The following is a 144,179-nucleotide window of genomic DNA, read 5'->3' as shown; positions in this document are numbered from 1 at the left end:
CAGAGTTAGTATTCGGAATGAAACCGCGAATAAAAAAATGCCGTATGATCATGTGCCCACTTTCAACCGGTTTGCATGGAAGCTGATCGAATTTAACGAACAAGCGAAAAGCCTTCAGCATCTTGTTAACGAGGCTGGAAGTTTAAATTCACACGATCGGTAGGTGCGGAACTCTTGTTTGCTACAAAGGCTTTTTTTGCCTATAAAAAGTCATTATACGCTGGCACATAATACGCAACACTCTTAAGAGATGTTGAGAGGCGAAGCTTAAAGGATGAAAAAGAAATATTTTGAGAAAAACTTCTGGTGAAGGTTGGAGTGGAACATTAACTGTGTATTGTTGGAAGAAATGTTAGTGGAATGCGAAACAACTTATTGCATCAGAACCGTCAGATCTCACAACCACTTACCACACCAACTATAGCACGAAGAAAACTAACCACGAAGTGGGGCAGTAGTCGAGATATGGGTTAGTTGTGGAAGCGAGTTAGTTTGGCCGATGAGACTATTCGTTGAATGGGTGACATAATTGCCTGTTGGAAAGTCGGCAGGAGCGTCTGTGCAGCATCGTCTTCACATATGTGTTTTTAGACTGACAAACGATATACTGAGTCGTCAGATGCTTAATACCAAGAAGCATCAGACGATGGCACCGATGCCCTGTTGCACTATCTGAATCTTGCAGATGCGCTGACTGTTCACCACGTCCTTTGTTACCGGACGGTGTGGCCGAGTGGTTCTAGGCGCTACAGTCTGGAACCGTGCGACCACTACGGTCGCAGGTTCGAATCCTGCCTCGGGCATGGATGTATGTAATGTCCTTAGGTTACTTAGGTTTAAGTAGTTTTACGTTCTAGGTGACTGATAACCTCAGATGTTAAGTCCCATAGTGCTCAGAGCCATTTGAATTTGAACGTCCTCTGTTGATAGCAGACTTTAACCTTAAATTGATAATATCGTTTTCAGGCAACGCTGATTTGCAATACCCATTGTACGAACGCTAAAGAGACCTGATGTATTTTAGCTGGCATTGTGCCTCTCACGCATTAGGTAAGTGCCTTTGGCAGCACCTATACAAGTTATATTGGTTTTAATAACATAAAGTAATACTTTAGGGACTGGAAGGACTTAATAGCTAGGGATCAACAATCTATGCAAAAGAAATTACACATTAACTTCATTACAAACAATGAAAACTACGTTTTTCTCACTATTTTAAAGCAACTAAATGATGGATTAAAGTTAAGTATTCCAGAACCTACGTACTTTTCTTTATAGCATTCATTACGTATCCTGTTTCAGACCTCACGCCATCCTGCGTGAGCTTATAGCGTGCATTTCGGCCTTCTCTAGCAATATAACAAGTGGCGACGAGGCTTATAAGAGGATTTCGCGTTCGTATTGCTCTAATTTATTTGTGTCATGGCTTCGCCACAATCTCCAGATGTACTGTCCGAATTTTATCGCTTGCAGAATCAGCAGACGCTGGCGTTATTGGATGCCCTTGGACAGCTCGTCCAGGGTCAACGTGCAATGCAAAACGATGCGGCAGCCGCCGCTTCACCGCTACCGCAGCCACAACATGCTGTTGCATCCCGGTTTCGTCCATTTGATGCGGCGATGGAAAGCTGGACGTAGTGGTCACGCCAATTTGGATTTCATCTCGCCGCCTACAGAATTCAAGGTAACGAGCGGCAGCCTCATTTATTGGCGTGTGTGGGGGTGCAAACGTACCGTGTGATAGTGAAATTATTTCCCCGACGCGACGTAGCAACTCTGTCCTACGACGAAATTTTGTCTGCATTAGATGCATATTTCAAGGAATCAGTCAATGTAGTTGCAAAACGGTATACATTCTTTCGTACAAAATGTACGGCCGGTCAGACTAATTGGGAGTGGGTTGCAACTTTGCAAGGCCTTACTAGGGATTGTGCTTTTGAGTGTGAATGTGGACTCCCTTATTCAGATACTATGGTGTGTGATGCAATTGCACAGAACGTTTCTGATGTTCGTATACGGGAGCAAATTTTGAAACTAGTCAATCCCTCCCTTCAACAAGTGATAGACATATTGGATAGGCAAGACACACTTGACTTTGCTCAGGAAGCATTTGCAACTTCGCCAGCTGTGTGTCACGTTAACCGGCCCGCCGGGCGAGCTGCACGGAACGGTAAACAGCCCTCGCGCACGTCCGCACAGCCACGTGTCCCGCGCCAGCATGCAAATGAAGTGAAATCATGTCCGCGGTGTGCTACTAGACACTCGCGTGAGAATTGCCCGTCACGCCAGGCTATTTGCTTTTTCTGTAATAATAAAGGACACGTTCAGAGTGTTTGCCAGAAAAAGCTCAGATCGGACACTCACAACGATTCCAGGCCCTTTGCTTCGCGCCGGAATGGAACCAAGACTACTCAGGCTCGTGAACCTTCACCCGTGGACATTCATGTAGTTAATTCCACTCCGCCCAGTGCCGCTCCTTCTAACAGTGACTGTGTTCGTCCCATAAAATGTGTGCATCGACGTCGACGGAAATACCGTCACGTAGCAAGTGATTCTGTACCAGTGTCTGTTCACGTTGCACGAGACAGTCGCTCTTGTCGTCAGCAGGACAATAAACTTTTTGTAGACTTGGAGATTAATGGCAACATGATCCCATTCCAGCTCGATACCGGAGTTGCAGTTTCACTAATCAATAAAGACACGTACAAACAACTGGGCAACCCTCCATTGCGTGCCGCAATTGTTAAGCTCACTAGTTATTCAGGACAGCATATCCCTGTGTTAGGACAGTGCAGCCTTCTTGCAACACACACAGGACAAACAAAATTTGTGTCATTTTACGTTCTTCGTTCTTCTTCTGCAGTGAACTTGTTTGGTTTAGATTTATTTCAGTTGTTTAACCTGTCTATAGTCAATCAGGTCCTATCAGTGAACCAGACTGTGCCTTCAGCCAGTGTTTCTCGTCTATGTGAAGAATTTGCAGACATTTTTGCACCGGGCCTTGGTTGCACTAAGAACTATAAAGCACATTTGGAACTGAAAGTAAACACGCAACCAAAATTTTTCAGAGCGCGCAATGTTCCCCACGCATTGCGTGATGAGGTTGCAAGAACATTACACGATTTAGAATCACAAGGTGTAATTGAGCGTGTGCAGGCTTGTCTCTGGGCCTCACCCTTAGTAATTTTGCCAAAACCTTCCGGAAAATTGAGACTTTGCATGGACTTCAAGGCAACAGTGAATCCACAACTAGTGATTGCAACTTTTCCTTTACCCCGCCCAGAAGATCTTTTTGACAAACTGTGCCCGGGTAAATATTTTTCTAAGTTGGACCTCGCAGATGCGTACTTGCAAATACCGGTGGACGAAGAATCCCAGCGCGTATTGGTGGTTAACACGCATCTTGGTTTGTATCGATTCAAAAGACTGCCATTCGGGTGTGCATCCGCCCCTGCATTGTTTCAGCAATATCTGCAAACTGTTTGTGCGTCGGTCCCTACTGCAGCAAACTATCTGGACGATATTGTGATCTCCGGAAAGACAGAAGACGAACATTTAGCAAACCTCCGGACATTATTTCAGGTCTTGCGACAAAATGGTCTTCGCTTGCGGAAGGACAAATGTGTGTTTTTTGCTCGTGACTTACCATATTTGGGACATGTAATCAATGCCCAAGGCATACATCCGAGTCCAGAGCACCTCCGTGCCATACAAGACTTGCCTTCGCCGCAGAATTTGAAGCAGCTACAGAGTGTGTTGGGAAAAATTACCTAATACAACAAATTTTTGCGGCGCGCTTCTTCCATTTCAGCTCCGCTTCATCGTTTACGCCGTACAGGTGTTCCGTTCGTCTGGACGACGGAATGCGAACGCGTCTTTCGCCAGTTGAAATCGGCGTTGCTTTCAAATACTTCCCTTTCGCCATTCGATCCCCAGAAACCCCTTTTGTTGATGGTAGATGCATCGGATTTCGGGATCGGTGCTGTGCTTGCGCACAAAGATGGATCGCATGATCGCCCTATTGCCTTTGCGTCAAAATTGCTCTCATCTGCGCAAAGAAATTATTCACAGATAGAGAAAGAAGCTTTGGCTCTCGTGTTTGGTGTTGCAAAGTTTCATGATTTCTTGTATGGTCGTCACTTTACCATCCTCACAGACCACAAACCTTTGACATCGCTTTTTCATCCGAACAAGCCTGTACCTCCACGTGCAGCGCAGAAATGTATTCGCTGGTCTATTTTCCTCTCGCAGTACCGCTACGATATCTTGTATCGGTCCACTGCTAAGCACGGAAACACCGATGCGTTGTCCCGTTTGCCTGTTGCTGAGGATAGAGCATTAGATTCCTCCGAACTTGTTTGCATGTTCATTGATTCGGAAACCGATGACATGGTCGAATCATTTCCGATTGATTTTCGTCGTGTAGCTACAGCCACAGCTGCTGACCCTGTCCTTGCTACGGTTTTGCGTTTTGTTGCTACGCAATGGCCCTTGTCAAAGTCGCTGATCGAGGATCCGTTGGTTCGCAGATTTTTTGCTCACAAGGAGAGACTTTTTGTTCGACGTGGTGATTTGCTGTTGCGTTCTGATAATGACCAGTCCAGAGTCGTGGTCCCACGTTCGTTACAGTCCTCTGTCTTACGGCTTCTCCACCAAGGACATTGGGGTATAGTGCGAACGAAACAGCTTGCTCGTCAGCACTGTACTTGGTTCGGTATCGATGCTGCGATTGCGAATATGTGCTCTTCTTGCATGGCGTGTGCCGAACAACAATCCGCACCTCCGCGGAAATTCTTTGCATGGCCGTAAGCCACTTCCCCTTGCCAACGCTTGCACATCGATTTTGCTGGACCATTCTGGAATGCTCGATGGTTGGTTGTGGTCGATTCATTCAGTAATTTTCCTTTTGTTGTCCGGATGTCTTCCACGACGTCATCTGCCACCATCCAAGCGTTATCTGCTATCTTTTGCATTGAAGGTCTTCCACAGACTATTGTTTCCGACAATGGCCCACAATTCATGTCCGCAGAATTTCAGTCATACTGCAAGGCCAATGGTATTCAACATCTCACATCCGCGCCGTTTTCGCCTCAGTCAAACGGTGCCGCTGAACGATTGGTCCGGACTTTCAAGTCACAGATGTAGAAGTTGAAAGAGTCGCATTCTCGGGAGGACGCGTTATTGCTCTTCTTGTCCTCGTATCGCTCTCAGCCCCGAGATGGTCGTTCGCCGGCTGAGTTGCTCCACGGTCGTACTCATCGAACCTTGATGTCTTTGTTGCATCCGCCACATCAGGTTCCGGTGCAGCGGCAGACGCCTGCTTTTGCTCCAGGCGACGTTGTATACTGTCGCAACTATCGCGGTTCACAGCGTTGGCACGCAGGGCGCATTCTTCGCTGCCTCGGCCGCGCTATGTATCTGGTTTTGGGGGCCTCTGGTGAGGTGCGTCGGCATCTCAATCAGCAGCGCCTCTGTCGTCGCACGGGTTCTGCCGCTCCCCGTCTGCTTTCAGCGACGGTGCCGTCCGGTCAGCGCCCTGGGGACCCATCTACTGGCTCGCCTCATCCCCAGGTGTTACCGACGCTGCCTTCCATTTTGCCCCATGGCGACGCGCCGCCGCCGCCGCCGCCGCCGCCTGTTCTCCCGCCGGCGCCGCCCGCAGTGGACGCGTCGCTGCAACCGCCTGGCGCCTCCCTGGGTCACGCGCCGCCGATCGCTTCCCGTGACCAGATGTCCTCCGCCATGGACCTCTTGCCCGCTCCGGACCACATGTAGTCTACGCCCGTCGCGTACCCCGACGCGATGGAGGTCGACCCTTCGGCCCCTCCTGTCTCTTTACGGGCGCATACACCGCATGTTAGCGTGCACCCTGGACTAGGTTTTCAGGCGTTTCCTAGCTCCACTCGGACCGAATGGCCGGGTGCGGGTGGCACAGCCTCGCCTGTTGTTAGGCTCCCCACCTCATCGCATACGCCAACATGGGGTCCTCCCCACGGCGGGCGGAAGCCTTATAACACGTCCGTTCGCCGATTTGCGGGGGAGGAATGTGGTGTCACCGCCAGACACCACATTTGCTAGGTGGTAGCTTTAAATCGGCCGCGGTCCATTAGTACATGTCGGACCCGCGTGTCGCCACTGTCAGTGATCGCAGACCGAGCGCCACCACACGGCAGGTCTCGAGAGACTTACTAGCACTCGGCCCAGTTGTACGGACGACTTAGCTAGCGATGCAACACTGACGAAGCCTCGCTTATTTGCAGAGAAGATAGTTAGAATAGCCTTCAGCTAAGTCAATGGCTACGACCTAGCAAGGCGCCATAGCAATTGATAGTTATCGTATGAAACATGTCTCATCAAGAACGATGTATACAAATGATGGATTAAAGTTAAGTATTCCAGAAGCTACGTGCTCTTCTTTATAGCATTCATTACGTATCCTGTTTCAGACCTCACGCTATCCTGCGTGAGCTTATAGCGTGCATTTCGGGCTTCTCTAGCAATATAACAGTTTCAGCTGTGGAACTGTATATTGCCGTGAAATATTGACGCATGAAATTATGCTCGCTTTCAGTCAGCTGCAAAAATCGCACTGAATTTTAGACATATTTTGAACAGAACAAATGAAAAAGGTTTACGTTGCTGAGTGTTACAACAGATTATAATTGTCAACTTTGTTTATAATTAGCAAAAAATCTTCGCTCCTGCTACATCGTAGGCTTTCGTGAGTAAATCGAGCAAATGAACTAATAGGACACGTTTCATTTGATAATATGAATAGAAAGAGAAAGGAAGTGTAAGATGTAATGATGAAAAGAGGTGAGTATTAATCGAATAGATTTATATCTGGGTAATTATTCGAATAAGTCGATCTGTCAAACAAATTTACTCACCAATAAATTATCTGTAAATTAAATAATAGATGACTAATGTTGCTAATGTATTTTCGTAGCTTACTTCTTGTACAGAACTAGTATTTGTTCCCTTGACTCAGGGCAGTTTCTGTTTAAGAAATAACTTACTAATGATTTGTATGGAAATGTGCATTTACTGCTCAGTGGCTTAAGTTTCAGACCACATAACGTAGGCTTAGTGTTCGATCCCCGGATGGTCCTCCGATTTTCTCTTTTCTTATCGCTTCTTTCATGTATAGCAACGAAAATTATGCCAAGTCAAGTTTCACGGTATTTCGGAGTATGTGCTGAAATGAGGATCCCCTCTAACTGGCTGTGTAAGTTTCTTCAGAGGTGGGAGGAAGTCAAGGACACGCCACCATGCCTACTAAAGCACTAGAGTGCTGAAAACATCATTCAAGTTGAGCACAGTTTTACTTGATTCACAGCGTAACAAATGAAACACAAAAATGATTATAGGCGGTCGGCATCGGCAATTTTGGCTATAACGCACTAGATAGCCGCGAGTATCCAGAAGCCAGCAGACAGTCAGTCGTGACCGATTAGCCAAGAGAGATGGACGTGGAATATGTTATGCTTTGTTTCTCATAATAAACTTACTTCATTATAATTATAAAAATCATTTTTCCGTATCTTACTTGCTTTACACGCTGCGGATTTTAAGCACAATTACATATATGCTGGAGAATACGGAAAATATAGTGACTCATCTATTTTTATGCAGTCAATTACGCGTGAAAATCTCATTAGTAAAGATTTATCAATATCGGAGAAAAGACCCATACAAACAAGGGACTACCCATGTCGTACCTCATTGTCGGAGACGAAGCGTTTGGTATATCTGAAAATTTAATGCGCCCTTTTGCAGCAAGCAGTTTAACAAACAATAAGAGGACCTTTAAAAACTGGCTGTCTTGGACAAGGCGGTTTATTGAATGCACTTTTGGCACTCTGGCAAATAAACAGAGAATAGAGAACGGAGAAATTTTCATCGCCAAGTGGATGTTCGAGGAGAATTTGCGGTTGCCATAATACACTACTGGCCATTAAAATTGCTGCACCAAGAAGAAATGCAGTGATAAACGGGTATTCATTGGACAAATACATTATACTAGAACTGACATGTGATTACATTTTCACGCAATATGGGTGCATAGATCCTGAGAAATCAGTACCCAGAACAACTACCTCTGGCCGTAATAACGGCATTCATACGCCTGGACATTGAGTCAAACAGAGCTTGGATGGCGTGTACAGGTACAGCTGCCCATGCAGCTTCTACACGATACCACAGTCCATCAAGAGTAGTAACTGGCGTATTGTGACGAGCCAGTTGCTCGGCCACCATTGACCAGACGTTTTCATTTGGCGAGAGATCTGGAGAATGTGCTGGCCAGGGCAGCAGTCGAACATTTTCTGTATCCAGAAACGCCCGTACAGGGCCTGCAACATGTGGTCGTGCAATGTCCTGCTGAAATGTAGGGTTTCGCAGGGATCGAGTGAAGGGTAGAGCCACACATCTGAAATGTAACGTCCATTTTTCAAAGTGCCGTCAATGCGAAAAAGAGGTTACCGAGACGTGTAACCAATGGCAGCCCATACCATCACGCCGGGTGATACGCCAGTATGGCGATGACGAATACACGCTTCCAATGTGCGTTCACTGCGATGTCACCAAACACGAATGCGACCATGATGATGCTGTAAACAGAATCTGGATTCATCTGAAAAAATGACGTTTTGCCATTCGTGCACCCAGGTTCGTCGTTGAGTACACCATCGGAGGCACTCTTGTCTGTGGTGCAGCGTCAAGGGTAACGGCAGCCATGGTCTCCGAGCTGATAGTCCATGCTGCTGCAAACGTCGTCGAACTGTTCTTGCAGACGGTTGTTGTCTTGCAAACGTCCCCATCTGTTGACTCAGGGATCAAGACGTGGCTGCACGATCCGTTACAGCCATGCGGATAAGATGCCTGTCATCTCGACTGCAAGTGATACGAGGCCGTTGGAATCCAGCACGGCGTTCTGTATTACTCACCTGAACCCACCGATTCCATATTCTGCTAACAGTCATTGGATCTCGACCAACGCAAGCAGCAATGTCGCGATACGATAAACCGCAATCTCGATAGGCTAGAATCCGACCATTATCAAAATCGGAAACGTGATGGTACGCATTCCTTCTCCTTACACGAGGCATCAAAACAACGTTTCACTAGGCAACGCCTGTCAACTGCTGTTTGTGTATGAGAAATCGGTTGGAAACTTTCCTCATGTCAGCACGTTGTAGGTGTCGTCATCGGCGCCAACCTTGTGTGAATGCTCTGAAAAGCTGATCATTTGCATATCACAGCATCTTCTTCCTGTCGGTTAAATTTCGCGTCTGTAGCACGTCATCTTCGTGCTGTAGCAATTTTAATGGCCAGTAGTGTAAATGCATCCTTTGTTTTATAGAATAATGGGCCAGAAAGATATGGCTATAAATTTGCAGAGATATCGTACGTCCCTCCAAAACTGGGATTTCTCCATTGTTCTACAGCTGCCGAAAGATATCATGAAATTTGTTTCAGGATGCAACCAAGGTCTGGCTGCTTCGACAAGTCCACTGAGAGTGAATTCAGCCATATTCGTTCTCCACGAGACAGCATGCTCATATCTGGCAGCATCGAGCCAGCTGGCTGTTGCAGCTGCACAGTACGCGGGCTGCAATGCACGTTATTGGCTACGGCACACGGCCGGCCAAGTGCTTTACAGCCCTTACACTACCGACACGGCACACTTCAACAGTCTCTGCACCTGCTAATACGTCTCCCCCTCCCCTGTTAACATTGCTCAAGAACTCTATACAAGCAGTCAATAATGAGAATGCAGCCAACAAAAACTCTCATCTTCAACACCTGTCTTAGATTGCTGACACTATCGAATATATGTGTCTCCTTTATATAATTACTCAGTTCTTTGTTATACTGTTAAAAAGTGAGTGAACCAAGCAAGAACCCTGCAGTACCTAACGATTAACATCACTAGACTTTTAACCTATCTATCTATCGCTGGCGCCTTTGTCCCGCATGCTGCGCGGCGTCGGAGTGGTTAAGTCGGATTTGGCATGTTAATTTGAAGGGATGGCCAGATGCCCTTCCTGCCGCCGCCCTGGACTCCCCTGGACGTAATCAGAGTACCCCATCTGTCTGTGTCTAGCGTAAATCATGGAAAAGTGCGGATGTGTGTCAAATGTCTATGAGTCGTGTAACTCAGGCGGGACGTGGGGACCAGCGCGGCATTCACCTAGAGGGATGTGGAAAACCGCCTAAAAACCACATCCAGGCTGGCCGGCACACCGCCCCTCGTCGTTAATCCGGTGGGCGGATTCGATCCGGGGCCGGCGCGCCTACCCGATTTCATGAGGCAGCGCATTAGCGCTCTCGGCTAACCTGGCGGGTCATCACTAGACTTTTAATCCGAAGTCTCCTAAAACGTTCATGGAATGCATCTTGACGTCTAAAGTCATCTAAAATGCTTTACGATTAACTCTGAGTAAGCCTGCCATTAGAGCTTTCAGATTCAAAAATTTCGGAAGAAACACTAGGTTCGAGTATAATAGGAGTTCGCAATATTGTAGCGCACTTGCAACTTGTGTATCCTGAAAGCGTCAAGAGATGATTGGAAGACGTTTTTCGCCTTATAATACCAACTACAAATATTGCAGCAAAGTCTTGCTCACGATTTAAAAATAAGTAGTTCACCTCTATTACTGTCCATAACCAAGGGAGGTTTACAACGAAATTCAGACATATAATACCCAAAGAAATGTCAAGAAATGTGGTCACAAGTTTCGAATACATTATGACGTGAAAAGATGATTTTACTTCGTACGTGATTTGACAAGTAAAGTTAAAGTGGAATCACAACGAATTATTTGCCAAAAGCTCCAGTAAAATTAATGATGTCTCAGTTTTTGCTGAAGAAGATTGTGAACTGAAAGTCGTACATCGAATCCATGATTAATGACGAATTCAAGAGTGCATTTCATACATAGAACGTATTTTGTTTAGTGCCACAACGGTAAATCTCTGTGAATGAAATACGGTTTCTGACAAGACGTTTCAGAAAAAGAGTTGTTCTGAAATCTAATTTAAAACAAACGAAAAGTACAGTAGTTTAATAAATGAAAACGAATTGGTGCAATAAATGCAATTGTATTTCAGATTTATCTATTATTCTTCACACCTTTTTTTCATAGATAACGAGTAAGTGTTTTCATTCGTGTAAGTGCATAATGTTTCGATTAATAATGTTTCGAATAATGAATGGAAATTTGTATCTGTATTCGTTATTCGTCGTTCGCATAAATTTCTCCCAAATTTGGTGTTACACGGTGCGCATCATTCACGTGCACACTACAAATTCGCAACCTATATGCAAGTGAGTACAGGCGTGTGAAATCCGCGTAGCTGCGGACAAGCCATTAAGCGGCTATGCCAGCAGCGTGGTAGGTGTACATGAGCTCACAAATTATTCGTTAGCATTGGTAATCTTGGGCAACTTCGGCCAACGTTCGCGAAGTGTTATCGCGCTCACTCGCACACCTCAAGCGAGTGCGGGCCACGCGGATAGGCCACACGGTTGCAGAGCTTTAGCATGTAGCCCTTCGAGTAAGGTAGCGTAAGGCCGTTCATTGAACTGAGATTGCATTGACGAACAGAGTTTTGTAGTGAAAAGAGTAAAGCATAAGATGTATTGGAATCCTGAATGAAACCAACCTGCTTTCAGAAAAAAAAAAGTTTTGCATTACTTACTGGACGAGTCACGCATTAATTACGTTTTCCACCATACTTTAGGGGTTCGTTCTGTGTATGGTCTAGACCAGTGATACATCATCCTTTCGTCCTTAGGTCTTCACTCAACTGTAGTAATTAATGTATTATGACGTAATGGGTGTCACAAATGCAGGATTGGGCAATAGGAATGCAAATTATTTCACTGCAGAATAGAAACTGAGTCTGGGTCTCAATAATGATGGGATATGTTGAGATATAGCGCAGAGGAGCGCACGTTCCATAAGAGTAAGGTTTGTATGCTCCAACCAGATACCAGCATGTGCGATATCTGCACATGCTGGAGCACAAGTAGCACGTCTGCACATAGTAGCAGAACCCCTTCGATCTTATCATCTGCCCACTGTTCTCAGATGTGCTGCAGGTGTGACGCCTGGTGTCGTATGCCCAACCTAGAAGTGGTTGCTGTCAAATGACCGATTATGGGTTTAATGTAATTCGAGCGAACACACGTTGGATATAGGGGGAATGCACTTCTCATAAGGACAGAAATCCCATATAGAATTCAAAGATATGATATGTGAGAGACACCACTTCAAGCCGCTGCATATACATTACATACGAACAGGAATGATACAACCGTGAAGTCAGTTCACAGATCGCTGCGGGAGAGCGTAACGAAACAACAACTGAGTATGTAAATCTCTGCTGTGGCATATCCGAAGATAATTTCAGGTGACTGTAATGCTCATCACCCTGCTTGGGGCTTACACTGGGTTCCCGGGTTCGATTCCCGGCAGGGTCAGGGATTTTCTCTGCCTCGTGATGACTGGGTGTTGTGTGATGTCCTTAGGTTAGCTAGGTTTAAGTAGTTCTAAGTTCTAGGGGACTGATGACCATAGATGTTAAGTCCCATAGTGCTCTGAGCCATTTGAAGCCATTTTTTGAAGCTTACACTGGGAAAACAACATCTTAAAAATAACAGCAGATATTGTCGAAGACGATCACCTAGTAGTTTCAAATGACGGCTCACCGACGAGAATAACTGCATCACATCAAGGATTGAGTCATGTAGATAGATATGCCGCCGGCCGCGGTAGCCGAGCGGTTCTAGGCGCTTCAGACCGCAACTACGCGACTGCTACGGTCGCAGGTTCGAATCCTACCTCGAACATAGATGTGTGTGATGTACTTAGGTTAATTAGGTTTACGTAGTTCTAAGTTTAGGGGACTGATGCCCTCATATGTTAAGTCCCATAATGCTTAGAGCCATTTGAACAATTTTTGATAGATATGTTGCGTGTCACGTAGTTCAAAATAAACTTTCACAAGGGAGGTAGTAGCAGAGCCCCTTCGATCTGATCATATACCCACTGTTCTCGGATGTATTGCAGGAGTGTGGTCGCGTGGTGTCGTTCAAAATGGTTCAAATGGCTCTAAGCACTATGGGACGTAACATCTGAGGTCATCAGTCCCCTAAACTTAGAACTACTTAAACTTAACTAACCTAAGGACAACACACACATCCATGCTCGAGGCAGGATTCGAACCTGCGACTGTAGAAGCAGCGCGGTTCCAGACTGAAGCGCCTAGAACCGCTCGGCCACAGTGGCCGGCCGTGGTGTCGTACGCCCAACCTACAAGTGGAACATTCGGAAAGCTGGACCAAGTAAACAACTACGCTTTCGGAAAAGATATATGAGTTATTTGAGTGTGGAGAAACAAAGTCGGACTACAAGAACTTTACTCCTTGTATTGAGGAAGCTGCAACGGCATCCACCTGACAAACCAAACATTTTATTCCGAAAACTACAACGTTGGAACGACGAATACAAAAATACATTGCTTGACCGAAAGAACGCTCTAGAACAATACAGAAGGCATGCTTCGGAAGAAAATCAAATGAACTTCAAGAGACTGCAGGCGAAAGCAGAACGACTCCGAGTTGGTGACACTTCGCTCTCAGATTCAGGCTGTGATGGCTTCGGTTACACGTCTTGAGGCTGCAGTGGATGGGCACCACAGTTGTGGGCCGGCCGTGGGGTCCAACGGACGTCCAGCACGTCAGAGTCCTTCGATCAGTCCTCGCCTGTGGCCAGCCCAGATACTGCTCGCACTGAGGTTGACCCCTCACCTGAGGTCGAGTGGGAGGTAGCCCCAAGGCGTAGCAGGCGGCGAAAGACTTCCCAGCAGGCCGCACGTATGGCCTCAACGTTTTGTCTGACAAACAGGTTCTAGGTTTCTGTCTGTGGCTGACACTGTCGCTGAGCCAGATGCTGTCGCCCGTCCTGTTTCAGAGGAAACCTCTCAGCCTGCAAGATCCGGACAATCACAGAGGGTGAGATTATTGATAGTTGTGAGCTCCAACGTTAGGTGTGTTATGGGGCTCCTTAGGGACATGGGTGCAAAGAAGGGAAAGAAAACCAATGTGCACTCCGTGTGCATACCGGGTGGAGTCATTCCAGATGTGGAACGGGTCCTCCTGGATGCCATGAAGAGCACAGGGTGCAGCGAACTGCAGGTGGTTGCTCACGTCGGTAACAGTGATGTGTGTCACTTTGGATCAGAAGAGATTCTCTCTGGTTTCGAACAGCTCACAGAAGTTTTAAAGGCTGCCAGTCTTGCTTACAAGATGAAAGCAGAGCTAACCATTTGTAGCATAGTCGACAGGACCGATTGCGGACCTCTGGTACAGAGCCGAGAGAAGGGTCTGATTCAGAGGTTCATACGGTTCTGCCACCGTGTAAGCTGGAGATTCCTCGACTTGCACCAACAGGTGGTTGACTTTCGGGTTCCGCTGAATAGGTAAGATGTCCACTACACGCAGGAGGCAGCTACACGGGTAGCAGTGGCTTTGTGGCTTGGACTGGGCGGTTTTTTAGGTTAGAGGGTATCAGGGAAACACAAGAAGGGCCTCAGTCACAAAGGGTGCAGGCCGAACACAGGAAGAAAGTAGATACAGGAACCATTGGTATAACAGTCGTAAATTGTCGTAGCTGTGTTGGGGAAGTACCAGAGCTCCAAGCGCTAATAGAAAGCACGGATGCTCAAATCGTTATAGTCACTGAAAGCTGGCTAAAGCCCGAGATAAGCTCAGCCGAAATTTTTTCGAAGAACCTAACGGTGTTCCGAAAGGATAGGCTAAACACGGTTGGCGGTGGGGTGTTTGTTGCTGTTTGAAGTAGTTTATCTTGTGGCGAAATTAAAGTAGATAGTTCTTGTGAGTTAGTATGGGCAGAGGTCATTGTTGGAAACATGAATAATATAATAATTGGATCCTTTTACCGACTTCCCAATTCAGATGATACAGTTGCTGAAAGGTTCAAAGAAAACTTGAGTTTGATTTCAAACACGCAACCGACTGATACAATTATAGTTGGTGGTGACTTTAATTTACCCTCGATATGTTGGCGAAATAACATGTTTAATTCCGGACGTACTCATAAAACATCATCCGAAATTGTGCTAGCCGCATTCTCTGAAAATTATTTCGAGCAGTTAGTTCATGAACCGACGCGAATAGTAAACGGTTGTGAAAACACGCTTGACCTCTTAGCAACAAATAATCCTAAGTTAATAAGGAGCATCCAAACGGATACAGGGATTAGTGAACACAGGGTTGTCGTAGCGAGATTGAATATTGTATCCCCCAAATCATCCCAAAATAAACGAAAAATATACCTATCCAAAAAAGCAGATAAATATTCTATTGACACTTTCCTGAGAGACAATCTCCACTCCTTCCAAATTAAAGATATAAATGTAGACCAGATGCTCCTTGGCTTCAAAGAAATAGCATCGGCAGCAATTGAGAAATTTATACCAAATAAATTAACAAACAACTGAGCCAATCCTCCTTGGTACACAAAACTGGTCAGAACACTGTTGTAGAAACAACTAAACAACATTCAAAATTTAAACAGACGCCAAATCCCCAAGATTGGCGATCTTTTACAGAAGCTCGAAATTCAGCGTCGACTTCAATGCGAGATGCTTGTAATAGTTTCCACAACGAAGCTTTGTCTCGAAACCTGGCAGAAATTCCAGGGAGATTCTGGTCGTATGTGAAGTATGTTAGCGGCAAGAACCAATCAATGCTTTTCTCTGCGCGATAGCAGTGGAGATACTATCGAAGAAAGTGTTGCCAAAGCAGAGTTACTAAACACAGCCTTCCAAAATGCCTTCACAAGAGAAGAGGATGTAAATATTCCAGAATTCGGATCAAGAACAGCTGCCAACATAAGTAACGTAGAAGTAAATTTCCTCGGAGTAGTGAAGCAACTTAAATCACATAATAAAAGCAAGTCTTCTGGTCCAGACTGTATACCAGTTAGGTTCCTTTCAGAGTATGCTGATGCATTAGCTCCACACTTAACAATCATATACAACCGTTCTCTCGAAGAAAGATTCGTACCCAAAGACTGGAAAGTTGCACGGGTCACACCAATATTCAAGAAAGGTAGTAGGACTAATCCACTTAGTTAAAGGCCCAAACATTAACGTCAATATACTGTAGGGTTTTTGAGCATATATTGTGTTCGAACATTATGAATTACCTCGAAGAAAACGGTCTATTGACACACAGACAACATGGGTTTAGAAAACATCGTTCTTGTGAAACACAACTAGCTCTTTATTCGCATGAGTGTTGAGTACTATTGACAAGGGACTTCAGATCGATTCCGTATTCCTGGATTTCCGGAAGGCTGTTGACACTGTACCACACCAGCGGCTTGAAGTGAAATTGCGTGCTTATGGAACATCGTCTCAGTTATGTGACTGGATTTGTGATTTCCTGTCAGAGAGCTCACAGTTCGTAGTAACTGACGGAAAGTGATCGAGTAAAACAGAAGTGATTTCTGGCGTTCCCCAAGGTAGTGTTATAGGCCCTTTGCTGTTCCTTATCTATATAAACGACTTGGGAGACAGTATTTATTTTGCGGATGATGCTGTCGTTTATCGACTAATAAAGTCATCAGAAGATCAAAACAACTTGCAAAACGATTTAGAAAAGATATCTGAATGGTGCGAAAATTGGAAGTTGACACTAAATAACGAGAAGTGTGAGATCATCTACATGAGTGCTAAAAGGAATTCGTTAAATATCGGTTACACGATAAATCAGTCAAATCTAAAGGCCGTAAATTCAACTAAATACCTAGGAATTACATTTACGAACAACTTAAATTGGGAGGAACACATAGAAAATGTTGTGGGGAAGACTGACCAAAGACTGTTTTTTATTGGCAGCACTGATCTACTAAGGAGGCTGCCTACACTACGCTTGTCAGTTCTCTTCTAGAATACTGCTGCGCGGTGTGGGATTCTTACCAGATAGGACTGACGGAGTACATCGGTAAGGTTCAAAGAAGGGCAGTACGTTTTGTATTATCGTGAAATATGGGAGAGAGTGTCACTGAAATGATACAGGATTTGGGCTGCATATCATTAAAAGAAAGGCGTTTCTCGTTGCGACGGAATCTTCTCACGAAATAGCAATCACCAACTTTCTCCTCCGAATGCGAAAATATTTTGTTGACACCGACCTACACAGAGAAACTATCACCGCGATAAATTAGGGGAAATAAGAGCTCGTACGGAAAGATATAGGTGTTCGTTCTTTCCCCGCGCTATACGAGATTGGAATTATAGAGATTTGTGAAAGTGGTTCGCTGAACCCTCTGTCAGGCACTTAAATATGATTTGCAGAGTATTCATGTAGATGCAGATGTAGACTCTTAAAAAAGAAGAAGAAATTTGCAAGGATAAACTTCTGTAATAACCTTAACAAAAGCATACTCATCCCATCCATCTGGCTAGAATTAAGAATATACGTAGAGCTTGGAACACCAATAGAGAGAAGCCATCGCTGCAGAATTTTTAACACTATTTGGAACGAATGTATTTATATCTCTGTATGGAAGACGTCACGAGTAGTGCTGACAAAAGACACTGTAAACTACCTAAGGGAGAAAACTTCTATAGACCAATAACGTTCGTGAGCTATGTACAGATAGTTCTGGAAGGTATATTGAAACATGGACTTGAGTGGTGGTACGAACACCATTATCTGTTCCTAAAAACCACTCTTGGTTTTCGGAGAGGACATGGCACGAAAGCAGGGGTGATAAAATTAGTAACTGATAACCAAATAAGTCTCAGCCGCCACAAATATAGCATTGGTGTTTTTAGTGAAATAAACGTGTACTATAACGTTATCTTATCGATACAGGCTGTCAAAATGCGGAGGCAGAAAATTCCTCGTAGCTTCGTGAAGAAACTTATCCACCTTCCATTGGTCACTGGTAGTAAGAAGAGGAAATGGCAGTGAGTGTCAGAGGACGATAACCGAAGGGCTATCTCAGGGATCAGTTATACCTCACCTACATTTTAGTATCTTTCCATTGGGCCTACACGATATGTTGCCATAAAATGTAACAGTTTTACAGTATGCTGAAACCTGTGTATTTATTCAGTGAGTGACAACCTTCCTGGTGGCCTGCAGACGATGGACCTGTGTCTATACTACATATAGGGAGGGTGGTTAGAAACAATCTACAGAGATCGCAAGGGTAGGCTGTGCTAAGCAATAATTGTTACGAAGAAATTTCGGTACGCTGCGCCGTTTCAGACTTAGTTCGCATTGAAGTTCGCCAATCAGGTCGTTGTGTTCGCAAATTGAAGCGGCCTGCCAGGAACAGTGTCGCCATACGTGTACTTCAGTTGGTTTCCTAAAACCGAACGAGAGAGGGATACAAAAATTGTACATGGGACGATATTAAGGATCGAGCGCGAGCTAGAGGCTGAGCATGCTCGTGCCCTATCGTCTAAGCTATGAGAACTACTGAAATTAGTATCTTAAGTGGCGGGCCACTTGAATTTTCGCGAAAAACTGCCTGAATGGCTACTTTCCACGCTAACTAACTCGGAAAAGGCGCGACGTATCGAATTTTTTTCTTAACAACTACTTCTCAGTTCAGCCTACCCTGCAACATTCTTAGAAGCTTTTCAGGCTGTTTCTGACCACGTTGTGTATTTCGAAGAATGGTTTCGGTATCTCACATAGAAAGACTTGGTTCTTTTCTACTCCAGCCACAGCGTGCCTACCAAGGAGACACTGAAGCCACACTAACAACACAAGATACGAGAGTTACTGTCGAGTAACTGCCGCCATGCTGCCTACGCCCAGCATGCGAGAAGCAAGAGTCCACACAGCATTTGCCCACGACCAACACACTGTAAGAAGCATAAGATAACAGCAGACCCTGTTCACTTCGCGACGGTAAACAATTGCAGTAGAGGTTTCCACACTTTCCGTCACAAGAGACAAATTAAATCAACAGTTTATAAAATTTTGACGTAATTCTATGACGGGTAAGACCAGTCATGACAAAATATGACTCTGGACAGCAAAAATACACCATTAGATCCAGAAGGAGGCCACTGTAATAATGACAAAAACGTTGTTCTCATCAGTAATAGTTTTTTACAATATGACGCGGTTCCATAGCCAGATAATTTCGTATTAACTGACTATCGCCGCTGAAGCCTACGCAGTTATGTTATTAAATCAGAATCAGAGAGATGGGGAACAGAATCGCAGAAAATTAGCAAACACAAAAGCTAAGAATTTAACAAAGTGAACGCTGTGCTGATTACTAACTGCTGGCCTTTTATATTCCTTTTTTTTTGGGAAAACAGGTAAATTTGTAATATCATTCTACAGTAATTTTATGCTTCTTTTGATGTACAATATTTTAAATCCAGTATGTATGTCGCTCTTCAATGTATTAAATTTATGTGTGTTGCCTGTATTACTCCTGCTCAGATGCTACAATAAAAAATAAATAAACAGATTGAAAGCATACACGAGAACACACAAGGGAAGTAGGAATGTTCTGTCTCTGCTACAGTTTTAGATCCACTGTCATGAAGGCAGTTATGTTGACTTCGATAACTGTCACGATCCGCATCGCTTACAAAGCGCCATAACTGCACACTTGCCCCCACGATGATCCCATAGTATCGACACGATCCAGGCATTCTTGAGTGTTGAGCTAAGACACTAGTGGAGACGGAACATTCTCAGTTGCCTGGTTTGTTCATGTGTCCATTCAATCATTGACACCTACATTGTCAAAGATGTTTCGTCTCCACCTTCAAGTGGGTGCACGACCCTTAGAACGCATTTATATCCACATATCTGTGTCATCTTTTTAGCTCCTTATCCTCTTAGGGATCGTTTCCTGCAGTTTGTTCCCATTTTGTAAAATCATCCTGTATATACAGGTTTATTCGCTGCCCCTACCGATCGATTTTATACAAACGCAACGCCTTCGAAAACCAAATGCGAGATTTTCATATGCTCTCGTTCGCTACGCGTGGCCTATTAGTGCTACGGAAAGAAATGAACAGAACATTTTTTGTAGGAAATTTAATGTAGCTAATTTTTGTATGGGAATATGCTTTCGCTAGAGGCCTCGGTTTTGAGTTGTTCAAGAAAAATGCATTTGAAAATCACATTTCTACGTTTTATTTCAATAATTTGCAAACTATTGCCTCTAGCGAAAACTTATCCTAGTACAAAATTTAACCCAGTATAAGGTGCTGTTCATGTTTTCTGTAGGACTAATAGTTTGAGCGTAGCGAGCGAGAGAGTATAAAAATCTTGCACGTGGTATTTTAAGGCGTTGCGGATTGCAATAAAATCCAGTAGTAGGGACAGCTGAATCACCCTGTATATCCTCCCCCCACCCCACCCCCCTTCTGCCTAAATACATTTGCATCAAACTGCCAATAACAACCACAGTGCAGAACCTCATTTTTGTTTTCCAGCCGTCACAAAGTGAGATTTTCTAGCTGAATTGGAAGTTTCTCTGTCTTGTGTCATTCTGTCGTCGTAACTGCGTAGATATCCAACGCTTTTGCCATTATCTCGATTATTTTACAGACTGCAGCATTGTCCCTTTCCCATTCAAAGTAAACAGATTCGGGTGTTTGAACTTACAGGGTAGATCTTCGTTTTCCCAGTGCTACAAGAAGCCATCACAGCGATAAACGCCAAAAATTTTGCTACAAAAAACGCAACCTGTGTATATACAAAGATCCCGAACAAAGCGCACCTCAACACTGACTCAAAGCCATAGTCACATAGAACTGTGCGAACATTAAGACACTGCTATACAAAAATGTACAAACTCGTATTACATCACTGACTATAGCAACTACGTGAAGCAGCCACGCCGAGCACACTTTAATTGCCACAGATCTCCTCTGCCAGAACAGACTACGGTAGGGTTAGAGGCTAAACGACTTCGTTTGCCGTGGTTACAGCTACACTGTCTCCACAACTCAGTAGTTACTCTAATTCTGTTGCTCACGGATGTAATACTGAACAATAATCACTCATAAAAATCCCTTAAATTTTTAAACATGTCGTCACTTTTAAGAGGAAGAACAAACAAATGGTTTTGACATGCTGCAATTGATCTGCCAAGTAAACCAAACGCAATTACGGAATAAGCTGTTAATTCATTTATGCTTTAATGAAACGGCATCAGTCTGTTAACGCCTACAGCAGTTCACCACCAGTGGATGACTCTAAGTGTTGTGGATTGGCAGGAGACCAACCCACTAAATTTAGAGGAAGCCGAAAGGCACGCGTTTTAGCTCACGCAGGCTGGCGTGAGGTCTGGAACAGGACAAGGAAATTAGAACTTAGAAAAACGGACGCAGATGGTGGAATACTTAACTTTAATCCATTAATGTTGAACGTAGCTCTTGTCTGTACATTATTTACAATATCAACAGCAACTGATAATGGCGCCTTGCTAGGTCGTAGCAAATGACGTAGCTGAAGGCTATGCCAACTATCGTCTCGGCAAGTGAGAGCGTATTTTGTCACTGAACCATCGCTAGCAAAGTCGGCTGTACAACTGGGGCGAGTGCTAGGAAGTCTCTCTAGACCTGCCGTGTGGCGCCGCTCGGTCTGCAATCACTGATAGTGGCGACACGCGGGTCCGACGTATACTAACGGACCGCGGCCGATTTAAAGGCTACCACCTAGCAAGTGTGGTGTCTGGCGGTGACACCACACTAAGTACTGGTTATAAAGATCCGCGTGACCGCTACGGTCGCAGGTTCGAATCCTGCCTCGGGCTTCGTGTGTGTGGTGTCCTTATGTTAGTTAGGTTTAGGTAGTTCTAAGTCTAGGGGGCTGATGACCTCAGATGTTAAGTCCCATAGTGCTCAGAGCCATTTCAACCATTTGAACTGGCTGTAACGAAAATGTTTGGATCCTATAGAACTCACAACAAGGTAAAAGTCTTAGCATGAAACAAATTTTATTCACAGTATTTTTAGATTACTTTTAAGATTAGCAGTAGCCTTCGAAAGTTTGACATCAATACAAGTAAGAATTACCATATGACAATCTTTAAGGAAGTTGACAAACACCAGGATCGTGTCATTGGCTAAACTATGGCTATACAATCGAACAAGGCAATAAAGCTAAGTATTCACTCTATTAGAAGATAGCTACAGTCCTTTTTGAGTACCAGTGATACGTCACTGACGCCCGGTAAATCGATGGGAGGTCTTTAGGTAATAATGCCCAGTCCTAGGAAGTTTAATGGCAATGTAAATTTAACTGCAGGAAATCAAGTAGCAGTCCCCGGAGGCACCACACTGCTCACCATTAATCCTGGCCGGGGAAAGCTGTCCTGACGTTCTTGTGCGGTCACCGCCGATAATTTGTTGCCCAGGAAACGCCCGCTCGTCGCCTCCCTCTGCCCCTAATGTCGACCGGCAGATTACCATTAATTCCAAGTCGGAGTGGTTTGTCGGACTGGTGTAAAACCTAAACCTTTGCTGCAGCGCCTACTGTTGGAGTAAACGCTCACGTATTCAGCGAGTTTAATAAACAATGTAGAGAGTAATTATCGGCTGATTTTACTGTCACAAATACAAAATTCACTGTTTGCAATCCAAAGTAAGTCTTCCCGTGCAATAGGCTGCGTAGCGGCGCACTCTTAACCAGTATGGGAAAACGTGCTCACGTCATATTGCAATTAAATATTCTCCTCATGTTTGTGGTAGCAGGATCTGTTCCTCGATCATTGGCTTACACCTGCTTATGTTTTATGTACTTGTAAATGATCTTCCATTTTATTTCAATCAGGGGCAGAATTAGTACTTTGCAAACAGTAAAATCATTGTTCTGAAGCCGAGTAAAGAAGCATCAACAGAGAAAATACAGCAAATGATGTTTGGTGAAAGTTACTGAATGTTTCAGCACAAATGGAATATCTTGAAACTTACAAAAAACGCAGTTCACCCAGTTCTGTACTGTAAAAAAATCCCACTTCGTATTAACCTAACAATACATAATAAACGCGGTAGAATCCTAAGTTCTCAGGTGTGCATACTGATGAAAACAACCATGAAATATCATATAGCAGACCTGCTAAAACGGTTAGGTACGACAACTTTTGCAGTGAGAGTAACTGGCAACCATAGGAGTTTAGATGCCAGTCAGTTAGAGTGTTGCATATTTTCATTCATCGATATCTTATGGGATGATATTCTGGGGAAATACCTCACTTAGGAAAAAAGTAATGTGTTCAAAAGAAAATAATTAGAATTGTGTGTTGCGCTCACACACGTACATCTTGCAAGTATCTCTTTAACCAGCTGGAAATATTAACCACAGCCTCACATTACATTTATTCACTTATGAAATTTGCTGTCAGAAAACCATCTAAGTTTGAGAGTAACAGAAATAATCAGAAGCATAACAATAGAAGAAAAAATTATCAGCAATCATGTTTAATGAATCTAACATCGACACAGAAAGTGGTGAAACATTCAGCTATAAAACTCTTTGAGAGTCTACCCGCGGAAATAAAATGTCTCACTGACAGCAGCAGTATTTTCAAATTTAGGTTACAGATGCTTTTTCTTAACAGCTTCTTCGATATGATACTGGAATCCTTGAGTACTGACAATTAGTCACTTTTAAAGGAAAAAAACTCTAAATTGCCAGACTATAGCCATATAAGTGTTCTATGTTTGATCCATTGGCACGTTCCACATCATAAAGTTTGTCGTGAATTTCGTCTACGGTAGATGTAACCAACGAACCAGCTGAAAAAAAGTAGTACAGCATCGTTGGTTGAGAAACCCCTAGACATACGCTCAGCAACCTAACCGTAATGGGTTTCTTTCTCTCTGCGCAATGACACCTTTCCTTCAAAGAGTGTGAGAGTCGGTGTTTACTTAAATGATAGCATTTATCAACACTGACTGTTAGTGAAAAAGTCTTTCTTAAGAAGAAATAATAGCCATCTTATTACTGAACAGTTTTGCCTATGAAACGGTTTCCAAATGTGCACATATGCATAATCCATTAGGGTAGTAATGCTTTACTCGCAGTCCGAAAACTAAACGATTTAACCATTGAAGACAGTGTCAACAGAAGTCAATCACATCACTAGACGTAACTCAAAGAGCATGAATCTAAGGCTACTTTATGTGTTTCATACTTCATCTAATCCTTCAGTATTGACTGATCTGTTTCGACTACTTTCCATTGCCTTTGTTTTCAATGGCTGCTTGGATGGGAGAAGACGACGGGTCACGGGATTAACAACGAGCTCATCATTCCTTCAGCCAAGAGGGAATCTGTCTGCAGTTAGTGTCTTCCGTCTGAAATTTGATCGATTTATGATAACATATAAGGTTGGTGAAATCGGGGCACTGAAAGGAATATTGGGGGCAGATATGACAAATAATTAAGAGAGAGTTAAATGTGTTTCAGTTTGACTGGCATGAAGATCAGAAAGCAGACATAGGATCCCCGATGTGGCGGGAGAAGCCTCACCAACATCTGATCCTCTCATCAACTATTTTAATGTTTTGTACGTCAAGTTGAAAAGCAAGCCACAATGGTTATGTAGCGAGCCAGTAGACGAAATTATAGTAATATATAGATTGGAAATAATATGAATCCTACGCAAACGCCAAGGCATAAGCTTAAATAAACATAATCAACAGCGTAACAAAAAATTAGCTTATTTTTAAAATTTTTCCAGGGGTCCCTCGACAGAACAGAAGGAGTGAGCCATGAGGAAACACTCTAGTTTAAACTTGAAAGTGCGTATCACTGATAATATTGTTGAAATCTTGTGGCAGCTTATTGAAAATGGATGCAGAGGAATACTCATGCCTTTCTGCACAACAATAAAGGAGGTTCCTTCCAATTCAGAGAGGATAGTATTAGCTTAATGAAAGCTGATAACTCTTGAGAATAAGCTGATATTGTTAACAACAAACGACTTAAAGAAAGCATGTGTTGAGAGGCCTATATCAGAATTCCCAGAACACTGAATAGGGATCGACAAGAGGTTCGCGAACTTACGCCACATAATGCTCGAACTGTCCATTTCTAGGTTAAAAGTATCCTCTCTGAATCAGAAGAATTACCCCAAAAAATACTACCATACGTCATAAGCTAACGAAAATAAGTAAAGTAGACTAAATTTCGTACTGAACTATCAGTTCTTTCAGATATTGTTTTAATGGGCTTTCCACTACATGTTACTATCTATCTGAACGCCTAGGAGTTTGAACTGTTCAGTATCACCAATCATATGCCCATTTTGTGTAATCATAATGTCAGTTTTTGTTGAACTATGTGTTAGAAGCCGTAAAAACTGAGTATCACTGTGATTTAGCATCAATTTATTTTCTACAAGCCATGAACGTATGTCTTGAACAGTATTATTTGATACTGTATCAGTATTGCACACAACATACTTCTCTACCAAGCTGGTATCATCAGCAAACAAAAGTATTTTAGAATCACCAGTAATGCTAGAAAGCATATCATTTATATAAACAAGAAACAGTAGCGGCCCCAGTAGTGACCCCTGGGGCAACCACCCCTTAACTGTGCTCAATTGGGACAGCCCATTGTAGCCATTCTCAATACTGTGGAGGACAACTTTCTACTGTCTGTTCTTAAGGTAAGAAGTGAACCACTTGCCAGCTACTCCCCTTATTCCATAATGGTCCAACATCTGCATTAATATTTTGTGATCAACACAATCAAATGCCTTAGTTAAATCAAAGAAGCAGCCTAATATTCACAACCTTTTATTGAATCTGTACAGAGGCTCAGAGAAAACAGAATATAACATTTTTAGCTGTTAAGCACTTCTAAAAACAAACTGTACATTTGACAACAAAATTTGTGACTTGAAATAATCAGTTACTCTTGTATATACATCCTTTTAAACAATTTTAGCGAACACCATTGACATAAAAATAGGTGGCTTTACCACTCATCGAGACAGAATAAACAATGCTTTTCATCCAGGAGGTTCGTAATAGTATAGGTGACAAGGCGGAATACATAACGAACATGGGTTGGACCGACAATAGTAAAATACAGAAAGAGAAATAATCAGGTCCGTAGGTGGGTGGACGCAGGCGAGTGTCTCCGGGGTTCAGCATGAGTCGGGGGCATCCCTCCAACACCCCACATCTGCTGTAGTCGAATTGTTAAAGATGGGAATAGAACCTTCTCTCTCGGAAGAAGCACAAAAACCAAATCAGCAGTTATTATGCCAACAGTTAGTATCAAGAATACGGAATTACTAAGGTTTTGCCTTCATCGCAGTGCTACTCCTAAAAACTGAAATAGGGTACTGGAGAAAAAATGGGTCCAACCGATTCTAAAAGCAATTAAAACAGAGTATAGGAATGGTAACCAAGGCGGCGGCCAGAGGAGTTACAGTCGGGGGTTTCCCAGACCCAGCACGCATTAGATGCTATCGAAACCCCCTAACCGCACCACGAAAACAGTTTTCTTGGAAGAAACGAAAAACCCGTTGAACTCTCCACGTGTCGTCCGACAATATTAGAGGAAAAGAGTCCAGAAGACTACGCTTAGCATGGAGAGCCAGCAAGAGGGGCATTCCAGCAGGACATGTGCTCTTGTCTGTAAGGCTCAACCACGTTGTGGGGGCGGCTCAGATCAGCAGATTAACTGTGGGTTAATTTCTAATGATGCGGCGACGAAGACGGTAAATTCCTTCTGGGAAGAACGGAAGGAGGAGCACCATGCAGTAGGAGTCTCCCTGATATTGTTTATTAGAGGGGGCAGTAGCCCACCAGTCGTAGCTCCATCTCCGAGTTATGAGAGGTTTTATTTGCACCCATTAATCTGCCACTGGAGTCGACAAACCAAATGTTGGGCAAGTAATCGCTTTTCTAGACCGACGGCGCTACCCACATGACTTGAGCCCTAGTAACAGGCAACTGAGCAGGAATTATGACTAAAGCCCGAGATAAAGTGACGAATAGCAGATATTACATGGTGACAGGAGTAACATCGATCAATGGCCTAGAGACTGTTCATTAGTAAACACAACAGATGCCGGCAGTGCATTAAACGACAAACATTTTCAGCGACATTCTATGAGGTTTCGGGATTGCAGCCGGATCATATTGACTTGTTGCCATAGTATTTCGGCTGGCAGCCGTTCAGCCATCTTCAGGTGTCTGTGACTGGAGACTGCCAGTTCACGGCATTGGCTTTCTTTCGCGAAGACACAAGCGCACTGGCGGACGTCACGGGAAGGTCCTCTATCGAAGTCCGCGCCCTCTGCAAATACTGTTACGTGGGGCGCATCGCATGCGTGAGGAAACTATATATCCACCCTCTGTCGGAACGCTCGTTTGCGGCGCTAAAAACGAATGTAAGATGTCACCAGACGTGTCATTATGAGTGAAATGTTCCCTCTCAGAAGAAATTAAAGAGATCAATGGGTCCCAAGCCTTGTCCAGTTGAAAAACATAGTCACGATTTATAAGATCTCATGATAGACGTATTTCCACAGATTCTTTAATTACTGGATCCCAAAGGGATCTCGCCAGGGCCAAGTACACCTTTCCTTACCACTTCCTCTCCCCATCAGCCACAAACCCGTAGTCATCCTCCAACCCTCACCACTGTGATCATGAAGCATAAGATCATGGTCATGGAGGTGAAGGTGTTGGCGGAATTGAATGCCCACCCCATCCTAGAAATCCACTCAACCCAGCGAATCCATGACGTGTCTGGCCCTTGCTTCCTGATGCACGTGTTTACCGAGTCTGCCACCTCTATTGATCACCCCTTCATTCAGGGATCCCTGATTTTTCACCATCGCCACCCCTGTTGACTCCTCCTGTTCTCCTCCTCAATCCTACCACGGCCAACAATGCCTCCTATACAATGATCACCTCACCCCAAATTACAAAAACCACCCCACCTGCCCCCACTCTAAAGCCTCTCACTTCCTAAAACAGTGTCCTAACCTCGCCTCTTCTTCTTCCTGCAACACCTGCTATGAATCCCATCCCGCCTACTCCTACAAATTCGAGGCCAAACCCCCTCCCACCAACCCAGAGCTTACTGTGTTCGTTTTCCCCATGAATCATCCCATCCATCATAACAATTCCCTCCACCCACCTACTATGGTCAAAGACATCCATTTCCTCACCATCGTCCTCCAGGATATACACACTTTCCAACGCCCCCACTCCCTCCAGCAGATCTCCCCTGCCACCCACTCTGTCTTCCATTTGAACACCTATGCCACCTACTCTCACAACCACACCTACTTCACCTTTAGCCCCCTCAACACTCTCGTTTAAGGCTCTCTCCTCCTCCCCCTACAACCTTCCCCCCTCCCCATCCTGGCTTGCCAACAGCATCGTATCCTCTACTAAAACATCCGCTCATTCCCTGCCAACAAATACATTTTCATGCATACTCTGTCCCAGCACCAAGTCGACTCCTTAGTCCTTAATGAAAGCCTTCCTACAACCTCGCCATGTTGTCGACAACCCTCCCTATCTCCTTCACTGCACGGCGATCCCCTTCCCATAGCATGAGGTGGGGTCACTGTTGGCTGTCTCAAGCTTATCCCCGTCTGGCCACATCCCCTGTTGAATGACCCAACTGAACACCTAATTAACAGCGTCTGTTCTTCCTCCCTTACTGTCGCTTGTTCCACAATCTATGTCCATCCAGCAGCTTCTCACTCTACAACTTCATCTCCCTTGGTGACCGCACCTTCTACACCTGTGTGATTGCTGCAGACCTCAACATCCACAGCTGCGACCCTGCCACCCATCGGCAGTGGCATCAGTTCCATGCTACCCTACAAGGTGACTGCGTTCCTCTCCCACAGCGCACTCATCCTAGAAGTGATTCAACCAGCAATGTCATGCTCACTTCCCCCAACCTCCTTGGTTGTATTGGCACGTAAGTCGTAGACCCTACTGGTAGCAACTGCCACCCAGTCCTTCTCACCATCTCTTCAGCCCATCGCCCACCCCCTACCCCTGCCCTGTTGCCCCCTTGAAGGTCACTCATGACTACTATCGAGCCGATTGGTATGCCTACCGGGAACCCATTGTCACCCCGGTCGAAAGCCAGCCACCAACATCCCACTGATGTGACCCATGCCTCGTCCTTCCTCCAGAAGACCATCACTGAAGCTGTGGATGACCACGTTGCTATCAAAATTGTCCACCCTCACCGCCCCTCTCTTTCTCCACAGGCCATCCTTCATCCCCATGAATCTTGCAGACTCTACTGTTTTTTCTTCTGCACTCACGACCAGGATACCCTCTTCCGCCACCGGCAATTACAGTGACATACACTGTGTGATCAAAAGTATCTGGACACCCCCAAAAACATACATTCTCCATATTAGGTGCATTGTGCTGTCCCTACTGCCAGGTACTCCACATCAGCGGCCTCAGTAGTCATTAGACATCGTGAGTGAGCAGACTGGGGCGCAATGCGGAACACATGAACCTCGAAAGTGGTCAGGTGATTGGGTGTCACTTTTGTCATATGTCAGTACGCGAGATTTCGACAGTCATAAACAGCCGTAGGTTCACTGTTCCCAATGCGATAGTGAAGTGGAAACGTGAAGGGACAAGTACAGCACAAAAGCGTATCAGGATCCACTGCAAGTACTATGAGAGTTAGGTGGGAGGTGAGAAAACTGGGATTTCATGCTCGAGCAGCTGCTCATAAGCCACACATCATGCCAGTAAATGCCAAACGACGCGTCGCTTGGTGTAAGGAGCGTAAATATTGGACAATAGAACAGTATAAAAACGTTGTGTGGAGTGACGAATCACGGCACACAATGTGGCGATCCGATGGCAGGGTGTGCATATGGCGAATGTCCAGTGAACGTCATCTGCCAGCGTGCGAATTGCCAACATAAAATTCGGAGGCGGTGGTGTTATGGTGTGGTCGCGTTTTTCATGGAGGGGGCCTACACTCCTTGTCGTTTTGCGTGTCACTATCACAGCACAGGCCTACATTGATGTTTTAAGCACCTCCTTGCTTCCCACTGTTGAATGGCAATTCAGGGATGACGACTGCATCTTTCAACACGATCGAACACCTGTTCATAATGCACAGCCTGTGGCGGATTGGTTGCACGACAATAACATCCCCATTATGGACTGGCCTGCCCAGAATCCTGACCTGAATCCTATAGCAGACCGTTGGAATGTTTTGGAACGCCGACTTCGTGTCAGGCCTCACAGTGATACCCCTCCTCAGTGCAGCATTCCGTGAAGAATGGGCTGCCATTCCCCAAGAAAGCTTCCAGCACCTCATAGAATGTATGCCTGTGAGAGTGGAAGCTGCATTAAGGCTAAGGGTGGGCCAACACCATATTTAATTCCTGCATTACCGATGGAGGGCGCCACGAACTTGTAGGTCATTTTCAGCCAGGTGTCCGGGTACTTTTGATCACATAGTGTACATGCAACCTCTCAACAGCAAAGTAACGCTGGGACTGGTGCTAGACATGAACACAACTCAATGACACCCTCCTGTTCAACTCCTACAAGTACTGGGATATCTTCCACCAACTTACTGGTAGCCATCCAACCCTGCATTACCCTCTTCTCCACGACGACCTCTCCTTCACTGAGGATCTCAGTAAGGCTAACCGTTTTGATTCCCACCTCTCCGAGATCTTCTCGATTCCCAATACTCCCCACTTTAATTACTCTCTCTTCATAACATTTCTCTAATGCCCCCTCTTTCCAGTACGTGGATCAGTTTCCTCCCTCAGTTTTAAACACTCCCATTACAGCACACAACATGAAACTCATACTCTGCTCCAAACACAATACTGCCCTCAATGAAGACTGTGTCATTTACCACTTCTCCAAGAATTCCCCTCCCGCCCTTGCTTGCTGTCCTTGTTACTTTGTATAACGTCATCCTCTCCACCAGCCTTTATCCCAACCTGTGGAAGAGTTCCTGCACCCTGTTGTTTCTTGAGCCCAACAAACTCCCTCTCTGACACCTTTTCTTATTGTCCCATCTGCCTCACCTTCGTGTTCAGTTAGGCTTTTGAGTCCATCCTATCCTGACCTGTTCATCACCATCTCGACCAGCACGACCTCCTTCCCCTTACCCAGTGTGGGTTCCAGCCCTCCTTTACTGATGATGACCAGCTCCTTAACCTAACCAATCTTCTTTCCCTCCAGGTTAACTCCCATCATTCCACTATATTTGGTCCCTCGACCTCCAGGACGTCTATGACCATGTTTTCATCACGAACTCCTCTTCAAACTCTAGACCTATGCCCTTCCTATCAGTTTTGTCTGTCTCATTGCTTCTTTCCTCTCCCATCGTCCTTCCTATGTCACTATCCACAATACCAACTCCCATACATTTTATCCAACTGTGGGCGTGCCCCAAGGCTCCGTCCTACCCGTTCTTCTCTATCTCCTGTATACTGCAGATATGCTAAAGCCTCTCCTGCCTCTTCACCTGCTCCCATTTGCTGATGACACCACCTTCTGAGCCATGTATCCTACCCTGCAACGGTCCCAATGTACACTTCAAACCCACCTTGACCAGTTCACTGCTTGGTGCAGCCAGTGGCTCCTTTGCATCAACCATTCCAAGATCCAGGCAATCATCATAGGTTATACCATGCCCTCCTTCTGGCTCCATGATATTTACCTTATCATTTATGGTCTTCCTTCCCAACTCACTCCTACACTGAAATACCCTGGCCTCACCATCGACCGACACCTCACCTGGACTCCCCATTTCCTTACAATCCAACACAAAGCCCACAACAGACTCCATCTCATGAAGCTCCTATTAAGTCAGATGTGGGGACTGCATCCTCACACCGCAAATCCTTGATCCATCCCATACTTTGCTATGGCAGCGTTGCCTGGTTTTCTGCCCCACCCAGATTCTATAACGCCCTTCAAATTCTCGAACGCCATGCACTGCGCCTCACTTTTCACATCTGCCTCCTGTCCCCCACATGGATCCTATATGACCTCATCCTCTTCCCACATCATCTCCTTTTCATTGAACGCATCCGAACCCTGTACATCGCCCACAGACTCGACCCCCCTCTCCCCCCTAGTGTGTCCTATCCTCTATACCCCCCACCTGTTGTCTTGTCTTTACCATTGTGTCCTACCTTCTCTCCATCTCCACACCCTCCACCTCCTTTACCAACACAACATCCAGCGCCTACCCCTCCCACATGATGAGCTTCACCCTGGTATCTACTCCATCTACCAACTCTAACCGACCTTCCCCCCCCCCTCCTCAGGGCTTCGTGTCCCCTCTTTTCCCCTATCCCCTGAGAGGTTTTTCCTCCTCCTATGTCCTCTACCTTTCCAGCGAACCCCTTTCACATCTGTGTGCTCCCTCCTGGCTTGCCCTTCTTGTCCCACCCCACTCGTCTCCTTCCCCTTGGAGTGCCACCTGACCCCATGTTGTGCTTCTGACTACGATGTATTTTACGTGCTGCACATATCGTCAACTGTGTTTTTATCTTTATGTGGACCCGTCCCCCAATGAACATCTCCATGTAAACGTATTTTTAATCCCCATTGTCTCCCCCCTTATTATGTTCTTATATTCCCCTTTTATCGCCTTATTATACGTTTTGTGTCATCGTTTTTTATTTCCTGTACTATCTGTCGGTTGAAGAGCGGCGGATTGTGCCAGTGACAGCCCTCCCTTACCCATATGGGGCAAGGGAATGAAATAACAATAAAGAAAAAAGCTAGCAGTCTCCAGTGGCAGACACCTGAGATGGCTGAACAGTTTACAGCCGAAATATTGTGGCAAGAAGTCAATATGATTCGGCTGCAATCCTGAAACCTCATAGAATATTCAGTACGCCGGAAAAACTCCAAGAATCATATTTTTATCACCATCTCTAGAAGAATATTCATCACAGAGCAGATTGGAAATCGTCTTTGAACGTAACTAATGTCAAAACCATAATATGTTCTAGCGGGTAAACGTTGCACCCGAGACATCTGTGTCACAAAAGAAGTGTTTCTGTTGGTCTTCTGTAAATGCTCTAAAATATTATGCACATGTTTTTTTATACCCTGTAGATACGACAGCAATTTTGAAGGAGTAATATTGGCACATGAAATGAAAATGAACTGATTGTAGTTCGTAGTGAAACATATGGTGTGATGCGAATTAAAGAATTGTACACCTGCTGGGAAAGGCAGAGAAGAATATTCATCACAGAGCAGATTGGAAATCGTCTTTGAACGTAACTAATGTCAAAACCATAATATGTTCTAGCGGGTAAACGTTGCGCCCGAGACATCTGTGTCGAAAAGACAGTGTAGAATTTTTAAACGAAGCTGTTTTAAGTTAACCTACCCAAGGATACCTTATACAGGTGTCTCTCCTAAGATTCGTTAGGCGCATTTTCTCTGGAGTTTCAGCAAATATTTGAAATTTCGGTTTTGCATCATGTCAGCCAAAATAGTACTCATCACATCTTCCGTGCGACGACGAGTGTCGACGGAAAACGTAAATTTTTTTGCCGTTACAAACAAAGTGATTCCTAAAGCGTAATTTTACGTGCCCATTCGACAGAGCGCTCCCAGAGTAGCTATTCTAGTGCAACATTTATTTTCTCGATGTGTATTAACGTGGAAGTAAAACATGAAGAATGGCTAGTACTCCATGAGCGACTCAGCAGCGCTGCATGCTTGGCTCTAGCAGTTAGCGCGAGTTAGGGCAGCGCTGTAGCTGCTTGAGTACTGATTATTCTTCGATTTTTACTGTCCCTATTAACACATATCGCACATGATAATAGGCTTCCGTACCGACAACACGTTAGGTCTGGCCATACCTTACAGTATCCAACACAATAAACCTTACGCAATCTGCAGCTCAAAAATCAGCTGTGGAGATTGTAATAACTTATAGGTAAGACAAACTGGTAGAAATTTTAACATTCGTTTTAGAGAACACAGTAACATTAGTGATAATTGTGCATCATACTTTGCGACCTGTATTCAGGTGACTAAATCCAAGTTAGATGACACTGGGAATTTTTCAGAAATTCTCAATAAAATCGGAAAAGGAAGACAGCTTGATTATTTAAAGACATCGAAATTTATAGGGCATTGAGAGATCAGCCGGAAAACATTCTGAATGAACAGACTGACCTTAAATATAGGAAATTCCTGCAGTTTTTCACGAATATTGTAGACATTATTGCGCTTAATTCTACTTAGCACCTGTTTCTTTCCTACATTTATGTATTACTTGCGCTTGTTTTACGTATGTGGACCGCTGCTTTCATCTATATCCGAGATTTCACACCCTACTCTGTATTTGTATTTTATGGGTATTTTTTTATTATGACTTGACAGTCACTTCATCTTTTTACCTACATCTAATCCTTATTCTCGGTTCATTTCCAGTTCCTTTTTTATTTAACACGCATTTCTCTCACTTTTCACCTTTCTGTGCACGCATTTCACAAACCATAAGAAGTCCACTCCATATATTAGCACCTTTGCACCCCACAGCTCTTTTTCCTTGTATGTATACATTTTCGCCGGTTTTGTGATCCATTTACCACCACTATTACTTGAAATTTAAACTTAACTCTTTACATCATTATTTCACTAGCTTTCTAACGTTTATGGTATATGGAACAGCAGATAAATTCACAACACCATGTGCAACTGCTCTTTCACAGCATGTCACAGCTTTATATCATTGAGTGGGTTACAGCATCCCATGTAAGTAACTTGTAAATTTCCGCTTTTAACGTTTGTCAGTTTCATAATTACGTGCATAACAATGGGCGACTGCTTGTTTTCAGAATGTTTGTAAATGACCGCATGTCGAAACTGCAATCACAGTAAATAGTGTTTTGACAGGCTAAAGCGGAATGACTTCATTTTAAAATTTCACGCAGGCCATGGACGCAGTTATCATTAAACTGTGTGAAATTGTAAAATTATCAAACATTTCTGTTGATGTAGCTGAAACATGTTCGACGATACCTCCTTGTACTTCTGCGTAGCTTTCAAAGTGTATAAACATAAAATCGTGTAAAAAACGAAAAAACTGCAATGATATACAGTCTCAAGATTTGAAAACGTCACCCATAGGGTGAGAGCTTGTGTCTTAGTATCAGAAGCCCAAAGCGAACAGCGGAGAGAGAGAAAAAAATGGAGGTTTCCCACTATTGTACGTTGATGAAATTATGCTATTTCTCTAGATTGCCTACTTTTTATATTGGCCATCTGAATTTTTGTTTTCGTAATAAATTTGTCTTTGATATCATACATGTACGTGCTCGTGTAAACATCCATCCTATTTCTTGTAAGTACATCTGCCGTACTATGTCGTTTGTGTGAACGTGGATGCATCCTTTGACATCGTCCCGACACTGATTCACTACTAAAGAATGCACGGTCGTCAAAATAAGATTAAAAGTGTGTACCAGACCGTGACTCGAGGCTGGAACCTTTGCCTTTAAGGCGTTAGTTCTCTGTCGACTGAATTATCTAAGCACAACTTACCACCCGCCGTCACACGGCTTCCCACTAGGCATGCAGGAGAACTTCTGCCAATCTTGGGAGGTAGGAGAAGGGGTGCAGGCAGAAGTGAGGCTGCGAGGGATATGCGTCCGTCGTGTGTGGATAACTCAGCTGGTAGAGCACTTTCCCACAAACAGCAAAGATCACAGTTTAGATTCGCGGTCTGACACACAGCTCCGATTTGTCACAAAGTTTCAAATCGGCGTACTCTCCACTACAGAATGAAAATTCATTCTGAGATTAAAGGTAGATTAAGGTAAGACTTCGTATGTTACACGGATGAAATTTTAATTACATTTAAAATATGTCAAAAGTTGTGACATGGTCGCGGATTGAAACAGTAATCTTGGAATGATATAATGAATTCCTTTTATTTCCGCGAATGGTCATAAAACTTTTGGTCCTTACACTAACGGTGTCAGTCAGAAATGCCCGTTTTCAGATCTCGATGATGATTCACTGCTTTAGTTTACAGAGTCCTCTGACTCTGTCGTAAGCCAGGCATGGTTTTTGTGATCATTGACGGAAATGAAATCAAATTCATTCTACTCTTCCTGATCACTATTTCAATTCGCGATCATGTGACAACTTTAGAAACCGAGATCTGAAGACAGTCATTGCTGACTGAAACTGGTAGCCTACGCAACAAAAATTTTGTGATCATTTAAAATGCAGTCCACCAATACGCCAGACGTTCGATTGACTGCAGGTTGGCGTCACTTTTGACGACGCCAGAAACACAGGTTCGTTTCTTGTTCTTTTGCCAAATCCTACGTGTGTAGTAACTACTTTTACCTGATGTTCTTATACCTGATGTTCTTGAAGTACTGCGAATTCTTCGAAAAAATCCTTGTGACTGATGATAAATTCTGTGTTCCTTTATTTACACTCACGTTAAAAAAGAACAAAACACCTTGAACGACTAGAGATAGGACGTTCCTATTCACAGAACATGTACATCAGTATGTTTTGCAGAAATGATTACCATTTCAGTTACCTTAGTTCAGCATACCTTCTGTTGCGCAGTAGGCGCAGGGTCCGCAATGGGCCCTGATAGCTTGCTCCATGCGTAATGGCACCGACGCGTGTGAAGGCGTGAATGGCGTCCTCTGCTATAGCCATCCATGCTGCATTCACCTGGTTCCAAAGTTCATTTTTGGCGGCTGGCACTGGGTCACAGCGCCACCTCCGTCCTTTCACCATACCCCACGCATTTTCTATTGGCAACAAGTCTGGAGGGCCAGGGCAAAAGGCTGACATTCTGCGACTCCAAAAATGACACCTGTTCGTGCAGCGACATATGGTCATGCATTGTCTTGTTGAAAATTTGCATCTGGAGTGTTGTGCAGAAAGGGTATGACTACGAGTCGCCGGATGTCATTCACTTAGGTCACACTGGTGACATTGCTCTAGACGAGCACCAACTGTGATTGGTGGTTGTACCCAATAGCACCCCACACCAAAAGGGTTTGAGTTGGAGCTGCATTTTTTGTGCCAATGCAGTCACTGTGATGTCGCTCCCCCTGTCCACGGTGAACCAAAATGCGGTCATCATTTTCAAACTAATATAACCTGGATTTGCCCGAAAACACTTTCTGATGCAATTCTTGTCCCCAGTGACGTCGTTCCGTACACCATTGCTGTCTAGTGTGTTTCTGCACATTCTTTAATGGTAGGCGCAGAAGTGGACGACGCGCACTAACCCATTTCGTAATAAACGGCAACGGACTGTCACCCCCGATAGTGTACAATGTGTTACACTGATCCACTGTTGCGCCAGAGCCGTGGAGGACGCAGACCTGTCCTGCAATGCCATTCAGATGAGGTGCCGATATTCTCGGTGGTAGGTGTGGGTGGTGCTACCTTCCATGAACCATTCCGCACACACCAGTTGCGCTGCCGAAACACTTTGCAGCAATTTCCCGGATGGGTGAATCACATTCTCTCAGGCCAATAATGTGCCCTCTTTCAAACTCACTGATTTGACGATACGGTTCACGATTGCATCTGTGAGGCATTTTGCACGTCTGCTCAAGTCACACTGATCCATGGCCTTCGGTTTACAGCGACAACGAGAGCTGCAGGAAGATTTTACCGGTAGGTGGTATGCACCTCGATATCGATGTTGATATTTAGCCCGTGGGCCGACATGGTTTACATGCTAATCATTTCTGCAGAACATACTATTGTACGTGTCACTCAAGGTGTTCTGTTTATCCTGAACATGTGTGTACTTACTAAGTATCACATTCAGTGGTGATAACCTTGTCAGGGAAGCACTGTACAGTAAAGGTTTTATTTTATATTTGTGTTTTTATGTTCCAACGAAAATATCTTCCCGTGCTGAAAAGGAGTGTAAGGTAATAGATACTGTGTACCCAACTGAAATTTTAACGGAAACCGAATACTCAGCCAAACGGTGGAGAGGGTACGTTCAAATTTAATTTTCACATATTGGATTCCGGATATAGTAATATGAATTATTACATACACATCCTTAGTAGTTTGTACAGGAAAAAGGATACTTAGAGTGAATACACCGTGCTTCCACATACAGTACAACTTTTTTATTGTAATATTTAATTATTTTTATTCGAACTGCATCTTCTTAGGAACTATGCGGAACATTGTTTCCTTATTCTGTATCACTGATTTCTTCGGTAAAATGTACAGTAATTTCGAGATGTAAACTATAATAATAAACTCATTCCAAGATTGTGAAACTTCATCATTGTAATGAGCGCTGTAGAACACGAGATATCTAAACCAATCTGCCTCATCTGTAACAAATGAGATGTGCTGACACCGAATTAAAAATCAAAGTTAAAGTTAAAAAATATCCGGAAATTCCACGTGGGCACACTAATAAAGTATACAACCGCTGAAGATGGGCATGTAGCCCGATACCGGTCCGGTCAAAACAAAAAGAAAACAATCAGCCTTGTCTATGAGTATTCAATGTCATTCATCAACATCATAAGGAATTCAGAGCACCGTGAATACAAAACTTCAGTAGATTCCAGTTCTCACAGACTTCTTCAGTCTCTTTCTTCTTAGTGATACTACCGAGTGGAAGCAACGCTTAATCAATGAGTACCCAAAAATGACACCTGAAAATCAGCAGGGACTACAGGACGATCGGAATATTATTCACTTCCTAAAGCCGTGGAGTTCATTGTTAATGAACAGTTAAAAGTTTACGATAAAAATCAGTCAGGCTTCTGAAAACATAACAGCACAGGAATTGGATGAATCAAAATATTTGACGAGATTAAATATGCTATGCACAGACGTCACGCGACCATTTTAACACTGCTTGATTTCAGAGATACTGTTTATTTCGATATATTATTTATTAAGATGAAATGGATGAATTCCTCAAGCAGTGCCATTCTGTGATTAGAAAATACCTCAAAAACAGACGTCAACTAGTCGTATGTGAGCCGGAGAAATCATCACGGAAATATAAGCTTCTGGAGTCCCCAAGGATTCAGTGATTATATTTCTAGCTCTCACGGTGATACTTCATATGCACATCTTTCTCGTAAAACCACACACGTGAAGACTATATCCAGCTGTAGTTAATATCGCCTTTGCTTGTGCTCATGTCTTCGCTACTGTGATGTAGTTCAACACTGCACAAGTAGTGTAAACTTCAGATGATACGAGCTAGCTATGCTTGCGTTAAGATAAGTGTGCAATATTAGAGTGTTTGATCGCATCAGTCCTTCGTGTACTGAGTTAGATTGGGTGTGAGTGGACAGGAGGCTTATTTTCGCACCTGTGTTTATTTCATTGGTTTCATAGTCACTGATGTGTTCGGTATCTCTCCTCATATATCTAATTCCTATCGTCATTCCATAAAATCAATCAGATACTTTCATCATCTTGGCCGCACCTGTGCATAACACTAAATCTTTCACCATCTCCTTTCCATTTCAGGGATACGACTGTGGAAAACATTAACCTCTTACCTACCTCTTATCCAAAACCACTCTGCATTCAGAAGAGATTAGTGTTTTGTCTGCCGTCATAGACGTAGATGCCCTCTCAGCCCATCCCAGCCGTTTGCCTTCCGTCCATCAGGGAACCAGAATTTCTGACACATTTTAAACTGTCTATTCTTTTCTCACCCTTTTCTCTTTCCTTCCTACCATCTAATTTGTTCACCCTAACCTATTACTTCTCGCTCTTCCTCTGACCAGTCAACATCTTCTCCATACTGATTCCTTCTGTACTGTTTCATCTTTCCAGGCGAAATAAATGAATAAATAAATAACGGAACGCCGTGTTCAAAATCAGGCTAAATTTTCGTCATAATCAAACGTTTAACGTAATTATGTTGTATAGCACAAGGATTCATTGCTGCTTAATGTGAGTTATAAACCATCGGTATTGTCATGAGCTGCGTTTCCGATAATTTCATTGCTTTTGCAATTGAACTACTGTTAGTTATTGAAAGAATCATAATCAACGTTAAGATACATCTTAAAAAGCAAGAAGGAAGTATCATGTTTACATCACCTCAAAGATAAGAAAGACCTAATATTAACATTGTGTTGTCAACAAATTCGTTAAAGAGGGAGTGAAAGTGCGGATGGAACCAGGATGAAAAGGAAAGTGACTGCGTCCTACCAGATATCAGACATAAGCAGTTTAGGGAAACTACAGAATACCGACACCTTGATGAGAGATCAATGATTTGCGTACCGATTCTCCGAAATACTAGTAATAGTCCAGTTCCTGAATTACCAGGATGTAAATAAGAGACAGTTGAATGTTATCTGATACGATTTAATCAACTGCTTATACGCTTCAGCATAGTGGTTTTCTTAAACGTTTACGATCACCGTTATTATTAACAAAATATATAGGACGCTCGATAAGTAATGCAACGATTTTATTCTGGTCCAATTTCGTTTGAAAAAGTGCGGAATATGTTGTGGGGCATTGTGGAGTATTTCCACTCCAGGTCCTATAGTTCCATGAAACTCCTGTTGGTAGTGACGCTATACGTAGCTTTCAAAATGGCGTCTGTAACGGAGGTGCGGGAAATCAAAGCATTGCAGGCGCTTGCGGGATGTCTGCGAAGACATGGTAGTGAGAAAAACCACGGTGAGTCGTTTGGTAAGGGGCTGTCATCATTGTAACAAGGTCGCGCAAATCTGTCCGTTCTCCCGTGTGTCGGCCGGCGCACGCAACTGTGACTCCTACAATGTTGGAACTCGTGGACACATTCATTCGAGGTGATCGCCGGATGACAGTGAAACATCTCGCTGCACAACTGGACATCTGTGTTGGTAATGCCTACAAACTCGTCCACTAGTTGGGATATTCAGTACTGTGTGCCACGCGGGGTAGCCGCGTGGTCTAAGCATCTCGTCACGGTCTGCGGGGCTCCTCCCGTCGGAGGTTAGAGGTTAGATTCAGTAGCGTGTAAGCTTAGGGACCGATGACCTGAGAAGTTTGGTGCCATTTGATCTTACCACACATTTCCTTTCATTTTAGTGGTGTGTGCCACTGCGTTCCTCGCCGTCTAACAGAGGACTATAAAGAGTAATGAAGAACCATCTGTGCGGAATTGCTTGCGCGTTACGAGGATGACCGTGACAGTTTTTCGTCGACTATCGTCACGTAATTTCGTAAGATTGTTCTTCCACATCCACCCTACAGCCTCGATCTAACACCCTCCATCTTCTATGTATCTGGCCCAATGGAGGATGTATTCCGCGAAGAGTGTTGTACATGGATGATGGTGAGGTTATTGATGTAGCAAGACGTTGGTTCAAACGTCAACCAGTAGAGTAGTACCACGAAAGAATGCAGCCCTTCCCACTAACATGGCGTGAAGCAGTCGCAGTTAACGGATATTATGTTGAAAAATAGGGTCTTGCAACCAAAAGGGTGGGAAATAATATGTTGTGTTGTAACCCTGAATAACACCACCCTACTTTCAGAAAAAAAAGTATTGAATTGCTTATTGAATGCTCCTCGTATTTCTCAGTTTTAATTACATTAACCCTCTGCTTGCCACAAAGTCTGTATAGCGTTGCCTGCCACTCGGGCCTCTCAGGCCCGTGTTGTTTATACTGACATTATTTGACTATTTGTGATGTGAATGACTTTTGAGGTACAAATGATTTTAAAATAAATTTATTTATTTAAAGTTTACATTTCAAAACACACATTTTTGTTCCTTTTAGGTTTGGTGCACTTATAACATGGAAGGAGATACAACAGACTGAAGGAAGAAACTGAAGACAGGGAACAGTGGAATCAGAAATTCTCCGTACGAAGACATGGACCTGCAGAATACTACATAATAATAATAATATGTAATTTGACTGTATTTATCTTTCTTTTCTACACAATATACACATTTTCTCCTTTTCGTAGCTGGTGATTTCACTGCCCTCTGGATCCGGTGCTACTAATGAATTCATTGACTTGTTTATCCCCGCTAGTTGCTTTCCCAAATAACCAGCACCATTAAAATGATGAATGTATTTATTATATTTACATAGATCATGTTGAAGAGAAACCCCCATAGTCAGCGCCTTGTTTTTCTCTTCACACTGTAGCATCACGCCTTCAAGTCCACGGTGTCAGTGCCGCCATTTGTGGCATTTTATGTCATGAGATGTTCATGTTCCTTTACCTGTGATGACACCGTTGGTTGGTCATGCAGCGAACTAAGGACGGTAACAACTTTGTTTTTCTTAGGAACGTAAGAGGCTATCATCACACCTGGTTGAAAACGAACTGGAGTATACTTTACGTCCATTAGGTGTAATAAAATCGGCGGGCAGTTCACCTTTGTTTTCTCGGATAGTATCTACTGGTATCTTTTAAAAAATAATGACCTAAATCGAAAGATGTAAAAATTTATCACAGGTGTTTGTGCCCAGACTTTTCGAGTACAATCACCAGGGTGTTCACGACATTCTCCCCAGGTCGCACGACTCTGGTTTCTTAATCCTTCCCCAAATACGCTTTCATCATCCAGCAGTAGCTTGTCACACTGTCACAAGTTTCCCAAAACTTTATTACTTATCTACCAGGTTTTGGTGAGATGCGTTGTCTAAATGGACAGCGACCTCGAAATCTGACCAACTGTTAATCCACAGCCATTCACCATCCTGGAATGTAGTCAAGGGAAATTTCCCACATCTCAAAAACTTCTCTGATTCGTTCCAGTTTGTCACTTGACCGATGTTCACGGCGAGTTTCTGCATTATCAAAGCGTAAACGGTGGCCGGGCATTCTAAACACTCCAAAGCTGATTGATATCTTCATTTCTTGACTTGTAAATTCCAGTCAAGATCAGAACAACAAAAATTTCTTTTCATTTCATGTATATCTATACCCACCAGCCCTTGTAAATGATTCGACCTTCCTTGTTGGTCCACACGCACGTTTTAACAATGAGGAGTACACGAAAGAACAACATAAAACAATAGTCTTCATTATCACAGCTCCGCCTACCAAAAATTCAAGCGTGAGGAGCTGTAACCCATATTCCATTCCCATTACGTGAAAACAATACGTTACACTCAATAGAATTTGCTCTAAATTGTTGTTCTCCATCTTCGTAAGGGAATTCTTCATGACCATCATTTTCGTGTAGTTTTTAGTTTTCAGTGACATCTACTTCATTATCATCATCATCACTGGAAGATTCACGTTCACTAGGTGGGTTGCCAGAATCAGAAAACGGCTCCAACAATTACCTTATCTCCTCATGTGATAGTTCTGTCCTACGTAACATTTTCAGTCTGTACGACAGACAGATGTTATGAAATAATGCACCAAAAGAAACATGTGCTGATCACAAGGACTGTTAACACTGAAGGAATAACAGCGGCCGCACGGGTTCGCCGCGGGGTCTGAGGCGCCTTGTCACGGTCCGTGCGGCTCCCACCGTCGGAGGTTCGAGTCCTCCCTCGGGCATGGGTGTGTGTGTGTTGCCCATAGCGTAAGTAAGATTAAGCTAGATTAAGCAGTGTGTAGCCTTACTGACCGATAACCTCAGCAGTTTGGTCCCGTAAGACCTTACCACAAATTTCCAAAGAAATAACAGCACGGGTGAACCATGACAAATGACGTAACAGACGTGGCGCAGACATCTGGTTGTTGAAAAATTGCTTCTAAACGCACGAACCCGCCAAGTCTGTAAAGGAGGAAACATGCACCAACCCTTTAACACAAAGCCATAGGTAAATTTTTATAAATTTTTTTTTCCAAAATTGTGACTAGCTTGACAAATCAGGAAAAGTGATGAGCTTTTATTACAATAAAATGTATAGTTAGTAACAGAGAAGATATTAAACGTCAAGGACGGGCCTCTGAGGCCCTAAGTTAGGTAAAGCGTTAGTACAATGAAAGTCGCAACCACCATTTACTATATGTACAGTAGCGCTATGGATGCAAAAGTGTATAATTGGCTATGAAGGAATTTCTGAGATGAATTGAAATTTTTAATTGCTGATTACTTATGTTTTGGAAGAACGTATCGAAGGTTACAGTTTAATAAATCACTTACAATGGATGAGCAAAGAGAGAGCCAGTTTTAGCATAAAAATCTTTTTAAGGGTAAATGGAAATGGCGTTATCGAAGGAATAACCTCGGCAGTGAATTAGGAAGAAAAATATAAATAAGGATAGACAGACGGATATTATAACCCCTCTTCGCGGATGCAAGTTGAGCAACTTGTACGCTGCACTACTTTTAACGGTACGTGTTCGTGGACGTAACACGCTGTTACAGAAGTTCATTCTTTAGCCGAAGCCAACATACATGCCACAAGATAGTAACGTTACGCAGGATAAAACACTCGACTCTCATTAAAAGGAATAGGATTTATTTCCTCGTCTGACCACCCACATTCTGGCCTTTTCCCTTAGCACCTTAAGATGATTGCCTGGATGGTTCCTTTAAATGAGCACGATCAACCAATCTGCTTCCCTGTTTTTGTACTATTCGAGCTCATGCTCTAATACTATTGACCATGTCGTCGACGGGACGTTAAAACGTAAACTTCCTTCTTTCTTCGCTTTACAAATAACTAAAACATTTTTCAACACTCTAACTAAAGAAACGTGTATAAGTTAGTCGAAGTAGAATTGTTAGTGTACTCAGCTGGTTCACAGATTCTTCGGTCTTCATCATCATAATCATGAAGAGATATTTGACATTCGTTGCTGGATAAATCCTCCTCTAGACTTTTCCATGCATTATAGTCTCCAGTTTATGTTACTCCTAATGGATTTTAATTTCATTTATTTTCTTATATCTTCGAATCCAGCTGAGAAAATACTTGGTTCATCAACTGTCTATTCACCTGGATAAATATCCCACAAGCCTCCATTTTACTTTTATTTTGATATTAAATAAATCTTACACTCTAATCTCTTCTACGAAAGAACTTCAAAAATTAAATTCCACATAATTATGACAGGTCAATTAACTTTTATTGACTGTTTCACTAAACTTCATATTAACTCATTTAACATATGCTACATTTTAAGCATAGTCACCAAGTCTCTGTTGGCAACGGTCAGTATATTCTAAAAATCGTTCAGTTCTTCGACGGTAGAAAGACATCCCTTGGTCACGGAATCATTCGATTCGAGCAGCGCTGTGGAACGTCGTCATCTATGGTAAATATTTTTTCTTCACAGATGTTCTTTCAGCTTACAGGAAAGAAGAGAATCGCATGGTGCAACATCTGGTCTTTCCGAAAAGAATTACTCACGTCTGTGCGTCCTTGTTCGTACTGTTGGCAATAATTCAATAGGGTTGGGTGATAAATTGCATTTGGTGCATGTACAGCCAGAGTTTCACTGTCAATCTGTTAGACGTTTTGCCCTCAAGAAACTTACTGACCCATGTACTTCAACTTCGGAGCACGTTTCCAGATGCCATGACACTTTGCTCTCACATTATGATGCACCTCTGCACCGCACAATACAGGAAACTCGGAGCAGGTACGCTCTGCTGAAAGTGCGCCACTGCTGCGCATTGTGGCGCCATCGTTGTATTAGCTTGGCTTCGAACGACATGTGTAACTTACTTTCTGAATTCGCTACGTATAACGTATTTGTTTCTTTTCGTATTTCTTCTAATAATCCGCAACATAAATTTCTCCTTATTCGCTGAAAAAGCATAAGATTTAGAATGCTTTTCGCATTAAAGGTTCATGACACTCCACTTTAATTCACTGCTAATAATGCTTATTGACTGTAAACATTCATTTCGAAAAACATCGGAAGATTGTTTTTCAAAAGGAATTTAGTTTACTAAACACTCAGAGACCATTTTTACTCTTCTGCTTATTTCGTTTCCCATGCATAGTGAATAACTTTCACTCTTCTAACGAATTAAAATTCATTAACTTTTTCTGTGACTTCAATCTTAATTTTTAACGTTCTCTTGCCGACACATTGGTTCCACATTATTTTTGGCTATTTATAATTTATTTCAAGGTCTAATATGTGTCTTATTTCATCCAGCAGAATTTCTTTATTGTTTGATACAAGACAGTTTCACTTTTAATTCAGTTTGGTCGTTTTGAACTCGATTTAGTGTTCTTTTTCTTCTGGAATACTGCACCAAGCAAAAAATGCGTTCTTAACTGTAAATTCTGCAATTTCTGATATTGTACCCGTAGTTTCAGCCTGAAGTATCGTTCTTTAGTTTTTATCCACCTTTCACGTCAAAATCTCTCAATTCATCTGATTGTAGGATTTGTTGTTATTTATCAGCTTCTGTAGCCTCAGTAAAAAATGTAAAATGGCTCTGAGCACTATGCGACTTAACTTCTGAGGTCATCAGTCGCCTAGAACTTAGAACTAATTAAACCTAACTAACCTAAGGACATCACACACATCCATGCCCGAGGCAGGATTCGAACCTGCGACCGTAGCGGTCGCTCGGCTCCAGACTGTAGCGCCTAGAACCGCACGGCCACTCCGGCCGGCCGTAGCCTCAGTAGCTAGCTTGTTCTGTGTCTGAAAATTTTCACTGCTCTCGGCCCACTATCAGCATGTAGCTCACATCACACAGGGAGCACCACAACATGTGCTGCTTAAAATATGCTGTTACCATTAATTTCACTCGTATGTTACAATTTCTTCAAAGAGAACCTATATATGTAGACATAGTGTGTAAAAAAGGTCACACATTCTACCGAGTATGCCAATCAGACTACAAACGTATTTTCAGAAGTAATTTCCATATATTCGAGGCAGCCGGATTAGAGGGAAACTGACTGCTTGTAACCGCGTCTAGAGTGGGAAGGCACGAGCATAATGTTGGCACGGATTTTTCCTTGCCCAGTTCGCTACAGGCTTCTCCCTGTTTGACACAAGCCAGTTATTCAAATGAGCTCAGGAAATTAGTTTCCCCTGATGGGTTAGAGGCCAGCCGAAGCGTAGCAATGGACACATTACTTCCACCTCCACAGATGAGATGGTCTCCTCTTCCCTCTTCTTCGTTGGCCCACACAACACCAGACTGAATTCTTCGCCGTATGTGCAAAATAGTGATGCAAAAATAATACCAATATCGCATTACGCTTGAGTAGATACAAAACTCAGTAAATAAACCTACGGCGGAGTAGTGTAAGATCCACTGGCTCGCTTAATTTGCAATGGGTACTTAATGTCTCATCGGCAATGAGACGACTTCAGAAGAAATTTCATTTCATAGTGGACTGGACATGAAATAGTTGCGGGAAATAAAAAATGAAAATCGCTTTGTTTATCTTAAGTAATTAAGGAAACTAATAGGGAGGATGAATTACATTAACTGGCCAAGTAGCTAACTGCAGAAGTCCCTCTATCTCATATGGAAAAAATACATAGCAAACAAATTTTGTGCTTCAAGAGATGGATTCTACCAGTCATTGGCTACCAGCACTTCTGATGGACGACCCATGCTAACAGTGCCCTACTGTGTACAAATTGCCGGCAGTGTAACCGAGCGGTTCTTGGCGCTTCAGTCTGGAACCACGCGGCCGCTACGGTCGCAGGTTCGAATCATGCCTCGGGCATGGATGTGTGTGATGTCCTTAGGTTAGTTAGGTGTAAGTAGTTCTAAGTTCTAGCGGACTGATGACCTCAGATGTTAAGTCCCATAGTGCTCAGAGCCATTTGAACCATTTTGTGTACAAATTCTGAGTTGCAGACACAAGTTTCTGTAGTGTATGCAAGTGACTTCCTATGCAGAAAATACAACCTTCTATTGGTAACAGTAATCTTTACAAAAGATCAGACTTATGTGGCAATGAAATCACTTCGGAATTAACATGTTAATTGTAAAGAATACTGACAGATCAATTTGGCAAAATAACTCGTTCTTGGACGAATAATCATTGTCAGTTTTAGCTTCCACTAACGAGATTCATAGCACCCTATTACTTTATTACCACTGCGGGCATATAAAATAATTTAGAGCAACGTCTTACTTTGTTATACCACCCGATAAATAAAAATTCATGTTAATAATCACCAAAATTGCAAAGAGAGTTGGCAATAATTCTCATATTGAGATCTGGGTTTCTCACTATCTATGTTAGTTCTAATTTGGTAGTGGGTGTTTCGAAATGCTGCACACAACTGTATTGACTTTTTCCAGTGAAAAATTAAATCAACTACCACAAGATGGCACTGAAGTTTTTACATCTTTTTGGAATGCGATGAATGCAATTCGTGCTTCCCCCACTCCCCCCACCCGTGATGTCACAAGCCATGCCTCTCCCTTATTTAAGGCGTAACTCACGATTCATGAGGCCACACCTCATTTCTTGAAATGGTGATGGCCGTTAAAATGAAACACTTAATCACAACCTAGTACTTTTGTGGCAGTTAAAAAGAGATATCCAGTTATAATGAAGGTACAGAACCACAATCTTGGCCATATTGAAATATATCTGAATGATCTGTAATTTGCATTATATTCAGAAATATTTATCAAAAAAGTCACGTAAAGAGGGTAATTTGCAATTTTTCCATGTCGCAAAGAATTAAACTTCATTTGAATTTTGTGTAAATTGGCGTCATCTTCAAAAATCTCCAATTATTTATCAAAAATATGTAAACATTACAGGTTAAGCAGCACTTATGAACGTTCATTGTTTGAGCGCTAAACCTCGAATTAAATATTTCCCACGTCTAAACTGTTCTCCAAAACACATTATGCTTGTCAGGTATCACAATCTTAATTCATGTCTAAAATGTCTAAGAAATGCGCCAGCAACACAAAAAGCAATATTTATGTCAAGTTTCACCAGTTTACGTCCCCTCCCCGCCTCCACAGACTCACACATGCGTCAAAACTGATGCGTTAAACATGACAATGGACCTTCAAATTAAGTACCCCAAGGCTATTTCCAAGTCTAAATTGTTAGAAAAAACATGCGACTAAGAAAATAAAATCCTAATCAGATATCTGACATTTAATTTTTAGGTCTAAATGATGCAACGTACCAAAGAAGCTTGATCAACGCTATAACTCCGCAAATCACCGTGTGGCTAAAATACTGTGCTAATGAACTGAGCAAGTATCATTTTAGGACGGGAAAAAAGCGTTTCGACAAGATCTTTTCTGTGATGTATCACACAAACTAGATATTTTCGTAATACGCAAATAATACTTCATGTTGCGTCAAACACTAATGTAAACATGACCAAAGGCAATAGTGGAACGTGACAGACATGAAACAGGACCGAAAACAATGGTACAACAAGCGAGAGATGTAAGGTTGATATCTCGAAAACACAATCTTTCCACCAGAACCAGCACTTTATTCAAATATGTAACGGTTTCGAGTACAATAACATACACATGAACAGGTTGCTTACCCTAACAACAAATATGTAACTTTTAGAACGAAAATAAATATCTTTATGTAAAGCACATAATTTCTTTATGGCCATTGATCTTCTAAACACACAACAAATTCTGAAAACACGATGAGTATCATCCATCGTTGTTTTAGTTTGTCCCAAGAGGAAAAGATGTGGACTTGTTCACCGCAGAACAACAATAAAACGATCGGAGAAACGAAGGTCAAACATAGAGTATGCTACGGGGAAAAATGAAAGCCATAGTTCAACTTCCCATCTTTACCGAGAGTATTAAAGACGAAAATGCAGCTGAGAACTAGAAGTATTTCCAACATTTCTGGCAGCTACACAACACAGTCCAATGGAATACCACTACGACAGAGGCAGAGATGCAAACTACAAATGATTAATTTTATGGAATAAAAATTTCAGAAAATTTGAGCTAGTTGCACATATACTGAATAAACATATTCCCTGTTTTCGTCTTCCTTCTTCTTGTTGTTGCTCTATTGTTTGGACTGTACTGTTACCTTCTGTCCCGATGATCGAGAGGACTATTACAACTATCGCGTTTTGCAGTTGCACATAAACTTGTATGTTTGAAGAATGCGGTACTAAGCTCTGAAGGCAACGAGCTCAGCTTGAGTTGAAGTGGACAGAACCTAATTCATATCACGTAGAGCACAAACTGTGGTGATGTTCCGCTGTTCCGCGGAGTTACGGTGCTGACAATAAAGTAATGCATCCTCGACCTGCTGCTACTGGCCTATGTAATTAGAGATCCACTCTATGTTGTGAGTTCGATGAGGGTTGCCCGTTCAACAGCAAACGATGACCAGTTTACGAGTGCAGAGAGTAAACTTATTTTACATGCTTGCCTACAGTCTCACTGCCGGCAAATGAAAATTAATTCCAAGAGTACTGTTTTTGAGTTGTCGAAATAATTATGCATAGATTTACGGTTTTTAATTACTGTATTTCTGAAGTTCTTAATGTTAGCAGGGTGCGCTTGGAAACACTTGTTGTGTATGCATCCGCTTACATTATGTGAGCTACTCAAATGGTTCAAATGGCTCTGAGCGCTATGAGACTTAACATCTGAGGTCATCAGACCCCTAGAACTTACAACTACTTAAACCTAACTAACCTAAGGACATCACACACATCCATGCCCGAGGCAGGATTCGAACCTGCGACCGTAGCGGTCGCGCGATTCCAAACTGTAGCGCCTGGAACCGCTCTGCCACACCGGCCGGCAATTTTCGACAGGTAATATGACATAGCATTTTTGCACACCTAGATACCGAAGGACCTATGATTTTTATGGAACTATCCACCTTTAAAAATATTCCAAAGGCTAGGTAAAAAGCAGAATAGTGATATAACAGTCGTTAAAGTTCACAGTGAACCTCATCGTTGGAGGAGCTGATTAAACAGTCGTATTTTTGTATATTTTTACTCGTCGGATATCTACAACAGTTCTGCAAATACATCAGGTTGCTTAGAAATACTTATACAGGATGATTCCGTGATGATGTTTCAGTCTTTCAGAGAAGATGGAGAAGAGTAACTGTATCAAACTGATGGAAGGGACCCTAGTCTGGAAACGACTTAGTCGAAAGTTATAAGCGAAAATCTTTCATATTAGTGAAATACGTGTACCAGTACTGTTGTTTCTAAGACTGTAGGCTAAGGAACTTTCTGATGTGGCAGTATACATCAAACCAAAAAAAAGGGCTGGTAGTATGTACTCTAAAATGCATGTCTTAAGAGCATTGAGGACCTGTTCTTCTTTGGTAATGTGAAACACATCTCTTCTGCTGATATAGTGTCCATATTTCTTAAGGTATGCATTTTAGGGCCCATATTTATTTGACACTTTTTTTCGGTGCATACTGCCTCCACCAAATTACAGAAACGAAAGAGCGTTCAGTAGAAGAGATGTGTTTCACAGTATCGAAGATGAAGTAGTACTCGTAGCTCTTAAGGTATGCATTATGGAGCATGTTTAACAAGGCATTTTTTTTCTTCTTTTGGTCCATAACTTAAAAACATGCCATCTCCGAAAGTTTCCTACCCTACAGTCTTAGCAACAACATTACCGGTACATGTGTTCGACTATCAGAGGTATAAGAACGATTTTCGCTTATAACTTTCGACTCTTTTGTTTCGGAACCAGGGTCTCATACTTGAAATTGGTACATTGACTCTCCCACACCAAACCTTAAATTTCCAGAATCATCACGGAATCACGCTGTAAAGAGAACAGAACAGTAAGTAAGAGTCACCGTTTTGGGTTTGAATCCATATCCAGTACAAAACAGTTTGGCATGTTTTTAAGTTTCGGACATGTACACAATTTGCTGTGCATGAACACCTTAGACATTTGTCGCTTTGGACTGGATAACAAGTGCGATAGAGGGCTTTCGAACTACACATAGTACCATGTGCCATCACAAATATGCGAATGTACTGGTGTGTCCTATAGCTTTGCGTCATCAAATGATCAAATGATTTTCTGGATGAGAAAATCAATTTCGAAGTTTTAGTGTGATGGTACACTACACACACTGCTGGACAATTGTAGGACTCTATTTGAAATATTAGCTTGATATTGTCTCAGTTTCCACCCCCGAACCACCTGCTTCCATGTTCAGCAACAAAACTTGTTGAAAAATTGATTCGACTCGTGATCCTGCAGTCTTAATAGATCTAAATTTTGTCAAGTTATGTGAAATCAAATAACATACAATTATAAATTATTGAAATGTTAATAAAATGATAAACAGGTTAGATTTTTTCAAAGGGCTTATATTGAAAGATCTGACGATTTATTCAATCAGTAAAAAACACATAAATAACTAAAATGGTCGTCCTAGACATATGCGTCCAAGTATGAAATAAAATTACAACATTAATAAATTGCAGTTAAGAGTACTTATCGGAGATTTAAGTGATATCACAGTCTCCAAGTAACAACTAAACATCAGTGGTTCGCGCAATACGAAATCCCATTTCTTTAAACTATATACGAAATAATTGTCAGCTGTCAAATAAATAAACTTCAATATAACGATTGACGTATCCAATCTCGAGTGATCATGAGTAGATTCCAGCAGGCTAACCAGGAATAATTCCAATTCCAGTTCAATGTTGCACATCGCGTGGAACTCGCAAAATGTTAGTCTCTCAAGTGGTTCACAGAGTTAGCTCGTAATTCTTCTAAGTATGAAAGTAAAAGTATTGGCGCGGCCACTTGCCGCCCAAACTCTATCACTTTACAAGTTCTCAGCCACGTTAACAGCTCTCCAACACGCAAGTTACCACAAAGTCCGCCTCGAACAGAATGACCGCTCAACATAGAATGACCAGGAGCAGCCATTCGCGCCCCTTTATAAGCCCTCGGTAAGACAGCCAGATTTTACAATGGCCATAAAAATGATTAAAATGCACAAAATAAGCGTCTTTCTCTGCCGGTCTCCTTCAAACTATACACGATGTCCTATGTTAATATTTTATCCACGATTACTTAAAACATGAAATCTGCGCACAAGCGCTCAGTAATAATGCCAATGAAATTATTGTTCTTACATGATGAACAGTAAGAATCGCCTAATCAATAGAACAGTCTCTTTGAGCTCTATTTAACGATGCTTTTACATTTTATGTACATACATAACAAAACAAAAAAACAAAGCACCGTGAAGGATTATTCGAATGGGACGGTAATATAGTTGTGATGTACATTTACAGACAGACAAAAGACTACAATTTCAGAAGAAATTGATGATCTATTCTACAGAAAGAGCCTCACAAACTGACCACGTCAATAATGCGTTGGTTCACCTCTGGCTCTTATACAAGCAGTTATTCGGCTTGCCATTGATTGATAGCGTTGTTGTCCTCCCTAAGGATATCGTACCAAATTTTGACCAACTGGCGCGTTAGATTGTCAAAATCCCGAGCTGGTTGGAGGGCTCTGCCCATAATGCTCTACATGTTCTCAGTTGGGGCAGATCCGGGGACTCTGCTGGCCAAGACAGAATTTGGCAAGCGCGAAGATAAATAGTAGAAACTCTCGCTCGGTGCGGTCGGACATTATCTTACTGAAATGTAAGCCTAGAATGGTTTTCCATGAAGGGCAACAGAACGGAAGGCAGATATCGTCGACATATCGCTGTGCTGTAGGGGTACCGCCGATAATAACCAAAGGGGTTGTGCTATGAAATGAAATGACATCCCAGACCTTCACTCCTAGTTGTCGGGTCGTGTGGCATGCAACAGTCAGGCTTATATCCCACCACTGCCCAGGACGTCCCCAACACGTCGTCGCTGGTAATAGGGGCTCGATTCGAAGCGGGATTCATCACTAAGACAATTCTACTCCAGTCAGTGAGACCCCAGGCTGAAGACTTTCGAATGACGAGTGTTTTCATTACAGGAAGAGTTAACATTTAATTAATTAATAAATTACGTAATAAATTATATTTGCCACACATATTTGCATACAGATGTCACAATATATTCATTTTCTGTGTAAGTGTAGAGAAAATGATATTTTAAGACATTTACATAGTTAAAACGACATAAAACATGGTACAACTCAGTAAATAAAATACACACAGACGTGTGATTGTCAGTGACGATAGCGAGTGCCCTCAGGTATTAACCAACAGCTTGATCGTAAAGATCGCATGAAGCCTTCAATAGTTATTAATTCATAATAGTTGTGTAAGATTATTCATTTACAGTGGCGCAATAACCTCTGTAATTTTTTAATATAATTGATATTAAAGTCTGAATATTGATTTTGTGATACTATGCATCTGTGCAATACAACTTAATTTCAATGTATTTTATAGTCATGTGTTCCATATTGCAGATAACGCCAATTTTGTTCATCCTAGCTGTTTTCTAACCGATTCCTCGTCCCCAAAGGGCCTGGGGATACCGGTTCTACCTACTTCGCCAGCAGCCGCCGCCCTCGGCCCTTCCTGGTCCTGCATGGCCCAAGGAGGCGAACTTACGCTTTCAATAATTCTGCCTTACTGACAGTTCGCCAGCAAATGAGCTACATCATTAGTGTAGTGAAATTGCTAATGATAAGCTGTTGATGCTGAGAATTCTATAGAGCGTTTGATGCCGATAACCACGGTTTTTCCAAATCATTTGTTCATTAGCTAGTTTATGTATAACTGCTCGACAAGGAAACATCGGGAAATAGGTAATTGTACAACCTATTAGAGAGACAGAATATTTCGAAGTATCATAGAAATTTGAACGCCCGGATGTTCTTGGGAAATATGATTCGCAGCAAAAGAAAAGTTAGAATATCAGTTGTCTACGATAGTAATGAGAGAGGTAACATTTATCGTTTTTGAAATGCCAGTTATATTTTAATTTTACAGATGTTAATTCACATTTGGATTGTTAGCAATACAGAGCAACGTTCTCAAAGGGTCTCTCATGACAAATTAAAGGATAACTTTTTCGAAACACCGTTATTGTATACCACTGTGATGCATAAGTTTGAAATTTGGCTCCGAGGTGTCTACACCTGTCCTCTGTAACGGTGAGAAAGAGTGGCGCCATGCGATGTCACCCTTGGGCCCAATGACGCTTCAAACAAGATGTCGGCACATGCAACAAAATGGCCAGAGCTCAGAAGTTCATGTGAGTGTAAGGCGGGTTGATTATGAGACATTTCCATCAGATCTCACCACAACGCTGCCCGATGCCACAGAAGGTCATCACGCTCCCGGTTACACAAATTTTACGCCTCTGCGATAGATTTCAGAACCGCGACGCCCAGTATTTAAGTCACGTGTCCTAGGAAAAATATTTCAGACACACCGCTGCTCAGAATCGACACGTAAACGCCCCAGGTGGTGGCATAAAGGGCGTCAATAAATCCACAACTTCTCTTGGGGAGTTACTTCCCACACGTTTTGCGGTTCGCACTGTGATGAGAAAGAGAATGACGTTCTTGAAAACGTTCGACACTGCTGATACCCCTGGACGTTTAAATCATTCTCTAAGGACATCGTGTGGCTGAAACCACATCGAACGTTATCTGACCCCTTTGGAGCGTGGCGCGATCGCAATTTTTGCTCTGGTATACAGGGTGGATGCACTAGCGACCATTCAAAAGCATTCGACATTAATTTCCTCTCCATTGCTATTTCAATCCATCCTTTGACGTTCTCACGGGGAAGAGGTTGGGATACAACATTAACAAGTGCGTGAATAAAGTAGCAATGGGGCCCCTAAAACGCCCCAGTTCGGCAACACCCTCGTTGCTACCCAAGCACATTTTTTGGCCACACTGAAAATGTACCTATACAGGGACTTGGACGATCATTCAGACGAGTGTCTCGCCACTGTTGGCCTAGCGCCTTGCTTACTGGAATACATAATATAGTGGGTGGCGGTGGGGCTGTCTTCCCTCAGGCGCTTGACCAACAGTACAGCGCAACTTAGCTGAATGAGTATCAAAGTTTCAGTACTGGTACATTTTTAATGTGATCAACAAAGGTGCGCGGATTAAAAGAGACTGTTGCCGAACTCAGGGGTAGGGCGGGGGGAAGGGGGCGTGTCTTAGAGGAGGGACCCATTGCCGTTTTACTTCCGCACTTGTCAATGTTGCATTCCCCCACCCATCTTTCCCCGTGGTTACATCATTGGAAAGAGGGAAACAGGAAGGCTGAAAAAGCATAAATACCCTTTTTTACTTCGCATTACGTTCGAATTTCGTTGAATGGTTTTCCATGGTTCCTAGTGGTTTTCCTAATGGTTCCACTCTATATACCACAGTAAAAATTGTGATCGCCCTAAGTTCCAAAGGGTTCAGATCACGTTCGATGGGGCTGCAGCTCCTCAATGTCCTCAGAGACGGGCTGACTCGTCCGGGTGGTGTCAGCAGCGTCTAACGTTGTCAGTAGCGTTATTCTGTTGCTCATCACACTGCGAAATGTCGTTTTCAACCATTCAACCACGAAATGTGTGAGAATCAACGCTCCAATGGAGGCGGTGATATATCTGATGCCCTTTGTGGCATCCCCTGGAACTTTTCCGTTTGGGCTATAAGCGGTGGGGGTCTGAAATATTTTCGTAGGTCCCTTAGGAAAACCGACTGATGTAAACGCGGTTCTAACCTCGATCACGGAGGCGCCAAAAGAAGGGGTGCAATGTGGGTAAGAGAAGGTGTGACGACCTTCCTATCGTGTGACACTATTTTTCAACGTAGTCAAACAGTCTCTCTAAAAACGATCGCACGTTGTACCAATTGTTAAATTCATCGAATATAGACAGAAATCTGCTCCTTGCTCACAGAGCCATTCGAGAACCTTTATGTGAACGTCCTCTTTGTTGAAAAATCTATTTCCCCCAGATGATCTTTCTGATTGCTGAACAGTTGATAAGGTATGGGGAAAGATCTGGACTAACTTATCAGCATCAGGCACGTCTGTGCGGCGTTGATCGAATAGCTGGCACCATTTCACAACGGCTGGACGCTACATTGGTCCATATGCCGCCAGAATTTCTCGCTGAATCTGTGTGCAATGTAGACGCATAGCCCACACAAGAGTTTTAATGTCCCGTGTACATTAGCTCTGGAATACGTTTCCAGCTACGGTGTCTTTCACTCCCAGACTAAGATGATGCCGGCCGCGGTGGTCGAGCGGTTCTAGGCGCTTCAGTCCGGAACCGAGCGACTGCTACGGTCGCAGGTTCAAATCCTGCCTTGGGCATGGATGTGTGTGTTGTCCTTTGGTTAGTTAGGTTTAAGTAGTTCTAAGTTCTAGGGGACTGATGACCTCAGATGTTAAGTCCCATAGTGCTCAGAGCCATTTGAACCATTTTGAACCAGACTAAGATGTAGCTGCTATCCGTGACACAAGATAACTGTCTCTGCAGGAAACCCATGTTCTCTCTTCTGACAATGTGAAACTCTTTTTGTGCATCGGTAATAGCTGGGACTATATGTGTAATTTACTTTCTGAAGCCCCTACGTACATAGGGCGTTCAGAAAGTTTTGCACACTCGTTTTTTTTTTTTTCAGGAGGAGAATAAAATTTATAGTGAACATGCTTGGAACATTTTGCTATAAGTTGGTATATAAAAGTATTTTCTTTTATTTAGAGGTGAGCCATAATGGTCCGTGAAGTAGTTGTCAGGTTGCGACAACGGTTCGGTGATGGACTTCCTCGTCAAGACCGGCGATGACTCTGCCACATCGACTCACAGCAAGTTGCTCCTTGTTTACGGGGAGGGAAAAGTGGATCGCAGAAGTATCCAGCGGTGGTTGCGTAGGTTTGAAGAAGGTGATTTCTCTCTACTGGACAATCCACGATGCGGTGTATCATCGACGGCAGTGAGTGATGTGATTAAGGAGACCATTGATCAAATCATCTAAAATGACAGATGTGTGACGGCACGTCATCTTGCTGAATTGACTCGTTTGTCATTGGGTAGTGTGGTATCACTGGTACAGTCACTAGAGCACAGAAAAATCTGTGCACGTTGTGTGCCTAGCTTATTGACAGGAGAAATGAAAACGATAAGGAAGAATTTGTGTGGGGGTCTCATGAAGACCTTTACTGAAGAGTGGAAACAGTGTTTTGACGGCGTCATTCCCCAGGATGAAACATGGTTTGTTCGAACCTGAGAGCAAAACCCCATCCATGGAGTTGCGTCATCTGGGTTCCCCTCGGAAGAAGAAACCAAGACTTTCAAGAACAACAGGCCCAAAGGTGGTGGCCTCCTTCTTCTGGGATCAGCGTGATGTCATTTTCACTGACTTTTTGGAACCTGGCTATACAATTAACCGGAATCGTTACTGTTTCTCATTGGACAAGCTGCGACTTGCCATCAAGACCCACAGACCACAGCTTCAGGGTCCGCTCATCAACTACACCATGACAATGCCAAACCCCATGACCCCTTATGACCCAGGAGAAAATCAGGAAAATGAGTTGGAAAATTGTTTCTCATCCATCTGATTTTTACCTCTTTGGTCGTCTGAAAGTCCACCTGCGCGCTAAAACATTTGATAGTGAGAAAGACCGTATTTCCTGTGTCAAGCGATGGTGTAGAAGTCAATCCCCAGAATTTTACCAAAGTGGATTTACATCATGCGAAGAATGTTGGGACAGATGTGTGTCAGCTGATGGAGGCTACAATGAGTTGGCTGAATGTATAGCTAAATATTCCAAGTATGTTCACAAAAAAAATTCATTCTCCTACTGCAAAAAATAAAAAAAAAATAGAGACGACTGTGCAAAACTTTTTGAACGCCCTTTGTACAAGAGATACATCAAGAAGAAAATAGCTCAAATTAAGAGAAAAGCCTTAGGCCCTGTTGATGACTTTTGTATTTGGAGCAGCTGAAGATAACGAAGGAGTAGACAAAAAAATGGCTCTGAGCACTATGGGACTTAACTTCTGAGGTCATCAGTTCCCTAGAACTTAGAACTACTTAAACCTAACTAACCTAAGGACATCACACACATCCATGCCGAGGCAGGATTCGAACCTGCGACCGTAGCGGTCACGCGGTTCCAGACTGTAGCGCCTACAACCGCTCGGCCACCCCGGCCGGCGGAGTAGACAGGAAAGGCAAATAAACAGAAAAGTGAAAGTGTCCCGAAACGCTTCTGATAAATTTAATATCCTTTTCACCTCTAAGCTTCATATGTTTGAGGCTTCCAGCAATGAGACATACTCTTTCAAGGAGCAGAGCGTTCAAATCTTGTGCATTGTTCAGCGGTTCAGAGGACAATAGAAAACAAACAAATGACTTACGGGACGGACTGGAGTGGATGATGTAATAAAAAGAAAATAGAAGTATGCGATAAATTTTGCAAGGCGAATGTGAGGTACAGAGAATGAGAACGCTCTTTGCTAGTTTCCATAAGATTAGTTAAGACTATGACAAAGACCTAATAAAAGGCGGGTAGCTGATGTTAGAAAACTGCATGTTGCTGAAGGTATTTATGCATGGGAAACGCTAGGAATTGCTTATATCCAGCAGTGGATGTCAAAAATCTAATAATGTTAATACCAGACTGCAGGAGTATTGCAAGATTATTATCTCCTCCGCGTTTTTACTTCCTCTTTCCGTAAATAGTGTTACCATTTGACATTACCCATTTCGTTTTTAAAATACTTCCATAATATTTTAGTTTTTCTACCCGGAATCCATTGTCATTATTGTGACGTGTAGTCGAACAACGTTTTCCAGTTATAGATCTCTCAGATGCATACGACACAGTATGGCTTAAAGGGTTACTGTATGCTACAGTAGTCAGATGTAAGAACTCGTTAAAGTTCTTTTATAATATGCTATCCACAAGGGAGTACGGAGTACATCTACATGGAAAAACAAGAAAAGCCGAGATCCTCAATAATGAACTGCCACAAAGCTCTGTGCTAGCTCCTTTACTGTTTAATTTGTATATCTCTGATATGCTGGAACTCAAATCACGGAAGTTCGCATATGCCGATGATCTGGCTATTGCTCTGCATGGAAAGTCATTCGAAAAATTGGAAACAGGCCTAAATTCTGACGTGGTACGGCTTCGTAACTACTACATGACCTGGCATCTGAATCATAATGCATGAAAATCAGTAAGCACAGTGATGCATCTGAATAACAAACAAGCAGACAGGAAGCTGCGCTTGAATATAACAGGCCAGAATATAAGACATGAAAGAGCACCAAAATACCTGGGTGTGAAACTGGACCGCAACCTAACATTCAAAGAACACGTGCAGGATGTTAGCGAAAAACTCAAAGGCAGAGTCAATATCATCCAGACACTCGAAGGCTCTACCTTCGCACTTCCTCCTTGGCTCTAGTCTACAGCGTTGCAGAATACTGTGCGCCTGTATGGGCCAACAGTTCGCACGTTAGTAAAGCAAATGTTTGCCTAAATGACACGTTGCGAACAATAATTGGAACAGTGAGACCAACCCCAACACAATGGTTCCCTGCGCTGGCAAACATAGAACCTCCCTCACTCCGCAGACAGCACGCAATCCAAAGAGAAATGTAAAAAGTTGCTGCTAACACCACACTCCCAATACACGCTGACCTGCATGGCCTGACACTATTAAAGTTAAGAAGTCCCTTCTGGAACCACTCCTCGAACAGTCGGGACACCATAGCAGAATGGAAACGCCTATGGCAACAAGCAAATATTAACAATGGACACCTCACTAAGAACCCGGCTGATCGTGTTCCTGGCCTCAACTTCCCTCGAAGAACCTGGGGGAGGGGGGGGGGGGGGCACTAAACAGAATGAGAAAGCGCAAAGAGCTGATGGCCACGTTGGGCTACGTGCACGATCGTCACTGTGACTGCGGCGAAATACAGACGTGGTGGTGGTGGTTAGTGTTTAACGTCCCGTCGACAACGAGGTCATTAGAGACGGAGCGCAAGCTCGGGTTAGGGAAGGATTGGGAAGGAAATCGGCCGTGCCCTTTCAAAGGAACCATCCCGGCATTTGCCTGAAACGATTTAGGGAAATCACGGAAAACCTAAATCAGGATGGCTGGAGACGGGATTGAACCGTCGTCCTCCCGAATGCGAGTCCAGTGTGCTAACCACTGCGCCACCTCGCTCGGTGAAATACAGACGATGCAGCGTATAAGCGAGTGCGGAATTCATAGTTTTAGAGACGGTTCACTGGAGGATCTCCATAGACTCACAGACTGTGCCATTTCTTGGGTTTGTAATATAAGTGTTTCTGTTTAATTGTTCATTTTTTGACAGATTACACGATGTATGCACTATAGGTTTATAAGTACTGTACTATGTATAACGAAATTTATAGTGAATAAAGTTTTGTTACATTTGCATGTCAATTAAGTTTCCCATGCTGAATGTGTATAGTACTGTAAGGCATCTGGCATATCGAACGCAAAATAAATAAACAAATAAATTCCAGTTATTCCATTGTCAGTTGATAAAATATGACTGTACGAATATTTTTGTTGTAAAACAGGTTCTAACGAAGTAACACTTCATTTCTCGAATTTGGTCTTAATCATTCAGAAATACACAAACGTCTGTGCCGTGGAGCCATCTTCATGTAGGTCAATAGCCGCTGCTCCCATCCCTACGTAAGGAGTCATTATACGGCCGTTTTCGAGGGCCAGACGCTAATGATGCTCCACTCTCGATCGTTAATGCCGCCACTAGTAAACGGGGCCACCACTTCCCTTTCTAGTGGGTTCTGAGTTACAGTCACAATTCTAAGACGATCGAAGCCGAACCATGATACTGGGTTCAGAGAAGGCGGCCGCTAAGCCCAGTAAGCAAAACTGAAATGCAACTGGACAATGAAATAACATTTACAGTATTTCACTCAGTTCTCTCGCGTAGTATGTGAATAATTTAGTTAACTAATTCAATTTCTATTTCAGTAACATTATTAAAGCAATGAATCATTTTTACAGAATCATATGATTGATTGGGTGATGGTGATGTTAGGCTACATTTACATAAAGTTGTACAGCAAACACAATTGCATTATAGGATGTCTTCATTGCGCTCAGCGTCATGTTTCCAATGTAATGCATAACAAATTGTTATTGCTCTCAACTTCATTGCGAAGTACACTGAGGCGATAAAAGTCACGGGATAGCCATATGCACATATAAAGATGGCGGTAGCATCGCCTACACAAATTATGAAAGAGCAGTGCACTGGCAAATCTGACATTTGCACTCAGGTGATTCATGTGAAAAGGTTTCCGACGTGATTATGGCCGCACGACGGGAATTAACAGACTGATCGCGGAATAGTAGCTGGAGTTAGACGCATGGGACATTCCATTTCGGAAATCATTAGTGAATTCAATATTCCGACATCCACAGTGTCAAGAGTGTGCCTACAACAACAAATTTCAGCATTACCTCTCACCACGAGCAACGCAGTGGCCGACGGCCTTCACTTAACGACTGAGGACAGCGGCGTTTGTGCAGGGTTGTCAGTGCTAACAGAAAAGCAACACTGCGTGAAATAACTGTAACAATTAATGTGGGATCTACGACGAACGTATTCATCAGGACAGTGCGGCGAAATATGGTGTTCATGAGCTATGGCAGCAGACGACCGACGCGAGTAACTTTGCTAACAACAGGACATCGCCTGCAGCGCCTCTCCTGGGCTCGTGACCATATCAGTTGGTCCCTAGACGAGTGGAAAACGGTGGCGTGGTTATATGTGTCCAGATTTCAGTTGGTAAGAGCTGGTGGAAGTATCTGATTGACGCCCAGACCGTATGAAGCCATGTACCCAAGTTGTCAACAATGAACTGAGCAAGCTGGTGGTGGCTCCATAATGGTGTAGACTGTATTCAAATGGAATAGCCTGGGCCCTCTGGTCAGACTAATCTATCATTGACTTCAAATGATTCCGTTCAGCTACTTGGAGACCACTTTCAGCCATTCATGAACTTCATGTTCATAAACAACTATGTCATGTCAGTGGGCAACAGCTGTTAGCGACTGATTTGAGGACAATTCTGGACATTTCGATCGAGTGATTTGGCCACCCACATCGCCCAAAATGAGTCACATCGAACATTTATGGGATATAATCGAGAAGTCATTTGTTCACGACATCCTGCACAGGTAACACTTTCGCAATTATGGACGGGTGTAGAGGCAGCGTTGCTCAATATTTGTCCAAGGGACTTACAACGACTTGTTGAGTCCATGCCACGTCTATTTGCTGCACTACGCTGGGAATAATGTCCGTCACGTAATTGTAAGGTGTCCCATGACTTCTGTCGCCTCGCTGTATTTCAGTAGGTTGCGAATAATTCCGAGTTAGGAATTCATTTGAACTCCTGTTATAGATGGAGCGACTGCAAATATTGGCTATAATGGACAATCGTTTAAATTTATATTTTTAAACTATGAAATAGTCGTTTTCAAACACACAATGGAAGTAGTGCGTTTACTGTGATGGCTAAAAAATTATATCGCTTCAACAGGGCATGAAACGATGCGTACTTTATTCCAGAATAAGTTAGACACGTAAAAAAGTGTAAACATATGATTTGGAGAGAAAACCAAAAGAAAACTTTTTTCTAGTCTTCATCGCTTCTTTATTTTATGAAACACGGAATATGAGGCTATGATGTCACACACCTATTAGCTCAAATCTCATAACCACATAATTTCTTTCGCTGTTTCTGGTTGGTATTGGTAATTTTATTCACCGTGTCTGTTGTTAATACAATGGTGAGGCGATATTGGGGTGGGGGTAAGTGTAACAGTGTATGAATTTGATTCAGTGGTTGGACAGTTTGGCGCCAAGACTATTAATACTTGAAAACAGAAATGAAAGTTTATATTAGTTCTCGATCTCGTTATAAATGGCTTTCACAACTTGTTCATTCACAGAGAAAAAGTATATATGACGGAAATAATCTTTTCCTCTTGCGTAAACTTTCTGAATGAAATTCTCGCAACTAAAACTATGTAGCAGGTTTGTAGGTATTGGACAGTTTAAAGTTCTAGAGTGTATAAGCAGAACTACGCTTCCAGCCGCCACATTAATTACAGACTTTAAGGAAGTTATTAGTTTAAAATGTTTCCAAGTTCCATATGACATTTCTCTAGCATCTTATTCAGATGTATCATATTTATCTATTGTTTCGAAACTTTATCATTTACAGTTAAAAACATTAAAATACAATTTAATATTTCACACAGTAACTGAAAGACGGAAATGCCGCGAAGACTCAAAATGATCCATTTGCTCTCTAATAAGGACACAACATTCCCTTGTAACAATTAGAAAGTGTAGTTTAAATGCAGCTGTATCTCTAGATGTAACTAAGACAGGACAAACGTAAAACATGGAAAAGAGAGGGAGGGATTATGGCAAGTATCAAAAGAGAATTAATGGATTCCGTTTATAAAAAAATGATAATAAATAAAAAGGTGGACACATGGAATTAGTATTTGAGGGCTCCCCGCAAACAGTAATGTTTATAGGTATTTCATCTACAGGTACTGACGAGTAATTTTGTAAATATTACAATATATAATAAAAACGACCGTATCTCTTGATTGCATTTACTCAAAACCATATTTTTTTTATATCGACAAGGGGCTGTAAGCCTTAGTATTTGGCGTAAATTTCAACTTGATACCTCTACCCGTTAGTGAAAAAAAAGAGATCTTAAAATACGGCTGTATCTTTTGACTGAATTGACATAGAGGCTTAAATCTCTTACAGCGCCAAGGGACCGTAGACCTTACTGTGTGACACAAATTTCAACTTTATTTTTCTACCCGTTCCTGCGAAAAAGAGGTCCTACAGACTGATGGACAGAAAGCAACAAGGTAATCCAAGAATGGTTCCGTTTTTAACGTCTGAATTAGGAAACCCTAAAGATGGTGGAATTTAATGCAAGCATGACAGAACACAGAAAATTTTATGGACATATGTAGCATACTAAGGATGTGTTTTATTGAAGTGGCTATGAGTATACACTACATATCCTCTGCGGCATTATCTGCAAAACAGTTCCTGAATGTCACTGGCGTAGTTTCTGGCTAGATACCTTAAATGGAGTTTGACTTAATTTGCTATTCCACTCTAGAATCGTTATGATACTTCCCTGGTTTTGTACAAGGTACGGACATACAATGTGTTTCACTGGATTTACCCTTTTTTTTCTCGTAGTTCCCTCGCCCTGCTAGAATATCAGCCTTGGAAATTCTGCATGTGCAATGCCCTTAACATTCGATGGTTCTGGTACTGCTGAATATCCCTAGCATTCCAAAATAAATTTTCCGTAGGTGTGCGACATACACTGATTTGACAAAAATCATGTGGTAACTTCTAATCCCGTGTCGGACCATCTTTTACTCGGCGTATTGCAGCAACTCGACGTGACATGGACCAAACAAGCAGTTGGAAGACTTCTACAGAAAGGTAGGGCGATGCTGCCTCAATAAACGACCACAAGTGCGAAATTACTACCGCTGCAGGATTTGGTGCACTAATTGTTCGTCCGATTACGTCCCATAAATGTTTGATGGCATACATGTCGGATCTGCGTAGCCAAATCATTCGCTCGAATTGTCCAGAATGTGTTTTGAACCAATCCGAACAATTGTGACCCGGTGACACGGCGCATTGTCATCTATAAAAATTCCATCGTTCTTTTGAATCATGAAGTCCATGAATTGCTGAAAATAGTCTTCATGTAGCCGAACATAGCCATTTCCAGTCAATGATTAGTTCAGTTGGATGAGAGGACAGCCCATACCATTACAAAGCCGTCAACGACTTACACAGTTCCTTGTTGACGACCTGGATGGCGTCTGCCACACATTCAAACCCTATCATCAGCTGTTACTACCTGAAGTCAGGGCTCATCTGACCAGGCCACAGTTTTCCAGTCGCCTAGTGTCCAACGATTGGCCACGAGCCCAGGAGAAGCGCTGCAGGCGACGTCGTGCTGTTAGCGAAGGCACTCGCGTCGGTCGTCTGCTGCCATAGCACATTAACGCCAGATTTCGCAGCACAGTCCTGACGGATACATTCATCGTACGTCCCACTTTCATTTTTGTGGTTATTTCACGCAATATTGCTTCTATCGTATCACTGACAACTTTACGCAACCGCCACTGCTGTCGGTCGTTAAGAGAAGACCTCGGTAACTGCGTTGTCCATGATGAGAGGTAGTACCTGAAATTTGTTATTCTCAGCCCACTCTTGACACTGTGAATCTCGGAAAATTGAATTCCCTAAAGATTTCCGAAATGAAACGTCACACGTATCTAGCTCCAAGTATCATTCCGCCTTCAAAATACACTACTGGCCATTAATATTGCTGCCCGCATCTCGTGGTCGTACGGTAGCGTTCTCGCTTCCCACGCCCGGGTTCCCGGGTTCGATTCCCGGTGGGGTCAGGGAATTTCTCTGCCTCGTGATGGCTGGGTGTTGTGTGATGTCCTTAGGTTAGTTAGGTTTAAGTAGTTCTAAGTTCCAGGGGACTGATGACCATAGATGTTAAGTCCCATCGTGCTCAGAGCCATTTGAACCAGTAATATTGCTACACCACGAAGATGACGTGCTACAGACGCGAAATTTAAACGACAGGAAGAAGATGCTGTGATATGCAAATGATTAGCTTTTCAGAGAATTCACACAAAGTTGGCGTCGGTGGTGACATCTACAACGTGCTGACATGAGGAAAGTTTCCGACCGATTTCTCATACACAGACAGCAGTTGACCGGCGTTGCCTGGTGAAACATTTGTTGTGATGCCTCGTGTCAGGAGGAGAAATGCGTACCATAACGTTTCCGACTTTGATAAAGGTCGGATTGTAGCCTATCGCTATTGTGGTTTATCGTATCGCGACATTGCTGCTCGAGTTGGTCGAGATCCAATGACGTACCAGAATATGGAATCGGTGGGTTCAGGAGGGTAATACCGAACGCCGTGCTTGATCCCAACGGCCTCGTCTAACTAGCAGTCGAGATGACAGGCATCTTATCCGCATGGCTGTAGCGGATCGTGCAGCCGCGTCTCGATCCTTGAGTCAACAGATGGGGAAGTTTGCAAGACAGCAACCATCTGCACGAACAGTGCGACGAAGTTTGCAGCAGCATGGACTATCAGCTCGGAGACCATGGTTGCGGTTACCCTTGACGCTGCATCACAGACAGGAGCGCCTACAATGGTGTACTCAACGACGAAACTGGGTGCACGAATGGTAAAACGTCATTTTTTCGGATGAATCCCGGTTCTGTTTACACCATCATGATGGTCGCATCCGTGTTTGGCGACATCGCGCTTAACGCACATTGGAAACGTGTATTCGTCAGCGCCATACTGGTGTATCACCGGGCGTGATGGTATGGGGTGCTATTGGTTACACGTCTCGGTCACCTCTTGTTCGCATTGACGGTACTTTGAACAGTGGACGTTACATTTCAGATGTGTTACGACCCGTGGCTCTACCCTTCATTGGATCCCTGCGAAACCCTACATTTCAGCAGGATAACGCATTACCGCATGTTGCAGGTCCTGTACGGGCTTTTCTGGATACAGACTGCTGCCCTGGCCAGCATATTCTCCAGATCTCTCACCAATTGAAAACGTCTGGTCAATGGTGGCCGAGCAACTGGCTCATCACAATACGCCAGCCACTACTCTTGATGAACTGTGGTATCGTGTTGAAGCTGCATGGACAGCTGTACCTGTACACCCATCCAAGCTCTGTTTGACTCAATGCCCAGGCGAGTCAAGACCGTTATTACGGCCAGAGGTGGTTGTTCTGTTTGACTCAATGCCCAGGCGAGTCAAGGCCGTTATTACGGCCAGAGGTGGTTGTTCTGGGTACTGATGTCTCAGGATCTATGCACCCAAACTGGGTGAAAACCGAGTGAGGAGGCGCAGTGGTAGCACACTGGACTCGCATTCGGGAGGACGATGGTTCAATCCCGCGTCCGGCCATCCTGATTAAGGTTTTCCGTGATTTCCCTAAATCGCTCCAGGCAAATGCTGGGATGGTTCCTTTCAAAGGGCACGGCCGACCTCCTTCCCCATCCTTCCCTAATCCGATGCGACCAAGGACCTCGCTGGTTGGTCTCTTCCCCCAAAACAACCCAACCCATTGTGTGAAAATGTAGTCATATGTCAGTTCTAGTATAATATATTTGTCCAACGAATACCCGTTTATAATCTGCATTTCTTCTTGGTGTAGCAATTTTAATGGCCAGTAGTGTAAGTTGATTCCCTTCGAGCGGCCATAATCACGTCGGAAACCTTTTCATGTGACTCACCTGAGTGCAACTGACAGTTCCACCAATTCACTGCCCTTTTATACTGTGTGTATGCGATACTGCTGCCAGCTGCATGTGTGCATATCGCGAACCTACAACTTTCGTCAGTTCATTGTACATCAGATACTGAATGGTACCTCTCATCATTTACCAACCTGAAGTACATTCTTATCTTCGGCTTGTGTATCGTATTAATGCTGTGCTTGGGTAATTTACAGCTAATCCTTTCAGTCGCCCTCCTTGTCTAAATACTCTATTTATTCCGCCCCTACTTCTCGTTTGACGTTACTGAGCCGGTCAGAACTACTATCGGTGCGTCATGTGTATTGGCGTGGTTACTCCGTGAGATGTAAGTTCACCCTACGAAATAGTAGTCACACCTTGAAAGAGTACACTGCTCGCTTTAGAGCGCTGTAGGTGGTTCAAATCTTATATCAGCATGTGATGCGAATCTTCACCGCTCTCGTCGGTCACTGTAATTAAACGTTGTATATGTACCAGTCAGTTATACAGAATCAACGCACTAAAATGGGTCGACGTGACAACGTTACAGAGTGGTAGAAAGGAGATACCGAGTTTTGACAGTACTGTTACCCGAACTGCTCGCGTATGAAAAGGTACTGTCTAACGTATCTACCCGGAATGTATCCATAAAACACTTTGGAAGAACAGTCGTAGAAAGATACTAACCGACCGGTACCGGAGATGAATTTCTCACCTTCTCAAAGACAGTCGGTTGCAGTCCCGGCAGAAGTTGCTGCTGTCTGGGAATGTAGGTCCACATGAAAGAAATTATGAGCGAACATTGCGAAACTAATTGTATCCAATGCACATTTGGTGTCGGTTACCTCTCAGAAGACTAATTCTCACAGTGGTACATGAAGCTGACCATCTTCATTGGGTCATAAACCACAGAATCTGAACAACAGACTGTAGCTGACTGGAGACATATAGTGTGACCGACGAGTTACTGTTTTCCTCCTTTCAAATAAAGCAATGTGTAGAGCGTGCCAACAGGCCAATGACGCGTTTTAAAGTGTACTAAGTGCAGGTTGTAGGTCAGGCCAGCGGTGATTCCGTGATGTTATGGTGATGTTTCTCGTACCATGACTTCAGACTACTCAGTCAGGTTGACGTGAACATCAAGCAGACTGTCTGTTTCAATAATCTCGTTCACCAAGTGTTACCCTTCCTTCTACATCTTCAAGACAAGTGTGTTGTGGACAGTTCCGTTTTCCAGGATGACAAGAGCCGTATTGACAGCGCTGCACACAGACGTTCGTGGTTTGCCGGTTATTCAGATAACCTATCGCCACTCGACTGCCCCTCTAAACCACTCGATTTTAATTTCATACGAATTCTCTGGTATTATTTGGAACAGGGGGTGGAACGTAGCAGTCAGCAGGCCTGCAAATTTTAAGTCTACGGGGTCTAACCATCAGTGAGTGTCTTCAGCTGCATATGGCATTGCTGAACTAATTTGTCGCCTCTATTCCTCACTGAATTGAGACCATTCTCAAGGCCAATCCGCCTGGTTGCTCTTGTGGGTGAATAATTTTTTTTTCGATGTTCTTACTATCTCTATTTCAATATGACTGACATCAGTGTTGCAAACATTAAACCTGTGTTAGACGTATGCAGTGACAGATACACTCGTAAAAGATGTGGTACACATCGTGTCTCAAGCTTGTACGTGACACACACAGCGCCTACCTCCCTGTCTTCAGATGAGGTATCTTTTCATAAACTGTAACTTATGACATTGTTAGAACGTCCGTGAGCTATAATGTCATAATGAAGACAAGTCTGTTAGCTCAGATTGCATATCGTAAATTTAGACTGGAGGTCAATTTACTGTGTGCTTATTGTTACACAATGCAAATGGATGTCCCTCACTATGCGTTGATATAATATACATTAAATATAGGTTTATATGATATTCACTGAACTAGATTGATATAAGGACAGAAATACTAAAACGTTAAATTAAATCACCCGTAATATTAGCAAATTAAAAATTAAATTGAATGTTATAGTTATAACATAAAACAGTACAATTTTATTCTACGAATATGAAACTGGAATTATATCCTGACAACTCCTGTTGAAAATAATCAATATTTTGTACCAATGTTTTACTTTATTAATAACAAGTAAAATATTGTCTTTTCTAGGTTACGAGATGCCTGATTGAGCTACTTTTATCTTCTGCTTTCATTGAGAATAATACTTCAATAAGCTGTTCCTTAACTACATATAAAAATCTCGTAAGTTATAACTTTTACATAATACTTTCGATGAAATCAGTTCATGGAAGCTGTCCCCAACAAAATCTGTTATCTTACTCTGATTGAAGCGTAGTTTTGACGGTTAATAAATCTTATCAGCATTATACAAAAGTGGAGTCTTGTATCACATGGTGACAACTGTTCGTACAAATAAATGAAAATTCAGTGCTGTTAAAATAAAAAGAAAATTTCAAGGAATTTATGCTGTAGTCGGAAGTGTGTTAAGTTACATCAAATTTTCCTACGACATGAAAAAGTTTAGGTTAAAGAACCTAGTCGATAGCGTGCTTTATTTCACCATTAAAGGAATCACAAGGTGCTATTTCATCATAACAAGATGGTTCTTGACTGACTGGGAGAATATTTTGAGAAAGTACTGCATTTATAGGCAGCAGTCGATATAGTATGATGAATATACACTCAGATGTTTCTGCAGGAATGTGTAGTCTTACGCTTCAATCGGCTGAGTGAAGCCTTTCAGGAAAATAACTTTGTTAACAGGTGTCCGGTGACCTTTGTCACTACAATGTCTTATGTTATGCTCATAAAGTAAGCCTGTCACAAAGTGACTTGACACTCAGTCGCCTTTACCAGTTATCAGAGCGCGTAATATAAAAATCAAAACTTCGTTTTCCTTTACTTACTTCTGACAAAGGGATAGTGCCATATCAACTTATTGATAGCACTGTCACTGCGAATGCGTCTTCAGTACGTCAGACAACTAATAAATATGGGGACAGGACGCAAATAATAGTAAAGCAAGAGAGAAGAAGAGAAAGAGAGTGGCCAGCTGTCGCAATATTGTTCTCCAATTCCACTTTGAGATGAAGCGGCCGAAACACTTTGTCCAACACAAAATGTGTTTACAACTGTCTTCTCATTCGATCGATATCAGTACAATGACTTGATGACGACAACAAGTAAATTGGATGTGTTCAATTTCTTTCTCATAATGAGTACTATTCTGACTGTAATTACTGCCCGGTGCGTGAACAGTGCGACCAGCTATGCACAGCTTCCAGCACAAATGCGACGCCGGTATGCGCGCCGTGTGAACATCATTTATCACATTATGCGCTTGTGTGGATATATGCGTGCGTCAGAACATCTCTGAGCCAGATTAAGAAACATTTGTTCCAATTCCCGTGAAACACGATGACAACATGGGCAGCGCACTCGCCTGTGTTGTTGTTTGCCCAAGTGTGTGTGTGTGTGTGTGTGTGTGTGTGTGTGTGTGTGTGTGTGTGTGGTGGGTGGGTGGATGTGTGCGTACTAAGGTGTGGAAGAAGTGGGAGGCGTGCTTCAACACAGCTCTGGAACAGATCAAGACACATGCGTTCTATTTTTCTCCGTGAAACGTAGCCCACCCTGCATAATGGGAATTTGTAGTAAGGAGTTGTCGTGTTCTGAAACTTGCAAGACGAAAATAACTTCACTGTAATTAAGAGCAACGTAGCTTCATCTGTTATCGCCAACGGTGCTATGAAAAATCATTGTTGTATATTAACAACATTTTTATGCGAGAAATATTTATTAAATGACGAAAAGAGTTTCAGTCACTGTATTCTCTTGGATGACTTGTCTGGTGCTTAACGTGGTAAAATTCCGCAAGGCATGACTTTAACAGTCACCTCACTTAGAACAAAAATTCACTTCAGTTATCAAAAGAGGGCATTTATTTCCTATGGGAAGAAATTTACTGTCTTCAAGTACTCGCAGAAATACATCATTCACAGTTTTCGTTATGATTTACAATTGAAGGGACTGACAAATCGATACTTAATGTTTTGGATATTTATAAACAAGTTAATAGCGAATTTCAAGCAACTGACTAACACAGAAATGAGACAAAAGGTAAAACAGGTGTGAAAAGACATTATTCACTAATTATGAGTTTAAATAAATAAAGTTCATTACTCTTTCCTATAGAAAGCGAATGTCACATAATCATCAAAATCTTGCATGCACAGTTTCTTAATCATGACAGCGTCTTGCGCCATATGATGAGGGCGAGGTTAAAAGAAGTATTTATATTTTCCTGTTGGTTGTTAGTACACACAGAATACCTTTTCCAGAAAACTTATGGTGATTAAGAAGAGCAGTTTAATTTCACGGTTTACAAAGTTGTGTTAAATCTCACTTTCGATGCGTAAAACAGATATAGGAAGAAAAATATAGTTATGTGTTAATAATAATAATAATAATAATAATAATAATAATAAGCTTCATATATGTAAAAACTAAAGTAAACAGTACAGAATAGAGTTGCTTGAAAGATGGATCATCAGTTACATGATGGGTGCAACACAAATTACACATGGACAGAATATAAGAAGTAAAGAAGTCTACAAAAATATGCAAAAAGTATCACAAGTTATGAGAACATGAAGGTTAATTTTCTTTATACGTCTGTACCGAATGAATGAGAACAAGCTAAACAAATAAACGTTTCTGTAATTCTGAGCAACTATATCGACTATAACATGAATTATAATAAGAAAAGCACTGGAGTGAAACAACATCAGACGATCTGAAATAATAGAAAGAAACCTTTTTAAAAATGAAATACCAAATTTAGAAGACATTCAAAGCAGAAGAAGTGAGAACTCTGGAACAAAATGAACTGAAGAAAGAAAACGACAATATGGGTAGAAAATGCAAGCGAACTGGAAGCTAAGGAAACAAGAAGAGGTAGGGAAGTCGTGTGATCCTACTTAGTCAGTACGGAGATAAATAAGAACAATAATAATAATAATAATAACAATAGTAACGAAGTAATGTTATAAGGAGAAGAAATGCGTAACGTCATGGGCCAAGAAAATGGGAGACTAACAACAGAGAAAATAGGACAGACTTCCCATTCGATACGAAACTAGCAGTGAGAAGATTTTGATTCCAGGTTATATCTATGCAGCAGGTTGTAAAAGACGCATAATAAATTAACGAAAACAATAATAAGTATGGGACTATTAGAATCTTCGTTAAATATTGAACTTACATAACCTCGGATAAACAACACCTCTGAAAGTGCACGCTGAACATCTTAAAAACTTTTTGAAATTAGGAGCTCGTCATGAATACTGATTAGGTCATTGTACGATAACGCTCAAAAAACAAGGTAAACAAACACAGATACATTAACCTATGAATTATTATTTAAAACGCCGTAAGCATGAGCGTCACATTTACGCACAAGCTAACAATAGCATTCTGATTACGGAAGACGCTGGTAATGAATGGCTCTACAGATTCTCCACCTAACAATAGCAACAGTAGGGTGGGATTGGGCATTCAGCCGCTCCACAAAGTTACATCATAATTACTCTGACCTACTTCCACTTTTAACTAGTTTCCCTCCACTGTCATAACATGTGTTTGGCAATGAAGTAGTGCTGTAGCTAAGGGTGGCAAAGGCATATGACGTCACAAACTATTTCACAACAACGACTAAGTTATGGAGCCCAAAGACTAGTGAGTCAACCCCTGGCATGAGCAAATATTTTGATTTTCATGTAATTTAATCGAAATTTCCCAACAACGTTTAGTGTTCTTGAGGGTATTTTTGTTCTGTCACTGCAACTACAAAAATGCGTGATTTTTTTCTCCAGACGCGTTTCGCTTTATTGAGGTAAAGCATCATCAGTGGTCATTTACCTCAATAAAGCGAAATGCGTCTGGTGAAAAAACAACGCATTTTTGTAGTTCCAACGACAGAACAAAAATACCCTCAAGAATTGTAAAGGAACTACGGACAATATGGAAGTTCCTTCGTCCCCAGGTCATAGGTTTGAGCCCCCCACCTCATGTCCCTGCTCCCTGCCCCAAGGTTCCCTGCACCACAGGTCCCTGCCTGTAAGGCAGGTTCAAGCCCCCTATACCCTAGGTTCGACCTATGAATATGTTAATATCGTAATTTCACGTAAATATACAAATTTAACAACATAATTACCGCAATTTCACAATAACACTTAAGTTTCAGAGCTACTCTGATCTGCCAAAACATAATGACCACCTACCTAATAGCCGGTATCTCCACCTTTGGCACGGATAACGGAGGCGACGCCTAATGGCATGGAAACAATGAGGCCTTGGTAGGTGTCTGGAGGGAGTAGGCACCATAACTGCACACACATCTGACCTAACCTCCGTAAATCCCAGAGGGGGAGGGGGGAGGGGGGGGGGGGAAGGGATAATCTCTGACGCCACTCTCAGTCCCATCTCACATGTGTCCTGTCGGGTTCAGATCTGGCGAGCTGGGAGGCCAGTACATCAACTGTAACTCGCCAGTCCATCACATTCCTGGCCTTGCGACATATCACATTATCTTTATGAAAAATGCCACTGCCTTCAGGAAACATGATCATCACGAATGGGCGTACGTGGTCTGCAACCAGTGTTCGATACTCCTTGGTCGTCATGGTGCCTTGCAAGAGCTCCATTGCACCCAGAGATGCCCACGTGAATGTTCCCCAGAGCATAATGGAGCCGACGGCAGCTTGTCTCCGTCCCACAGTACACGTCATCAGACCATGCAACACACTGTCACTGCGCCAACTTCCAGTGCCGACGGTCACGTCCGCATTTCATTCGTAGTTGCCGATATCGTGGTGCTAGCATTTATATATGCAAGGGTCGTCGGTTGCGGAGGTCCATGTTTTAGGAGTGTTAGGTGCACTGTGTGTTCAAACACACTTCTGCTCTGCCCATCATTAAAGGCTGATTTTACTCCGTCTACAGTTCGTCGCCTGTCATGTTATACCAGTCTGCCCAGCCTAAAATGTCCAACATCTGTAATGCGGGGTGGCCCCCCAACCCTACGACGTCTGGACGTGGTTTAACCTTGGTTTCGCCACGTGCTGAGGACGCTAACCACAGCAGTCCTCCAAGACCCGACAAGTCGTGCAGTTTCCGAAATGCTTGTACCGAGCCTCGGGGCCATAACAATCTACCCTTGGTCAAAATCAGTTAGATCGCGCGCCTTCTCCATCCTACACACGGACAGTTCGCTCACTGATACTTCATGCACCATGCGTGTGTCTGACTACCAGTCATTCCTCGCCAGGCGGCTCTGCTATCGCCTGGACGAGTTTGTATCGACAGTATGCCGGTAGTCATAATGTTCTGGATGATCAGTGTATGTGTAAATAATTTAATTTGCATTTAATTTCATATAATTAATTGTCGTGTGGAATCTCAAAACAACGCTGAGATGTATGAAATTGTGCTAAGTTCTCTAAGCTATGGTGCCTTGAGGTCTCAGGCATGTGAGTAACAACGTGTATTCCGTTAAGCTCCAGGGTTTCGAGCTTCTGAGAGCTGTAATTTCATCCATAACCTAAGAGACGTTTTTAATAAAGGTATTAAGTTTTTCCCAACTCTTCAATGTTGTTGTTCAGTCCAGAGAATGGTTGGATGCAGCTCTCCATGCTACCCCATCCTGTGTCAGCTTCTTTATCTCGAAGTACCTACTGCAACCTACATACTTTTGAATTTGCTTAGTGTATTCATCTCTTGGTCTCCCTCTACGATTTTTACCCTCTATGCTGCCCTCCAATACTGAATTGGTGATCCCTTAATGTCTCAGAACATGTCCTATCAACCGACCCCTTCTTCTAATCAATTTGTGTCACAAATTCCTCTTCTTCCCAATTCTACTCAATACCTCCTTATTAGTTACGTGATCTATGCATCTGATCTTCAGCATTCTTCTGTAGCATCACATTTCGAAAGCCTCTATTCTCTTCTTCTCTAAACTGTTTGTCGTCCATGTTTCACATCCATACAGGGCTACACTCCAAACAAATACTTTCAGGAAAGACTTCCTGACACTTAAATCTACACTCGATGTTAACAAATTTCTCTTCATCAGAAACGCTTTCCTTGCCATTACCAGTCAACATTTTATATCCTCTCTATTTCGACCATCATCGACTTCTTCTTCTTCTTCTTCTACTTCTTGCGTCACGGCCTCTGTAGGACCACGGGTAGCATCTTCGTGGACTGCATTTTCCTCTTCTTCCCCCAGAACCTCTTCATTCTTTCTCTTCTTCTCTCCCGCTCTTCTTCCGATATCTTCAGTGTCCGTTTCTCCTGTCTGCTCCACTGGTGACACTCTAATCTTTTCCTGTATTCTTCTCTGTCATTGATCTCCGGTATATTGGTCGGTGTATATTTGTTCCTCCAATTTTCCTTTCCTTCGATCTTGATCCCCAATTCCAACCAGTCCTTCCGAAGTTCAACAATCCACATGGTTCCTGTCTTTCCCCTTGTCCTCCCTGTTGTTTCCCACACTCTCTTGGTCATTCTGTCCATACTCATCCTAACTACATGTCCAGCAAACCTTGCCCTTTTGAGTCTGATTTCCCTGGATATTGTTCTCATGTTTCGGTAAAATTCTTCCCTAGGTCTTCGCATCCACCTCTCTCCACCTCTTTTGGGACCTAGTATTTTTCTCAGTATTTTTCTCTCTTCTTTCTCTAGTTGTTCTGCCCCATTTCTTCCTAGTGTCATCGTCTCAGCTGCATATAATACTGCATTCCTCACCGTTGCCTTGTAAGAGTGGCTTATCTTTGCCTCTGTGGATATATTCGATTATATACCATTATCAAATGGTTCAAATGGCTCTGAGCACTATGGGACTCAACTGCTGAGGTCATAAGTCCCCTAGAACTTAGAACTACTTAAACCTAACTAACCTAAGGACAACACACGCATCCATGCCCGAGGCAGGATTCGAACCTGCGACCGTAGCGGTCGCGCGGTTCCAGACTGTAGCGCCAGAACCGCTCGGCCACCAGCGGCCGGCTATACCATTATCTTCGTTTTGCTTCTGTTGTTGTTCATCTTATATCCTCCTTTCAAGACACTGTCCATTCTCTTCAGCTGCTCTTCCAGGTCCTTTGCTGTCTCTGACAGAATTAAAATGTCATCAGCAAACCTTAGAGATTTAATTCCTACTCCAAATTTTTCTTTACTGCTTACGTATTATACAGATTGAATGACATCGGGGATAGGCTACAACCCAGTATCACTCCCTACCCAACCACTGCTTCCCTTACATGCCCCTCGACTCTTATGACTGCCATCTGGTTTCTGTACAAATTGTAAATAGCCTTTCCTTCCCTATATTTGACCCCTGCCACCTATACAATTTGAATGAGAATATTCCAGTCAGCATTTTCAAAAGCTTTCTCTGAGCCTGCAAATGCTAGAAACGTAGGTTTGCCTTTCCTTAGTCTATCGTCTAAGATAAGCTGTGGGTCAGTATTTCCTCACGTGTTCCAACATTTCTACTGAATCCTGACTGATCTTCCCGAAGGTCGGTTTCAACCATTTTTTCCATTATCCTGTAAAGACATTAGTATTTTGCTACCGTGGCTTATTAAACTGATAGTTCGGTAATTTTCACACCTTTCAACACCTGCTTTCTTTGAAATTGGAATAATTATATACCGAAAGAGGTGGCGCAGTGGTTAGCACACTGGACTCGCATTCGGGATGATGACGGTTCAATTCCTCGTCCGGCCATCCTCATTTAGGTTTTCTGTGATTTCCCTAAATCGATTCAGGCAAAAGCCGGGATGGTTCCTTTGAAAGGGCACGGCCGTCTTCCTTCCTCGTCCTTCCCTAATCCAATGAGACCGATGACCTCGCTGTTTGGTCTCTTCCCCCAAACAATCCAATCCAATCCAATCCAATAATTACATTCTTCTTGAAGACTGAGGATATTTCACCTGTCTCACACATCTTTCTCACCAGATGGTAGAGTTTTGTTAGGGCTGGCTCTCCCAAGGCTATCAGTAGCTCTAATGGAATGTTGTCTACTCCCGGGGCCTTGTTTAATCTAACCCTATCAGGAGCTATTTGTTCCCATGGACTGATGCGTGCAACACGACATACATACTCCCACTTAATCAGTTTATGAACAGTTGTAAAATCTTCAACAAACCGCTCTTCTTCACAGTATGTGAAGCCATTACGTTTTGCATGAAACACCATGTCACGCGGAAATACACAGCGTGAATATTAAGTTTGTTGTTTTATTTAAAATTTAGAAATTTGTGGTAAGGTCTTATGGGACCAAACTGCTGAGGTCATCTATCCCTACACTTACGCACTACTTAATGTAACTTAAACTAACTTACGCTAAGGCCAACACGCACGCCCATGCCCGAGGGAGAACGTGCGACGGGGGCAGTGGCGCGGACCGTGACAAGGCGCCCCTGACCGTGCGGCTACCCCGCACGGAAAATGTAAAGTGCTATCTGTTAGTAACACACCTCCAGCTTTCAACGTCCTGTAGAAACTTTCATGCGGAAGAACACAGTGGTCACATCTACTTCTATCTGTTTTATCTGTTAGTAACAATCAGTAATACACTCTCAACCTTCGAGACATATTGATATTAACAACTTTGTTTTATCAACGTATTTAACATACATGAATAAAATACGTTGTTACTATGTTAATTTTCTTAGTGCTCATTCTGCCTTACATCTGCACAATATTGTCTAAATAACTGATTATTATATGCTATAAACTATGCTTTCAAACCAATAGGAGCAACGACGTATTTCGTTACTCTATCTGTAATTCCAAGTTGTACAGATTTATTACATATAGGAGTTATAGTTTGGTAGAGCAAGCATCTTATATGCTGTGTTCACGCGCATAATTCACAACAACGTCGAATAACGCTTTCATATACGGTTGCCATCGAATTAGACTCTCTGCTGGAACTCACATTGCACTACATAAGCAACAGAAATTAATAATACATGAATGTTTCAAATAAATACGCTATGAAGGACCTCCTGATGATGATGATAATTTCATAATAGGAGTTCCATACACGTTCATGATGGATGCATTGTTGCCAAAGATAGTGATGTTCGGAGGAGGAAGACGAGCTGGATCATACTCTGCTGCCAACAAATCGTCGATGTACTTCTGCTGTCTGCATAATTCACTCCACTCCATCTCTGTATATCGCACTTTAGTGTTACATCGAACATGATGAATTCTACTATTACTGCATAATCATGATGTGGTGGTATAACAACACTCACACGTTTAGAAGGGAGGAAGGAAGGAAGACTGGGTTTAACGTCCCGTCGACATCGAGGTCATTAGAGACGCAGCACAAGGTCGAATTTTTATCAAGAATGGGGAAGGAAATCGGCGTACCCTTTCAAGAAAACTATCCCGGAATTTGCCTGGAGTGATTTAGGGAAATGACGGAAAAGCTAAATCTGGATGGCTGGAGGAGGGTTTGAATCGTCGTCTTCCGTGATGCGAGTCCAGTACGCTAACCACTGTGCCATCTTGCTCGGTATACGTTTAGAAAGACATGCTGTTAACACGTACGTACTGGTAAATCCAAGATTTATTTACCTTTCCACAGCAATATGATATCCCAGCTGACCTCTAAGCCCTCGAGCGTAACGGAATACACGTTGTTGCACACATGCCTTAGTCCTCAAGCCACTGAATCTTAGAGTTCTTAGCGCAACTGCGTAGACTTCAGCGTTGTTATGAAATTTCACACGAAAATTAATAATGTGAAAATACTTGCAAATTAAACTATTAACACATGACTCTGAAACTTAAATGATGTTGTGAAATGGCGACAATTGCATTTTTTGTTGTAACATTTACACTAGTAGACATTCTTGTGAAATTAAGAGAATTTTACTGTTTCGTGGTAACATTTACGTGAATTTGCGGTATTTACGTATGGAGAGGTCGAACCTAGGGCCTAGAGGGCAGAGGGCCTGGATGTAATGGACTAGCACCCAAAATCAGGGGGATAGAAGTTTAAAATACTTGTAACAATTGCGTACGCTAATCGTTATTGTGAAATTTCGATTAAATTACATGAAAATTAAAATATTTGCACATACTGCTGGGAACGAACCCAGAACCTTCAGGCTCCAGACCTTAAAGTTGTTGTGAAGTAGATTGTAAGGTCATATGCTCTTGGGCACCCTTAGTTCACATGTACTATCAGAATGCATAACACTTGTTATGGCAGTGGAGGGCAATTTCTTAAAAGTGAAAGTACGTCAGAATAATAAGGATATGATCTTGCGGAGCGGTTGAATGCCTAATACCACTCTCCTAACGATACCATACTTAAAAATACTAAATATCTGTAGAAACTATCCCTCGAGAGACAAATGGTTTCATTTAAGTCGCTTACCTCTCTTCTCATGAATTAAAGCTACAAGATCATACAGTGATTCACTAGATAGAATACCGAATGTTGAATTATATTAACACAAGTTACTAAGCGAATTTTAAAAGTAGCTATCGATCAATAGCACTTTACAGAGAAAGGTCCAAAACTAGTTTGAGGAACCTATTTAGTTATCAAAATCTGGGGCTCATTTCGTGGTTAAAGAAGTTATGCTGTAAGACTGTTGAAAATGGAAATTTCAAAGTAGAGACGATCTTTGCGTCTTCCACACAATCAAAGAGAACGTATTATTCAAGTGCAGACCTGTCGAGTGTACACTGAGTGAATGCCGTAGAGCAGGCCTGTTCGCCGATCCGCTTGTGCGCGCTCGCGCCTCAGCAGTGAACAACCGGACGGAACACGGCGAGCGATGGTAGGGGGAGAGCAGGGTAGAGAAGAGGAGGAAAGGGGAGGAGGCAGCTGGGCGCGACAATCTGTTGTCAACGAGACTATTCTAAGGCAACTAACTTATGTATTGCTTAAAGGTGGCTAATTAATGCCTTTCGAGGCAACTTTATTTACTAAAACTGTTGCATTGGTGAGAAATGACATTAAACGAAACTTACGTTTCTTTTAGTTGATGAGACAAAGACCGTGGGGCACCTAAGTACGAATCATGGCATTTGTTACAACAGATGTAGCCTTATGATGCATGTCATTTTCAGGCGAATTTTAAATTGACATCGGCATGTATTTCATGACTATTTCATTAAGATGTTAAACACAGAATCAAATTATGTCAGCAAATATTACTTATTTTGCTTTTTACTATATCATCAATGTCTTGAACCACTTTCTGAGTACTGCTAATTCGAAGATAAGACATTAAACTCAAGTCTCTTAGTGAGGTTCTGTAGATAAATTTCGTTCTCATAGTCGCGTTAAAAGTTGCCACTACAAATATGTACGTGCAAACATCGATATAATCACAGCTGCAAACTTGTGAAGATGTGGAAAATAATGTCGTACCGGTACAAAATTTTTATGCGAGTCTGTAATACTTGTTTTATTATGAAACTTATCACTCAAGTACCTATCACACTGTATGTCTGGGAGTTGTAACTGTAGACAGACATGCTGCGACTTGTTATAAATTGTTTCTTGTCAAAAGAACTAATCTCCACTTCAAACATTACGCCATTGAGTATATACGCTTGCGTTTAAAACTGCAACGAACTTATCATATCGTCATTCCTCTGAAGAAGGCGCACGGTTTGCAACCTACTCTACACAATGAGGTCCGACAGGCACATTTTACCACCAGGGCTCACTGCTCAGGCCATGAGCGAGCGTGAGGTCTGCTGTGAATGATAAGAGTGAATACTTGGGAATCCTTAACGTATTTTCACGATAAAACAGCAATTTTTAATGAAAGGTACTCAAACTGATGCTCGTTCTAGAAACAAATCCGAACGCGAAATTGAGTGATACGGTCATATTTTTAGACGTGTTTAAAATAAGATATAATGGTATCCCTGCTCTTCAACACGATTGTGTCTATAATGGAAGCAGAAAAACGAAATTTACTGGAGAATTAGGTTAGGGTACATAAGACACACTCTCCTGGTGGGTTTCTTGACATCGGAGATCACTCGTAAGTAGCTTCATATTCAGTTGAGGCAGTTACTAACTAGTTCTAACATTTAAAAGCTTAGTTTTAAATTGCGTATATGCAAATCACGAATTCACGTACATGAGAGAAATATTGAAAAAATATCACAGAGAAAAGAAAACCATTAAGTTAAACTTGTGTTGTATTTAGTTAATGCCGTTTACAAAAGCTAAATGTACTACTTTGACACTGAAATACACTCATGCTCATAAATTAAGGATAATGCTGGTACATGGCGAAACAACGCTTTGGTGGGCGATTTGCGGGTTTAAATCACCTTGGGGTATAACCATGCGGTGCAATTGACCTGCGCTCGTCGCATGGTGGCACTGGCAGTAGTCCACATACGCAGAGGTGTGTTGGTGCATGTCAGAGTACGGTGCAGCGAGTAAGTGTGCAGACGTTTTCAGTCGTGCTAATGGTGACTGTGTGTTGAAAATGGCTCAAAGAACACATATTGATGACGTTATGAGGGGTAGACTACTAGGGCGACAGGAGGCTGGTCAAACATAGGAGGTCGTAGCACGGGCCCTCCGTGTGCCACAAAGTGTGATCTCAAGATTATGGCTTTGAGCACTATGGGACTTAACTTCTGAGGTCATCAGTCTCCTATAGCTTAGAACTACTTATACCTAACTAACCTAAGGACATCAGATACATCCATGCCCGAGGCAGGATTCGAACCTGAGACCGTAGCGGTCGCGCGGTTCCAGATTGTAGCGCCTACAACCGCTCGGCCACTCCGGCCAGCTCAAGATTGTGGCAACGATTCCAGCAGACTGGAAACGTGTCCAGGCGCTACAGTACGGGACGTTCTCAGTTTACAACACAACAAGAAGATCGATATCTCACCATCAGTGCCCACAGACGGTCACGGAGTACCGCAGGTAGCCTTGCTCGGGACCTTACCGCAGACACTGGAACAGTTCTCTCCAGACACACAGTCTACAGACGACTGAACAGACTTGGTTTATTCGCCCGGAGACCTGCAAGGTGCATTCCACTGACCCCTGGTCACAGGAGAGCCCGTAAAGCCTGGTGTCAAGAACACAGTACATGGTAATTGGAACAGTGGTCCCAGGTTATGTTCACGGACGACTCCAGGTATAGTCTGAACAGTGTTCACGGAGTACCGCAGGTAGCCTTGCTCGGGACCTTACCGCAGACACTGGAACAGTTCTCTCCAGACACACAGTCTACAGACGACTGAACTGACTTGGTTTATTCGCCCGGAGACCTGCAAGGTGCATTCCACTGACCCCTGGTCACAGGAGAGCCCGTAAAGCCTGGTGTCAAGAACACAGTACATGGTAATTGGAACAGTGGTCCCAGGTTATGTTCACGGACGACTCCAGGTATAGTCTGAACAGTGATGCTCGCCGGGTTTTCATCTGGCGTGAACCAGTAACCAGATACCAACCCCTTAATGTCATTGAAAGGGACCTGTATGGAAGTCGTGGTTTGATGGTGTGGGGTGGGATTATGATTGGTGCGCGTACACCCGTTGCATGTCTTTGAGAGAGGAATTGTAACAGGTCAGGTGTATCGGGACGTCATTTTGCACCAGTATGTCCGCCTTTTCAGGGGTGCAGTGGGTCCCACCTTCCTCCAGATAGGTGATAACGCACGGCCCCACCGAGCTGCCATCGTAGAGGAGTACCTTGAAACAGAAGATATCAGGTGAATTAAGTGGCCTGCCTGTTCTCCAGACCTGAACCCCATCGAGCACGTCAGGGATGCTCTCTGTCGACGTATCGCTGCACGTCTTCAAACCCCTACGACACTTCAGGAGCTCCAACAGGCACTGGTGCAAGAATGGTAGGTTATACCCCAGCAGCTGCTCGACTACCTGATCCAGAGCATGCCAACCCGTTGTGCGACCAGTGTACGAGTGCATGGTGATCATACTCCATACTGATGTCAGGACACATGTGCAGGAAACAAAGGCGTTTTGTAGCACGTGTTTTTCGGGACGGTTTTCTCAACTTATCACCAATACCGTGGAGTTACAGATCTGTGTCGTGTGTGGTCCATATGTGCCTATGCTATTAGCGCCAGTTTTGTGTAGTGACACGTTGTGTGGCACCACATTCTGCGATTATCCTTAATTTATGAACATGAGTGTAGTACAAAAACACCTTACGTGGCAAAATTTAAAAGTGTTCACCAAAAATAAGGTAAATAGAAATTATTAAAATAGATTATTAGGGAATATTTTGGGATGAAATAAATTTTTATGGAAGTATAGAGGAAATTTTATTACTTCAGTGTCTATAACCACACTAAAAATTACAGATATAATTAAGAGAACAACAATTTCTTTATTCGGAATTCGCTAAAGAATCAGATCCAGCACGTTTAAAATATCTCTCTAAGAGGAATCAGTAACAACAGGAGTTGGCAAAATTTTGCACGATGACAGCAACAACCTTTTTTACCTCAGAGATAACATAAACAAATATGAAGATACCAGGAAAAAAGGCAAGACAAAGTTATACACAAGTGAGCTATTGAAAAGAACGAAAAGTTAAGGCAAAATATGATACAGATTTCACAGGAGGGATAATATGTATCTGAAATGGTCGTATTCAATAAATGCTCACATAATCAAAAAGTACAATAGTAATAAAACACCAATCGATTTAGCGATCAACTTACTACGCAGTACATATAGCCAGGCTGCGCGGGATTAGCCGAGCGGTCCAAGGCGCTGCAGTCACGGACTAAGCGGCTGGTCCTGGTGGAGGTTCGAGTCCTCCCTTGGGCATGGGTGTGTGTGTTTGTCCTTAGGATAATTTAGGTTAAGTAGTGTGTAAGCTTAGGGACTGATGACCTTTCCAGTTAAGTCTCATAAGATTACACACACATTTGAACATTTTGCAGAAAGCTGTTTGTTTCAGTGTCAGCATGTCTTCGATAAATGAAAGTAATGTTTGTTTATTTTTAATAATGTTGAACTGTAACCCTACTTTTTCGAATAAATTATTGTTTATTTCTTCTCAGCAATATGATGATACATTTGTTTTTGTTTTCTTTCCATCTGTTACTCGGTCAACATTCGGCAGTATACTTCCAAATTCACAAGAGGGAATGCAAGAGAGAGAAGAGAGTGAAGTAGAAGAGGATTGTTGTGTACATAGTTCCAAGTAGTCAGTGCGTACACAACTTTCCCACTACAGCGCGCCCCACTAAGCACAACAGTGCAGGCGCAGCGCTCGTCCATCTCCGCACTACGAGATGGCGCTGCCTTAGAGACGGACCAAATTCTGCTTCCGCCGATCCGCGTATTAATATGTAACGCAGCCAATGAGATTGCTGCTAACGTAGAACCTTTTCTCCTTGCGTATCACACTCGCACAGTGATACCTGAACGTGCGAGGTATTATAATGAGTGTACAGACCTCCAATTACTCAGTCTGCATTAGTCTGTACCAGTCTATAGTCAAGTTTCAGTCTGCGCCTAATAAGATTATCATATTCCTGTACATAGCCATGAAGAGAAATGTATAGACACTTTGTCAAGTAACAGAGATATGTGAGAATAAGATTAACGTACCAAGACCAAAGGAACTTCAGATTGTCAATTGTAAATAGCATCCAGAATCAAGTTACTTAAGGTTTACTCTTGTTACTATTTTAATAAATGTGTGTGAAAATTAATCAAGTTCTGTTTAAAGTTGGTCACCGTCAATCTGCTACTCAAAGCGTGCAAGTGGCATTTCTATCGTCTGACCGAACGGCAGAAGATAAACACGCCACGATAAGACCACAAGACATATTGCTGACACTCGCCTACTTCGTTAGAGCAACAAGTCAAATAATCTGATGGTGTGTGTACCGAAGGTCGTACAGTATGCACACCACAAGGAGTAATGTGATGAAAAGATTGTGCATTTCCAAAGACGGAACGCCCCAGAGTACCAGAGCCCGTGACTTCACAAACAGCAAGGATGTTCCGCACCTTGCATGTACCTTAGATGATGAATGAAACACAGAAAGTCGTTTCAAATGTGGGTTGCCTTGACGTAAAGGTACACATTTGTGCAGTACATTAAACTAATTTTTTATTGCAATTCCATAAAAATTGCAGAATAATGAAAAATTTTCTGAGTGTACTTTCACACATAATAATAACATTTTACAGGTATTACATCAATATATATCTGTTTTTGTTCAAATGGTTCAAATGGCTCTGAGCACTATGGAACTTAACATCTGAGGTCATGAGTCCCCTACACTTAGAACTACTTAAACCTAACTAACCTAAGGACAGCACACACATCCATGCCGCAGGCAGGATTCGAACCTGCGACCATAGCAGCAGCGCCGTTCCGGACCGAAGCACAAAGAACCGCTCGGCCACAGCGGCTGGCTCTATTTTTGTCAGTTCATAATTAAAATCCGTCAAAGCAATCTGTGGAAACATGTTATTACTAGGACAAAAAACGTATTTGAATCCTGATGCACAATATACTCCCCTAATGTACACATCAACAAAAGTGTTGCATCACCCCGCTATGTCGTTTAGGTGTGTTGCCACTGTGACTGTTCCATCAAAGCAATTGCTAGAAACATATTATTACTAGGACATAAAACCTATTTGGATCCTGAAGCACCAAATACATCCCCCAATGCACACATCAACAAAAGTTTTGCATCGCCCCGATATGTCGTGTCGGTGTGTTGCTGCTGAGACTGTTCCTTCACCGACTGGAAAGTAACCACTGACGTTGTTTGTAAACATACACACAGCTAACCACGAGCGCCATCTACGGGTAGAACGCTGCACGTGAATAGGCTGCAGCAGTTCAGTTCAAAAAAAATCACAATTATGGACGCATTAGAGACCTCTGTCGACCAGTAGAGTCAACGTGCCACGATGGACTGTTGTGACCAAGCATCGCTTTACGCACAGAAGGCTTGTCAACGGTGGAAGTTGCTCGACGCGTGCACCGACGTCAAAGTGATGTGGTGTGGACAGAGAATCAATTCCAGTTTACATGCAGTGTTCACGACTTACACCATGCAGGCCGTCCTTGCTCGAGAGGTGCACAAGTTGATCGATATCTGCGACTTTTGAGTGAGAAAAGAAATAAAATAAAACCATGGGCTGAGTATTCCAGAATGGATTTTTGCGTTCGAAGTTGCTATCAGACGTGATGTATCGCATTAAACTGGTATGAGACGATTACATGATGGGAATCTCCATCCCCAACTACCTTGCCGATCACCACGTTGTACACCACAATACCATACACTCTGTTGCAGGTGGGAAACAAATAGTCCAGAATGGACGCTCTAGGATTAGCGTCTGTGCTGTTTACGGGCAAAACTCGGACCTGTTTGTACCCTGACAATTGCAGACAACGTGTTTGGGGACGTCTTGGTAATATCGAATGCATCCAACAGTGTGTCTCATATGTGCAGCAAGGCGGTGGCGGTGTTATGTTCTGATGTGGCCTTAAGTGAGGCCACCGTACAGCTTTCGTGGTTGTTGAGATCCACTTCACAGCTCTGGAGTACAGGAATGACATTCTGCAACCAATAGTGGGATAGCATCGCCAGCATCACGGTAACAGTTTCATATTGTTGGGTGATAACTCGAGCGCTCATCGTACTGTTCTTTTGGAAACGTTCCTTCAGCATGCTACGGTCACCAGAAAGGAGTGGCCTGCCTCTTCCTCGGACATGAACCTAATGGAACATGTGTGGGATCGATTGAAACAAGCTGTTTATGGACGTCGACAACGACCTCGTACTTTGCGCGACTTACGCAGAATCCCCATTGAAGAGAGGAACAATTTGCACCCGAGCAATGGCTTGATGATCACATCGACGTTACGCCACTACGAACGCAAGCCTGTATCCGCGCAAAGGGACGTTCCACCACGTACTGACGTTGCTGAGGAGTGCTGAGAAAAATAGCCCATGGGAAACAGACGTTGCCGTTAACAAATATTTCTTTTTTAATTATTATTATTTTGTGATCTGGACACATTGTAAACGAATACATTCGCGAGGCTCAGAAACAGTTTTGGTTTTCTGTGCCATGAGCATCGAAATAAAGGAGTGATGCAAAACTATTGTTGAAGTGTGTATTTTGATGAATCACAACATATATTTAAATTGATTATTTTAGTATTACGTTGTCCTATAACAACGTATTGATCACCAGTATAAACTCATATATTTTCGAACTTCAGACACCAATAAAAACGCCGCCACCATTGGCGTCTAGCCTATCTTCGCGATATACACTGCCAAAAAAATGCAACACTCACGAAGACAAGGTCATTTATTGACAAGTAAGGTGGCACGTAGTTCATCATGGTTGTTGTTGTTGTGGTCTTCAGTCCTGAGACTGGTTTGATGCAGCTCTCCATGCTACTCTATCCTGTGCAAGCTTTTTCATCTCCCAGTACCTACTGCAACCTAAATCCTTCTGAATCTGCTTAGTGTATTCATCTCTTGGTCTCCCTCTACGATTTTTACCCTCCACGCTGCCCTCCGATACTAAATTGGTGATCCCTTGATGCCTCAGAACATGTCCTACCAACCGATCCCTTCTTCTAGTCAAGTTGTGCCACAAACTTCTCTTCTCCCCAATCCTATTCAATACTTCATCATTAGTTATGTGATCTACCCATCTAATCTTCAGCATTCTTCTGTAGCACCACATTTCGAAAGCTTCTATTCTCTTCTTGTCCAAACTATTTATCGTCCATGTTTCACTTCCATACATGGCTACACTCCATACGAATACTTTCAGAAATGACTTCCTGACACTTAAATCAATACAGGATGTTAACAAATTTCTCTTCTTCAGAAACGCTTTCCTTGCCATTGCCAGCCTACATTTTATATCCTCTCTACTTCGACCATCATCAGTTATTTTGCTCCCCAAATAGCAAAACTCCTTTACTACTTTAAGTGCCTCATTTCCTAATCTAATTCCCTCAGCATCACCCGACTTAATTAGACTACATTCCATTATCCTTGTTTTGCTTTTGTTGATGTTCATCTTATATCCTCCTTTCAAGACACTGTCCATTCCATTCAACTGCTCTTCTTAGTCCTTTGCTGTCTCTGACAGAATTACAATGTCATCAGCGAACCTCAAAGTTTTTATTTCTTCTCCATGGATTTTAATACCTACTCCGAATTTTTCTTTTGTTTCCTTTACTGCTTGCTCAATATACAGATTGAACAACATTGGGGAGAGGCTACAACCCTGTCTTACTCCCTTCCCAACCACTGCTTCCCTTTCATGTCCCTCGACTCTTATAACTGCCATCTGGTTTCTGTACAAATTGTAAATAGCCTTCCGCTCCCTGTATTTTACCCCTGCCACCTTTAGAATTTGAAAGAGAGTATTCCAGTCAACACTGTCAAAAGCTTTCTCTAAGTCTACAAATGCTAGAAACGTAGGTTTGCCTTTCCTTAATCTTTCTTCTAAGATAAGTCGTAAGGTCAGTATTGCCTCACGTGTTTCAGTGTTTCTGCGGAATCCAAACTGATCTTCCCCGAGGTTGGCTTCTACTAGTTTTTCCATTCGTCTGTAAAGAATTCGTGTTAGTATTTTGCAGCTGTGACTTATTAAACTGATAGTTCGGTAATTTTCACATCTGTCAACACCTGCTTTCTTTGGGATTGGAATTATTATATTCTTCTTGAAGTCTGAGGGTATTTCGCCTGTTTCATACATCTTGCTCACCAGATGGTAGAGTTTTGTCAGGACTGGCTCTCCCACGGCCGTCAGTAGTTCCAATGGAATATTGTCTACTCCGGGGGCCTTGTTTCGACTCAGGTCTTTCAGTGCTCTGTCAAACTCTTCACGCAGTATCATATCTCCCATTTCATCTTCATCTACATCCTCTTCCATTTCCATAATATTGTTCTCAAGTACATCGCCCTTGTATAGACCCTCTATATACTCCTTCCACCTCTCTGCTTTCCCTTCTTTGCTTAGAACTGGGTTTCCATCTGAGCTCTTGATATTCATACAAGTCGTTCTCTTATCTCCAAAGGTCTCTTTAATTTTCCTGTAGGCGGTATCTATCTTACCCCTAGTGAGATAGGCCTCTACATCCTTACATTTGTCCTCTAGCCATCCCTGCTTAGCCATTTTGCACTTCCTGTCGATCTCATTTTTGAGACGTTTGTATTCCTTTTTGCCTGTTTCACTTACTGCATTTTTATATTTTCTCCTTTCATCAATTAAATTCAATATTTCTTCTGTTACCCAAGGATTTCTACTAGCCCTCGTCTTTTTACCTACTTGATCCTCTGCTGCCTTCACTACTTCATCCCTCAAACCTACCCATTCTTCTTCTACTGTCTTTATTTCCCCCATTCCGGTCAATTGCTCCCTTATGCTCTCCCTGAATCTCTGTACAACCTCTGGTTCTTTTAGTTTATCCAGGTCCCATCTCCTTAAATTCCCACCTTTTTGCAGTTTCTTCAGTTTTAATCTACAGGTCATAACCAATAGATTGTGGTCAGAGTCCACATCTGCCCCTGGAAATGTCTTACAATTTAAAACCTGGTTCCTAAATCTCTGTCTTACCATTATATAATCTATCTGATACCTTTTGGTATCTCCAGGGTTCTTCCATGTATACAACCTTCTTTCATGATTCTTAAACCAAGTGTTAGTTATGATTATGTTGTGCTCTGTGCAAAATTCTACCAGGCGGCTTCCTCTTTCATTTCTGTCCCCCAATCCATATTCACCTACTATGTTTCCTTCTCTCCCTTTTCCTACACTCGAATTCCAGTCACCCATGACTATTAAATTTTCGTCTCCCTTCACAATCTGAATAATTTCTTTTATTTCATCATACATTTCTTCAATTTCTTCGTCATCTGCAGAGCTAGTTGGCATATAAACTTGTACTACTGTAGTAGGTGTGGGCTTCGTATCTATCTTGGCCACAATAATGCGTTCACTATGCTGTTTGTAGTAGCTTACCCGCATTCCTATTTTCCTATTCATTATTAAACCTACTCCTGCATTACCCCTATTTGATTTAGTGTTTATAACACTGTAGTCACCTGACCAGAAGTCTTGTTCCTCCTGCCACCGAACTTCACTAATTCCCACTATATCTAACTTCAACCTATCCATTTCCCTTTTTAAATTTTCTAACCTACCTGTCCGATTAAGGGATCTGACATTCCACGCTCCGATCCGTAGAACGCCAGTTTTCTTTCTCCTGATAACGACATCCTCTTGAGTAGTCCCCGCCCGGAGATCCGAATGGGGGACTATTTTACCTCCGGAATATTTTACCCAAGAGAACGCCATCATCATGTAATCATACAGTAAAGCTGCATGCCCTCGGGAAAAATTACGGCTGTAGTTTCCCCTTGCTTTCAGCCGTTCGCAGTACCAGCACAGCAAGGCCGTTTTGGTTATTGTTACAAGGCCAGATCAGTCAATCATCCAGACTGTTGCCCTTGCAACTACTGAAAAGGCTGCTGCCCCTCTTCAGGAACCACACGTTTGTCTGGCCTCTCAACAGATACCCCTCCGTTGTGGTTGCACCTACGGTACGGCTATCTGTATCGCTGAGGCACGCAAGCCTCCCCACCAACGGCAAGGTCCATGGTTCATGGGGGGGGTTCATCATGGTAGGAACACACATTTTACAAAAAAAGGTGCCCAAATATCGCATCAATACAAAGTGTACCCTTCTGACGTCAATCCAGGCTTGAATTTTCAAGTGCAAACGATCATAAAGGTGCCGAGTGCCAATCCTGCAATGGACTGTCCCAAGCACTTCCCGTCTTTTGGCGCAAAATCGGTAATGGTTCCTGTAGGTCCTAGAGAACGAGTACGAGCATATTTCGTCGTAGCAGCCATGTGTGCATGTGCTTCGTTCCGCTGAGAAAGAGCTTCACCTATCTGTCAAATAAATTGCAGTAGCATGGGGATAACGGCTTGTGCAATGTAGCAGGGACTGGTTAGATTACCGTTACAACCGTGAGTTGTAACTGATAGTTCTCCCACACCATCTAGCCTGGGATGAGTCTTATACACTGTAGGCAAATGCACTCTGGAACAGGCAGCTCATCAGGTCTACACCATACATGTGTACATCTGTGACTCACATAGGTACAGGATTTACACTCGCCACTGAAGGCAGCAGAATGCCATGCCACTCTACAGTCAACTCTTTCACGACTCCAGGTAACCATGCTTGGCGGTGTCGTGGTGTCAGTGGTAGCCTGGCCGGAGGCACATGTGATCTTAATCCTGCCATCAGCAGACGGTTCCCGGTGGTCCCTAACGACACAGTAGGCGTAGCATGTGCCCGAATGTCATATCTGGATGACGTCGGTCGTCCATCACTGCTCGTACTGTGCACCGATCTCGGCGTGCGCCTGTGCTATGCGAATGTCCAGAACCTGATCTACAGGAGTGGGATTGATCCACAGACCACTGCTGAAAGCAGCGACTTATCACCCATACATTGTGTCCAACACGTGCAGGCGTCCGTCGATACGTCTATCTGTCATGCAGTAGGTACAAAATGCAACTCCTTTCAGACGACTGCGCCGTTCAGCAGGAGCAGGTAATCGTCGATGGGACATGGTTGTACACTAGAATGTATGTTGCAAATACTGTTCGCCTTCAAACTCATCACGGTTACTGCCTGCAGAGTCAAAACAGAGGGTATACAGACAGGTCTTCTGAGTATTATACCTTGGTGCCACTGAACACTGGCATTGAGAGTGTTTCTTTTCATTCCGGCAGCGTATATTTCAGTCTTAATTTAGAGTATCATCGTTATTCACTTCTGATTTTAGCCAGCTTTCTGTTCGTAATATCACATCTGTATCTACAATCAATGAGTCATCTTGTGGTGTGTGGGGGAGCTTTCTTTGTGCCCCACTGTCACTTCCTCCCTTTCCTGTTCCAGTCGCGATTGGTCTGCGGAGAAACAATCGTTGGTAAGCCTCTGTGTGAGTCTGAATCACTTTAACTTCTCCTTCATGTTATTTCCACGAGATTTTTCTAGGAGGAAGCAATACATTGCTTGATTTTTGTAGAAACGAATGCTCTCGGCATTTTGACTGTAAACGAAACGGTGGTGCAAAACTCTTCTCTTACAGTTTGGTGGTCTCCGTGATGCTTTGGCGATTACTAAACAAATGTGCAACGAAACGCGCTACCATTCTTTAGATCTTCCCTATTTACTCTGCCAGTCCTCTCTCGTATCAGAGGTTGACAAACAACATTCAAGAATCAGGGTTACGAGGGCACTGTAAAGTACCTGCTTTGTGGTTAGACTACACTTCCTGAGGATTTTTCCAATGAAACTCACTGTGGAATCTGCCTTACCTGCAGTTAGTTTCATGTTATCGTTCTACTTTGAACAGCTCCGTACACAAAACCTTACATAACTTATAGATGTGACTGCATCGGTCACTTGTCCGACAGGCGTGTAGTTTATGCAGCAAATGGACTTTCCGTCTATTTATGCACAGTATGTCAAATTTACTTATGTCGAGGATCAACTGCCAATCCCTGCACGAAGTGTAGATCATCTGTAGGTCTTCCTGCATTTCGCTACAACTTTCCATCGTTGCTGTATACAAGAGTATATTCGCGAAAAGCTTCATGAAACTTTCGACGTTATTCTCTAGGCTGTTTGTATGAGAGTACGTAGTGTGAACAGTAATCTAAGCTCAGGGCTGGGGAAGTTAAGCGCATAATGGCTTCTCGACCCAGTTAATATTAACTTTCATTATAATGCAGGAAGAAATAAAAAGAGTCAGCAGAGCAAGGCAGGCTGATTGCTACAGCCTTTCTAATCAAGTCACCTGTCAGTTGCCTGAGCTGTTCTTTGCGTGCTCTAGTCAAGACATGCTACCGCCTCAATACTTACGGAATAGTGGTGCTGTATCCACAATGCTGCTGTTATGCATTTAACATCGTTGCACCACACAAAAACAACAGAAAACGAAAAACACAACATGAATTTGGTATTTCAAATAAAGAGGAAATACAAGTATATCGAAGGTTACAGTACAAAATAATACTACTTTACCATTGCAACTAGTTTATAAACAGAAAGTAACACTAAAAAAATTACGCAAGAAATGTCATAGAAAGACGAAAACAATAAACATTCGTATTATTGTTATGAGAGTTCGTATAATTAAACGGATATCACAAACCAGACATAATTTAACCATAGATGCTATGTTGTAATACATGAATCTAATCTATAATGAATTTTGTAGTATATGTAGTCTGTGGTAATGGCCATTGAACTAAAGATTTATTGGAGAATATCAAACTAAATACCTTTCAGCCGTCTAAATTTTCAAATGTTATTTTATTGGGCTACCAATTTCAGCGATGTATTACGCCATCTTCAAGTCCACTTTTATCTAGTCTAAATAGAAACCAGCTTTCAAATATTCCGTAGATTTTTGAGACAGCGATCACATCAAACGTCAACTGCCGATGATGTTTGAACTGGGTTAAGGCACAAGGTAAAACACGAAATAGCTACTCTCCCATGACTTTTTTTTCGCAACTAACACTCTGTCGGGTGTTTCTGGCACATTTTTAGTGTTCTCTTAATTTAAAGGTTGACGTTGGTTGCATTACTGAAGCTCTACATATGCTATATTGCAAATTGCCTACATTTTTACACCGTCTGGAAGAGTAGTTGTTGTATCCTAGCCAGTAATGCCAACCGAGCCCGCTGCCAAAAGGTTGGCAGCATCAAAGTTCGGACGCCGTCCGTATAAGCAGCGCCAGCCATACAGGAAATCGCCGCAAGTCTGCGCGCGCCACCGCTGGCTTCTGGCTTCTTAAGCGCTGGAGTCGCGAGCGCTAGGACAGTTCTGTATTCGCCGCTCAGTTGTATACTCGCCACCGAATTGTGTACTTGCTAGTCAGTTGTGTGTTCATCGCAGCAGAGTTGTTGTTTGTCGTCAGCCGACGCTGACCTAGCCGCTCCGACTCGAACTAGACAGATTTCGGTAGATACGGAGTTCACTACTGTGTTTGTGTATCTTCGTAAATAAAAGATAAGTACCGACTTTTATTTAATATGAGTGTTTGGGCTTTCATCTTTCTGTTCACTGTTCCAGCGGACCGGTCGGCCCGCTATTAAAAGTGTGGCGGTGACTTCGTAAGCCATTTCTACAGCCAAGTGTTTGTCGCTACGAACACCGCCACAAAAGTAGTAATGCTGTTTTCAAGTATATATATTTATATATATATTTGGATGTGCGTGTGGTTCTACTGGATCTGAAGCAAACAGCATGTGTTTAAAAGGCTGCTGAATAATAATGTATACTATACACTGTGTGCTGGTCTGGCTACGAGTGTGGTATTTTACACGTTTATATTTTGCAATGTCTTATTAATAATTGATTGTTTGAGGTGAGCTGCTTATTGGTATTAGATTATTTTAGGGGACTAGTTCCTGCCGTTGCTCATCATCTGTGGTATTTGTATTACATATATAGAATACTGGGCCTGATGTCACTTAAAATAAACAACTCCAGGAGTTCATTTAGAGCAATAATGTACATTTCCCCCGTTCACCTTGAACTCTGCTCTCTAATAAGCACACTGCAGGCAATAAGATAAATTCTAACTTTAATATTGCCGTCATCGATTAACCACGTAATAAATAAAGACAATTCAGGGCTTATTTAAAGTCATTTAATATTCCAAAATTAGAAGAATTGTTTTAAGTCTGCTACAAGCACTCTCAGATGGCAGGCCTAAATCCTCTGTTGGTGCATCGAGCTATGGGTGCCTAATACGAATGACAAGTAAGAGAAAAAAAGGTTTTGAGACGAATCAAATGTTTCAGTACCATGGATAAAATCAGCAACCAGGACGTAAGGAGAAGGTCTCCACAAGGCTATTTTTTAAAAAAAAAAAAAAAAAAAAAAAAAAAAAAAAAAAAAACACCGAAGAAAACAGGAATGGATCGTCCACATAGTTTACATGAACAATGAGCTCCCACCTAATAAGTACCGGCCGACAGGCAAAAGATGCTGAAAACGACCGAAGAACAGATTTTTTTTTCATTTTTTATTTGGTCTTGAACGTGAGTACACTACTTATCCACCAATAATTACACTTAACTTATGGGAATTCACTATCGATGACTTCTGACGTTGTTTGTCTTTCGTTGTGTGGCGGCGCTAGTATTTACAGTGTGTGTGTGGGGGGGTGGGGGGATTGTCTTTCGGCATTGCTCTATATACCGAAGCTTTAAATTTCCTTGAACAGGGCTCTCTTGTCGCATTTGTGTCTTGACAATGACAAGGTGTGCACCTGTTCAATTATCAGCAGTTGTCGATGACGTCATCCGGCAATATTACCGTTAGATATTTAAACAGTTACACTAATTACTCTAATTAACCTCCAAGGACTGCACTGTTTAGTCATTAACAAACACAAGATATGGATTTTTTAAACATATGAAATAACTGAACAGCATGTCTTCACAATTAATAATAAATAAAAAGATAATTACGTTCTAAACACGGAAGTAATAATTAAAATTTCCTATTCAAAACATGTTTACAAACCATTTTCTATAGTCAGTACTCTTTGAGATAGAAACAACTTAGTTAACTACTAAAATTGGTCATTACTCTTTCTCTGCAGGCTGTGGTCATGTTTAAAATTTGCTAATTGGGATGAATCTTATCAGACATATAAGAACTACTTTATCGTTCTGTAATAAAATACCAGTAATTCTTGTAGGAAGTTGCATCCTAAGATTTCTCAGGCCTGCGAGGAATTGTTCTCTATGTTCATGTAACTTGGAACAAGCGAATATGAAATGACTAATACCTCCAACGTCGGAATTATGTCAGTCAGAAAGTCTGAATTTATCCGTTGTGGGCAATACAAATGACAAGGGAAGATGATTGTAGAGATTGTTCTGCAAGGAAGAGATGGACTGATTGATTGGAACAGGCTGGCAGGCATAACCCGTGAAGCAGATGATGATGGTGACATTTAACTCGTCTCGTGTTGCTATTGCCTCTGTGTCTCAGAGAGCTTTACCGACTATGACCAAAATTAGAAACTAACTACAGGACAATTTAAATGACTTTTAGTATCAGCGCAAGATGTTATTGAAGGGTTAGGAGACTGTCGTAGCTTTGATAGTAATATGCGCTAAGCCTAGGTATGGAATGGATCAGAGCTCCCGTAATAGAGCTGAATGAAGTGCGTACAGCTAAATATCGTGTTAGGGCAGACAGTTTTATGATTTCGGTGCGGTCGCTAGCGCAGCGCAGCCGCATGAAGAACGGGGATACTTCCATTACGCTTTGCTCCCCACAGTTGTTTTGCACAAAACGCTTTCATAGATTCCAAGCTATACGCATTCCGCGAAACAAATTTCAATTTGTGTTTCTTTACACTGGCGACAAATGGAAAAAAACACCATTCACGTTCTGTTTGAACAAGCAGCAGTTCTTGCGCACTAAAAGCACAAGAACATTATGTTAACGTTTACTTGTTCACGTCAGATTCACCCAATTACACGGAACAATAACGGAACAAAGAATCGTGTTTCTTGCAGCATTTGTTTCATCAGTTTTCCATACGTAAGGAATAAGAACAGAATTGGATGAGCTGCAAGTGACATTAAATTAGCGAAATCGAATAGATAAACTTCAGTATTTAAATAAATAAAAAGCAGATTACGGAATCAACATTATATCAGAATCAGTAATGGGTTTAGGATGACTTTGTTGCTCCTACCTCAAATTTACAAGGATGAAAAGCGTTGAATGCAATAGATAGGATATTTAGTGACGTAATCAGGCGATAGATTTTGTTCTCCTCGGACGCAAAATTTAAAGACATTTGTTTCAGTTGATTTTTGACAGTAATACGGAAGGTCATGATTGTAAATTTACTGACCTCGTGAACTACATACGACAAAATACAACACGTATACGATAAACACAGGATGTCGTCTTTCGATCGAGTTATGTCGTCGAGTCCAGTATTTATTATGTTATTAACTACGGTTTTTTTAGTTTGTAATAACAAGTCTCTAGCACACTTTGTTGTGGTATATTTCGGTCAGTGCGCTACGTTTGGAACATATATTATTATATTTTTTCACCAAAAACAAATTTAAGAATCGATTGCTATTCGAAAGGCGTCATTTTAGTCTTACTATTGCAGTTGGTGGTGACCTCAACCTACTCTCGATATGTTGCCGAAAATGATGTTTGATGTCGGTGATAGGCATAAGACCTTGTCCAAAATCGTACTAAATGCTTTCTCCAAAAATTAATTTGAACTATTACTTCAGAAGCCCACTCGAAGTGTAAGTGGTCACGATTATACCCTTGACCTCTTAGCAACAAATTATCCAGAACAAATAGGGAGCATCATGAAGGACAAAGAGATTAGTAACCACAAGGTCGTTGTAGCGATTTTCATCACAGTAACATCCAAAATCACCAAAAATAAACGCAAAATGTACCTATTTAAAAAATCAGGTAAAAATTCGCTTAACGTTTGCCTAAAAGACAATCCGAAATGCTTTTAAACTAACTTTGTATATACCTGATGTCGCTTAAATTTAAAAAAAAGTAGTGTCGTCGACAATTGAGAGATTTATACTGAGGAAATTGATAAAGGTGTTGCTGATTCATCATGGTACACAAAACAAGTCAGAACACTGTTGCAGAATCAATTAAATTAGCATGGAAAATTGAAAAGAACGCAAAATAACCGAGACTGGCAGTGTTGAACTGAAGCTGATCCTTAGCGCTGACTTCAGTGCGACCCACAATGGAACCCTGAATCTAAATCTGGCGGAAAATCCAAAGCGATTCTGGTGATACGTGAATTATACGAGCAGCAAGACGCAATCACTGCCTTCACTGTTCGATGCCAAGGGTAATGCTACCGATGACTGTGTCACTAAAGCGGAGTTACTAAACACTGTTCCTCAAAGTTCATTCATCAAAGAAGACGAAGTAAATATTCCAGAACTGAAATGAAGAAGAACTGCCAAAATGTGTAGCTCAGAAGTAGATTTCCTTGGTATAGCGAAGCAAGCTAATTCACTTGAAAAAGGCAAGTCTACCATTCAAGACTGTATACCGCTTAGGTTCCTTTTAGAATATGCTGATACAGTTTCTCCATACTTAGCGACAATATACAGCAGTCCGGTAGACGGAAGGTCCGTACCTAATGATTGGAGAGTTCCACAGGCAACACAAATACTCAAGAAAGAAAACAGGAGTAATCAGATGAATTACAGACCCATCTCACTGACGCTGGTTTGCTGTAGAATTTTGGAACATATATTGTGTTCGAATATTGTGAATTATGTGCAAGGAAACGATCTGTTGACACGTAGTCAGCACGGATTCAGGAAATATCGTTCTTGTTAAACATAACTAGCTCTATTCGCACGACGTAATGGATGCTATCGACAGGGGATCTCAAATTGATTCCAAGTTTCTAGATTTACGGAAGTGTTTGGCACCATTCCTCACAAGAGACTTCCCATAAAACTGTGTGCCTGTGGAGTATCGTCTCAGTTGAACAGCTGGATTCGTGATTTCCTGTTAGAAATGTCACAGTACGTAACAGTCGACGGAAATCCATCGATTAAAAGATAACGTGATAGCTATCGTTCCCCAAGGAAGTGTTATAGGGCCGCTCCAGTACCTAATCTACACTCCTGGAAATTGAAATAAGAACACCGTGAATTCATTGTCCCAGGAAGGGGAAACTTTATTGACACATTCCTGGGGTCAGATACATCACATGATCACACTGACAGAACCACAGGCACATAGACACAGGCAACAGAGCATGCACAATGTCGGCACTAGTACAGTGTATATCCACCTTTCGCAGCAATGCAGGCTGCTATTCTCCCATGGAGACGATCGTAGAGATGCTGGATGTAGTCCTGTGGAACGGCTTGCCATGCCATTTCCACCTGGCGCCTCAGTTGGACCAGCGTTCGTGCTGGACGTGCAGACCGCGTGAGACGACGCTTCATCCAGTCGCAAACATGCTCAATGGGGGACAGATCCGGAGATCTTGCTGGCCAGGGTAGTTGACTTACACCTTCTAGAGCACGTTGGGTGGCACGGGATACATGCGGACGTGCATTGTCCTGTTGGAACAGCAAGTTCCCTTGCCGGTATAGGAATGGTAGAACGATGGGATCGATGACGGTTTGGATGTACCGTGCACTATTCAGTGTCCCCTCGACGATCACCAGTGGTGTACGGCCAGTGTAGGAGATCGCTCCCCACACCATGATGCCGGGTGTTGGCCCTGTGTGCCTCGGTCGTATGCAGTCCTGATTGTGGCGCTCACCTGCACGGCGCCAAACACGCATACGACCATCATTGGCACCAAGGCAGAAGCGACTCTCATCGCTGAAGACGACACGTCTCCATTCGTCCCTCCATTCACGCCTGTCGCGACACCAGTGGAGGCGGGCTGCACGATGTTGGGGCGTGAGCGGAAGACGGCCTAACGGTGTGCGGGACCGTAGCCCAGCTTCATGGAGACGGTTGCGAATGGTCCTCGCCGATACCCCAGGAGCAACAGTGTCCCTAATTTGCTGGGAAGTGGCGGTGCGGTCCCCTACGGCACTGCGTAGGATCCAACGGTCTTGGCGTGCATCCGTGCGTCGCTGCGGTCCGGTCCCAGGTCGACGGGCACGTGCACCTTCCGCCGACCACTGGAGACAACATCGATGTACTGTGGAGACCTCACGCCCCACGTGTTGAGCAATTCGGCGGTACGTCCACCCGGCCTCCCGCATGCCCACTATACGCCCTCGCTCAAAGTCCGTCAACTGCACATACGGTTCACGTCCACGCTGTCGCGGCATGCTACCAGTGTTAAAGACTGCGATGGAGCTCCGTATGCCACGGCAAGCTGGCTGACACTGACGGCGGCGGTGCACAAATGCTGCGCAGCTAGCGCCATTCGACGGCCAACACCGCGGTTCCTGGTGTGTCCGCTGTGCCGTGCGTGTGATCATTGGTTGTACAGCCCTCTCGCAGTGTCCGGAGCAAGTATGGTGGGTCTGACACACCGGTGTCAATGTGTTCTTTTTTCCATTTCCAGGAGTGTATATAAACAATTTAAGAGATAATCTGAGCTGCTCTTTTACGTTGTTTGTAGATGATGCAGTCATTTACGTCTAGTATAATCATTAGAATGTCATAAACAATTGCCAGATGACTTGGACACGATGTCTGGATAGTGCAAGATGTGGGTATTGACTCTAAATAAGACAAAGTGTGAGGTCTTCCACATCCGTTAAATTTTGGGTACTCGAAAATCCCACAGACCTAAAGGCTGTCAGTTCAGCTAAGTACCCAGGAATTACAAGTAAGTACAACTTAAATTGGAACGGTCGCACAGATAATGTTGTGGGGAAGGCAAATCAAGGACTGCGTTTTATTGGCAGAACATGCAGAAGGTGCAAAAGGACTACCTAAATGACACTTCTCCGTTCTTTGCTAAACTAACGCTGTGCAGTATAAGATCCTTACCAGAAAGGATTGACAGAGGACATCGAAAAATTCCAAAGAAGTGCCGCTTGTTTTGTATTATCGTGATACGTGGATGAGAGAATCACCAATATGATACGCGAGTTGGAGTTTTCACTTGACTGATCTGATCAATACAGCCACGGAAACAGATCGTTCCTCAGGAGCCAGTGATGATTAGTTAAGTTGCGCATTGTAGCAGACTACGGAATCAGCTATGATGTCCTGAGCACACTATTTTGAGTGGGCCTCAAGTAACTTTGTTACTCCTGCCTATGGACATGGGTTTCATCAATTACGAAAGGAACATCAGTGAATAAAATATATTTATTGTTTATTCCACTTTTTTGTCATATTAAATATAGAAGGGATTGATTATTATAAACAGTTTCGAAACAAGTGGTACACAGACTGTCACGTTATTGACAGTAACTAATGGTTGGCAAGGTTCTAAGATGTGTGTGTGTGTGTGTGTTGCAATTTGTTCACTCCCATTCACTATGTTTGTTACTATATCGCGATGCCTGCAGTGATTGCAAGGCGTGAGAATGACAGCAAGTCAAGACAAGCATATTACTGAATCTGCGAATCTTTATGCCGACCATGCTTTTTCCAAATCTCTGCGTCCAAATAGTTCTCAAAACGCACTCTTCCCGGCCTGGTGGCGGTCTTTTGTGTGCCTAAAATTTCTAACCAAACTTACCGCCAACAATGACCAGTGGTATAGTTTTGTAATGTTTCTCGTCGTCCTTGCAGTTTCTCCGTAGAACTGTTCTCCTAATCATCTTCTTTACTGCTTCTCCCAGCCACGGGCCGCTCACCAATACTGGACTGTGCTTTTCCCGCCGGAAAGATTTTCTCATTAACCTAAGGGCACAGTGTACAACCAGTAGGTTAGACTAGGGGAGCAGTGGGGATTGCGCTTTAACACTGTGGCTGCATTCCTGGGTGTTGTCGTTGGTCCTAGTGGTCTGCGACTTGGCACCATCCCGGCGACTTCTCAGTGATCTGCACATAGCTCCGTTCTTCTGCCTTCACCGGCCGTGGGTTCACTGTCCTGCTTGTAAGGACATCTTCTGCTGCGTCCCTAGGGACGAACCCGCTGCGGTCCTCACTCTCCCTAGCCCTCGCTCTCCAATGATGGCACCTTGTCCACATCTACACATCATTATACGGCATGCGTGAAATCCCATCAGGATATGAACGTACCGAGAGTTAGTACTGCGACTGCAGTCACTGTTATATCCTTCTTTAAAATTCCAAGTGAAATTGGCGCGTTTAACTGTTATTAGCGTACCAATCCGTTCCATCACCACTTACATGGATGAGATGCGTCTAGCCAGAATGATTAGCCATCTCTCAATGCAATAATTAAAACAAAGGCGTTTTTGTGTTGCTGGGAGATATTTTCATGAAGTTTCAATCACCAATTTTCACCTCTGAATGTGAAAATATCTCATTGATGCCAGCATACGATAGGAGGAAAGATCATCGTAATAAAAAGCATAAATTAGAGCTGATATGGAAAGATTTAAGTGTTCGAATTTCCCACACACCCTTAAATACAGGAAAGAAAGTAAATAGTCTGAAGGTCGTTCGATGAACCATCTGTCGGACACTTAAGTGCGAATTGCAGTGCAATCATCCAGACGTAGATATAGTCTTCAGTCCGTGTCTGTCAGAATCGTTTAGTTCGTAGATATCTGTGACTGGTACAACATTCCTTGTAGACACGTTGTACACTTCGCGTTGATTACAAACAACTCGGCCAACTTTACTCACGGTGTGTTCATGGACACGCTCAACAACAACAGCTCATTCTTTCTATTTTGTTACGTTTCTACGTCGATCGATCTTACTGCAGTGACTCCGTACAACGGACTAGACCATACACACCGCCTCGATGCCATTTCCTTTACTGGTGGACGGTCGCATGTCTACCTGCTACCTTGTGCTGGTAGCCAACTTTGCGCCCAAAATTAAGTTCATTGCACTTCTATGAGGATTAATTTTTCGTTTCCGCAATGTCTCATTTACCTCCACAGAAATAACATACAGAATTTGTACTTTTTACGTTGGGACGAGTCATCGATCCCGAATTAATCGAAAACCAGTACTCTGACGAACGCAAAACAACATGCAGTGATTGTTGTCAGAGATCTCAGTATTGACGCGGAAACGACAACTAATAGACCACACTACAACTATTTGAAAATGATTCATCAGCAGTATTGCTAAACTGTAGTAAATGTATGAGAACTCTTTGCAAATAATTTGGGGTTTTCCACAATTACATTTGCAGAATGATGGAATGAAAGTGCAGAATGATATAATTTTCCAACACGAGACGCACAACGTGGCTAAGAGAGTTATTTACGTTATTTATCTGGTAAATGCAATAGACGAATGTACTAGAACGGTCTAGAGTTTGTCAGGTGGCATGATGATGAGTAATCGGAGGATATTTCGTTTCTTACTGCTTACCACGGCTTATGAAGCTCTGGTGCGACCGCGGCAAATTTGTCTGGTGTGCACCATCTGGCGACTGCACATCTCCACTGTTCTTGTGTCGCCAACGCTGCCTCTTACATCCGTCAAACAACAGCATCAGACTGGGAAATATCTTACGCAGCCTTGAATACAGGGGGCATTGCTTTCTACCGTTTTCTAGAAAGTGTTCATTCCAGTCGCGAAAGTGTTCAGATATTTCGTATTCACTTAGACTAGGCGCCGCGGCGATATGGAACTGAATCAAAAACTATTCGAAACTCATTAAATGAGACATTATATCTTGATCCCACCTCTATTGTGTGCTGGATCTCATAATCTAACACAGTAAGATCCTGGTTGATTTTACATCAAAATTTAACTCCCCAGGTTCTGTTTGAAGGCATAAAAGCTGTATTTATCCGCAGATAAGGAACCAGTTCCAAGAGGAGGACTAGTCTTTGAAGTTTTCACTGTTCGTCGTTTTGCGTTTACAGGCGTCAAATAGTTCAAATGGCTCTGAGCACTATGGGACTTAACTTCTGAGGTCATCAGTCCCCTAGAACTTAGAACTACTTAAACCTAACTAACCTAAGGACATCACACACATCCATGCCCGAGGCAGGATTCGAACCTGCGACCGTAGCGGTCGCGCGGTTCCAAACTGTAGCGCCTAGAACCACTCGGCCACCCTGGCCGGCTACAGGCGTCATTGAGAAATGTTACTGGAAGTGTTTCTACACATTTTGGAATTTGTTTGGGTATAATCTATCAATGACTGGAGTATTTTAGAAACATGAACGCTCAGGGCTGTTGCAGAAGATGTACCGAAGATAAAACTTTACATCGAATGATACTTTTCCTGTCCCGTTTCACAGGATGTCTGATTCTACTCCAAGAGCTCTTGCATTTCCTTACTTGCTTAGCAAACTGCATATTATCTGCTCTGTGCTATATTAATTTAGAAATGACACATGTAGACTACGGAAGCTAGGAGGTTGCATAACTCTCAGTTGCTCCCACACCAATTTTCTTAAAGTCCATTTTACTTTACGTGTTATCGCAGTATGGTTTTACTCGTGACATTCCTGCACTTCATTCTACACCTATATTCCGAAAACCGCTGTACGGGGCATGGTGAAGATTAAATTTTAAATAATACCTTCTGGTTGGGAATAAAGGGACGCACACTAAAGCAGATAAATGTGGCTTTTATGCGTTCAGGCAGAAGCTGGGGAGATAAATATTGATGTAATGCCAGTCATCTCTTCATTATCTCTCTTTATAACAATGCACGGCCATCTCTTCGTTAACTCTTTTCACAATAATTTGTAGATTGCACATTCCTCACTGTAGTTTAGCGTGTTGTGAAAATCCACAGTAAGTGAATACTTCCAGATTTCCTGACGCTTTATACGATTATTTGTATAGACAGATGTTACAGCTGCCAAAGAGCGAGTGGCATTAGAAAACCTTTTTTTAGATTTTATTGTAACTCACGCCTGGCCCTCCTGTCTTCTTAAAGAATAAATACACTATGGCATGTGAGTTTGCATACTATAACGCGGCCATTTGTCTCTGAAACCGTCCACTAACATCAGAGGATCATACGCAAATTCCCTTGAGCAAGTAGTTGTTCAGTTACACTGCTCTCTAATTGCAGTTCTGGATTAGCATCACCAGTTACTTTTTTCCTTTCACTGTCTGTTTCTCTGCTTTTGGTGCATAAATTGTTGAGGTTTCAAAGACTTGCTTTTCTGCTTTTCGTACATAGTTCGTGGAGGTTTTGATGACTTCAAAATTTACAAGGGTCTTTTTAAGAGGTATTTGCCGCTATAAAACTGTTGAATTCTATGCAAAAGCGCTGCCAAAAGTAGTTAGACTGGCACTCTCGTCCATTTTCGATCGCTCTCCAGGAGGGTTAGGGGACTCCACTTTCTGTCGAAAGAAACGGGGAATTTTTCTCAGAAGCCTGTTAGCTAGATAAGAGATGTCTAGGCAGGTGCTGCTTCTCTCTGAGTGTGTGATTGTTCGTTACGTTGTCTCGTAATAACCTTCGGTTTAAACTTTCAGAATCCACCTTTCTGATTAGATCCTACTGTCGTTTTCGGAACAGCCGCGGTTTTTCGCTGTGCCTCCTTGCACAGCATCGTATAAGCTCTTTTCATAGTTTTGTCATGTAGTGTGAGAGATTTTCTGCCTTTCTCAACACCTAAGATCCCTATTGGCTCAACAAAGAGAAAATGTATGATAGTGGTAGATTGTTTAACATCTGTACTTGAATTTTACTGGTCACCACTCGGAATCGCTGTCAACATCTGCCAGTGAGTTCCTGTTCTGACGGAAAACAGCAAAGTTTCCGAACAGCCAGAAAGAGAACACTCTGCTTTAGGTCTCCGTAAAACAATGATTTCATTGTAGGCTTTTGTAGAGTAAACACTTCTCTTAAGTCTTTTATAGAGTAAAGACTTCAGGTTAGCACAGGAGAACTGATTGATGAGAGTCTTGTTGCCATTGGAAGGATGTCTGTACTTTAACACTAAGTAAAAATAGAGGGCGGAAGTCATATTCTCTAGACGCTACTGCCACCGGTTACTTCGCTCGCGCTCCGCGTGTACTGGTTCAAATGGTTCAAATGGCTCTGAGCACTATGGGACTTAACATCTGAGGTCATCAGTCCCCTAGAACTTAGAACTACTTAAACCTAACTAACCTAAGGACAGCACACACATCCATGCCCGAGGCAGGATTCGAACCTGCGACCGTAGCAGTCGCGCGGTTCCGGACTGTAGCGCCTAGAACCGCTCGGCCACCCCGGCCGGCGCGCGTGTACTGGTAAGATGGGCAAATGTTGCACACACGTCGTCGTTCAGACGCGAAGTTAATTCGCTCCTCTCAGGAACCGAGTATTCAATTTTAAAGTAACGCTACATCTAATTAACAACTCGTGCAGTCACTGGCCGCGTGCGTAAATTATTAATGTAACTGTGTTTCATCCTCCCCACCTACTTGTGCCATGGTTATGCTTCACAGCTATAACTCCCTGTCCATTCGTCAATAATTCGTTATGGACATCAATGTGTAAATCTCGTGTCTAAAGACAATAAATGTAATTGTTATAGCGACAATTTGTTTCCATTCATAGCTAGAAGATCGCTGCTCCCGTTATATGTCTACGTTAGTGATGTGGTATCCATTTGCTTCATGTTTAATTGGGTCATCCCGTTTTATATAGATTTAAATAATACGCTTCCCGTTGTTCAACAGTATCTTTGTTTTAAATTAATTTGCATGATCATTATGATTGGTTCCTAACTGTCTTGGTCACCAGGATTAGGTACTGTGTATCCCTGGTGTGTGCTCCAACCACAGCCAATACCCCACACCATAATATTCCACAAAACTTGTCATGGATATTCAGTGATATTTGCCATTTATAGCGTTCCTCAGCAGCGGCATGCACGACGGCAATATGAGATACGTTGCCTCACATAGCGATACAGGATATTCTATGGTTACCCGTATTATAGGTCAGTCGTCAATCGCCAGTGGTGGGGGCAGTGGGCTGAAGTCTCCGAACCTGGAGGGGTCAGAGCATGCACTACCAGATCGAGGTTCGGAGACCGAGTTGGTCACTCTCCACACGTGGTGTTTTCACGGTACGGTTCACGTCCACCGGGAATTATTTCAGTATGATGCAAACCAGGTATACAGGCACCGTAAAATGAAGCCAGTACAAATATCAGATGTGATCCCTAAAAATCGCAGTCGTCATAGTGCTTCTAGGAAAAACGCAGTGGCGAATACGATCTTAATTAGAAGTCGAAATATCAAATAACACGTTCAACGCGATATCACTCTCTTTCCATTATACGGACATACGAGCGCGTGCTGAAAAGTAATGCCTCCGAATTTTTATTCCATTTTAATATTGTTTGAGGTATTATGTGTCATGTCCATTACACGGTCAACATTCCCGCTTCGCTGAAGTAAAATGCAAGCCTCTGCCCCGGATTGTAGCGTGACACATTGCGGCATTTACTGCTTCTTTCGTCGTACTGACAACCACAGAAAGTCCACCTACCTCAGTACGGCGTCTGGTCACCAACAAGCTTCTCTGCAACGTAGATACTGTTCTGACGATGTTAAAATCAGCATTGAAGAAAAACATCGTCAATACTTACATTAGCGCTGTCCGCATTAACTCCGTAGCTAAATGTCATGCAAATATCCTATAACAATTTTCGGGTGGAGGGGGATTGTTTCATCTTTCATAAAAATGTCAAAATTCGGCAAATAGTTCTTTATTTGCTTTAGATGCCAAATCAAATAGGTGCCATCAGCCCGCATTTAAAACTAACAGTTAATATCACTGTCCTCATCTCACAGCTTTTAAAATGTTCGGATAATAAGTTGCCGTCTCTTTATCTAAGAATAGATGGTGAATGCAGCTAGCCTCTATCTCTGTGTATTGTCTTGTCTGTATAGACGTGTATCTGTTGCTTTTAAGATCCCTCCACCTTCACACACAAATCTATACAGTAAAGTAAGACCCTCCCCGTTCTTGCCTGATCCGTGATAAGACAGGCGAAAAATTAGACTAATAGAGGATTATTAGTATTATCGCTATTTTCATTCGCTCTCTCTCTTTCTCTCCTTTATCTATGTACAGTTTTTAATATAATTTTTCATTACGTGAAATCAGCCAAATAGAATCTTTCGTGGAGTTCTTCTTCTTGGTAATGAGCGGCTGGGTTGCTGTAAGAGATCTTTAAACTTATTATTACTGTTAAACACTGCAGTCAGTCGGGAGAATCACTCGTGTGGACAATTTGTTCCTTTTACGGAAGATTGCGAATTCCAGATGTGTACGAAGCCTTTTTGGACGATTTAACACAGACTCAGTGATTGCAGGCTCTCTTCGACACAGCTGAAACTTCCCCACTAATTACAGGGCCAACGTGATCATCAAATGATTCAGAAAAAAACTCATTCGTTCATTCACTCCAGAACCTAATAGTCACAAATCTTATTTATGGAGGAAAAAGTGTATTAAATCCATCTCCATTACATGTCCAGATCTCCGGTGATTCCACGCCTTAATAATTATCCTTTTACAGTCTCTTTCTCTTCAAACAAACCGCTAGCGACACTAATGTTAATTGGCTCGCTTTAGCGAGAAGAAAAGCAGAATATGTATCTCTCAGAAACACGTCAATCCCTCAACAGATACTCCACAAGCTGTCCTAGTTACCACTCTAACAACTATGGAGAATGCATATATGCAACTCTGTTATTTCAAAGAATAAACGCTCTAGAAAATACTTTGGCGTCGACGAGCTGTCGCCGCATATATTACGAGAAAATCAGATCAGATAACTTTTCCAAAGTGAATGAATGTGGATGGTTTGATTGAAAATGATTAATTGGTGCGTGGTAGAGGGTATTTTCTGTGGGGACATTACAAGCTCATACCATCTAGTACACACGAAAGACCGCCAGAAATGTGCCATAGTTAAACCCGAATTGTTACGGGATTTTCGCAGTTCATACTCAGCTACAACATGAGTTTTACTTTCGGTCCTTTTCAGTGGATTTCTTTAACAGAAGTTGCTCGCTACCTATTCCGTAAGCGAATACGAAATACGCCTCGCGGAATTCTTCACAAAGGCCGAGAGTTCACACGCATTTATCCCTCCAACTAATTCCTTCACAAAGCTGAAATTTTCACAATTTCTCCATAAATGCATCTGCTTTCACGGCGATATAAACCGAACGCGAAATAACAGTACCTTCTTTATTTTACATGTAACTTTTTCGGACACATTCAACATAACCTGCGTGTCCGACAGCGAGACTACGACTGCCTCAATGCCGTTGCTCACAGCGCATATACTACTTGATAGACAGCCAATCAGATCAATCTTTCAAGATCATATTTGTGCCTAAACTGTTTTACTCCAGTCAATGTTCACAGATGCATTTACGTCATTTTACGCTGCAAATATTAATAAAACGTTCCACCAAACCAAACCAAACGAAAACTAATTTTGAAATAACGTTAGAAAAACATTACACTACAAATAGCTATTCTGGCTCCCTTCTTACGAAAACAAGCACACTTGGACATACGTCAACAGCAAGTAAGGGGAATTACAGTTTTCGTTGCAACAGCTTGTTGCACACTTTCCCATGAGCAAGTTACATAATGTTTAATACGACATAATATTGAATATTTACATATGTCCCGCATACATACTCTCATTTATTTACACAACAAAACAAATAGTTATTAAAATAACATTAATTCTTACTGAATTCTCTATTACGAAAACTAAAATTAGTGAACGTTATTTAAATATAAAAATTAAAACATGCTGACCTAACATTTTGTAAACTTCAGTGATGATTGAAACTGATGGCAAAGGAAAAACTGTTACGCATCCGAACTGACTTTAATCTTACTAGTGGCGGTTTTTGGTATTTTTGGTAATTTTCTCTAACTTTGAAAGTAACCCAGCCAGAAAGCTGATATTTTGCAACCAGCTTTTTTTATAACAAAAGGCTAAATATAAAGTATTTTTGAAATTGTTTAAGATTTAATATAGTTTACTTAGATTCTGAAGGGTTTGAATATTCTGTCGCTGGAACTGACACAAATAGCGCTTCCCATGGGCGACAGGTGCGAGTGAATCACGACGAGATACAAGCGGCTGTCTCCACCACCGACTCCAAAGCTACGAGCCCGTACTGAAAGGTAGAGTACTGCAATAAAATGCATTGAGGTTTGACTCGCGACGTTACAACATGACGGTGTATGATGTAACTATGTCAGTGCGTTAGATATAGCGTGTTTTTAAAGAGTTTCTAGCCGCAGAAAACGTTCCTCCAATTGATATCCATAGAAGAATGAAAGCTGTATATGATGATGCTTGTATCGACATCACTAATGTGTAAGCTTGGGTTGTTCCTGCTCATAATGAATGTAACAGTGATGCTAACCTCAACGCGTGTAACAGTGCTCGGAGTTGACGCACAGCAACCGACCTCGTACATCGGAATAGGTTTGATGAACTCATCAGAGAAAATCGTCGGATTACACATGCACAGTTGTCAGAGAAGTGTGGCATATCACGAGAGCGTGTATACGCCATCACTGAAGAAAACTGTGTGTACGTGGGTGCTTCGAATGCTCACACCTGACATGAAACGGAGGAGACTGGACATCTGTCAACTATATCTTCTGCGTTTTGAGCGTGACGGTGATGGGTTCTTTCACAACACTGTGGCAGGTGATGACAGCTGGGTTAACGATTTTGATCCCGAAGAAGAGAAGAAACTTAAAGAACACCTTCGAGGACTTCGCTTCGATAAAGTTTGTGGCCCCGTCAATGAGGTCTACAGCAACGGAATCAAAATGCTCTCGTTGGGACAAATATGCTCGTCGGCATGGTGACTCTGTTGAGGAATAAATATGTCGACATGAAGAATAAAGATGTTCTATGTTAATAAAGTTTGTTTTATTTAAAATGCTTTAAGAGCTTTCAGATAAAAACATTCCAAGACATTACTTTTCAGCACGCCCTCGTAGTTAGGCGAAGAGCTAATAAGAACCAGCCACTAAGCCAGAAAGCAAATCATGTGGGAATCGGGCACTGTCAAGTAGCACCTAAGATGATCCACAGAGAACAGGACATTTGCCGAGCCACACACAGCTTTAAAGTGAGTGGAATAAACTTGCTTTAATGACGTCCGCACGAAGCAACTTCTTTAAGGTGACGGTACATAGTCTGACTGGAGATGTGCGATCTAGTGGTTGCTGCAAGTCAGGTGCTGTGCTGGTTGCATGTTTCTGGGAGCTTAAGGTGCTATGTTGAAGCATGTGGTCGACTTCTCTCTTATTGCCATTGAATGTTTTTTCTTCCTGGGCTCTCATCCACAGGGTAAAACTACTATAAACATACAACTCTCGATGCCAGAATGAAATTTTCACACTAGAGAGGAGTGTGCACTGGCATGGAACTTCCTGGCATATCAAAACTGTGTGCCGAACCGAGACTCGAAATCGGGACCTTTGCTTTTCGCGATCAAGTGCTCTACCATCTGATCTACCCATGCACAGCTCACGACCCGTCACCAAAGCCTGCGAAAGTCAAAGTTCCCGACTTGGAGTCTCGGTCCGGCACACAGTTTTGGTCTGCCAGGAAGTTCCAACTCTCGATCTACCTTCCACTGGCCGTTGTGTCTAATCTGCCAATGTTATGGCCAGCCATTATGTCATCCAGATGTATTAGTGTGCTATCCTGCCACCCTAAAGTCTCGTATACACCTAATCACAAAATTGGGCGACATTGTATATTAATAGTCCCGGTAAGTTCTATCTGCATCTACACTCCTGGAAATTGAAATAAGAACACCGTGAATTCATTGTCCCAGGAACGGGAAACTTTATTGACACATTCCTGGGGTCAGATACATCACATGATCACACTGACAGAACCACAAGCACATAGACACAGGCAACAGAGCATGCACAATGTCGGCACTAGTACAGTGTATATCCACCTTTCGCAGCAATGCAGGCTGCTATTCTCCCATGGAGACGATCGTAGAGATGCTGGATGTAGTCCTGTGGAACGGCTTGCCATGCCATTTCCACCTGGCGCCTCAGTTGGACCAGCGTTCGTGCTGGACGTGCAGACCGCGTGAGACGACGCTTCATCCAGTCCCAAACATGCTCAATGGGGGACAGATCCGGAGATCTTGCTGGCCAGGGTAGTTGACTTACACCTTCTAGAGCACGTTGGGTGGCACGGGATACATGCGGACGTGCATTGTCCTGTTGGAACAGCAAGTTCTCTTGCCGGTCTAGGAATGGTAGAACGATGGGTTCGATGACGGTTTGGATGTACCGTGCACTATTCAGTGTCCCCTCGACGATCACCAGTGGTGTACGGCCAGTGTAGGAGATCGCTCCCCACACCATGATGCCAGGTGTTGGCCCTGTGTGCCTCGGTCGTATCAAGTCCTGATTGTGGCGCTCACCTGCACGGCGCCAAACACGCATACGACCATCATTAGCACCAAGGCAGAAGCGACTCTCATCGCCGAGACGACACGTCTCCATTCGTCCCTCCATTCACGCCTGCCGAGACGCCACTGGAGGCGGGCTGCACGATGTTGGGGCGTGAGCGGAAGACGGCCTAACGGTGTGCGGGACCGTAGCCCAGCTTCATGGAGACGGTTGCGAATGGTCCTCGCCGATACCCCAGGAGCAACAGTGTCCCTAATTTGCTGGGAAGTGGCGGTGCGGTCCCCTATGGCACTGTGTAGGATCCTACGGTCTTGGCGTGCATCCGTGCGTCGCTGCGGTCCGGTCCCAGGTCGACGGGCACGTGCACCTTCCGCCGACCACTGGCGACAACATCGATGTACTGTGGAGACCTCACGCCCCACGTGTTGAGCAATTCGGCGGTACGTCCACCCGGCCTCCCGCATGCCCACTATACGCCCTCGCTCAAAGTCCGTCAACTGCACATACGGTTCACGTCCACGCTGTCGCGGCATGCTACCAGTGTTAAAGACTGCGATGGAGCTCCGTATGCCACGGCAAACTGGCTGACACTGACGGCGGCGGTGCACAAATGCTGCGCAGCTAGCGCCATTCGACGGCCAACACCGCGGTTCCTGGTGTGTCCGCTGTGCCGTGCGTGTGATCATTGGTTGTACAGCCCTCTCGCAGTGTCCGGAGCAAGTATGGTGGGTCTGACACACCGGTGTCAATGTGTTCTTTTTTCCATTTCCAGGAGTGTACATCTACATGACTACTCTCAAATTCATACTTCAGTGCCTAGCAGAGGGTCTTTCGGACCACCTTCAGATTATATCTGTACAGTTACACTCTCTAACAGCGAGCGAGAAAAATGAACACTTAAACTTTTCCATATGAGCCTCGATTTCTCTTGCTTTTTTCGATAATCTTTTCTCCCTGTGTAAGCTGGTGTCTTTGAAATATTTTCGCATTTGGAAGAGTAAGTTGGTTACTGAAGTTTTCTGAAAAGATTTCTCTGCACTGAACAACGCCTTTATTTTAATGACTGCACCCCAACACGCTTATCATATCTGTTACACTCTCTCCCCAATTTCGCCATGATACAAGACCAGCCACCTTCCTTTGAACTTTTTCAATGTGCTTCATCAATCCTATTTGGTAAGGATTCCACACTGCACAGCAGTAGTCTAGCAGAGAACGGACAAGCGTAGTGCAGGCAGTCTCTTCAGCAAATCTGTTACATCTTCTAAGTGTTGTGCCAATAAAATGCAGTCTTTGATTTGCCATCCTGATAACATTATCTACGTAAACGAACCAATTTAAGTCGTTTTTAGTTTTAATTCCTAGGTATTTAGCTGAATCGACAGACATTAAATTTGTGTGATTTATCGTGTAACCTAAATGTAAAGGTTTTCTTTTCGCACTGATGTGAATGACTTCACACTTTTCCATCTTCAGAGACAATTCTCACCATACAGATAACGTGTCTGAATAATTTTACGACTGCTTTTGATCTTCTGATGACTCTACTAGACCATAAACGTCAGCATCATTTGCAAACAATCTAAGGTGACTGCTCATACCGTCTCTTAAGTCATTTATATTAGGAACAGCAGAGAATCTGTAACACTTCCTTAGGGAACGCCAGATATCACTTCTGTTTTACTCGACGATACTCTGTCAGTTACTACGTACTGCGCCATTTCTGACAGAAAACACAAATCCAGTCGCACAACTGAACCGACACTAGATAGGCGCGCAATTTGATTAGAAACCTCTTATGAGGAACTGTGTCAAAAGCCTGCCGAACATCTAGAAATATGGAATCAATTATAAACCCCCTGTCGACAGCACTCATTACTTCAGATGAATTGAGAACTAGTTGTGTTTCACAAGAACGATATTCTCTGAATCCGTGCTGACTGTGGATCAACAGACTGTTTCATTCTAGGTAATTCATGATGCTCGAACACGGAATACGTTCCAAGATCCTCCTTCAAATCGACGACAGTGCTATGGGTCTGCAATTAATCGGATTACTCCCATTTCGGTTCTTGACTATTGGTGTGACCTGTGCGATTTTCCAGTATTTTGGTACGGATCTTTCGTCGAGCGAGCTGTTTTATATGATTGCTAAGTATGGGGCCGTTATATCAACATACTGAAAAAGGAATCTAAGTCGTGTACCCACATCTTCGCAGTCAGTTGTACTATAGAAATTGGCAACTGTTAAACGAAACAGGTTATAACTGGGATCAAGCGGCAAAGATCAGATACACAACAACATCAACAACAACAATAACGATGCAGAATTATAACAGGCAATTAACGTAATAGGAGGGAATATTTATTTACTAATCACGAAGGCATGTAATTTGAAGTCGTAATTAGAAATAAGCTTTGTGAAATGAAATGAAATGTTCGGACTTCACTGCGAGCCTGTATCTTCATCGCAGTATGTTGGCCGAAATGCTCTGGATTCCTTACCTTGCAGTAATAAATCGTAATGGATGGTAACCAAACCAGTTCGATTCTTTCGGAGAAGAAAGATTTCCTTTTTTAGTCGCACAGCTTCTTGTGCTCCCTCCTGGATCGTGATTTTAAATTGCCCCCCATGAACCATGGACCTTGCCGTTGGTGGGGAGGCTTGCGTGCCTCGGCGATACAGATAGCCGTACCGTAGGTACAACCACAACGGAGGGGTATCTGTTGAGAGGCCAGACAAACGTGTGGTTCCTGAAGAGGGCAGCAGCCTTTTCAGTAGTTACAGGGGCAACAGTCTGGATGATTGACTGATCTGGCCTTGTAACACTAACCAAAACTGCCTTGCTGTGCTGGAGCTGCGAACGGCTGAAAGCAAGGGGAAACTACAGCCATAATTTTTCTCGAGGGCATGCAGCTTTACTGTATGGTTAAATGATGATGGCGTCCGCTTGGGTAAAATATTCCTAGGGTAACATAGTCCACCATTCGGATCTCCGGGCGGGACTACTCAAGAGGACGTCGTTATCAGGAGAAAGAAAACTGTCGTTCTACGGATCGGAGCGTGGAATGTCAGATCCCTTAATCGGGCAGGTAGGTTAGAAAATTTAAAAAGGGAAATGGATAGGTTAACGTTAGATATAGTGGGAATAGGGGCATGAAAGGGAAGCAATGGTTGGGAAGGGAGTGAGACAGGGTTGTATCCTCTCCCCGATGTTATTCAATCTGTATATTGAGCAAGCAGTGAAGGAAACAAAAGAAAAATTCGGAGTAGGTATTAAAATCCATGGAGAAGAAATAAAAACTTTGAGGTTCGCCGATGACATTGTAATTCTGTTAGAGACAGCAAATGACTTGGAAGAGCAACTTAACGGAATGGACAGTGTCTTGAAAGGAGGATTAAGATGAACATCAACAAAAGTAAAACGAGGATAATGGTATATAGTCGAATTACATCAGGCGATGCTGAGGGAATTATATTAGGAAATGAGATACTTAAAGCAGTAGATGAGTTTTGCTATTTGGGGAGCAAAATAACTGATGATGGTCGAAGTAGAGAAGTTATAAAATGTAGACTGGCAATGGCAAGGAAAGCGTTTCTGAAGAAGACAAATTTGTTAACATCGAGTATAGATTTAAGTGTCAGGAAGTCGTTTCTGAAAGTATTTGTATGGAGTGTAGCCATGTATGTAAGTGAAACACGGACCATAAATAGTTTGGACAAGAAGAGAATAGAAGCTTTCGAAATGTGGTGCTACAGAAGAATGCTGAAGAATAGATGGGTAGATCACATAACTAATGAGGAGGAATTGAATAGAATTGGGGAGAAGAGGAGTCTGTGGCACAACTTGACAAGAAGAAGGGACCGGTTGGTAGGGCATGTTCTGAGGAATCAAGAGATCACAAATTTAGCATTGGAGGGCAGCGTGGAGGGTAAAAATCGTAGACGGAGACCAAGAGATGAATACACTAAACAGATTCAGAAGGATGTAGGTTGCAGTAAGTACTGGGAGATGAAGAAGCTGGCACATGATAGGGTAGCATGGAGAGCTGCATCAAACCAGTCTCAGGACTGAAGACCACAACAACAACAACACATTTGTTTCCAATGTCTTGGTATGGCATTACCTGTTTTTCGGCTAAGTACTCTATAGAATACCTCTTTTTGCTTCTGTTTTTAAGTTCTTGGGATATCACGTCGCGAAGACGCGGGAGGGCTTGAAAATCTTTTTTTCATGTTGTCTCCATAGCACGCAAGTAGCAACTGACTCGGGCAATGTTTTAACTACAATAAGCCACGTAGCTTTGTCTCACATTCCCCCTTTTCCATGGAAAACGTAAGACTGGGACTTTTGTATCGCGACGGTCGCGCAACACGAAGAAAATGTCACGGAACACCCATGAATCTGGTTCTGTTGCTTTGTCGCTAGGAGTGTACGAGGTTTATGGCTCGAGTACTGTATACGAAATGCTCTCAACACACAGTGAGGACGACTGTACCCACAACTTCTGACCACACGAAATATTGCAGGACCACTTATCAGTCTCGTTTGCGTCAGGTGTTTCTGTGTTGTCCCGTCGTAGCGCACACAGTGTCGCCACGACGTAAAATTTTACGTTGGTTTCGAAGGTCTCTCAGCTTTTGGTCATGACAATGAATACTCAAAGTATAAATTAATTCTTAGTGCATTCTTTCAATATCGTCAGTTTACGGAAAGGAGTGAGGAAACATTGAAAGGCATTTATACTGGTGTTTACCAGTGCAGTTGGTTGACCAACTAACTATGATATTCAAATTTACATTTTGCTTTCATAGCAAAACTGAATAGCCTAGCATTATCACTACTTATGCTACAAAAAATCGCTTCGTAGTGCTACGTAAAATTCGGTCTTCTTCCTTGAACTTATAAAATATTTTATTGGTACAGGGACTACCCCAGTTGTATTCCCGGAGTCGGCATATGCGTTTCGTTAATCAGTTTCACAAAATGTAGCGGGTCCAGTTTCGAAAGCCAATAATTTCAGGTATAGCTCAAAATCATTCGATATTTTATCAGATGTTATTCACAACAGTTACTTTGTCATCAGAGCTTTTGTCAACAGATACCTGTTGCGAGTACTGAAAGATGAACCAAGAATAATACTGATGTTACTCAATTAACTTCAGAAGACAATAGAGTATCTTACACTACTGGCCATTAAAATTGCTACACCAAAAAGAAATCCGGATGACAAACGGGTATTCATTGGACAAATATATTATACTAGAACTGACAAGTGATTACATTTTCACGCAATTTGGGTGCATAGATCCTGAGAAATCAGTACCCAGGACAACCACCTCAGGCCGTAATAACAGCCTTGATACGTCTGGGCATTGAGTCAAACACAGCTTGAATGGCGTGTACAGGTGCAGCTGCCCATGCAGCTTCAACACAATATCACAGTTCATCAAGAGTAGTGACTGGCGTATTGTCACGAGCCAGTTGCTCGGCCACCATTGACCAGACGTTTTCAATTGGTGAGAGATCTGGAGAATGTCCTGGCCAGGGCAGCAGTCGAACATTTTCTGTATCCAGAAACGCCCGTACAGGACCTGTAACATGCGGTCGTGCATTATCCTACTGAAATGTAGGGTTTCGCAGGGATCGAGTGAGGGGTAGAGCCACGGGTCGTAACACATCTTAAATGTAACGTCCACTGTTCCAAGTACCGTCAATGCGAACAAGAGGTGACCGAGACGTGTAACCAGTGGCACCCCATACCATCACGCCACGTGATACGCCAGTATGGCGCTGACGAATGCAAGCTTGCAATGTGCGTTCACCGCGATTTCGCCAAACACGGATGCGACCATCATGTTGCTGTAAACAGAACCGGGATTCATCCGAAAAAATGACGTTTTACCATTCGTGCAGCCAGGTTCGTCGTTCAGTACACCATCGCAGGCGCACGTGTCTGTGATGCGGCGTTAAGGGTAATCGCAGCCATGGTCTCAGAGCTGATAGTCCATGCTGCTGCAAATGTCGTCGAACTGTTCGTGCAGATGGTTGTTGTCTTGCAAACGTCCCCATCTATTGACTTAGGTATCGAGTCGTGGCTGCATGATCCGTTACAGACATGCGGGTAAGATGCCTGTCATCTCGACTGCTAGTTATGCGAGGCCGTTGGGATGCAGCACTGCGATCCGCATTACCCTCCAGAACCCACCGATTCCATATTCTGCTAACAGTCATTGAATCTCGACCAACTCGAGCACCAATGTCGCGATACGATAAACCGCAAGCGCGATAGGCTACAATCCGACCTTTATCAAAGTCGGAAACGTGATAGTACGCATTTCTCCTCCTTATACGAGGCATCACAACAACGTTTCACCAGGCAATGCCGGTCAATTGCTGTTTGTGTATGAGAAATCGGTTGGAAACTTTCCTTATGTCAGCACGTTGTAGGTGTCGCCAACGGCGCCAACGTTGTGTGAATGATCTGGAAAGCTAATCACTTGCATATCACAGCATCTTCTTCCTGTCGGTTAAATTTCGCGTCTGTAGAACGTCATCGTCGTGGTGTAGCAATTTTAGTGGCCAGTAGTTTATATCACTAAGGTAGATTTGAATGCAAAGGATTAATGTTAAATGTCACCGAGACATTCGTGTCAATCGGTTACACCCAAACATATGTAACCAGACAGTTTGTTTATGACTTCACTGCTCATTTCGGAGTGTTTCATTTCCAACATAAGGTTTAATCAGCTGAATTAAATACACTGCCTGACAAAGAAAAAGTGAAGCACGCAGAGGGGAGGAGGAAACGGAATGAAACTTCCCGCGTTGTGAGGGCATGCGATGTTATTTTAGTGATCATAAAATCGAGTCAAATTTACAAATAAATTGTCAGTATGAGCTCACTCATCAGTATGACGTTGCATCTGATCTGATTGGGAAGAGTGTCATAAGGCAGTTGTATCCGCTCCTGTGGCAAGCTGCGCCGCGGTTTTAACAAGTCTTTGATATCCTGGATACTGGCACTGGAGCGGATCTGACGTCCGAGATGGTTCCACACGGGTTCTGCCGGGGACAGAACTGCGCTGGGGATCTTGCTGATCGCAGGAGTACACATCACGAACAGTTCACAGAAACATTTTCCATGCGTGAACGAGCATTGTCCTTCTCAGGATGCACGATGCCCGTGACATACCATTGAGCTGTCCGAGTTCCCTCAATCTCTACGGGGCGTGCCCTGTGAAAGCATAACCGGTGGTTTCTCACGCAGTGACGCCAGGAGTAACGCTGTTGCGCTTCTCCTAAACATTGTAATAATAGGAATTCTTCCCTGATAGCCGCCATACTCGCCGGCGAGGATCATCAGGGATAGCGCAGAAGCCCGAATCATCACTGAACGCAATAAAATGCCATTCATCAGCAATCCACGTCCCCAGCCATGGTACAACTCCAGACGTAGGCGTTTTTGTTGTGGTTTTAAGGGCAGCCAACGCATGGAAGAATCATTCCCTATTCCGACTGCTACTCTTTACCACCAGATGGTGCGGTATGACACAGAATGATCCAAGACAGCAGGCGCAGATGCGATGGGGTTAACATGCACTTAGTGCAAAATCCCATAATCCTCCATTTTGGTGATCAGACTTGGTCTACCGTGACCTAGACGACGAGTATTCCTACCCCAACATTCTCACGCAATCGAACATTGGGTCACTGTCACATCCAAACGCCTCAAAAATCTGAATATAGTACAATTCAACCTGCCAACCGAACAGACCCACTATCCCACACTGGGGCCCTTTCCAAACTCCTATGTGCTGATACTGCTGTCTCATACGAGTATGTGGTATCTCCGTGTCCTTTACAGTGATTACTCAACATCTGATCACGCTTGGTGACAACGTTGAAAACGAACAGCACTAATGTTCTGTGATGTGCGTTCTACCTATCGTAGAGAATAATTGCAACGCCAGTCATTTACATACCGGCCGATGGTGTCTAAACATATGAAGTTACATTGACATCCGTCCTTGTCTTCTAAGTGCTTCTCTTTTTTTGTCGGATAGTGTGTATAGTAAACGTTGGTTTTAAGAGATCAGTTTTGTGGGCAAGATGGGGAAATAGCTATAATCGATTGAAAATTCCGATTCTTGTGATATATGTTTTTATAGATACATTATGACGTGGGAAAGACATGCAATTTATTTTTACAATGCACTGAGTTAACATCAGCTTTTGAAAAAAGATAAGGAAAATTCCAGAGTTGAGAAAAAGTGTCAGCACTCTTGTTTTACGTAATAAACTAAATGTGCAGCTTCCGTAGATGCATATGAAAATATACGGAAACGGTAATGAAAAACAAAATTAATATGATAACAGAAATAGTCAGTGTATCTTGAAAATCTGTCTTCAGTAACATTCTTGATAGTGGAATAAGCTACGGACGGTTTAATCGTTGCTGTTGTATTTGTTATTGTTGTTCATGATGATGAATCTCATCTTGGGCTCCGTCTCTGGCAACTTCCTCGTCGACGGAACTTTATACCTTAGTCTTTATTCCTTCCGTCATTTTTTCCGTTACTACTAACAAACCAAGGTTGTTGGGAGAACAAGAGCGACAGTTCACTGTCTCACTGAAAATTGAGCGAGGTGAGCGTGAAGATTGCGCAAGGAGCGCGAGAGGACTGTTGCGCGCAAGATAAGGCGCACGGTGTGGCCTGCAGCCAACACCAGGGCGTTGTGCATTGTGACCCAAATGCCGTCACCGCAGAGACACGGCGTCACAGCAAACATACGCCTCTCTCCCGCTGCCAACCGCACTGCCCAAGCTGCTTCTCACCCTGCGGAACATACTGGCCCACTTCATTCGTCAAGCACAGCCCATTCTCTCCATTACAATGGCTCGAAACTAGAGTTTTAAAACTACCGTAGGCTACCGTACACTATCGTCAGTGAGCATAGCGTATGGTAGTTTTTCTAGTAGCTATGGACAGTGAAGATCGTACCCCGTTACCTCCACGTTACGTGTGTTGTATAACTATCGGGCGTTACCTCATATCGATCGTCTTCTTAGTATATGTGACCAGTCTCTTACTAGGTTCCCCTACAAACCAGCAGCGGTGAACCATTTAGAAACTGAGTAAGGCTATAAAAAGAGCCACGTAACTTTCGGAACATTTTTGATCTACATAGTTATACTCTTGTCTGTTACTTAAAAATAAACAGTATTTATAGCAAAATTTAAAGTGTCAGTGTTTAGTTTCGGTTTTATTCGGGCGTTGTTGACCTGTAACGTGAAACAGCGGGATGTTGTAGTAAAAATTTTTGAAAATACATATTTATTATACAACACTAGAAAGTGCAATTTTCTCAATAAAACTTAAAAAACGCAAAATAAGAACGTATCAAACATCGCTTCTATACTTCGCGGAGTTTATATAAAAAATGTTTCTGTTAGTCATAAACAACATTTGAACTTGTCAATAATGACAGGAATCTCTTGTCTTTGATCATGATGAAGAACATTTAAAAGTTCAAAATAACAATAATAATGATATATATTCTTTTACGTATGTGCATGTAAACTATACTTATATCAAAAGTAATTGCTTTGGTTGCATAAAAGCGCAGAAGTTACACGATCAATCAATTTTTATTACACATCAAATGAAATGTATATTTTTTAAGGATATTAAATATTCAGTGGAATAACACTGAACGATATGCATTTCTGATCACGTGCAAACTAAACAAGAAGTAAAGTGAAGTAGTTGGTTCCCAGTTCAAAATAACAATAATAATGATATGTATTCTTTTATTTATGTGCTTGTAAACTATACTTATATCAAAAGTAATTGCTTTGGTTGCATAAAAGCGCAGAAGTTACACGATCAATCAATTTTTATTACACATTAAATGAAATGTATATTTTTTAAGGATATTAAATATTCAGTGGAATAACACTGAACGATATGCATTTCTGATGACGTGCAAACTAAACAAGAAGTAAAGTGAAGTAGTTGGTTCCCAGTTTCTCTCTCACGGAAGTAAGAAGGAACTTAGGGGCGCTCAACGCCGAGGTTATCAGTGTTTCTCCCGCATACTACCATTTATGTATGTTTCTTTCCCTACCAGTCGACCAAAACTACTGAACCGTAGTTCTCGGAGAGCGCAACTCTACTCGAGAGACAGTAATGCAAGAACAGTGTACGCAGTAACGTACAGTCACTAAGAAAGAACCTGGATTAAAATGAGACTGTTTCCTACGATACTGGGTGTTACAATCTTTGGGATCAGAGCTATACAGATGGTACAATATCCAAAACTGATGACGCTGAGTTAGGAAACTAATTGTCAGATACGAATACCTTTTTTTGACATAAACAACTAACTTATTTTATTCATAATAGTTTGACAACACCGCGGTAGCTTTCGAAAATACCAGAGAGGACAGAACTGCAACCAGTCAAGCTAGTTCTCAAATAATGTTTTGTTTATCCAAATCTAGGCTCCATAATCAAATAGCAGCGACTGTTCCCTGCATAAATTTCTAGATTTTTGGCTTGTGGAAATGTTGTTTTTTATGTATTAGTTGATAGAGCCTAGCTTTATTGCTATTTGTCATGCTGATCCAGGAAGCAAAATTTCTCGGTGCTATCTAATGCTGTACCTCGTTGTAATACAACAACCGTAGGCAGGACGCGTGCATTCGTCAGAGGCCAATAACAAAGACAGAAACCTCGAAAAAGTAATAATCAACGAGGATATCGGACTCATTATTAATGACTGACTCTCCAGTGAACGTAATACACGATAAGCAATTTCAAAGGGGCAGTCAAATGGAAACCGTACACCCACCACAACGGGAGCATATAATGGTTCCATTAAAAAGCTATAACCACAAGCGTTAAGATATTTATCCCACTGGAAGACATGACAATCAGTTACTGTTTCGCAAACGCGGTCAGCCCCTGAGGGATTGACAACCACACACACTCTTGCACATCCTCGTCCGAATGAAACCGACGTCCTCGCATGTCTTTCTTCAGGTTGCCAAAGATGTGCAAATCACACAGTGAAAGATCCGGGGAGAGCCAGCTCCAGTTTTCCATGTTCTCTTCTGGCCAACGGCAGCAGCAAGACGAGCCCAGGTGAACGGGAAACGCTCTGGGCACTTGCCGCTTTGAGTCAGATTACAGACGGGGTGATAATTACTCTGAGAGGAAGGTACTAATGTCGCTCACGTATAGGTGTCACCATTTCCAATAGGATCGCGCGACTACGCTGTTGCCGTGAGACGATGTCCACCGTCATGTGGTAAGCAGTCCTTACAACCATTCCGCTTTGTCATTTCGATAATTACCTCGTGCGTTCAGCTCTCTCTAACATGTTAGGATTCTTATGTGAATTCAACTCTTTCTAGCACATTAATAATACAAGTGTAGTTTAAGCCATGTTGGTAAATGTATGTGTTGATACTACGATTCATTGATTGTTGTCTCTCTATGTAAGTGGTATTAGCTCGTCAGTGAAGGTTACTCTCCGCTATGTGTTTACAATGAACTATCACTCGTAAAACAACTTCAAACGTCTGATTACTTTAGAAATGACTGCTCAATGTTTGACTTTAACCGTGTAAGCGAGAAAAAGTTCAGGACTGGATTGAAATTATGCTTGAAGTTTGTTGGAAGTCCATTATGAAACTAGATCAGTATCCTAGCCATATCTAGGGACCTAGCGACTCGAAATAAGAGCAGGCCGTTCCTGTTTCCAAGAAGGGTCTTAGGACAGATGCACATAATTATAGGCCTATATCGGTGACATCAGTCTGTTGTATAATTATGGAACATGTTTCATGATTGTGTATTGTGACGTTTTATGAAATCGAAAACCTCCTCTACAAAAATTAACATGGATCCGGCAAATGGATGCGAAATCCAGCTCGCTCTGTTCGCCCATGAGACCCACTGCGCCCTCAGGCTAATGCCATGTTCTTCGCCTTCATGAAGGGATCTGACAACGTCTCACACTGCCGTTCAGTGAGAAAAATGTGAGCTTACCGAGTATCGCACCAGATATTCACTGGACTTCACTGCAGATAGAATCCTAAAGTTCACTGTTAATAGAACAAAATTCATAGATGTGAAGGTAATTTCGATGGTACATCAAGTAAGTGTGATAGGACCGTTATTATTTACAATATATATAAATTATCTAGTAGACTGCATCATAAGCTCTTTAAGACTATTCGCAGATGAAGCTGCTGTCTATAAGAAGGCAGCACGCCAGAAGACAGCAACGCTTTGTAGAATTACCTGTAGCGGATGGATGAATAGTATAGGGACTGGCAGTTGACCCTGAACAGAAATAAGTCTAAAAACTTATGCGTGCATAGGAAAGGATGTTTACTACTATACAAGTACACTACTGATGACAAATTGGAGGATACAGTTACCACAACAAAATATATAGCTACGAAATCTTCACGGGTTATAAGCCGAGTGAGGTGGTCTTCTAGACGTAACGTTTCGATGGATTGCGTATCCATCATCTTCGTATCCATCTCCTGAAGATAATGGATACGCAGTCCATTGAAACGATGTGATTAGAAGACGACGCCACTCGGCTGATAACCCGAGAAGATTTCATAGCTGAAATATACCGAGAAAGCCTGCAATCGCATAAAAGGTAAATCTATCCGGGGCGATCTTTCGTTGAATGACCACATTAAAAAAATAGTAGGAAAATCACATGTCAAACAAATTCATATGAAGAATTTTAAGGAAATGTAATTCATCCACTGAAGAAATGGTTTACAAGGCGCCTGTTCCATCGATTATTGAGTATTGTTCAGCAGTCAGCGGCCCTTACCAGGTAGGACTGATAGAAGAGAGAGAGAGAGAGAGAGAGAGAGAGAGAGAGAGAGGGGGGGGGATGAAACGAAGAGCGGTGCGTTTCGCCACGGGATCGTTTAGTCGGCGCGAGAGCGTTGCAGAGATTCTCATCAAACCCCAGTGGCAAACTCTACAAGGCAGGCGTCATATATTACGGAGAGATTTACTATTGAAAATCGAGAGACTACATACGTCTCGCTAAATGTACACAACGAAAAAACCGAGAAATAAGAGCTAATGCAGACGCTAACCGAAAATCATTCTTCCTGCGCGCCATTCGCGAATGGTATGGGAATGAGAGGATTAGTTAGTGATCCCAGAAGTTCCTTCCGCAGTACACCGTCAGGTGGCTTGCAGAGTATTGAGACAGATGTAAAATACAGTCTGGGTTATCTGTGCTACTAACCAAAAACTAGTTTTCAGGCATCTCAGTATTTTCGACATCACATCTCCTGAACTGTGTAATGTACATTGATATAATTTTCGGGGTGCATTCAGTGATATATGGAGATACTATCAGCAAAGCGAATTGCGAATAGAGCCGTTAGTAAAGAAATAACAATCTAATACGTCATGCTTGATGTTGAAGTTTGACCGCACGAAAGCGAAATTGTAGTAACCGACTAATTTTTTCTCTTGCATCATTTTGTGTTAAGTGTCAGCGAGAAAAAGTTTCACAAACGTTTGAAATCTTATGTAAAGTTTGTTGGAAATTGCTAAGTGCTATCATTCTCAGATACTGGATAAATAGAATCCGGGCATTTACTCATCGTCAGTTACGAATCATTACGACAAACACAATTTTAAACTTTAATATTTGTCTTACTGTATTAAACCTTTACCGTATGATTACATCCCTTAAGGAGTAGTTTATGAAGTCATTTTAAATTTTTAAATTCGGTCAGTAATTACCTGAAATATTGAAAATCAAATTTTTTGTTGTCCCTGGAAGCCGTTAGATAGGTAACCTGTACCTGGTTCTCCAGGATAGAGGTTTAGTAATATCGATTAAATTCCCGGAAGCTTGCAAATTTTCACTCCAAAAGGCAAAACGCAGAGCCTGTGGCTACGGATGGAAATTCTGTGGTGAGCGGTTTACAATGGTCTGTCCGGCGTTTAGGACACAGAAAGAGGCAATTACATACGAGCAAAACTACGAGCCTCTGTTTGCTGTTGCAAAACGAGACACGCAAAGTGTTCCAAATTTCTGTATTCCCAGAAGGCTTTTGACGCCGTACATCACGAGCGGCTTATAATTAAATTGCGTGCTTATGGAATATCGTCTGGGTTATGTGAGTAGATTCGTGATTTCCTGTCAGAGAGGTCACAGTTCGAAGTAACTGACAGAAAGTCATCGAGAAAAACAAAAGTGATTTCTGGCATTCCCCAATGTAGTGTTATAGACCCCGTCTGCTCCTTATCTATATAAACGATTTAAGAGACAATCCGACCAGCCGTCTTAGGTTGTTTGCAGATGATGGTGTCGTTTATCGTCTAGTAAAGTAATGAGAAGATGAAAACAAATCGCAAAACGATTTTGAAAATATATCTGTATGATGCGAAAATTGGCAATTGACCTTAAATAATGAAAAGTGTGTGGTCATCCACATGAATCCTAAAAGGAAACCGTTAAACTTCAGTTACACGATAAATCAATCAACTCCAAAGGCTGTAAATTCAACTGAATACCTGGGAATTACAATTACGAACAACTTAAATTGGAAAGACCACATTGAAAATGTTGTGAGGAAGGTAACAAAAGGCTGCGTTTTATTGGTAGAACACTTAGAAGATGCAACAGCTCTACTAAAGGGACTGCTTACCCTACGCTTGTCTGTCCTCTTTTGGAGTCAAGCAGCGCGATGCGGTATCCTTGCCATTGGGTTAAAGGGGTGCATCTACAAAGTTGAAAGAAGGGCAGCGCATTTTGTACTATCGAGAAACAGGGGAGAGAGTATTACGGATATGGTACAGGATTTGGCGTCGACGTCATTAAAACAAAGGCGTTTCACGCTACGGCGGATCTCACGAAATTTCAGTCACCAACTTTCTCTCCGAATGCGAAAATATTTTGTTGAAGCCGACCTACATAGGGAGAAATGATTATCATAACGAAATCAGGGAAATCAGAGCTCGCACGGAAAAATATAAGCGTTCGTTTCCTCCGCGCGCTGTTCGAGAGTTGAATAATGGAGAATTATTCTGAAGGTGGTTCGATGAATCCTCCGCCAGGCACGTGTGATTCGCAGAGTATCCATACACATGTAGATTCAGATGTAGAAGTAGACGCATCTAAGATCCTACCTAACATTTCGTTTTATCTTCCCACTGCGGTTTCGTACATCATCGATTTATCAACTTCCTGACGAAATTAAATTGCCTAGAGTGATTGCGTGACATACCATTGTGTATTGTTTTTCAAGGGTGCTTCATCAAAGACAGTGGAGAAACATAAGCAGTTACAAATGCCTAACTCACGCGCATTCATTATTCACGACGTCTTTCTGCGTTAACCGTTAATGAACAACCATCCATTCTTTATTATAACACTTAACGTAGGATACTTTACCGACTGTACATACACTGTTGAGCCAAAACGTTGCGACCACCTGCTTAATAGCTTGTTTGTCCACCTTTGGAACGAAATACAACACTGATTCTGCGCATCAGGAATCCGAAAGTTTGTTGGCAAGTTCATGGGGGTATGTGGCATTAGATACAGGGTAGCAAATACTGAACTATATGAAGAAAAAAAAATTAGCTACCAACTAAGGCGTGCACACACTTCATTCAATATCTAAACGTCACTACAGATGTTCGGATATAGGTTATGACATATTCGATATGCCTGCCATCATTGGCGCTGATGTGGCGCAGACGAATAGCGAAATTCTGAATGACCTGCTGAAGTGTCGGAATATTGATGCTGATGATAACCTCTTGAATGGCTATTTTCAGCTTAGCAATGGTTTTTGGGCTATTGCTATCCACCTTGTCTTTAATATAGCTCCACACAAAAGGAGTTGCATGTGTTCAGATCCGGAGAATACAGCGGCCAGTCGAGGCCCATGCCAGTGGCCTCTGGGTACCCCAGAGCCACATTGCGATCCGCAAAGTGCTCCTCCAGGACATCAAACACTCTCCTGCTTCGATGTGGTCGAGCTCTGTGATACAAGAATCACATCTTGTCGAAATCAGGGTCACTTCGGATAATGGGGATGAAATCATCTTCCAAAACCTTCACGTACCGCTCGGTAGTCGCCGTGACATCAAGGAATGTCGCACCGATTATTCCGTGAGTGGACATAGCACTCCACACAGTCACCCGTTGAAGGCGAAGAGACTTCTGTATCACGAAATGTAGAGTCTCAGTCCCCCAAATGCGCCCATTTTGCTTATTGACGAACCCATTCAAATGAAACTGGACTTCGTCGTTAAAATAAACCATACAGAGCATACTAATTCCCATCATTCCCCTCGGCCAACTGTGCATTTTGCACGTCATAACACAAACCGTTCAGAAATTATGACGATTTTATTTCATATAGTTCAATAATTGTCACGCTGTATCTACACACAGGTCATGGAACTCGCGTAGATAACGGGCCGCTGATCTGCATAAGAGGTGACGGCGTCCGATAGCGACCCAGGGCGGTTCCATAGGATTTACATCAGGCGAGTTTGATCGATGAGACATCAAAATGAGTTGGCTATAATGCTCCTCAAATCACTGAAGCAAGGTTCTGGCTCCAAGACACGAACATTTATACTGCTGAAAGATGAAATCGCCGTCGGGCAAGACATCAATCATGAAGGGTTGCGGGTGGTTCGCAGCTGTCAGCGTGTCTTCTATTACTACAACAGATCGCATCCAAAGGCAGGAGATGGTATTCCATAGCATAATACTGTTACCACCAGACTGTGTCCGTGGCACGCTGCACATTTTCAGCCGCCGTTCACCATAATGACGGTGTTTGTGGAGACGACCATCGACCTAGTGTAGCAAAAATGTGATTCACCCGGAGAGCCGACACGTTCCCATTGATCGACCGTCGACTCTCAATGATCCCGTGCCCAATGCAGTCGTAATTAACGATGTCGTTGGGTCAACATGTGAACATCTATGGGTGGTCTGTTGCGAAACTCCATGTTCAACAATGTAAGATGAACGGTGTGCTCAGAAACACTTGTGCGTGCACCACCATTCTGCTCTTTCGGCAGAGACACCACAGATCACCATCTATCCTACTTTACGGAGCAGACATGCCTCCGAACCCCACGTTCCGTGAAGAGTCTTGGACATCCTACGATTTAGCTCATAGTGGGTAATTTCACTGTCCTATCTCTTTCCGTAGAAACTCACGACAGCAGCACGTGAACATTTGACCAGCTTCGTCGCTTTCGAAGTACTCGTTCAACGGCTGCCCTGTGTCAAAGCCGCTTCTCTCAATGAATTTCCCTATATGCAGCCCATATCTTCGCTAGGGTGATCTCCCGTCGGCGTCTGCTCCGCCTACATACTTTTGTCACTGCATGACGTGCCCACAACGCCGCCAAGCGGCATCCACCGTCACGGTGAGAAGTAGTCATAATGTTTTGGCTTATCAGTGTATTTGGCCCCTAAAAGTGTGAGACTGCTTGTCTACTATAGTCCTTCAAAACTGTAAGTTCTCCTACACTGAAACGTTGTTTTTTGGTAACAGACATATTGTTCAATTGACTGAGCATTCTAAACTGAATATTTTGAGATAGAAATATACGATTCGTGGTACGAGGTCCAATTTGCAACTTGTGTGGCCGTACTTTTGAATTCAGACCGTTGCCCTCTGTTGTATGTCATAAATGGTTGTCGAAAATGGAGAATAGCTCGATACACGAAATTGCCGTCATGCTTTCTGCTGTGACAGACAATTCGCATTTTTTCACAAACACAACATATATTGATGTAAATTCACAAGGTTGATGACTGGACAACAAACGAAAGGTAACAATAACGATGCCAGTAAAAGTCTCCTATTGAGGCAAACAAAAGTTTGCTTATAATTTTCCACAAAAGTTCGTGGTAACACACACACACACACACACACACACACACACACACACACTAGTTACAGTCCAATTCAGAGACGAAGACGTAATCTTCAACTGTCATAGTACACGAGGTCGGCATCCAGCGTGAACTGAACTTTGGCGCTGGTTCTAGTCCATAAATAGCTGTATCCAGCCAATCAGGTTTTGGCGAAGTGATACTTCCTGCAATCCGCCAGGGTAGCCGAGAGCGCTAACGCGCTGCTTCCTGGACTCGGGTAGGCGCGCCGGCCCCGGATCGAATCCGCCCAGCGGATTAACGACGAGGGCCGATGTGCTGGTCAGCCTGAATATGGGTTTTAGGCGGTTTTCCACATCCCGCTAAGTGAATACCGGGCTGGTCCCCATGTGCCGCCTCAGTTACACGGCCTGCAGACATCTGAACACTTTCGCGCTATTTCCTGGATTACACTCGACGCAGACAGTTGGGGTACACTAATTCCGTCCCGGAGGGTACGGGGTGGTGGCAGGAAGGGCATCCAGCCACCCTTCAAACATTAACATGCCAAATCCGATTAACGATGGCTGACCCTGTGTAACTGCGGGAGAAGGCTCAAGCGATAGATAGATAGAATACTTCCTGCAGGCCGTGGCTTGGGCTCACACTGCAGGAAGTAGTGCTCCGAATGTCTGTTTACATTATCTTGAATGTAAATAGCCAGTGTTTACCATGGTACTTTTGGTACGCCCTGGGCATAGCCAACCTCGTCCTCTATGGTTTAATATTGGTTGCGGCCCTCAGGGGCTACCTCGGCTCCAGTATAACTTTCAAAGCGTGATGAAGCTGGATCAGCCAGAAAAGGCGAATGGATGTACAGGAATAAGTTTAGAAATAAGCGACATCTTAATTGTAAACAAATTATCGCCGTATATAGAAAATTACGCAAAACTTCATTATTCAAGCGATAGGGATTTGGGAAATGTTCTCAGTATAGAATTATTCTCATAGTAACATTTTAGCTAATGAAATTAGATTATGTTGTAAAAGATTTATCATTAAGCATTCGCCAACTTCCCCGTGAAAAGCAGACTCTGGCAATACAGTGTGGAGATTGTTGGTGATGCAGTAATTACACACTTGTTTTGAGTAACGTGTACGAACAACGTGATGGAATGATCCTGAACCAAGAGTCAGCGAATTTTGTTGTATGAATTGAGACTGTCTTCATCAGATTTTCTGTTAGCTAAAGTTGTTGCTGTAAGTTGTAAATTATTTATGTCAATAAAAAGCCAAATGTTAACTTATTTCCATTAGTTGCTTACGTTAAAACATTCAGCTTAGAACTCTTTTCTATCTGTATAACTTCGGCGCCAATGGTTTCGGAAACATTGTATATGAAAAATGTACATGAGTAGCTAAGAACATTCACATCTACAACTAAACTCTGAAAATCACTGTAAACTACATCCATAGGACAATGTTTGATCTACGGTATTAAGATCTTTTCCGATTATTTTGGTACGAGGGACCCGTGGCTCGTTAGAGACTTAATTGCTTTTCGGTTGATTTCTTAGACTCATTTATCTTTATATCGTTATCGCACCAAAAATGTCAGCAAAACAATCCATATGTTGACGGTATGCAACGTGCGTCGTGTTTGCAAACGAACTTGGTCCATTTACATACGATAACTGAGATTGACAACAGTACTGCTCAATCCACACTTCGCCCCAAGATTGCAACCTGTACTGTTCGATTATGTCTCGGATTTGTTTTCCGACACTATTAGATGCACATCTGTATGGGTAGGTTTACAGATGAAAATTTGACCAATACGTAGACAGTATGTGCAACTTTATGGTCTCTTGTACGTTGAATGAAATTTGTAAACAGTCGCCGGAATTTCATCGACAAATGGCGCACGTGTAGTAAGTACTACGTTGCAGAGAAATACCATGCTACTGCGCTCCTGTAAGCAAACTTCCTCCGGCTGCCATTGGATGTCAAGCCGTTTGAACATTCCCACTGAATAACAGCTTACGCTTTTTCATCACACTGGCTGTCCAACACACACTGATCAACTATGCTGAAGCACTGACCGACGAGTTGAGCCCACCGTTTTATGAAATGCGAGATGAATCACTATCGTTCCTTGCAAGTGGCGAAGTACATGCATGAGTATTATGTTACCGCAGACTGCGAGAACTAATCATAAATGTGTAACCAAGCAACACCAAAGCGAATTCGATGCAAGACGTTCATAGACAGTACGTGTTGCTTAACAATTAACAGGAAAAGGAATATGGTTCAAATGGCTCTGAGCACTATGGGACTTAACAGCTGTGGTCATCAGTCCCCTAGAGCTTAGAATTACTTAAACCTAACTAACCTAAGGACATCACACACATCCATGTCCGAGGAAGGATTCGAACCTGTGACCATAGCAGTCACGCGGTTCCAAACTGAGCCCCTAGAACCGCTCGGCCACCACGGCCGGCGAAAAGGAATAGCACGTGGAAGAGAGAAGCATACTATATATATTGATATGAAAAATTCTAATGGTAGCATACTAATTAAAACATATCGGAAGATTAATAAGTTTCAACAATTTACACTGCCTCATAAAAGTGAAGCACTCCGAAGGGGAGTAGGAATCGAGTGAAACTTCACGTTCTCAGAGGGCATCTGATCTTATTTCTGTGATCACAAAATCGAATTAATTTTACAAACAACGTGGCAGGATGAGCCCACCTATCAGAAGGACGTTGCACCACATCTGGCCTATTGCAAACCGTATCATCGCTAAAATGACTCAGCATTCGTCTGTTCTCTGTGTATATGCTTACAGTGCCACATCCCCGTCATGCAACAAGGCACGATTCGCTTTCGCTGTGTGCAGTGGTCATAATTTTTGGTCCATGAGTGATTACTACTCTACGTGGTATTACACGAAAAATGTCTCGAACTCTTTAGTGCTGTTGTACGAGGGGCGTTCAGAAAGTAAGCTCCGATCGGTCGCGAAATGGAAACGACTATGAAAATCCGATAAAGCTTTGCACAGATGTGTTGGGTAGTGTCTCTAGTATAACCCCAGTTAGCATCACGTCGCTCTTCTCATTTCTGAGCTCGCAGTGAGTGCGTAAAGATGTCTAGAAAATAGTGTCTGCCGCCAAGTACGAGGGCCTGGTGAGAAATTTCGCCTGAAGCTATGCAGCTAACATTACATAACTGTCGTGCTGTTTCTTCTTCAAGACAATTCTCAGCCGCATTCTGCAGGGGCAATGAAGATGCTCCTGCATCGTTTTCAAATGGAAATGTGAGATTACCCACAATACAGTCCGCAATTGTCTCCCCCTGAGTTTCATCTCTGGTCACATGAACCGCTGTCTTTGAAGACAACATTTTGACACAGACAACGAGGTGTAGGCCAGCGTGGAGAATTGGCGGAAAGCACTGGCGGCTGCCTTCTATGATGAGGCTATTGAAAAGTTGGTACAACGCTATGACAAAAGTCTAAGTCAGAACGGCGACTACGTAGAGAAGTAGCTGAAAGGTGTAGCTAATTGTTACAAGTAAAACATTTCTGATGTTCACTGTGGTTTCAATTTGGCAATCAATCGGAGCTTACTTTCTGAACGGGCCTCGTATAAAATGGAGGAATAAACAGAGTTAGATAGATGTGACTGAGTATGTAACGTGTATACAGCATTGGCAATGACGTCAGTACAGGAACATCGCAGACTCGGTCAGGGAGAGAAAAAGTAAAGGAATTAAACACGTCTTGTTTAACGATCCCGATGTTCGCCTGGAGACATGCAGCTCGCTTTACCTAAATATGCGTCAAGTGTCTAAACCACCCCGCTAACTCACTCAGGTAATATCGAATGGTTATGATTATGGCTTTTGGTAACCAGTGCAAATATTTTATTTGCCAGTGTTAATACTGGCGTCCACAAAAATTTGTATTCGTGATACGTTGGTGACTTCACAAGAGATTCAGTTAATTCGAAATTTTCATGCAAAATCCTATTGTGAACTGCGCAAGCAGTTTATTTATGGAGGGACAAGGTGTGGAGGGAACGTGGAATGGGGGTTCTTCTTAGTTGCAGGAACGGAAGGATTGCAGAGCAGACAGGGTACTGGAGCAAGATAGAGCACCTAAAGCGTACTGCCTGCGAGTAACGTCAGACGCTGCAGCGACCGGAGCTCTCAGCCATTAAACCTGTGAGCTCCTCGCTCGTAATTCTGGAAGCAAACACACGACTGTAGCCACGAAGGAAAAAGTAATTCCTTCAAAGTTATAACAAGATAATAACATTACTTGGTGGACCTCAGACATTTGGCACCTCTTCTACCTAGCTGCTGATGTACCCGAGTTTTGAACTAAATGCATTTTATTACATTGGCAGTCAAGCTTTACCGATCTGGGTTGAGTTCGGTAGTTTCAATTTGCGCTGGTTTAATCCTTGTTATTTCTGGTGATGCTGCAACGTCATTAATTTTCAACCCAAGCATACTTACTGAGCGCATACTACTGTTAAGGAATAATCAGAAAATTATGATATCTATGTCACGCATAACTATCGCCTACAGAAAGAAATGCTTAAAGTATCGTACCTGTGCAAAAAACTACTATGGAAAGATGCAGGCGCCTGCACCTATAATCCCCCTAAAGATACAATGGACACAGGCCTGGTGTGCCATATGACGAATAAAGTTCACAGTCGTTGGCACCGAACTCTCGAATTGCCTATGTATCAGATATATTCCTATAGTCATGAAAGGGAAGCGGTATCTCCTGTGGCTTGGACACAGAGATGAGTATACTACTTGAGACAAATACATAACGAAACATAAACACATATAGGACCCTAAAAGATTTTTGAGAGTATGTGGTGTACCGAAAGCTTTAAACACGTTATTCAAAGATAATTTTTAAAGTACTAGCAGTACAAAATAGTAGGGAAAACTGGCATTCAGGTAAACATTTATAAGAATCGTTACCACACAATATGGTGTTACGAAGACTACACACTTTCAAGAGTTGATCCGAGTAACACACCTTGAGGCCGCTTAGAACTGTATAACCCTAGACGTGAAGGAAAATTGCGCAGTGTGTTAGGAAAAACCATGCAGAATTAGTAAAAAAAGGGACACCTTTGTAACAAGCACTAACTATTCCCAATATTCCATGAATCAAAACATCCTGGTGGAAAAATTGGGTGTTTGGATAGGTTGTAGGCAGTCAATACTAAATTTACATCTATATCTATAATGTGAAATCCACTTTACGGTAGGTACTTTGTGTGCCACAGTCACTTCCCTCCTTTCCTTTTCCAGTCTCGAATGGTTTGCAGAAAGAACAATTGATCGTAAACCTCCATATATCCTGGAATCTCCGTAATTTTACGTTCATAGCCCCTTCTCGAAATACACGAAGGAAGAAGGAACATACTAGTTGACTCTGTAACGAACTCACACTCTCGGAATTTTTACACTAAACTGCATGGTGATCCCTAATGCTATCGTATAGCGTCTGTCGCTGGAGCTAAAAAATTATTTCTGTGATGCTTTTCCTCTCACTTCACGAATCAGTAAAAAAAGTATTGTTCTCCTTGGGATCTTCTCTTCTTCTGTGAACCGTACACTGATAAGCCAAAACATCACAACAACCTGCTTAGTAGCTTGTTTAACCATCTCTGGAACGAAATACTAAACTGATTTTGCGTATCAGGGATCCGACAGTTTGGTAGTACGTTTGTGGAAGTATGTGCCATTAGATGACTACACACAGGTCATGAGTAGTAGGACAAAGAGAACACGAGCACACTTCGTTTGTGAGAGTAGCCGGCTGCTGTGGCCGAGCGGTTCTAGGCACTTGACTCAGGATCCGCGCACCTGCTACGGTCGCAGGATCGAATCCTGCCTCGGGCATGGATGTGTGTGATGTCCTTAGGTTTGTTAGGTTTAATTAGTTTCTAAGTCTAGGGGACTGATGACCTCAGATGTTAAGTCTCATAGTGCTTAGAGCCATTTGAACTATTTTTTGAGCCTACATCAGCGACAAGTATGCACTCAGGGGCACTCTCTTTTGATTTACAGATTATGACATCCTCGGGATAATCCTCCCTTTTGATTGACAGATCCTTAACCTATTGTTCTTCCCCCCTCCCCTCCTCCAACCTCAACACCTCAGGACAACTCAAACCTTCCTCCCCTCCTCCTCACTCATACAGGTATACTTTCAGACCTGAGTTAATCGGATAGCCAAACCTTACTCAATCAATTTGATTGACTCCTTCAGTACATGGATCAATTAATTAACCCTCCTCCTCTGGTAAACCCCTCTACACTCTCCTCCCCCGACCTGGAAACTGGGGACACTGTGGGGGAGAGGAAGGCTTTCATGTTAGAAAATTCAACTACAAAGCAGAGGTTATATCGTTTATGTGCAAAAAAATTCAGTCTGCATGCGTTGTACTTCTCTTGCTCATCGTTCTCTGTAGTTTGGTAAGACGCAGGTCTTGTAAGGACGTAATTAAATAGATAATTTTTTGCCCTCTGATCATGCGAGGGATACCGACGGCCGGCCGAAGTGGCCGTGCGGTTCTAGGCGCTGCAGTCTGGAACCGCGTGACCGCTACGGTCGCAGGTTCGAATCCTGCCTCGGGCATGGATGTGTGTGATGTCCTTAGGTTAGTTAGGTTTAACTAGTTCTAAGTTGTAGGGGACTAATGACCTCAGAAGTTGAGTCCCATAGTGCTCAGAGCCATTTTAACCATTTTTTTGAATACCGACATGAAACACCCATCACATGCAATTACACTCCTAAAAATCTTTCCAATGTGAAGCACACACCATCTGCCATCCCCTGTTCAGTGCACTGCACCCAATACCGGCTCATGCCACTGCACATGCAGCTCCCTCTGGGTTATACAAAGTGATGTGCCACTCCCCTTTTCAGGAGTGACCGCTCGGACCACACAACTAACATACTGGATGTCACACTATTCTCCAAACAAAAGCAACCGAGAAATTCCCATCGAAACATATGTTCGTTCTCTATTTCTCCTTCTGTAACATGCCACTGCCAGGCCGACACAAGCAATCGGTGAGTATCAGACTGAACTGCAAATGAAGCAGCATTTACTGGATAAACCCCTCTGGAGTACCGACGCATGTGAGGTGCCTTTCTTCCAAGACAAATTCCTGACTGAGAATGGATTCCATCATGGGCTATAACCTACTGTCCGTGCTGGAGAGAAAGGATCTTATAAAAAGAAACTCAATTATATAGTATGGGATAAACTGTGTTTCATAAAATTCAATTTGCAGGGACTGGAGTACACTTTTATTTGGTGGGAAAAGCTCACATCCAGCAATTACATGTCCTAATTATGTAATTACAATGTGGCAGATTGTAGGCGTCACCTTATTGGAAAATTTTCTATTGATACATATTCTTTATTTAATGAGTTTGCGAGAGATGGCATTCTCCCACTTAGGTATACATTATGACTGCACCCGCCAGCCTTGCCTCCAATCACGAAGTAATGAAATGAAGTACGATATAGTAGTCACTGATTGGGGTCTATCGTCAGGGGGCAGCCACGAAGGTCAAAATAGCCCAATGTCCTACTTACAGATCACATTACTAAATATCACTGACCATAGACCGGACATCGGCCTCCTTTGATCTTAAGGCCCCCAAACAAAGCATCAAGTGGCAAAATTCTGATGACTGGGAAATTCCAGAATCGCTTCCTGTCCCTGTCGTTCCCAAGAAGCCACCTCCTGCTTGTCTATGTGAACCGATTTCTCCAAACATAAAGATGGAGGTTTTCATCTCTCCTCAGAACACTATATTCCTATTGGCTAATGCTGGAGACAAAGGGAAAGCTGACGTAGTTTCTAAATCAGAAATAGAGTTAAACAAGCCTTTCGCACTACCCTTTCAAATTAATTGTTTAACAATTAACACGAGTCAAGTAGATCACGTAAAAGCTCACCTTACAACGATCCTTCTTCATAATAAAACGTATTTTCAACGTTTGACTGATAAACTGTTTATGGAGTTAGTGGCAGCATGATGTGTAATTTCACACATGTAACACCGCTGCTATGCGATTGTCTCTTTATATTTAAGAGGCATTCTCTGTTACTAACGATAAATTTATATAGGACTGATGCGAGCATAGTATAATTTCTGAACCATGATCGGATATTAACAGTGGATGCTATACACCTCTGGAAAGCTATATTGTGCATGTATCACAAAGAATCGATATTTTAAGGAAGTACTTTTTTAATTTTACAGTTTGTCACCATAGTTTATCGTAGAGAAACCTGCAAGGAGAATGTATGTCATGCGATGAAAATTTCTTACATTGGAATATTAACAGCGTCGCATTCCGCATGACTAATTGGTCAGAAACTGCAACGATCCTACATTATAGTGTGTTTTAAGTGCAGAACCATGTAGCCTTAGTAGTGCATGTGTTTATGTTCTCTCTTACCTGCTTATTACTGAACCCAGACACTAGAACAGTATTTTAAAACTGATAGCGCAGTTGATTTACGTAAAATGCTTCAAACACCATCTGTATGGAGCTCCATCATGCACAAAAATGACCCTCTTCTTCTTCTTCTTCTTCTTCTTCTTCTTCTTCTTCTTCTTAACCAATTGCTATTACATCACAACACCTCCATATCTACTACTATACGCCGATAAGGTGTGCTAACCTCATTGAAATCCACGCATCTGGTGAAATATTCTGCTCTTGGATGGGTAGGGACAGTAGTTACAGGCTCTGTTTGCTGTCTTCCTTCACGAAACATGGAATGTAGAGGTCTACTTCTGGTCTTCTGCAGATTAAATTGGTGACAGTGTTGCAGGGAGCGCTGGTCAAAGACAATGTGAGGTAATCTTTCAGTCTCCAACTTTATCTTAAGAATGCGAGAATGCTCTGTGACCCCCATCTGCATAGGGAAATATCGTAAATTACGCACTACGATAGATGTGCTAGATATATGTAGATCACTGTCTGGTATTTTTCGGTGTACATGTTCGAGAATGAACACTGAATGGATATACTGCACAGTCATCTACCTACATTTGCAATGATACTCGCAAAGTAGAGAAGGGGCAGTTTAGTTATGATACTGAAATTGGGAAACATGCTGTCGCATCATTGGTCGGTGTTGAAATTACTGTAAAATTGCTAAAATTGTTTACACTATCAACTATAACGCTTATTATTACAGAACTTCGGTGGTATCTTTACCATCCCATCTGTATACTGATTCACTGTTGATTACCACAAAATGATTGACTGACATCGCTTGTTTGAGATAAAGAAAGAGTCTTGGTGGAGGAGCAACACCTTCCGGGGATGGCTAGCATCGAAACAGTGATCGCATACATGACTGCAATATGAGAAATCAATTGAAATTGAACACAAATCATTAGCTATCTCCGCACTGTGAAAGATGAGTTTAAGAGTGTTGCCGGCCGCTGTGGCCGAGCGGTTCTAGGCGCTTCAGTCCGGAACCGCGCTGCTGATATGTTCGCAGGTTCGAATCCTGCCTCGGGCATGGATGTGTGTGATGTCCTCAGGTTAGTTAGGTTTAAGTAGTTCTAAGTTCTAGGGGACTGATGACCTCAGATGTTTAGACCCATAGTGCTTAGAGCCATTTGAACCATTTTTAAGAGTGTTATAGCAGAAAAAAAACAATGTATCAAACAACAAAACAGCACAGGGAACCTCCCTTACGACTGATAGTCTGTGTGATACAGTCCTCCTACAGTACAGGTGGTAAAACATTACGCTGGTCGATGCAGGCGAAATCGATCACTGAGTGGATCAATACCTGCATATTTAATAGGATCGCCGCATATCATTGACGCCAGCATGCAGACGGTATTTGTCTCCGATATATCGGAAGAAAGAGATGTGGTAAAAGTCTTATCGTGTTCTCTGTCGGATGTAGTTAGCAGAGCTTTTTACAGTTCGTAATTTTTCTCTGTTGGATAGTACAAAATAACGGAAATGGAATGTTTGGGTAATAAACGTGAATTGACTCTGATGGATGCAGATCTGCTTCCGGCTGCAGTACCTGTATGATGTCGAGTGTTCCTAATTTTCCCGATAAGAAAAACTACCGCAACTGTTAGTATTGTCTTTTATACTGCATCATGTTGCAGGAGAAAGCTTCGTTTTGGCACTTACCTTACACATCGAAAGCCATTGGCGAAGCTACGACAACATGATCCCATTTCCACTAAGTGGTCAGAACGTGGCCCTGCAGCTTACCCTGTTTCTATACGGGCTGCAGATGGTGGCAGATACACTATGTGCTCAAACATATCCGGACACCCATAACAACATACTTTTCTCTTATTAGGTGCATTGTACTGTCACCTACTGCCAGGTACTCCATATCAGCGACCTCAGTAGTCATTAGATATAGTGAGATAGCGGAATGGGGCGTTCTGCGGAACTCATGGACTTCGAATGTGGTCAGGTTATTGTGTGTCACTTGTGTCATATGTCTATATGCGAGATTTCCACACTCTTAAACATCCCTAGGTCTACTGATTCCGATGTGATAGTGAGGTGGAAACTTGGAGGAACTTGTGCAGCTCAAAAGCAAACAGGCAGACCTCGTCTGTTGACTGACAGAGACCGCCGACAGTTAAAGGAGGTCATAATGTGTAATACGCAGACATAAAACTGCATCAGGATCCACTGCAAGTACTATGACAGTTAGGTGGGAGGTAAGAAAACTTGCTCATAAGCCACACATCATGCCAGCTTATGTAAGGAGCGTAAACATTGGGCGATTGATCAGTGGAAAAACGTTAATTAGAGTGACGAATCACAGTACACAATGTGGCAATCCGATGGCACGGTGTGGGTATCTGCCAGTGTATGTAGTGCCTAGAGTAAAATTCGGAGGCGGTGCTGTTATGGTGTGGTAGTGTTTTTCATTGAGGCTGCTTGCACCCCTTGTTGTTTTGCGTGGAACTATCACAGCACAGGTCTACATTGATGTTTTAAGCACCTTCTTGCTTCCCAGTGTTGAAGAGCAATACAGGGATGGTGATTACATCTCTCAACACGATCGAGCACCTGTTCATAATGCATTGCCTGTGGCGGAGGGGTTACAAAACAGTAACATTCCAGTAATGGACTGGCCTGCACAGAGTCCTGCGACATCATGCCAGGCCTCACTGACCGACTTGATGCCTTTTCTCAGTGCAACACTCCGTGAAGAACGGGCTGCCATTCTCCAAGAAACCTTCCAACAACTGATTGAACGTATGCCTGCGAGAGTGGAAGCTGTCACCAGTGCTTTGGGTGGGTCAACACCATATTGAATTCCAGCATTACCGATGGAGGGCGCCACGAACTTTTAAGCCATTTTCAGCCAGGTGTATGATACTTTTGATCACATAATGTACATTACGTGTAACGACCGCGCTATTAAAAACACGTTTACAACTACTATGTTACCGTCACCCTGCATAAAAAGAGGTCTTTGTTCTACAGGTACAGACAAACTTATGGACAGACTTTATTTCCGTTCATAAACATTTATTTTTATCTGTTATTACTTTTATGTTGTAATTTCATGTACTGATACGTCCCATGAACTTGGAGATTTGCTACTCAATTTTGTCCTACGCAACTTGACGTGTAAATAAATAAATAATCAAGAGTCGCTGAGAATGGTATGTTTTCTGGTAGAAATGCTGTATGCATTCTTTCCATTCAACATTGGATCCTATGGAGAAGTCGTTTAATGATTACAGCCACTAGTGAATCACATTTGAGGCACTGTCATACCTCTAAACGAGTCACCTTTTTCGAACCTATCTGCTAGAGAAAACCCCCAGCGTGGCTTTAGGTAGTCCCTATGCACCTTGTAACTGCTCCTCAGTCTCTCCCTACAGCTTCGCACATGTGGTCGTTCCAATTTAAGTCGTAAGTGAGTAGAAGTCTGAGAGCGCTATGCACTACGTGATCAAAAGTATCCGGACACCTGGCTGAAAATGACTTACAAGTTCTTGATGCCCTCCATCGGTAATGCTGGAATGAAATATGGTGTCGGTCCACCCTTAGCTTTGATGACAGCTTCCTCTCTCGCAGGCATGCGTTCAATCAGGTGTTGGAAGGTTTTTAGCGGAATGGCAACCCATTCTTCGCGGAGTGCTGCACTGAGAAGACGTGCAGGACAATGTGTATAGTATGAAAAAGGTATGTTTTTGGGGGTGTCTGGATACATTTGATCACATAGTGTATGTTGCTGGTGGTAGAATCCTTCTGCGGTCAGCTTCAAATGTCGGTTCTCAATAATGTTACTCGGAAAGAACATCGTCTTCGCTGCAGGGATTCCCATTTGTACTACCTGGTGAGTGTAATCCGACTGCTGAAAAAGAAAAATTACTCACCATGCTAAGTGACTCTCATGATCAATTTAATTAATTAGCCTATCAGTTTGACATCAGTGACATGCCGCCTGGCGGGTGTAGGTGATGGCTAGGGCACCACAAATATCGTTCTTTACTTGGTGTTTTTTTTTTCGTTGCGGCGATATCTTTTAACGATGCTGAAACGCCCTGCTAAATCCGCAGGACAGGACAGATAGAATAAATTGTGGAAAGGGACCAAAATAAGGGGCTGTCAGTTACACTCGAACATACTACGCAGCCGTGCCCCGACTGAACTTCTGCCGCGTCCGAAGTCAAAC

Source organism: Schistocerca piceifrons, chromosome X (assembly GCF_021461385.2).
Source record: "Schistocerca piceifrons isolate TAMUIC-IGC-003096 chromosome X, iqSchPice1.1, whole genome shotgun sequence".
Taxonomy (NCBI): Eukaryota; Metazoa; Arthropoda; class Insecta; order Orthoptera; family Acrididae; genus Schistocerca; species Schistocerca piceifrons.
Note: the sequence above shows the minus strand (reverse complement) of the source record.